This window comes from Equus quagga, unplaced genomic scaffold (assembly GCF_021613505.1).
Source record: "Equus quagga isolate Etosha38 unplaced genomic scaffold, UCLA_HA_Equagga_1.0 146_RagTag, whole genome shotgun sequence".
Classification (NCBI taxonomy): domain Eukaryota; kingdom Metazoa; phylum Chordata; class Mammalia; order Perissodactyla; family Equidae; genus Equus; species Equus quagga.
Window position 1 is genome coordinate 2,540,374 of NW_025796728.1, and position 118,059 is coordinate 2,658,432.

General features: G+C 42.6%; 1 protein-coding gene across 3 annotated transcripts; it reads right to left on the reverse strand.

Annotated features, from left to right (window-relative positions):
* Window positions 1-1,286: 1,286 nt before the first annotated feature.
* Window positions 1,287-54,914, reverse strand: LOC124233000 (PGAP2-interacting protein). 3 transcript variants are annotated; one of them, XM_046650000.1, is made up of 16 exons: window positions 54,798-54,914; window positions 52,848-53,039; window positions 49,289-49,409; window positions 48,765-48,919; window positions 46,342-46,543; window positions 42,226-42,314; window positions 36,879-37,136; window positions 34,469-34,594; window positions 31,597-31,676; window positions 28,284-28,389; window positions 27,095-27,230; window positions 25,291-25,440; window positions 20,143-20,287; window positions 15,848-15,909; window positions 10,590-10,745; window positions 1,287-1,546 (listed from the first exon to the last, which is right to left on the reverse strand). In XM_046650000.1, exons 1-16 carry the CDS (start codon window positions 54,838-54,840, stop codon window positions 1,468-1,470), a joined length of 2,100 nt encoding a protein of 699 aa, XP_046505956.1. In that variant the 5' UTR covers window positions 54,841-54,914; the 3' UTR covers window positions 1,287-1,467. The 3 variants fall into 3 exon arrangements, with proteins under 3 accessions (XP_046505956.1, XP_046505955.1, XP_046505957.1); XM_046649999.1 differs by lacking the exon at window positions 54,798-54,914 and adding an exon at window positions 53,352-54,176; XM_046650001.1 differs by lacking the exons at window positions 36,879-37,136; window positions 54,798-54,914 and adding an exon at window positions 53,352-54,176.
* Between the last annotated feature and the right edge of the window lie 63,145 nt (window positions 54,915-118,059).

Genomic DNA, 118,059 nt, shown 5'->3' on the forward strand with positions numbered 1-118,059 from the left:
TTGAGATGTCTCAAAAAATTAAAAATGGAACTACCATATGATCCAGCTAGACCACTTCTGGGTATTCATCCAAAGAAGATGAAATCAACATTCAAAGAGATTTATGCACCCCTATGTTCATCGCGGCATTATTCACTATAGCCAAGATGTGGAAGCGGCCCAAATGCCCATCAACAGATGAACGGACAAAGAAGATGTGGTATATATACACAATGGAACACTACTCATCCATAAAAAAAGACAAAAGCGTGCCATTTGCAACAACATGGAAGCACCTTGAAGGTATTATGCTAAGTGAAATAAGTCAGACAAAGACAAATACCGCATGATTTCACTCATATGTGGAAGATAAACAAATGCATGGACAAGAACAGGTTAGTGGTTACCGGAGGGGAAGGGAGTGAGGGGAGGGCAAAAGGGGTAAAGGGGCACACATGTATGGTGACAGAGAAAGACCAGACTATTGGTGATGAACACAAGGCAGTCTATACAGAAACTGATATATAATAATGTACACCTGAAATGTATACAATGTCATAAGCCAGTATGACCTTAGTAAAATAGTTTTTTAAATAAAGCCTTGGGCTGGCCCAGTGGCGCAGCCATTAAGTGAGCACATTCTGCTTTGGCGGCCCGGGGTTCGCCGGTTTGTATCCCAGGTGCGGACATGGCACCACCTGGCAAAAGCCATGCTGTGGTAGGTGTCCCACATATAAAGTGGAGGAAGAGGGGCATGGATGTGAGCTCAGGGCCAGTCTTCCTCAGCAAAAAGAGGAGGATTGGCAGCAGATGTTAGCTCAGGGCTAATCTTTCTCAAAAAAAAAAAAGCCTTGAATGCCAAAAAAAGAAATTCACTCTGTGGGACCCCTGTGTGTGTTGAGGTGTGCTCCCTGACATCTGGTGGCCTGACTGACCGGAGACAACAGAACAGCGTGTCATGTGGGGAGTGATATAAATTTGGGAGGAAAGACAGATGATTCCACCAGAGCTCAGAGAAGGACAGTGAGGGCCACGGTGTTGCTGCTGCTGGGTCAGCAATGGCTATATATACACGTCTTCTTCTAACAAGTAGTCTTGATCTTTAAACATTTTTTTCCTCCTTTGTCCCAAGAAGGATTTAAGTCTGCTTGATTTTTGTGAGTAGTCCTTCTAGCTCATCAATAAATCAATTTTCTATTTTTAAGCATTAAGAAGGTAAGACACTTTTATTGTTTTATCTCTAATAGCAAAACTTTCTTATATTACCCCCATATTCTATTTTTTATCAAAAACTTAAGGAAAACAACTTGGAGAAATGCTTTTATTACACAATATATTTTATAAATTGATGGATTATCCCCCTGTACAGATAGCATATTTTTCATTCTTTGTATGTGGTTTCCCACTTTCATTCATCTCTTCTTTTTATCTTGCATACTTTTGTTTTCCTTAGACTTGCCCAGTCAATGAATTCTTGTTTTAAATAGCTCATAAAAAGTATTTGGGAGTACTCATATGAAAATGATGGTTGTTCTCAAAATTGTGTCCTTCCTTGTAGGATCCAAACCTAAAAAAAAGTAATTGGCATGTAAACACCGTTCATAAAACTATGTTCTTATGTCAAATTTCAACCATAATCTACTGTGGTTTAGCTTATCTATCATAAGACCAGGAGAGATGCGATCAACTTATAAAATAGCAAAGAAATAAAGGATTCATGCATATGGGAAAGGCAAACTAAAATTTTAGCCTTCGAAGTCCTCTTCCCATGGTTATGGATCATTCCAAAAGCACAGCTGTTTAAGAATTATTGGGGGAAGATATTGGTGAAAAACAAGTCTGGATTTTCTCTCTAGTCATCAGTTTGAATAATATTCATTTTATAGGTAAAGTGATCATGACACCTGAAATGTTATTCATGTTACATTTACACATATATAGAATCTATTTTGGCACAATTTCAAGTTCTAAGGCTTCTAGAAGTGTTCAGGTGCTACAGATTAATGGTTTACTCTCCTGATGAATAATTATTTAATTATATAGCTCTGGTTGGTATGATGAAATATGAAGGAAGCTAAGACCTGAGCACACGAAGCCATTGACTTTCTTTTCTTTATCAGAAATTGCAATATTCAAGTAACCTCCATACTGTAGAAGAGAGGAGTTCTGTTTACTTTCTCATCTCAAAACAATAATAAAGAATATTAAAATTTTGCATAACCTTCCGTCTGCTATTCCATGACTAGAACTGAGTCCTGAGGAAGTAATCAAAGATATACCCAAAGATATAATAAGGAGCCGCTGGAAGAGTCTCTATAATAATGAAAGAATAAATGTGCAAAAACAGCTAAATTGGTTAGCTAAGTTTGGTACATCCACACAATGGACTATTATGCAATCATTAAAAATATTTTCAGGGACCAGCCTGGTGGCGCAGTGGTTAAGTGCCCATGTTCTGCTTTGGCGGCCTGGGGTTCGCCGGTTTGGATCCCAGGTGCGGACGTGGCACCGCTTGGCAAGCCATGCTGTGGTAGGTGTCCCACATATAAAAAGTAGAGGAAGATAGGCACAGATGTTAGCTCAGGGCCAGTCTTCCTCAGCAAAAAGAGGAGGATTGGCAGCAGATGTTAGCTTAGGGCTAATTGTTCTCAAAAACAAAAACAAAACACTGATCTCCCTTGCCCAAACAAAAGAAAAAAAGGAAAAATAAATATTAATAAAATAGCATAATATTAAAAAAAATATTTTCAGAAGAATACTTTATTATGGAAGGAATTCATCATATACTATTTGGATGAAAGAAACCAGATTAACAAACAGACTGACTACACATGCACATATGCATACATATATGTATATATGTTCACACATTTACAAAGGTGAGATAATTGTGTGATATATAGATATACTTGCATATAAAAAGCAAAGATGTATCCAAAAACATTACCAGCAATAACCTTTGAAGTGCTTCTCTCCCCACTGCAACATAAGCTCCACAGGACAAGACTTGGTCTTATTCATTACTCTGTCCTCAGTATCTAGCACAAGGCCTGGCATGGTGCTGGGATCGTGGTACTCAGTGAATATTTGTTGAATAAAGGAATGGGATTTTTGGTGAACTTAGTATTCCTTGTTTCTATTTTATAAATTTTCATATGTATATATTTTGTAAGAAGGAATTTTAAAATTAAGGCAGGACTTCTACTTATGCTTCTGTTATTCTCATAAGTAAACTGAGTGGGAAAGCAGATGTAGCTGCCTTCACAGTTGGTGTGGATCAAGCTGCAGATCTGATCAGCCTAAAATTTTTTTTTCTTGAGGAAGATTAGCCCTGAGCTAATGACTGCCCGTCCTCCTCTTTTTTGCTGAGGAAGCCTGGCCCTGAGCTAACATCGTGCCCATCTTCCTTTACTTTATATGTGGGATGCCGACCACAGCATGGCATGCCAAGTGGTGCCATGTCCGCACCCCGGATTTGAACCAGCAAACTCTGGGCCGCTGAGAAGCGGAATATGCAAACTTAACTGCTGTGTCACCAGGCCGGCCCCTAAAATATTTTATTTGGACTTCTCACACTCCTGGTAAATGAAGAATAAGGAAATAGGGAAATTTTTTTTCTTCCCGGATCTTCCAGCTTCCATTTAAGAAGTTACCTCAAAATCACCCAAGCAGAACAGAAAAGAGAAAAAAGAATTAGACAGAATGACAACAGTCTAAGGGAACTCTGGGACAATATCAAGCATGCTAACATTCGGATTATAGGTGTCCCAGAAGGAGAAGAGAGAGACAAAGGGGCAGAAAATTTATTTGTAGAAATAATAGATGAAAATTTTCCTAACCTGAGGAAGGAAACAGACATCCAAGTTCAGGAAGCACAGAGAGCTCCAAACAAGATAAGCCCAAAGAGGCCCACACCAAGACATATTATAATTAAACTGTCAAGAATGAAAGACAAAGAGAGAATCCTAAAAGCAGCAAGAGAAAGGCCACAAGTGACATACAAAGGGAAACCCATCAGGTTATCAGCAGACTTCTCAGCTGAGACCCTACAGGCGAGAAGAGAATGGCACGAATTTAAAGTGCTAAAAGGAAAAGACCTACAGCCAAGAATACTCTGTCCATCAAGGTTGTCATTCAGGATGGAAGGGGAGATAAAGAGCTTCCCAGACAAGCAAAAATTAAAGGAGTTTATCACCAAGAAACCAGCTCTGCCAGAAATGCTGAAGGGACTTATTTAAGTGGGAAAGCAATGACCACAAATAGAGATTTAAAAAAATTATTAAAAAACAAAACAACAACAACAAAAAACCAGGCAATAAAATCACTTGTAAGGTAAAAATACAGTAAAGGTAGCAGATCGACTACTTGTGAAGATAATATGAAGGTTAAACGACAAATGTACTAAAATCACCTATTTCAATGATAAGAGGGTAATGGATAGACAAACACTAAACAAGAGACTATATATGATTTGAAAAACATATAATGTGGGAGGAGGGGAGTGAAAAAGTAGAGCTTTTAAAAGAGGTCGAGCTAAAGAGTCTATCAACTCAATACAGACTGTTATATGCATAGAATATTAAATAGGATCCTCATGGTAATCACAAATCAGAAACCTATAATGAGCAAGAAAAAAAGTAAGACAAAAGAAATCAATCATATTACTAAAGATAGCCATCAAAACACAAGGGAGGAGAGCAAGAGAAAAAGAAGGAACAGAGAAGAACTACTAAAACACTCAGAAAAAAAAAATAGGGACAAAATGGCAATAAATACATATTTATCAATAGCTACTTTAAATGTCAATGGACTAAATGCTCCAATCAAATGCCATAAGGTGGCCAAGTGGATAAAAACACAAGACCCATATATATGCTGCATACAAGAGACACACTTCAGACCTAAAGACACTCAAAGTGAAAGGATGGAAAAAGATATTCTATGCAAATAGCAAAGAAAAGAAAGCAGGGGTAGCAATACTTGTATCAGACAAAATAGACTTTAAAACAAAAACTGTAACAAGAGACAAAGAAGGGCACTACATAATGATAAAGGGAACAATCCAACAAGAAAATATAACACTTGTAAATATCTATGCACCCAACATAGGAGCACCTAAATATATAAAGCAATTATTAACAGACATAAGAGGAGAAATAGACACAAACACAATAATAGTAGGGGACTTTAACACTCCACTTACACCAATGGATAGATCATCCAAACAGAAGATCAATAAGGAAACACTGGCCTTAAAGGACACATTAGACCAGATGGACTTAGATATATACAGAACATTCCATCCAAAAACCACAGAATACGCATTCTTTTCAAATGCCCATGGAACATTCTCCAGAAGTGATCACACATTAGGCCACAAAACAAGTCTCAATAAATTTAAGAAGATTAAAATAACACTATGCATCTTTTCTGACCACAAAGGTATGAAACTAGAAATCAACTACAGGAAGAAAACCAGAAAAGCCACAAAAATGTGGAGATAAACAAAACGCTACTGAACAATGATTGGGTCAATGAAGAAATCAAAGAAGAAATCAAAAAATTCCTGGAGACAAATGAAAATGAAAACACGACATGCCAAAATCTGTGGGATACAGCAAAAGTGGCTCTAAGAGGGAAGTTTACAGCAATTCAGGCCTACCTCAACAAAGAAGAAAAATCTCAAATAGACAATCTAAAAGCGCATCTAAAGGTACTGGAAAAAGAACAACAAACGAAGCCCAAAATCAGCAGAAGGAAGGAATAATAAAAATCAGAGCAGAAATAAACGAAACAGAGACTGAAAAAACAGTAGAAAAAATTAATGAAACCAAGAGCTGGTTCTTTGAAAAGATAAACAGAATTGACAAACCCTTAGCTAGAGTCACCAAGAAAAAAAAGAGAGAAGGCTCAAATAAATAAAATCAGAAACGAAAGAGGGGAGATTACAACAGACACCTCAGAAATACAAAAGATAATAAGAGAATACTAGGAAAAGCTAGACGCCAACAAATTGGATAATCTAGAAGAAATGGATAAATTATTAGACACATACAACCTTCCAAAACTGGACCAAGAAGAAGCAGAAAATTTGAATAGACCAATCACCAGTAAGGAGATTGAAACAGCAATCAAAAACCTCCCAAAAAATAAAAGTCCAGGACCAGATGGCTTCCCTGGTGAATTCTACCAAACATTCAAAGAAGACTTAATACCTATCCTTCTCAAACTCTTCCAAAAAATGAAGAGGAGGGGAGGCTTCCTAACTCCTTCTATGAAGCCAACATTATCCTGATACCAAAACCAGACAAGGACAACACAAAAAAAGGAAATTACAGGCCAACATCACTGATGAACATTGATGCAAAAATCCTCAACAAAATACTAGCAAATCGAATACAACAATACATTAAAAAGATCATACATCATGATCAAGTGGGTTTCATTCCGGGGATGCAGGGATGGTTCAACATCCACAAATCTATCAACGTGATACACCACATTAACAAAATGAAGAATAAAAATCACATGATCCTCTCAATAGATGCAAAGAAAGCATTTAACAAGATACAGCATCTATTTATGATAAAAACTCTAAATAAAATGGGTATAGAAGGAAAATACCTCAACATAATAAAGGCCATATACGACAAACCCACAGCAAATATCATTCTCAATGGAGAAAAATTGAAAGCTATCCCTCTAAGAACAGGAACCAGAAAAAGATGCCCACTGTCACCACCTTATTTAACATAGTATTGGAAGTCCTAGCCAGAGCAATCAGGCAAGCAAAAGAAAGAAAAGGGATCCACATTAGAAAAGAAAAAGTGAAACTGTCACTCTTTGCAGATGGCGTGATTTTATATCTAGAAAACCCTAAACATCCCACTAACAAACTTTTAGAAACAATAAAGGAACACAGTCAAGTTGCGGGATACAAAATCAACATACAAAAATCGGTTGGGTTTCTATACACTAACAATGAAGTAGCAGAAAGAGAAATTAAGAATACAATCCCAATTACAATTGCAACAAAAAGAAATAGCTAGGAATAAACTTAACCAAAGAGGTGAAAAATCTGTACACCGAAAACTGTAAAACATTGTTGAAATAAATCGAAGAAGACACAAAGAAAAGGAAAGATATTCCGTGCTCTTGGAGTGGAAGAATTAAGATCGTTAAAATGCCCATACTTCCTAAAGCAATCTATAGATTCTACGCAATCCCTATCAAAGTTCCAACAACATTTTTCACAGAAATAGAACAAAGAATCCTAAAATTTATATGGAACAACAAAAGACCCCGAATAGCCAAAGGAGTCCTGAGAAAAAAGAACAAAGCTGGAGGAATCACACTCCCTGATTTCAAATTATACTACAAAGCCATAGTAAGCAAAACAGCATGGTACTGGCACAAAAACAGACACACAGATCAATGGAACAGAACTGAGAGCCCAGAAGTAAACCTGAACGTTTATGGACAGCTAATAGTCGACAAGGGAGTCAAGAGCATACGATGGAGAAAGCAGAGTCCCTTCAATAAGTGGTGTTGGGAAAACTGGACAGCCACATGCAAAAGAATGAAAGTAGACCATTCCCTTACACCATGCACAAAAATCAATTCAAAATGGATTAAAGACTTGAATGTAAGACCGAAACCATGAGACTTCTAGAAGAAAACATAGGCAGTACGCTCTTTGACATCGGTCTGAGCAGCATATTTTCAAGTCCCATATCTGACCGGGCAAGGGAAACAAAAGAAAAAATGAACAAATGGGGCCACATCAAACTAAAAAACTTCTGCACAGCAAAGGAAACCATCAACAAAACGAAAAGACAACCTAACAATTGAGAGAAGATATTTGCAAACCATATATCAGATAAGGAGTTAATATCCAAAATATACAAAGAACTAATACAGCTCAACATCCAATTAGAAAATGGGCAAAAGATCTGAACAGAGATTTATCCAAAGAAGATATACGTATGGCCAACAGGCATAGGAAAAGATGCTCGACATCACTAGCTATCAGGGAAATGCAAATCAAAACTACAATGAGGGGAAAAGAGGGAGAGAGAGAGAGAGAGAATGAAGAGGACAGGGAGAGCGCAGAGAAGAAAACTGCAGAAAACCACAGGGAAAGTACGGTACAGCCTCAGATCTTTTAATTTTTTTAAAAAAATAAAACTTACTTCTAGTTCATTTTCCCATCAAAAAAAAAAAAAAATTACAATGAGGGATCACCTCACTCCGGTCAGAATGGCTATAATTAACAAGACAGGAAACAACAAATGTTGGAGAGGATGTAGAGAGAAGGGAACCCTTGTTACACTGCTGGTGGGAGTGCAAACTGGTACAGCCACTATGGAAAGCAGTATGGAGTATCCTCAGAAAACTAAGGATAGAGCTACCATATGATCCAGCTATCCCACTGCTGGATATTTACCCAAAGAACCTGAAAACACAAAAGCGTAAGGATACTTGCACCCCTATGTTCGTCGCAGCATTATACACAATAGCCAAGACTTGGAAGCAACCTAGGTGCCCATCAAGGGACGAATGGATAAAGAAGATGTGGTCTTTATACACGATGGACTACTACTCAGCCATAAGAAATGATGGAATCCGGCCATTTGTGACAACGTGGATGGACCTTGAGGCTATTTTGCTGAGTAAAATAAGTCAGAGGGAGAAAGTCAAATACCATATTATCTCACTCATAAGTAGAAGATAAAAACAACAAGAAACAAACACATAGCACTGGAGATTGGATTGGTGGTTACCATAGGGGAAGGGGGAACGGGGGAGGGCAAAAGGGGTGATTAGGCTCACATGTGAGGGTATGAACTATGATTAGTTTTCAGGTGGTGAACATGATGTAATCTACACAGAATTTGAAATATATTATGATGTACAGCCGATAAATTAATTAATTAATTAAAAATAATAAATGTAAAAAAAAAGTTACCTCAATCAACATAAAGAAGGAAACTTTTTTTTTTTTTTGAGGAAGATTAGCCCTGAGCTAACATCTGCTGCCAATCCTCCTCTTTTTGCTGAGGAAGACTGGCCCTGAGCTAACATCCGTGCCCATCTTCCTCTACTTTCTATGTGGGGCACCTGCCACAGCATGGCGTGCCAAGTGGTGCCATGTCCGCACCCGGGATCTGAACCAGCAAACCCCGGGCCACCAAAGCGGAACATGCAAACTTAACCGTTGCGCCACCAGGCTGGCCCCAAAAAGGAAACGTTTTATTTTACTTCTACTGTTACTGCTACAAATACTTTGCTGCTATTGCAGCTGCTGGCTACTGAGCATTCACCACACACTATTCTAAGAACTTTATGTGTCACTCAAACCTCAACTAACCTTAAGAGTTAGCCACTACTATTTTTCCCGTTTGGTAGATGAGAGATTTGAGGCTTGGAGAGGTTAAACAAGTTGCCCACAGTGACACAGCTGTTCACTGGCAAGAGTGAGGATTTGAACGGGGCAGCCTGACCCCAGAGCCCATGCACTTCACAACTCCATTGCACTCGCTACACAGGGCAAGATCAAATACAGGAACGGAAGCAAATCAAGGCTGGGTTACAGCTCTCCTTACATTCACTGCCCACACTTTGGTACAGTTTTTTCTTGTTGTAAAGAGAGACAAGGAAGAAAAAGAGAATGGATAAATGTCATTTTTCCCCCAAACAAAATGATGTCTGAGAAGTCTCTAGAGCCATTAGCTGGTAAGAGTAGTAGAAATGTCAAATAATAGTAATGGATAGGACATGTTCTGGGTTTGGTTTTGTGCAAACGTTTCCTCTCATTATCCAGTCATGGGAGGAGAAAAGAGCACGTACTCCAAATCACATGTTTTACTGCAAATGGACTTCTCAGATAATCTCTATTTAAAACTAAACAAAACCCAACATATTTCACACGGTAGACTATCTGCAATGGAAACGAATTATCCGCTCGCCACAGTCTCAACACTAACTGCCCATTAGAATAACCTGGAAAGATTTTTCAAACCCCAAAGCCCAGACAACAAAGAGATGCTGATGAATTGGTCTAGGGTGGGGCCCAGGAAGTGGTAGTTTCTAAAAGCTCTCCAAGTGAGTCTAATGTGCAGCCAGCGCTGAGAGTCACAGCAAGCCAGCGATGCTAAGAGGCTTTCTTCCCACGTGGCTCTGTCCGGCACTGGCCACGTAACCCTAGGGAAGTTATTTCACGTTCCTCAGCCTGAGCTTTTTTACCTATAAAATGGGGATAACAAGAGTACCAACCCAATGAGGATTAATCGAGATAAGACACAGAGCACTGAACAGGGTCTGGGACACAGAACACTCAAATATGGTGCTAAGGACGGTGACGGTGAGGATGATGCTGATGTGATCTTTTGGCCTGACCTTGGTCCTGTAACACAGTTCTCTGCCCCAGAAAGCAGAGACCATCACTTCAACCCAAGCAGGCTTTGATCATCTTTACCATGAGCTCGCTTACCTCAATGAACCTCCAGAACCAAATATAACTTGTAGCTCATGGTGGGATAATATTTAGGTCCCTAGAGGGGATGCGTTGCCTCGTAACTGTAGTCTACAACATAAAGGAACTCACTCACCTGGGATTGAAATGAATTTTCTCAGGAACTTCCCTGGGGTCTGTGACCACTTTCTGGTTGTCTCTATAATCAACGGGGTCATCAGGGATGCTAAATTTAGCCATCTGAATTTCAGAGTCACTCAGTCCAGCATGGGAGATTCTTGCATAACCCAATCTGTGGCAGAAATAGAAATGTTTTGTAAAGGTTTTATCATCATACAGAAATCTGATGAGATACCCTCATTATTAGCCAATTTCCCATTTCTAACTCTACCTTGTACATCACTAGAATTAACTTGATTTAATCCTCTAAATATTTATCAAAATATTGCTTTTATGATATAAATGAATAAGGAGCATGCACATAGATTTAATTAACTAAACATACTTGACAACCTTACTCTACTTTTTTACACCAATGAATATTCTGCCTACACAAATTGCCTCTTACACAATTATGTTTTGAGTCAATAACAAGAATTCTTCAGAATGATAGGAGCGTATGCCTAAATCATTTCTTACCTTTAAAAATCCAAATACCACATGCAAATTTCCATCCATGCTAACAAGTCTAAAATAAAAGATTTTATATATCTTAAAAAATGGCACATCCTGGTTTTGCTTAGAGCTTTCAGTTCTCCAGGAAATCAAAGCACTTTATGGATGTTATCCAAATAATTATGGAGAAGCTCAGGTGGAAAAATGAGAGAATTGTGAGCAGCCAAGAATTCCTTTCCTTTTCTTTGTTTTTGTTTTTGTTTTGGTGAGGAAGATTGGCCCTGAGCTAACATCTGTTGCCAATCTTCCTCTTTTTTTCCCTCCCCTCACCCTTGGTACATAGTTGTATATCCTAGTTGTATGTCCTTCTAGTTCTTCTACGTGGGATGCTACCACTGCATGGCTTGACAAGCAGTGTGTAGGTCTGCACCCAGGATCCAAACCGGAGAAACCCAGACCACTGAAGTGGAGCAAGGGAAGTTAACCACTACACTACCTGGACGGCCCCAAGAATTCATTTTATTTTATTTATATTTTGCCTCTTCAAAAGAAATAATTTGGGGCTGGCCAGGTGGCGCAGCGGTTAAGTTCTCATGTTCCACTTCTCGGTGGCCCGGGGTTTGCCGATTCGGATCCTGGGTGAGGACATGGCACCGCTTGGCAAAAAGCCATGCTGTTGTAGGCGTCCCACATATAAAATAGAGGAAGATGGGCATGGATGTTAGCTCAGGGCCAGTCTTCCTCAGCAAAAAGAGGAGGATTGGCAGTAGTTAGCTCAGGGCTAATCTTCCTCAAAAAAAAAAATAAAGAGAGAGAAAGAAAGAATTGTTAGGGGCCGGACCGGTGGTGTAGTGGTTAAGTTTGTGCAATCTGCTTTGGCGGCCTGGGGTTTACAGATTCAGATCCCAGGTGCACACCTACGTATCACTCATCAGGCCATGCTGTGGTGGCATTCCACATACAAAATAGAGGAAGATTGGCACAGATGTTAGCTCACAGATAATCTTCCTCAAGCAAAAAGAGGAAGACTAGCAACAGACGTTAGCTCATGGCCAATCTTCCTCACGAAAAAAAGAAAGAAAGAAAGAATTGTCAGCTTCAGTCATTCATTATTCAGTGAACAAGTATATATGAAGCCCCTACTACATGTAGGCATTGTTCTAGGTTTGGGGGATAAACTGAACAAATCAAAGCCCTTGCCCTCATAGAGTTTCATTCTAGTTGGGGAGGACAAATTAAATATGCATGTACGTGTGTATAAAGTCTATCAGGTGGTGATAAGAGCCTGAGCACTAAGGGGGCATAAACAGAGGAAAGAGGGTGGGGAATGCTAGGTGGCAGAGGTCGCTATTTTATGGTGGATGGTCAGAGCATCCCTCTCCGACAAAGTGACATTTGAGCAAAGAACTGAATGAAGTGAGGGAGCAGACATACAGATATCAGAGGAAAGGAGTTCTAGGGAAAGGGGACAGCAAATGCAAAGGTTCGGAGGTAGAATGTGCTCCGCTTTTTTGAGGACCAGCTCTGCAACGACTGGAGTGGAGTGCAGAAGGGGGAACCTGAGTTTGCATGGGGAGTGGGGGTGGCAGATGATGCAAACCCTTGCAGGTTGCTACAAGGACTTCAGATAAGTTCTGAGAGTGCGATGGGAACGCAGAGGCTTTTGTGCAGAGATACGATGGCTACCGTGTGGAGAACAGACTCCAGGCAAAGGGTGGTAGCCAGGAGACCAGTTAGGAGGCCCCTGCAATAATTTAGGTGAAAGACGCTAGGGGCTTGGGCCAGGGTGGCAGGAGGAGGAACTTAAAACAAAGCCTGCAATGACTTGAAAAATAGTGACAGAAACTCAGAGCCAGGCAAGCGGAGGCAGCAAGTCTGCCCGCTGTGAAGGGTAAGAGAAGAGCAGTGATGGCAACAGAATGGGGTCCAAGCTGTCCGACAGGTTGGTGTACTTGTCTAAGCTCAGGGCCCAAATCCATGCAGGTCCCTGCTGTCCCTAGTAAATCTAAGTTATTTATTTCCCAAATCTCTACGATCAAATTCTAATCTGTTTCATAGATACTGCCTTCAAAGGAGCTTCCCAAAGTCCTTGAAAATAAGGAAACTGAAAATCCAATCTTCTACTAAAACAGGGGATCTCTCCCTGTGGTCCAGTAAGTATATATTAAGTGCCTACTAAGTGCAGGACACTGAATTAGATGACTGAGATAAAGCCTACAGAATTGGTTTGTGGACAGAAACTGAAAAACAGTTGCCCCTAACTTCATTAATTTGGGTATTTTCAAAATTACCTTCCCAGCTGCTGTAGACTAATGCTTGTGTCCCCCCAAATTCATATGTTGCAGCCCTAACCCCCTGTGTGGCCATACTGGGAGATGGGGCCTCTAAGGAAGCAAATGAGTTAAATAAAGTCACAAGGGGGGGACCCTGATCCAACAGGATTAGTGTCCTTATAAGAGGAGATGCAACAGAGCATGTGTGCTCACGTGTGCTCTTTCTCTCTGTCTCCAGCACTGTGAGAAAATAAATTTCTGTGGTTTAAGCCAGCCAGTCTATGGTATTTTGTTCTGGCAGCCGGAGCTGACGAATATACCATCTTTGACAGTCACATTTAGTGTACACACACACACACACACATATAATCTGCCATCCCACTCTCCTAGGGAGAGGCAATAAAGGTCTCGGGCCACCAATGTACAAAGAGAGCCCAGGGATTAGCAATTAGGGGCACTGGTGCTATAAAGACCACTGTTCCTCGGCAACTAGCACTTTTGACAACTTGAACTTAGACCTATCTCACTCTATATAATAAACTGATTTCTGGAAATTCTAATATCCCTATTAAAACAATCACTTTAATTTCAATTTAAACAGAAACAGTGTTTTCAATCTGAGGTATCGAATACTTCACAAAACGAACACTTCGGCACACTCCCTCCCAGCTTAGCCCTTTGGGGACACCAAGATAATAGTCAAGCCATCTCTCCTGCAGCCACGTGGGCATGTGCTGAGTTTCTTTTTAGAGTTTCTGAATTATTAATATAACCGGAAGGATCTTAGCATCTTGAGGGCCTCCTTGGCTCACCTCAGTAAGCATATGAACTGATGGAGTCATCCAGGAACCAAAAAAGGCCACCATTTTACTAGGTAGCATCCAAAGTCCTTAGTAAGAGTCCACAGGACCTTACGTGCTCCCCTCCCTCCCTGCCTGTACACTCCCCCTCACCTCCTCTACCACCATCCCACCTGCACACACTCCAGCCCCACTAGCCTCATTTTTCTTCAAACATATCAGCACTCCAGCATTTGGGCTTTTGCACTAGCTGGTCCTTATACCTGGAAGGGTCTTCTCCCAGGTAGCAAGATGGCCCACTCCTTCAAATCTCAGCTCCAATGTCATCTCAGTAAGACCTACCAATCCTCCTATTTACAATCGCAACCCCACCTCCATATTCCAGATGCTCCTTACCCTGCTCAACTTCTTCCCACCACACTCATCACCTCCTAAAATATGCTATCATGGCATTACTGATTCCATCATGCCAATCATTGTCTATCTTCCCTCTGCCAGGGTAAGGATCCTTCTCCGCTTTGTTTACTGCTATACCCCGGATGCCTGACATGCACTGTGCTCCATCTATACTAGTTGAATGACAAATGGAGTAAAGAACAGGAGAACCTAACAGTTTGCTTTCACTGGGCTATAACTCAGAACTGAACAAGCCATATCTCCAATAGGAGAGAAGTCGACCCTGCAATTCTATTTTATTCCTAGAAGGCAACCATTTTCCTTCATAAATGTAGACCACAGATCTCAGAATATAAGGTTACTTAAGGAGTGATCAGGTCAACATCAGCCCGTCTTCAGGTAGGCAATGCCAAGACTTCTCTGGGTGATGAACTGCTCTGTACGGAGAGGGGACTAAGGCCCAGAGAGGTCCATCTTAGAAGCCCACAGTAGAGGTCCCAGCACCGTCCCAAGGAGGGTAGTCAGAGGCCTCAAGTCAAACATCTCCAAACAGATTCTGTACTAATAGGAGGAGCCTGGTGAGTTTCGGGGATGGCCTCCAGCACGTTCCCTCCACTGAGGAACCCTGAAAGTGGAGGGACCTGTGAATCAAATCACTGTCTAGATGATCTGCCCCCCTTGCCTCTCTCATGTCACCTCCCATCTCACTCTACTCCAGGCACGCAGGTCTCCGTGCTATTATAAAAACACCAAGCCAGCTCCACTCAAATTCTGTACCTGCTATTCCCTCTGTCTCGAGAGCTCTTCCAGGATATAGGCAGTTGGAATCCCTCATTCCAGTCGGGCTGCCGCCTGGACATCACTCCATCAGAAACGCTACTCTGTCCATTCTATGTAACACACCACAGCCACCCCCGGCACCCTCATCCTTCTTACCTGGTTTCATTTTTCTTTTTCAACACATTTATCACCACCTCTCCTATTCTATTTCTTATGTGCTTATTTTCTGTCTTTTTCCACTGGAATGGAGGCTATATGAACAAGGATTTTGTTTTGTTCCTCTTATATCCCCACTGCCTAGAAGAACACCTGGCACATAATAGGTATATAATAAATACTTGTTGAATAAATGAATGAATGAAAGAATGAATGGTCAGTCCCTTTTTTTGGTATTAAACTTTTCTTCACTTTATTTAAAGAAAAAGTTAAAAAAGGAACTAATTGCTTCCATAAAGTTTTTCCTTTCAAGATAGACCCCAAAGATCCCAGTCAACAGATTAAAAAAAAAACTAACAAACACCTATGCTCACCTGATCAGCCCTCGATACATAATGTATTCACACCATCTGTCTTGATCTGTGCTGTCAATATCCTAATAAAGAACAGAAAAGAGAATGTTTAAAGCATAAAAAATAGTGCTCTATTCCGAACTGCCAAGAAAACGTGTAAGCTACAGTAATAAATACGGCTTTGTGCATGCTATTTTCTCGGTCTGGCTCCTACTGATCGGATAAGGTCCAAATTGTTTATTCATTCTACAGACATTTCTGGAGCACCTACTATGTGTCCATCCAGCCCCTGTACTAGAAGCTGGGAGTACAAGGAGGAAAGTGGTCTAGATCAGGAGCGAGGCAGGTAAATCAGCGGTTACAATACAGTCGCTGGCTCCCTACAGCTTTCCAGGTCCCTCATCCCAAGCAGAATTTACGGCATCCTCCTCGGTCATCCTATGCAGTACTTTCTGCACACCAGCTACACCATTCTGTACAGTTATTTGTTTATATGTCTCCACCCTCCCCTCCTGAGCAGAGGGATTCTTAATCACTTTGGCTCCCTGGTACTTAGCATGAAGCCTGGCATTCGGCAGGCACTCAATCTGTGTTTGTTAAATTGAATCACTGGAAATAAACACATTTGGGAAGTAATCATGAGTCTTTTTGATGTTGAAAGCTTGAGACCAGGGTTATTTTTCATCAGAGAACCAGAACATAAACATGTTCTTTTTCTATAACGTGTTGGGAAAACTCTCAATATGGAGCTTTTATACTGAAGAAATTTCCATTTTCTACTTTTAAAACATCTCATAAATAAAAAATACATCTGACTTTTTCCCATTTCTCAATTTTACTATTAAAATTTAATTTAAAACGTATTTTAAATACATAATTTAAAACAATGTCCTGCCTGGTGGTGCAGCAGTTAAGTTCACCCGTTCTACTTTGGCAGCCTGGGGTTCGCTGGTTCGAATCCCAGGCGTGGACCTACACACCACTTATCAAGCCATGCTGTGGCAGACATCCCACATATAAAGTAGAGGAAGATGGGCATGGATGTTAGCTCAGGGCCAGTCTTCCTCAGCAAAATAAGGAGGATTGGCGGCAGACACTAGCTTAGCACTGATCTTCCTCAAAATAAAAAACCATATTTTTAAATCACTAAAAGAATACACCATAATTTATTATCTATTTCTCAATTTTTTTTCATAAGCTTAGTGGTGGACACCTGGATGCTTGTTAATTAATCTTTTTGATTACTCTTATATCACACACATACATAGGCCTTTTGTATACATGAAAAAATTATAATAAATGTTAAACATTAAATTAAAAAAATTTAATGATGAAAAAGCAAATAAATTGAAAGTACTGTTCTGATTTGCCTTGGGAAGAAATAAAAATTTAGTCATTCTGCTGTATATATTGGGAATAATAAATTATGAATATGTTTAACTATCATTTTATTTTACTAGGTTTTTAGAAGATGCTGTCAAATTTTAAGATGGCAGAATTTAAATACTCATTTCTTAAAGAGAAAAATCTGTTCATCCAAGCATTTATGATTAAAATTGCTCTCTGCATTAATAAACTTCCCAATAGAAAAAGGCCATATAAGAATCCACTGCCAATCTTGACACAGCTTCTGACTGTGACAGTGGAAACCAACAGAAGATTAAATAAAAATCAAATAAAATTCCTCTTTCCTAACACCATGCATATCCCTTACACACACACGCGCACACACACACAATGTAAGAATCCTTCCCTTATTATGATGTGATTTTTCCTTAGACTTGCCAAATATCATCTTGTCTAATATTCTTTTGTACTTTATAGACCGTGTATTTGGACATTTATCTTATTTGATTTTATACATACAGCCAGACGCACATAATATGTACATATAGCTACCACTCATCGAGTGCCTCCTACATACAAGGCTGAGGACTTTGCAGGCATTATCTTATAGTCCATCCTCATAACAACCCTATGATACAGTAGATATTACCATCACCACTCTACACATGTGGACGTTGAGGTCCACAGACCTCAGTCCCCAGAAAGGTGAAATAATTTGCTCCAAGTTCACACAGCTGAGAAATACAGCACCAGCTACGCTAGTGAACGATGAGAGACCATACAGAGAGGGAGCCCCAGCCAAGAACCAGCACCAAAGCCACAGACATGTGAGTGGGGCCATCTTGGACCCCCCCAGCCACAAGCGAGCCACCAGCTGACTGCACGAGTGAATCCAGGCAAGAACAGAAAACCACCCAGTCGACCCACAGAAGCAGGAGACTATTAAACCACTGCTGCTTAAGTCACTAAGGTTTCAGGTGGTTTGTTACACAGTGATAAATAACTAACACAACCTCTGTGATTCCACACTCTCCAGATTTTCCCTTTACTCTTCTGACCTTTCCTTAATCGCTGTCCTGAGATAATCTCCCTTCTCTTCCCTCACCCATCACCCCCATGATAGCCACATTAAATGTGGCTTTATCAGGGGTTTTCTTTCGTCTTATTTTTGCAATTCTCTAACCTCATGAGCAATGTTATCTGTTTCCATGGTTTCAACGGTCAGCTAGATGATGTCACCTCCTTAATCTGTATCTCTAGTCCTAGTTGCCCTTCTCAATTCCAGATCCACATATCCAGCTGCCTGATGGCAATTTCCATTAATATCCCACAGATACCTCAACTCAACCTAAAGCTGAACTCATCATCTTCTTTGCAAAATTCTTCTTACTTATGAATTTCCTATAATAACAAATGTCACCATCATAAGCTCTCTGACTAAAGCCAAAATCCGGAGTCTGTACTGGCCACACTTTCTGCCTTATCCTCTAGGGCAGAGATGAACTCATCTCCCCAGTATCTGCCTGGCCCTTCTTCCAAAGGTGTAGTATTTTTAACTAGGTATCGAGGTTAAATATTGCAACTCCCAACTTCCTGTATGGTAGGGTGTGGCCATATGACTAAATTCCAGTCAATAAAATATAAGTACAAGTGCTGGAGGTCAGTTTCCTGGAATTTTCCTTTAGAGATTTCTTGCATATGCTCTTGGCCCCTTCTTTATCCTTTCCTCTGTCTTGCTAACTAGAACACGGATGTTGCCATCTTGGACTGGGAGGCAAACTTGGGAATGGAGGCCTCATAAAGTGGAGCCCCAAGACAGAAGGAGCACACTCCGGATACCACAGGATGCCACACCAGTGCTGACTCACCTGCCCAGACTTCTACATAAATATACTTCTCTTAGTTAAACCACTGCCATTTTGTGTTTTCTGTCTCATGGAGAAAACCCTCATCACACCATGCTCTCTCTCACCTGTCTTTCAAAGCACTTGATAAGATGGATAAGCTTTTTTGTCTGCAGATATTATCTCAAGACAATGAAGTCAAAAACAAAATGTAAAGGACCAAGAAATCTACTTAGGGCTTAACTAAATATAACAATTATATTTCTCATTATAAATTAAGGCATTTAACACTCCAGTTGTACAGCATATATCATATATCAGTCTCCAAGATTTGATTTGTGTGTCAGTTCCCCAGAGCATGACTGTATCTGGGTACAGTGACAAACTCGACTGTTTTGGATCTGAACAGGTAAGTTCTAATTCAGTATCATTTAGTGAGGCCCTGTCTGGCTGGTCAGCCAGCCTGTCTGTGTGCCATTTCATTTCATCTTTTACTCTCAGCATCATAATTAACTTGCATAACGTGGCAGATTGTATTTTCTAAACATGGCTAGAGTAACTGACTTTCCATATGGTATTCTTATAAAGTGACTTAGATACTCGTTGATGGAGTTTATGTTTCTCTCACTTGAATGTGAGCAAGCTGTGACAATGGCAGAAGTCACACTACATGACTTACAAGGCTAGGTCATACAAGGCAATACAGCTTCTTCCTGGTTCTCTTGGGACACACACTCTTGGAAGCCAGCCATCAAGCAAGGAGGAAGTCCAAGTAGCTCATGGATGCCACCCAGGACCCCAAGCCCAAAGCCCCAGGGGATCTTGTATTCAACAGCCAGCAACTTGCCACTTCTGAGTCATCTGCAAAATGGCTCCTGCAGGCCCCAGTGGAGCCATCTAGCGGCACGGAGCAGAAATGAGCTGTCCCCACTGAGCCCTGTCCAAATGGCAGATTCATGAGCAAATAGATGACTACTGTTATTTAAAACCAGTATGTTTTTCAGTGGTTTTCTATGCACCAGTAGGTAATCAGAATACATATTAAATAGTTGGAGTGGGATTTTTTTTTAAACATGGAGAAACATTTTACTTAATAAATCAGAAATCGTATTAAGATTGTGTTACCTTCACATTACCGTGTTCAACAAGCTGCAGATAATCCCTGGAACCAGGTGCTGAAGTGACATATCCCAGAAATATCACTCGATTAGAGCTACTTTTCAGTAGTTTTGAAACAGCAATAGCCTGAAGTTTCCTGTCGAGGTCATCTCTAAAGAAATGCAAAAATGTACCTCTTTATCGTATTTGCAAAAACAATTTTTAAAAAGTCTTAGGTTCCTAAGTTCCCAAAGAATATCTTCAAGCAGTGCACAAACCCAGAGTCACTCCTGCTTCGGCAAATGTCTTAATGTACAAACGAACAAGGCAGAGACACTGTTTCCACAGAGTAAGCCAACAAATTCTGACTAAGAACAACATGATCTTTCCCCACAAATCATTTGGAATCGAGTTGATTTAAATATCAACTCTAAAAATAGCATTTGTTTGATTTTTCATCAGACCTGGTCATCAGTATGACATCTAAAGACTAGTAGTCAAAAAAGAAAAAAAAAAAGATGCTAAAGTACTTGTAGAGGGAGAATCCTAACCTTCACAGAACATACCAGGCTTATATAACCTACTCAGCTCCTTCAGCTGAACACCTTCTAAAAGCCTCGCTGGCTCTGCTGGTCAAATACTGGCTACACATGATGTTTTTATTATGCTAAGCACTGCAGATGTATAACTGAGATAATTAGGCAGGTACATCAAACTTTTGGGTGGTTTATGGTCAGTCTGTTTGGGAAAAAATAGGCAGATCAGATCTGACATGATGCAGCCAGGAAAACTGAAACCACTCTAGGTGTTTCAAACCAAGTGAATTTAACACTGGGAAATGATTAGCGAGGCGACGGGAAGTCAAACAGGAGTCAGTGAGGCAACCAGAGTTTAGCAACAATGAGAAACCAGTACCACTTCCAGGGCTAGAGGAACAGGGGGAGATGATATTCCCAGAGTCCAGAAGCCAGCCCTGACTGGAGATGGCACTACGGAGAATGCTGCCCAGAAGGAGCTGGGGTCACAGAAGAGATTCAGCTGCTGCGTCACAATAGACAAAGAAAAGAAAGAGAGAAGGAGAACTACCCTGCCTTCGTCCCGCCTCCTGCCCTCCACCTTGCACTAGTGCCTCCCATTAGTGAAACCCACCCAGGAGGCAGAAGGCAACAGACTCTGGGAAGTGTGGCTCCCTGCAGGGTGCAGCCGAGAGGGAGATGAGCCAGGAATGGATCGAAGAGCTAACAGGCAGTAGATCAACACAGGCGTTTACAGAGAAAGACAGCTAATAAATGATCGTTAAGAAAAAAAACAATGAAAAAGGAAGACAGAGGGAGATCACCAAGGACTGAGAAGACCAGAGAAACCTCCCTGAGCTAAGACCCGAAGACAGAACTAAGCTTAGTAAGAATGTGTAGACAGCTGAGTACTATTAAAAGATGCCTCGAGAAACAGAAGAGTGAAAAGAATGACCATTTGTTAAACATCCTTGATACGGAATGCTCATAATAACTGAGAGGCAGGCATTAGCTCTATTTTTAAACGAGATTAAGAAACATACCTAAGGTGAGTTTCCATCTCCCCTGCCTACATCCATCTTGGCCTACTCCATGCCCTGGGAGGCTGACCCCTGCGAACTTCATCTCCTGGGCTCCTTTGTCTGCTGATTTCCAGTTAGGTTTGGCCACTGGCGACACCAGGAGATGAAAAGGTGGGAGGAGAGAGAAGTCGGGGTATTTCTTCCCCAGTAGCTGCATTCCTCATGCCTCGTGGCCCTTCTTCCTGGCTCCAGATCTCATGGGGCCCTGGGAACACTACTCCCTCTGCCTGTCCCTTCAGCCCTCAGGATGGTAATGACTCCCCACTACTAGTTACTAGTAGTGTACACTAGTTACTAGTGTCTGAGTCACTCAACATTTCTCATCTGTTCCTCTGACCCTTCCAACATCTTGGTAAGTAGTCCCTTCATTAGGTCTGTTCCTTCCGATACATACAACCGACATTCAAATCTGGTCTAGAGCATTCCAAAGTCACTGCACCACAGATAGGGCTTTCATTCAAATATATTTTAGCAATATATAATTGGAAAATAATCTATGAATTTGGTCTTAAATTTTCTCAGGAGATAAATTTTATCCAGTAATAATAATAAGAATAAAAAGTATACGTATGGGTATAAAGAAATGGGGGGGAGGGAGGGAAAGAGGGAAGGCGAGGGAGGGAGGGTGAGAGAGGAAGGAAGAGAGAGAGAGAAAATACATTTTGTGTTTCCTTATCTGTTAATATTTGATCAGCCCAATAACCTTATTTGTGGGCTAAAAAAATAATTTTATCTGATTTTCAGAGACAAGAGAAACGAACTCTTGCAGATTATCTTACAACAGAACCCAAACTAACTACAGACTACAAGTTCTGTGCTCTTTCTTCTCTGTACATTTATGCAGAGAAATACATGAAAAAAAAAAAGAATGATGATTCTGGTGGCTCAGTTAATTACCTAAAATTATCTCAGTTATGGTGTGTACCTAACTGACTTCTAAGGAATGTCGCTATTTCCTACTTATTGGTTGTACAGAGATATTTGTGTAGTCAGTAATTTAGAAAATCTTGTTGAATCAGCCAGCAACACGCATAAGCATTCTGTAATTCATTCCTAATATGATTTCATGTTTGTACGCCATAATCACCAGAAAATGAAATCTCTAAATATTTAGTCACAGGAAGAACTTTTTATCTAGTCTTGTAGAAAACAAAGGCAAGCAAAAATATGTAATGATGGCTTCACGAACTGTTCGAAGATGAACTTTCTCATGTTGCTGGTTGGCAGGCCACAGTGCGCATGGACAGGGCTTCTAAGGAATGACATCAGAGCTGTGGCTCTAAGGGAAAAGACTATACCTCCTACTGTGCTTGGGAACAGCAGGTGCTTGATTTATGTTTGATGAATGAATTCTGTTTTGAGCTGCCCAATATACCTGACATTTAGAACTGGCTGATAAGCTTCAACAATGACAAGCGTTAATTGAGCACTTAGTGTATTCAAGTACTTTGTATGAGGTAATATATCTCATTTAATTCTCCCAAGGACCCTATGATTTGGTAGGATTATTGTTCCTGACTTACAGATGAGGAAACCAAGGCTCAATGTAGATCAATAACTTGGTGAGAGGATATATCTTGAATTAGGATCAAAACCACCTTGGTCTGGCCCCAGGTTCTGGAACTCCATGCTTCTAACCATTAAACTATGTTGCTCCTTGCCCTCGAGTTACATCTCCTCTGTAAGTGTTAGCTATTATTCTTACTGCTGTTGTTGTCATTATTATTAAATCAAGTGAGTAAGACAGCAACTAAAGGATACGGTGTTAACCAGAGAGTTTTAAATATGTGGTTCACACAAAGTTAGCAAAGGTAATCCTTCTCTCGTCTTTTCCAAATCATCACATTCTGAGGGCTAACTTTTACTCTTCTCTTCCCTTTCGAGTGGAGGAGGCTGGAGGGAGTTGCAGTGAAAAAAGCAAAGGAACAATGGGAAGGAGTGGACTCAACTGTTTCTTAGGTTGAGATTCTGCAATCTTGAAATACAAAAGTGCCTATTTTTTACAAGATAAACCTAATTCAAGTGCAACTTAAGGTCAGTGGAATGATTTTTGAATGCCTACACTTGCTACGTGAAAATTACCAGGACAAACAGAGGCATTTCCTCAAACAGCTTATGAATAGGATATGAACCATCTATATCATCCATCCCCAAACACCCTTCTTATTTCTAAGGAGACAAGCAAGGGTCCAACGAGCAAAGGGCTCACATTAATGACATTTGGAGTTTGTTTATATTAATTATGCTCTAACTAATTTCAGAAAATATTCAAGTATGCTTTCACAGATCCATATAACACTGTGAGAAAAAGTGAGGTGACAGGAAAATAAGGGTAGCAGGCACATTAGTTTTGTTCAGGTGAAACTGACAGGACAACAACGTGGTTTTCTTAACGTTCTGTCTGTCACTTTAAAGTTCTGTGGCCTCTTGTGTCATTAACATGGACAGGATCTGTGTGTCATATTTTACAGCACTAAGCACTTACATTAGTGTTTTCAATTATTGTTACAGAACGTTTAGTATGGTAGAGCATAAATTATATACTTTTATCTTTGCTTTAACAATATACTGTTGGCATTATTCATGACTTTTTTTTTAGGGCTAAGCCACTGGTTGTGAATGTTATTCTTTGGGGATAAACTCATTCCGCCTTCCTCGTGCCTCCTTGTAGAGCAACTTTCTTAGGAAACTATCTCTGGCCTCGCTTTCACTCTTTACTTTTTGGGAAGACTTTTCTAATTAATTAAGTTTGGAAGAATTAACCAGGCATGCTTGTCTCAAATCCTTCCTCTCTCTTCTCCTTGGAACCTCCCAGTTTGCAGACTGGGTGTCTTCTGGCACATTCTCTCCAGCAAGGGGAGAGTTGGGCAGGGCAGACTCTGCCGCTCCTCTGTGGGTCTGCTGCTCTGGCAGAGCCGGTTTCGTGTACGTAACGGGATAGATTAGCAGGTCCATGTGGACACACTTAACCCATGTTGTCTACATAGGTTTATCAGAATTAAAAGAGATATTCGGCCTCCCTGCCAGATTCCTCTGCCTACCTATCAGCTGATTGTGACAGCACGAGGGGAAAAGGAATGTCATTTAGTACCCTCAAATCCCAACAGTACTCCCATTGTAGTGACCCTGTAGAAGGGAATTTCATTTTTCTGCAGTCTGGTTTGCCGTGCGATTCCAAGCACTTGCAGGCTCTGAGTTGGGTCTACCTAACTCCTAGCTGTGTGACCCTGGTTGGCCAAGTCATCTAACCTCCAGTTTGGTTTCTTTATTTGTAAAATGGGGCTACGATAGTACTAACTTTATACAGAGTGAAGATTAAATAAAAGAATGCACTTAGCACAGCACCTGCTCAGCAATTGCTGGCTAACACAGTCATCACTGCTGCCCTCTACCATCATTAACGACTGCCTGCATCTCAAATGTTTTCATGCCTGATTTTTAAAACCAGCAAAACAGAAAAAAGATACTTTCGGAGAAAAAAAAGAAGAAAGAAATAAGTCAATGAACGGAAATCAAAGTAATGTGTTAACAGTGTTTCTTGGCCTTTGCGTACTATTAGAAAGACCAAAGAAACCCACTCGTGATTCCCAAAGTGTGTCACAACAAAATCCACCAGTCTGTCTGAGATGTTAACAGTCAGCGTTATGGCTGGTGCGATCTCGCCCTCTGGTGACGGAAGAAGGTGATGCTCTGATTTCATAATTGGGTATCTTGACAAAGCCATAATCCTGTATTGGAATGAAAAGAAACATGTGTGTCACCGTTGGTCCCACCATATCACGCAGACAGAACTACGCAAATGCATTAAAAAGGGATGTGTCACACTTCAAGCATCTCACTGAGGGCCATTCAGAGCAATACTGTGGCGGAGATGTGTGTGGTAGTCTGACAGCTCACGGCATCTCTGCTATTCAGCACATCTCTGTGTCACTAACACAATGCTATCAACTGTGTTTTAATAAGCGCTATGGAGACACGAAAAGAGCAGAATTAGTAATACACAAAATCCATTTTACTTGCATTGTTACTCTGGCAACATGTGCATAAACAATTCTAATATTAACACATTTGGGAATGTACACTCTTGCTAGCAAGGATAGAGAGTAACAATTTACAAACTTAGAAATGACAAACTGTCCAATAAAGACATGAAAACATGTTTCACCTCACGCTAAGTCAAAGAACTACATAAGAAAAAGACAAGCAGAGCTCAGACCTCGGCCGGCTTCTCTTCCCTGGTGGCGTGCACTACAGCTCTGGTGCCCTCGCGGAGTCCCTCCGACAGGGCCATCTCAACAGGGATAATACCAGAATTTACATGTCCAGGTTGTCCTGTCTCATTGGACCTCCAGGCTGCACAAAACTGCTTACTGTATGTCACTTGACTGTCTGAGGGCATCTCAAACTTAGCACAATCCTGCTGCTCACCTGGTCATTCCCATCTCATGAAACGGCCTCATCTCCTATCAGGTATTCTGGTAAAAAACCTAGATGTTGCCCTTGTCACTTCCCGGCCCCTGACCAGGAACCATCAGTAAGTCACATCAGCTCTGTTGCAAAATAGCTCCTGAATTTGTCCCCTTCTCCCCATCTCCCCAGCTCCCACTGTCATCTCTCACCTGTGCTGGCACATCTACTTCATCACCTGTCTCCCTGCTCCCGCTCTTGCCCCCAACAATCTGTTCTTCTGGGAACATCCAGAATGATCTTTTAAAAAAGTAAATCAGGTCCGATCTCTCCCATGGGTTATAATCCCCCAGTGGTTTCCCATGAAAACGGAATTAAATCAGCCTAAGCATGGACCATGGGGCCCTCTAAGATCAGGTGCCCACGCCTGACCTCATCTTTTTACCAGTTCTCCCTCAATCCCCACATTCAGGCACGCCAAGCTTGATCCTGCCTCAAGTCTACACTGGCGGTTCCCTCAGCTCTTCCCATGGGTCCCGGGTCCTTTTCATCATGAGGTCTTCAGAGAGACCCTCCTGACCACCCTACTTACAGCTGCACCCCACATCGCCCCTGCCCACCCACTCACTTTCCTTTTCTACGTAGCACTTACTACTGTCTCAAATTATCTTATTTATTTCTGCGCACACATTTGTTTTCTGTCTCTTCACACCACAATGTAAGCTCCATGAGGACAGCATCCAAGCCAGACATGCTTGGTGCTGTAACCTCAGCTCCTACACTGAATGGTCTATAACGGTGAATAATTGAAAATATCCAGCAACAGGGAAACCAGTAAGGCAATTACTGGAATTTGCACATCCTCAGCACCTCCTCATCCCCCAGGAAGCAGCCCTGGGGCAACTTGCTACTCCAGGCCTATGCTGCCTAGTCTTTCAGAGCTATGTTCAGCATTAATTCGCCAGGTACACTCACCCCCAAGTGTGATCCCTTGTGCTAGGACCAAAGTCGGTATAGAAACCCAACTTCTCCCCTAACCACATGGTTAAGTCATTGTTCCCAATAAAGGGCTTAGAAGCATCGCTCTCCAAAACTGTTATGAAATCTGCACCTGTTCAAAAAAAAATGCACATAGTGATTAAGTATAGAAATGCAAAAAGAGTTAGTAAAATTTAATTCTGTAACCCTTTGCCTTTACTCAGAAATCAAAAAAAAAAAAAAATCCTAATGAGTCACTAAAGTTGCTCAAATCTGAGCTACAAGGGAATTTTCCCATTTTTAGAATGTAATGAAAACATGGGACACCTTGAGGAAATGCAGGAAAGGATAAAAGTGTAACTTTTCTAAATTTTCAAATATTCTTAACATCTTTCCCAAAATTTCAAATAAGCTTAATGCCTCTCTCAAATACCCAATTTATGCTCAGAAACCATAGAGTGGTGCACAATAGTGTTTTATTCCTGGGCAAACACTTCTGTGATGTTGGCATGGAAGTAAGTTTATTGGTTTTTTCAGACTCTGGCCAGATGTGCTTTAGAGGCCTATAATAAGGACTAAAGGACTAAGAGCCAAGGACATTTTTTAGCAGCATTAGAATCATACAGACCCTCAGCAGTTTCTCAGGAGACATGCTTATCAGCAGGCACAACCAGAACAGTTCAGCCCTTTACATATCTTGCTCCACGTTCCACATAGTTGATCTAAGAACCCAACGCCCACATATTTTAAAGGATGCTTCATACAGAGATGAATGCACCCCAGGGCACGGAAACTTACAAATTGGCCCGTATGTTCTTGAAAGCAACTTGCTTGCAAACGAGCATCACCCTGACCCATTCTGCCTTTCAATCTGACAGTTTTCTGGTCCACAACAGTGGGCCTCCAATTGACAGAAGCCACCAGCAAGGGCATCTCTAAGAGCAAATGCATGACAAGAATCCCCTGCAGATACCCAGTATGAGGCTCTGTTCAGAATCAACTGAATTAATTGCTCTCAAACAGACAGATGTGGCTACAGAAGCTTAATCCTCCTGTAGATGCCCACCAAAGTAAAGCCTTTTTAAAAGATTAGTTTATGACCCAGCAAACCCTCCTCCTATTACTTATGATCTTGCTCAAAATAAAAGTAACAACAGTACCTGGAACTAAATCCAATAAGACTTACCTGTTTGACTGAGCAGTTGGGCTGATCTTTCTAGGCTAGACCATCCTTCATTGTCGTAGCCAAACCTGAAAGCCCAGATGGCGGCAGAGATCTCTGTGGCTGGTGCCTGAGGAACAGTTAATGGTAATTTAGGATAACTGAACAATGGCAGTTTCAGTGACCCAGTTATCTCCACCTCTCTCTTCCAAGATTCATATTTCAGCAACGAAATTTCCTTAGACATTTGCCCACGTTTAATTCATAAAAATAAGGAAATATTTGCTAGATGGTATTCTCATAATAAATCTTCTGTGAACTTCTAGCTTAAGCTTGGAAGGTAGGAGGACTGTTTGGAAAGTGAGCATTTATAATAAGTATTGTTTATAATAGCAAAAAATTCTAAACAATCTGGCTGTTGTTTCAACAGGAAAATGAATAAATAAATGGTTTCACAAACATATAACAGAATACTACACAGCCCTAATAAATGAGTTAGGACTACATATTTCCATATGGATGAATCTCACAAAGGTGATTTTAAGTAAAAATGTTGCAAAATATATACGTCAGATGTCATTTAGATAAAGTTAAAAACATGAAAGGAGCCAGCCCCATGGCTGAGTGGTTAAGTTCGCACGCTCTGCCTCGGCGGCCCAGGGTTTCACCGGTTCAGATCCTGGGTACGGACGTGGTACCACTCATCAAGCCATGCTGAGGTGGCATCCCACACAGCACAACCAGAAGGACCTACAACTAGAATACACACCTATGTACTGGGGGTCTTTGGGGAGAAGAAGAAGGGAGAGAAAAAAAGAAGATTGGCAACAGATGTTAGCTCAGGGGCGAATCTTTATAAAAAAAAAAAGGAAAAAACAATATTGTCTAGGGATATATGGTATGTACTAACAATATAAAGAGATGCATGAAAATGACAAACAGCAGATTCAGGATAGAGGTTACCTTTGCACTGGAGAAGACTAAGATCACAGAGGGGGATACATAGAGGCTTATAATATATTTGTACAGTGGTCTGCCAATATAACTGAGTTATAAATGGTGTCACTCCCCTACTGTACTGGCAAGGCCAAGGGACAGGAGCCCACCCCTTTGAGAGTTCCTCTTTTGGGTTCCTGGGCTCAGCCAGAGAATGCATTGCCCAACCCTAATCATCCACCTCAAACTAATACCTACTGGTCTACAACAGGGATCCTGCTAAAGAGTATGGCTGGATTAGCCAAACCCAACACCACAGTGAAAAAACAACTCAAAGTGGACCACACAAGTTCAGGTTGGGAGAAGGATAAGTAGCAACCGCTTTGCATAGGAGGGCTGCTACTTAAACAGTTCAACATGCTACCGACAAGGAGCTGGGCATTTCATCTTTATACAAGAACATTATTCAATTTAGTGAATGTCATGTAAAGAGAATGGAAACATCAACAGAGATTTCAGGAGGCACAATTATACTCATCAAGCTATCCCTTTTCACGTAACTATATGTCTATAATTAACTCCGGATTTCATTACTCCAAAACCTGTTATTCCCTCATTCTTCCCATGTCAGTAAATGTCACCACCCTCCATCCAGTTGCTTAAGCCAAAAACATAGAAGTCATCCTTGATTCCTTCCTTCTCCTCATCCAGCAACATCTAACCCATCAGCTATACTTTAAAGTATGAGCTATACTTTCAAAATATATTCTCAGCCTATCTGCTTCTCTTCAACCCCACTGCCACTGGCCCATCCAAACTTCCACTGGGCGACTAAAAAAATCTCATAATTTATCTCCCTGCTTCCACTCTACACTCCATTCTTCAAAGAGCAGCCACACTGTTATATACCGTGTTTCTTCATGCTCCTGCTTGAAACACTCTGGTGGCTTCCACTGCAAGTAAAATCAAATCAGAACTGCTTCCTGTGCTCTGTAAGAGCTTCATCAGCCTCTCCATCCTCATCTTCTACCACTCTTCGCCTTGCTCACCAAACTTCAGCCCCACTGCCTGCTGATGCTCCTCAAACACACCAAGCCTGTGTCTCCTCAGGCGTTACACATGTTCTCTCTGCCTGAATCCTTTACCCCTAGCTCTCTGAACTGGCTTTTTCTCAACTTTCAAGTCTCAACTTAAATGTCATGTCCTCAGAGCAGCCTTCTCTAACCACCCGGACCCAGTTACTCTCTACTCCATAATCTTATTTGCTTCAGAGCAGCCTGATCTAAAGTGATAGCCTTTATCTATTCAATTTTTGTTCCTCTGAATACCGTATTTCTCCCCTACCAGAATGTAAACTCCATGAAGGCAGGGATCTTGTCCAACTTGGTTATCTCTGTATCCATGGCACCAGACACACAAGAGACATTCAAGAAGCGTATAAAATGGATGAATGAATGAACAAATAAAGAAAAGAACAGGTATTAAATCCAACTGCAATGACTCCTTTTGAAAAGAACCCCTGGCTGACATTAGGTATCCTCTTCTGACTGATGTTATATTGCAATAATAACAACTAACAATTAAGGGGCAAAAGAAAGAGACCATGCAATGAATTATTACTTATTCAGAAATAGTTACTGAGTTCTGAATATGAGCCAGGCACTCTGTGAGGTACTGGGAATACAAAGGTAAATAAGAGAAGCGTGGTCTCCACCCTCAGTATAGCTTTTTATTTAATATGAAAAACTTGCCTGGTAATACAGATTGCTAAAATTCAAAGTTTTAGCCTCAAATTCTGTTTTAGCCAGAACTGTAACTCTAACTGCATTATGAAGTACATCCAACTTTTTATCAGAGCAGACAGAAAACACAACATTGAAAACACTTACTCTTGCTTCTGCCCACCTGTCTAGAAGAGAAAGGGACAATAAAACATTCAAGCAAGAGAAAAAAGGAAGAGACAAGAAAACTTCCACGACCCATCCATACACAAACTATCCATAATCTACAAAATCAAAAATTACCTGTAGGATTTTTCTTAAATCAAAGAATCTCATATTGTTGCCTTCAGCAATATCTACCAAACAGGAGAAAGAAGCCCCTTACAAAATAGTTATTTCATAGTTTAGATATGTTAAATCATAGACATAATGACTGCATACAACAAAATCATGAGCAGTGTGCCCCTAATATACAGGCCCATCCTGTCCCAAGAACTCAGCTTCATAAAATAACTCCACTATGTTACCAGCCTGGGACCTGAGAATTAAAGAGGGGAGATCCTGCACCCTGAAGTCATCAGACCCAGGGCTAGAGTTCAATCGTAATGGTGACGTGTACAAAGGTATGGATACACATATATAGCATATAAAGTTCTAAATCAAAATTGTTCATTACTTACCCCTTTGCCCAGTTTCCTCCCATAGGTTTTATGCCGTACTCCTAATCCCAGCAACCCCACACCAACAAGCAGCCACAAAACTAAACAGAGAGAAGAAATCGTGTTAAAGAAACCAAGTTTGTTTTTTAAAAAAATAATGTTTATGAAATTATTGAATCTATTAGGATTCAATGCAAAGGGAAAAATGCCTAATTCCTGGGTAAACTTTCCTGGGTGACATGCATACATAACCCATACTTTAAACTTAGGCTTCAAAGAATCTTCCCCTAAAAACGTTCCAAGGATGATGAGCTTAAAGTAAAAATAAATCATAAATATATACAAGAAAACAAGTCTCCACAAGCAGGAACCAGCAGGAAAAACACCCTGCAGGATCAAGCCCACAAATACTTTAGATATTGGAACTTTTAGCATCAGAATATAAAATAAGCATACTTAACATGTTTAGAAAAATCAAAGAGGGTATTCAATATGATGACTAAGGAATATGAAATTAAATTAACAATCAGGAAAATGTGTAAAGAAATCAAATAGACTTCTAGAAATAAAATCATATAATAATCATTGAAATTAGAAACTCAAGAGACAAGATAAACAGCAGGTTATACAAAGCTGAACAGAGAATTAGTGCAAGAGGCAGCTCAAAAACAGAGGTAGAGAATATGAAAGAGAAGAGTGTAAGAAGATCCAACACATATCCAATTGGAGTCAAAAAAGAGAGAAGAGAAAGAATGGGAAAGAGGCAATATTTGCAGAAATAATCCAGAGAATTTTCCAGAATTGACAAAAGACATGACTCTTCAGATTCAGAAAGCCCAAACACAAACAAGCAAGATGGGAGGTGGGGGCGCTCCACATCCAGATACATCACAGTGAAATTTCAGACCACCAAAACAAAGGGAAATCTTAAGAGCTGCCAGAAGGAAAAGACAGATTATCTTCAAAGGAGCAAAGATTACAATGACAGCTGACTTTGCAACAGCAGAAATGGAAGCCAGGTGACAGGGAAACAAAATCTTTAATGTGCTGAGAAAAAAATAACCAACTACTAAAAGAAGAAAAACAGAAGGTGTAATTTCCAAACTAGAAAGAGGAGTGGGGAGGAAGGGGATAAGAAAAAAAGGAAACTCAATCAATGCAAAAGCAAGCAAGAAGAAAAAGAGGGAAAAATATACCTAGAGAAAGTAGAAAAAGCGAAAGCAAAGTAAAACGATAGAAATAAATCATAACATGTGAGCAATCACAACAAATATAGATTATGTTTTCAAGTTAAAAGACAAAGATTAACATTCTAGAAAAGGCAAAACAATGGAGACTAAAAAGATGAGTCGCTGGAGCACAGGTGATGTTTAGGGTAGCAAAACTATCCTGTATGATACTGTAATGGTGGATAAATGTGAGCACAGAGCATTTTTAAGGCAGCGAAACTGCTCTGCATGATACTATAATAGTGGATACATGTCATTATAAATTTGTCAAAATCCACAGATGTATAACACCAAAAGTGAGCCCTAAAGGAGACAGTGGACTTCGGGTGACAGTGATGTGTCAGTGTAGGTTCATCAATTGCAATAAATGGACTGCTCTCGTGGGGGATGTTGACAGTGGGGGAGACTGTGTGGTCAGAGAGTACACGAGAAATCTCTCTGCTTTCTGCTCAGTTTTGCTGTGAATCTAAAATGGTTCTAAAAAATAAAGTCTATTAAAAAAAAAATCACACAGGGCCAGCCCAGTGGCATAGTGATTAAGTTTGTGTGCTCTGCTTTGGTGGCCCAGGGTTCACCAGTTTGGACCCTGGGCATGGACCTACACGCTGCTCATCAAGCCATGCTGTGATGGCATGCCGCATACAAAAATAGAATAAGATTGGTACAGATGTCAGCTCAGTGACAATCTTCCTCACACACACAAAAAAAGAGTCACACAAAACTGTCCAAACAACTTTGTAAATAAATTGTTCCAAATGCCTCAATTTGATGAATGAATTAAAGAATTATGGTTCTTAGTAAAAATAAAGACAAAGATTGTCAGGATTAAACAGAAACAAACAAAAACTGCCAGATCCTGGTTTCAAGGGACATACCTAAAACATAAGAACACACACACAAAACTCTAAATTAAAAAAATTTCCCCTAAACTTTAATACAATTTTTTCAAATTATGATAGAACATACATGTAGGTGTTTATATAACAGTCTTACTGCTTTGTGATATTTCTTTTAGAAATATATTGAAATTTTACTTAGCTTCTTAATTGTTTCCTATCTCTTTACACTATAACTTTGTCTTCTTTAGTAAAGTATCAGGTCATTGAGGGTGGGGACCAGTTTTTACATGTCCACATCCTACATAACACCATGTAGTCACGTAGTGTACTGAATTCTAATACACTATCTGCAAATGTTATACATTCAATGAACATTTTTACTTAATCCAGTCCACTTGAAATAAGACAGATTGAACAGTAAACTAATTTCACGTTTGAGTTGCTAATTCATCAACATTCCAAATGCTAACATATTTAATCTCCCAAAAAAGGAGAACAAGAAATGAAATAAATAGTGTCAACGATTAGAACAAAGTGTTTTGGAAATTCTACCTGTTAAATCACCATATCCACATTAGAACTGAAGCAAAACTAATACACAGCATCTATGGTTGAAATGACACGTTATCAGAGATTTGCTTTAAAGTATTTCGCCAAAAACAAGTAACGAAGATAGCTGTTAACAACATGGGCAAAATGTTAACAATTGTTGGAACTGGGTGAAGGATACATGAGGGTTCATTATACTCTTTAATTCCATACATGTTTGAAAATTTATATTTATAATAAAATGCTTTTAAAAAAAGACAGCAAAACCATACTTACAAAGTTTCATGCATTTTTCACTCTTTCTGAAAAGCGCTTTAGGACTGTTTTTTGCTTGAAGAAGAAAGTCAAGGCTTTTCTTAGGACCAAATAGCATATTCAGCCCAATGATTAGCATCACCGTCCCTGTTAAAAGAGAAAGAATATATCACATTTTAATCTAAAAATCTTTCCAATAGTAAATTCTATGAGCCTAGGTTTTGTTGAAATGGACATACCCTGAAAATTCAGTTATTGAGTTAACATATCTCTGGTAGTACTTTTGATAATCGAGACGATCATGAGAAATCATCTGAGGTTCTAGGAACCACACTTCAAATAAGAAGACTCAGCCTTTCCCTCATGAGGGATTTAGTTCTTCTAATTTCCTGAGTGCTTCCTAGTTGTTATGTTGGTAACAGTATATGTCACTGACTGTCGATAGTGCAGGGGAGGGCGGAGCACAAGAGAAAGGAGCCTTCTGAACTGCCTCAGGGCTCAATCTTCCCCACCAAAGAGACTTCAAGTGCACCAAGTTGAGGAGCACAAAAGGAGGATTTGGAAGTTCTTAATACGGCAATGTTGGCAATCATTCCGGCTGGGGTGTGGGTCTCACAGAGGATGCACGCTAGTACTCACACTGCGCCAATAAGGCCAGCCAGTCAACTGGGATGCATTACAATGCAGCTTATATGTAAAGTTTACATACTTCTAAAATTGTATATAATAAGAATAGAAACAGAGGTATGATTGAATAATACATAAATTAGGAAATGTCAAGCAAAAGTTAACTTAGGTGGAAAGCCAGGAGAAACCCAGACAATAAATTTATACTAGTTTCTGATTTAATACAGATTCTTTTCAATTGTATTAAAAGCTACTCTGAACATTACCAACATTCCTCAGTTTTTGTGGCCTTATCAACATAACATCATTCTTACTAAAGCAAGTTCTTAGTTGTTGGAAGCTGTACTGACGCACTGTTCTGCAACCCCAGACGCAGCAGGAAGGAATTCAAAAAGCACATCATTCCTAACATTCTAAAGAAATCAACTTATGTTGAGAGTGGCTCTTACTTTCGTTCGCTTTCTCCACACGGCAGACCCCCAAGCAAGGTGGAGTAAGAAAAAAGCAGAGCATCAGACAGCAAGATAGAGCAGGACAGAGTGCACATACCTGAAAGAAACCAGAAGAAACACAAAGTTCACAAAGCCAAGATTATTGCAGAGGAAACGCAGCAATGTATGTCTGGAATTGGATGAGAGTTGGGTGTTTACCAGACATATCAAATTCTCAATAGATGTTTAAAAATATTCCATATAGTTTAAAAATATATCTTCCAAAATAGCCTGTCCTGACAGATGCCTAGCTCATGGAGTAGAAAAGTTCATGCGACAATGGACAGCGTAGTAGGACATGACGGGGAAGTGCAAAGAAACACGAGCAGGAGCCTAGACTTCTGCGCTGCCCTCACACAACTGTAATTCCACAGTACAGGTCTAACTTCATGCCTAGTGTTCCTCCTGCTACACTGAGGCTCCAGGTGGGCACAGACTCTATGTCTCTTAAATCCCCAGCACCTGGCACTGTGCCTGGAACACAGCAGGTGAGCAATAATTTTTTAATGAATAAATGAACAAATGGAAAAGTGAATGTGTAAACAAGAACTGAATTCCCTGTTAACATGTTTTGTCTCCTCATTTGTCAAAGATCGTATCCTGGAAGCATCTGACATGCTTTACTGAAACTGAAATGATAGTAATTACAGTAGTAATTATACATCAGTATACATATATCATACATTGGTAATTTCAGTATGGCTAGAAGACAATTTTTCAAATATTAAACCGAGCTGAGTTTATGAAGTTTTAATTTTGGCATATAAGCTCATAACCACTGAAATGGAAAATGTATTTACCCTGTGATTTGGAAATTTATTTACACTAAGATTCATATATACCAGATATATTTTATTGGTAAAAATATGGTAAATAAAAATCAGATTAAATTCAGGAGAACCCAAAAAAAAAAAATCACCATTTCTGTATATTTTTACGAGCCTACCACTGAAGTAGCAACGTAAGCATCATGATCGTATTTTCTCCTAACATATCATAGAACACAAGTGTTACATGGCACCTCTTTTATACTTTATTACAGATTAAACTTAGTTGTTATCACAACTAATTCACTTAAAAGGCCTTTGCAGTAGCAAATATTACTGAAACTCATGGATGAATTAAGAAACTGATTTTTAAGCAGTAATTTAGACATTCCTTCAGTTTCCTTTTTAATCAAGAGAGTCTATTTTAATAGAAAGGCTAAATAATCCTATTTATTTCCACCAGTCACGTAAAGTGCTAAATCCTAGTCAGTGCTGAAGGGTATTTTCGAGTAGTTACTTTAATCCAGATCTTTCATATGTACTCACCCAAAAGCACATCAGATCTTTCTCTAGCATATACCCCTCCTGGGACAAATTTAAAAGCTGTGCACCATGCACAGAAATGTATTTCTAGAAGATAAAATATCATGGCGATGGTCATGGCTTTCCCAGGGCTTGACCCAGAGCTAACAAGGTGTCCAAGCACTGGAGGCCACATGGACGCTGTGAAGAGGGCAAGCACACAGCCAGAAACAGCGGCTGCCCACGTGGGCAGGTAAAGGAGACCCACAGCTGAAGCCACTCCTGTTTGAGAGAAAGAAAGAAAAAGAATCAGACAGGAAAGCAGTCATAGTCTCTACCATTTTCTTTTAAAAAAAACCACGTGTGTGTGTGTGTGTAGGGGGGTGGTGTAATAAGCTTATAAGATGACCGATTTATAGCTGTTTAGAACCAGAGGGACCTCAGGAGCATACTGGCCCAATCTCCAGGCTGATGAGAAACTGAAGTCTCTCAAGGTTAACGTGATTTGCTCAAGGTCACACAGCTAGTTACTTGTACAACTGGAAGTGGAATGTGGATCTAGTAAATCTCCAGCCAGTGCTATTTCTTCAGGAAGGGCAGTGGGAGGGAAGAAGGCATTTTTAGCTTATTTCCGTTAAGATCCTAATGGTGAAAAAGGAAAGAACTGAAATTACCTATGACACCAAAAATATCTCCTTTTAATTTAACCAGCTGGATCTAGGACATTAGAAAATCTGTCAGTGTGGTCTCTACAACGTTTTTGTTAAAGAACTTTCTAAAGGAATTTCCATCCATTTCATTTCCACATAGCCCTAAAAGAAGACGTGACTGAGACAGCATGGGACTCACTGCGTTAGCAGTTCTGCAGTCCGTTCCCTGTTATCCAACAGCCTAGGAGATGCTGGACGCTGTGCAGTCTGCCTGGTCCACAGCAGGCACTTAGTAAATGTTTGCTAATTTGCTGAGTCAAACCTGAGGAAATATAACATTTCTCCCAATTCCTGTGAAATCAGCTTTGAGACAGCACATCAGGGTCTTACAACACCTCACTTTGGAGCCATCCATATAACATCTTTCCATAGACTAGGACATTTCCTAGACATTTCAATCAGTGTTGTATAATTGTGACCCACCCTTCAAGGATGCCTACAGCAGACTCTTCACTGCTTGGGGCAAGAACTCCAGAAAAGGAGGAGTGGAGAGCAAGAAGCGGATCCAGGCAGCTTCTCAGTGCCCCAGTGCACTCATCCATGAGTAAGTCCCACTTGCATCTCACAGGATAATGCCACGTGACTATCTATTCTTCCCCACTTCAAAGAGGGCATCACCCAGATGAACCTGAGAACCAGACGGCAGGGCCCTCTACAACCCATGGACTTTAATTCTGCAGTTAGACCTTCAAATACTTAGATCCGACAATGGTTATTTTAATAACAAATTTTTTTTTTTTTTGAAATAAACAAATGCAATGCCTTTTCACTATAGAAATTTTAAAAATACAAAACTGAAAGGAAGCAATTAAGGATTGCCTCAGACTGAGATGATCACAGCCAACAGTCCAATATATTTCCACTGTCTTTTTCTACATATATATGGAAGTATTTTTAGGTAAGTGGAATCATACCACATATTGAGGATTATATTCTGCTTTCTATGTGACATTATATCAAGAACATTTCTCATGTTATTAATGTTTGTTTCTAAAACATTTTTAGTATATATACTATTCCACTGGATAAATACACTACAATATAAGCAACCATTTTCCTATTGTTGGCCTCTTCTGAAGCTTCTGACACTGTGAGGAACATCTTTCTTTGTCCATTAATCTCTTACTACATGTTTGATTATTTCCTTAAAATAATTCTTAAAAAGATTCTTAGAGGTACAACTACTGTGTCAAGAGGTAAAAGCATTTTATTTATTTTTTTTCTCTTTTTGGAAGAAGATTAGCCCTGAGCCAACTACTGCCAATCCTCCTCTTTTTTCTGAGGAAGACTGGCTCTGAGCTAACAACCATGCCCATCTTCCTCTACTTTATATGTGGGATGCCTGCCACAGTGTGGCTTTTGATAAGCGGTGCCATGTCCGCACCTGGGATCTGAACTGGTGAACCCCGGGCCAGCAAGAAGCAGAATGTGCGAACTTAACTGCTGCGCCACCTGGCTGGCCCCTAAAAGCATATTAAAGAGTCGCTACTTGTGGTCAACTGCTTTCCTGAGAGGTTACACCAGTCTCCATTTCCTCCAGAAACTCACCTTTTGAACCATGCCAAAATTATTTCTTTCTAGAGCCAGCCCCCATGGCCTAGTAGTTAAAGTTTGGCGTGTTCCGCTTTGGCAGCCCGGGTTTGGTTCCCGGGTGCAGAACCACACCACTCATCTGTCAGTAGCCATGCTGTGGCAGCAGCTCACACAGAAGAACTAGAGGGACTTACAACTAGAATATACAACTGTGCACTGGGGCTTTGGAGAGGGGAAAAAAAAAGAGAGGAAGATTTGCAACAGATGTTAGCTCAGGATGAATCTTTAAAAAAAATTATTTCTTTCTGAAAATCTTTGCCAAATTAATGATGAAAATAGTACCACATTTTGAATTTCACTTATTTGATTATTAGTGTAAGTAAATTTTTCCTATTTACCAACTTACAATGACTATTTTTTAGAAGAATGAGTCCTCATTTGATATTCTAAAGACATCAGAATGACTTTGTTGCTTCTGTGTTACTACAAAGAATTATCTGGAGGGAAAGAAAACATTTCTTCAAATTTCCCTTGACTGTTATTGCTTTTATTTTTAATTTAAATACTACTTTTAAATAGGCTGTATATTTTTAAATCCACTAAAATTGTATTTTTAAATAGGTTATAAATTCAAAAGGTAAAAAAAGAGTCCCTCTGGGGCTGGCCTGGTGGTGCAGTAGTTAAGTTTGTGCACTCTACTTCAGTGGCCCGGGGTTCACGAGTTTGGATCCCGGGTGTGGACCTACACACCGCTCATCAAGCCACGCTGTAGTGGTGTCCCACAGACAAAGTAGAGGAAGACTGCCACAGATGTTAGCTCAGGGACAATCTTCCTCAAGCAAAAACAGGAAGATTGGCACAGACATTAGCTCAGGCCAATCTTCCTCACACACACACAAAAGAGTCCCTCTGACCCCTGTCACCCACTAGTTCCCCTTTGTAAAGGCAACCAATGTTAGCATCTTCTGCATCCTTCCTATGCATAGGAAGAAATACATACATGTGCATTTCCCTCCCTTTTTGTGCACCAGTGGTGGCATATGACACACACTGTCAGTCACTCTGCCTTTTTCACTTAACTGTCTACTTCAACTGTTTTTTGTTTGAGACTGAGTCCTTCCAAATGCTGTCCCCTAAATCTTTACAACATCTAAGACACGAAGTAGAATTAACGGTAACTGAATACTCCAATACTTATAATAACCAGCGTGTTAGCTTTCCACAGATCAAATTGTTTATACAATGAAGTTGTAGGCACACTACATAGTACACTGGGGTCCTATCAATGCGTTTACACGTCTTTTTTTTTCAATAGGGCTTTGATTTTCCTAATTTAATTGCCATCAAGATTTAAAGCTCCTGTATGTTTGCATTTATGAAATTCTGTTGGTCACTGCCATAATTAATTTCATGCCGAGACCCAGTTGGGCTCGCCAACTTTAACTGTACAATGAAAAGATATGATTGCTTTTTCTACACTCTGCTTTATGATGCGGTTTCCAGAAATGAATCACAGTGAAAAAGTGGGCACCATCTTTAGATAATTAAGTGTGAGCTCCAACTTATTTCAGGTGAGCAGGCGATCAGAGAGGGAGACGAAACAGACGAATTATGGCCCTGCTTTCCTGTCTACTGAAAAAAGCCTATTAGAAGCCTTAAATCTGCTTGTCCCAAGGGCCTTTTAAACTACTATTTAATACTTCAAAGAGAGTAGGTTGGACTCTCAAGGCTAGGACCTTTCTTATCTGGGGAAATAAGTATAAGCATAATACTATAAATTCACAGCTTTTCTGTTCCTTAACTAATAGTTCACGTTTCTGTGAATCTCAGGTTTCCCATGTCTAAAATGAAGCTGATAATCACCTGCCCAATAGGCATTTTGCTTATATTTAGTATGCTATAAATGCCGAACAATCTTTCAATGTATCTCACCTTCCTTTTCCCAATTGCAAACAGATTAAAAAGCTATCTATGCTCAACGCAAACAGCATTTACAAAGTGATCTGGCCCTTTCTTGAGGAATCTCATGAGGCGTATCTCTGGTAAGAAGAAAGGTTACTCCTATATTATATTCACACAAACTTCCACAGAGCCCATATGGAACGCCTACTAGAAAACACAGGAGCAAGTGAAAACAGCTCAACACGACTGCAACAGTGTGTTCACACATCCCCGGGAGCTCGAGGGCCTGGTGAACCTCATTAATTGAGCAGCCTAACTCATTACACACGTTTCCATGCAAGGGCGGTAGACCTCAGAGCGCACAGAAATTTACTCATTCTTATTCAACCCACATCTTCTGTTACCGATATACATAGTCTCACAACTCACACACAGCCTCTAGTGCAACACTCTGAACCACCTGCTTAATTAATGTGTATAAGGACGTCTCTCCTCACAGAAACCAAATATAGTACTTGCTCTGTCACAGAATGGGGGGTTTTTAACTTAACACCAAAACTGACTCTAATCATTTCTGCCTTTCAAGGGGAAGGGAGAAGAGTGGCATAATTCAGTTGTGGGAAAGTAAATAGATTGCTCCTGAAATATGATAGTTTTCACCAATATTCTGTGATCCTAAAGGCAGTGATGGGGAGGAGAGGGTCCAAGCCTTTGAATAAGCAAACATGGACCCCAAAGCTGAGCAGACGGGTGAGGAGCTAAACTCTTCCACGTAAAAGAGAAAAGGAAACTGAACTGCATGATGGAGTTCCAATGGAGGGCGTTCCTGAAAACCAGAGAAGAGAGGGATCTCGGAGAGGGGAAGAGGACTGGCAACGTGGCGATGTACAACCCTCTACCTCCTCAGACCTGCGGTAAATCTGTGACTGACACACGTGTGGGGAGATGGGGGAGATCATGTCAGCATAGTCGGGGGGAAGGAGACAGCTACAGGAGGAGAGGGAAAATGAAATGGAGGAAGTAGGAACCTGGAGCCCGGAGTCACTGGAAATCATGGTGACATCTGGATTCCAGCAGCTGTAGCTGTTTAGAATAGCCCACGTGGCAACAGCACCTATTTGTATGGCTGCCTGGGTCATCTACTTCCAGTCTAGGTGCACATGCCTGCAAGTGAACTGGACAGCTGAGCTGAACGACGGGCATATCTGCAGGTCAGCTCCACATACCTGTAACCCACCAGATTACACCGGTACCAGGAAACCATGAACAAGCCGAGAGCATCAATCCGCTCGCCAAGCACAGCAGAATTACACCTCTGTGAAAAAATGACAGGCTACAGGACATCTGACATTATTAATATTTCATTGTCTCAAATAGAAAACAGAAATATATCTCCTACCTCTTGGTACATCCAAGACATAACATGAGTGTGGAACAACCAATGAGATGAGTGCCCATTGGGGACCAAGATTATATCCATTCAGAACATTAAAGTAATAACTACTCCAACTTGAGAAAAGTGCTATCTTTCATAGTCATCTTTCATGGTCAACGCAAACACAGTAATTGAGTTTTCTCAGACTATTAAATTATAGTCCATATTGGCCAAGTGACATTTTAAATGACTGCCAAACACCAAAAGAAAAAGTCATTGGGAACAGTTTCTCTTCAGTTTGCCTGTTTTCTTTCTTTTCTCTACCTCAATACTGCTTTCATCTACAGTCACTGCCTTCGTGGGACTGGTGTCAGCTTGATAAATGAGAGTTGTGTTTTTTAAAACAACTACAAGCTATCTCATTCTTTAGCTACTTTGGCAAAAATTAGGAGGAGGAGAAAAAAATAATTTAACTGAACTTTAGGGAAAAATCCAACAGCAATAATAGCTTATGACATGGCACTCAATTAAGCAGTTATAATATAAATTAAGCTAAAAAACATAGCACTTACTACACACCAGGCACTGTTTTAAGATTTTTACATATTTTAGCTCACTTAATCCTCACAACTCTGTAAGACAAATGCTATTATTATCCCCATTTTGCAGAGGAGGACACTGGGGGAAAGACCACTTAGGTAACCTGCCTGACGTCACACATAGTGGCCCACGTGGGACTGAGAATCCACAAAAGGCCCTCAGAGGCCAGCCTGGTGGCACAGTGGTTAAGCGCATATGTTCTGCTTTGGTGGTCCAGGGTTCACCAGTTCGGATCCTGGGTGCAGACATGGCACCGCTTGGCAAGCCATGCTGTGGTAGGCGTCCCACATATAAAGTAGAGGAAGATGGGCACGGATGTTAGCTCAGGGCCAGTCTTCCTCAGCAAAAAGAGGAGGATCAGTGGTAGATGTTAGCTCAGGGCTAATCTTCCTCAAAAAAAAAAAAAAAGGCCCTCAGGCTCTGGAGTGAGGCTCCCAGCTGCCCTCCCACCTACCCCCACCTCCTAAGGTTAAGGATCGTCCAGGGTCTACAGAAGACCAGATGTGAGGAAAGGCCATGGAGGACAGGTGATCTTTCTCTATCCTCAATTCAACAACAAACGTTTATGAGGACCTACTATGTGCCAGGCTCTGTTCTAGGGGCTCAGGATACATCAACGAACAAAGAGCCCTTTTCTCCACAGGGCTCACATTCTAGTCGGGGGTGGCGGGGGGGGACACAGACAATAAACACATTAGCAAGTAACACAGGATATCAGAAGATGGAAAGTGCTACAGAAGAGTAAGAGTAACAGGTCAGGAGTGCTGGGGTGGGCTGATGGGAAGCTGGAACAAGTGACTAACACACCGTTTGTCTGGCTCCCTCTTCTCCCAGGAGCTATGGTCGGCACTGATCCTTTGGTCCCCCAGAGTCCCTTCAACACCCTCTGAGCCTCTCTCTCCCCTTTCACCCATCTCTCACATCTTTATCCCATCAAAACTTATCTATGACCCATTCCCTTGAGTAGAATCTAGTGAATTTTAGAAAGCAGTTCCTACTCTGATGGTCATGGGTGACGACGGTCTTATGCAACATTTCTCAAACAGGGTTCTGAGAAACAGCAATTTTATGAGATGTTAATAGGTGTTCTAGAAACAGGGGCTGGCGCCCTAGCCTAGTGGTGAAGTTCTGTGTGCTCCACCTCAGCTCACAGGTTCGTGGGTTCAGATCCTGGGTGCAGATTTACACTACTTGTCAGCCATGCTGTGGTGGTGACCCACATATAAAATAGAGGAATACTGGCACAGATGTTAGCTCAGGGCTAATCTTGCTCAGCAAAAAAAAAAAAAAGGAATTTCATCTTCAAATAAGTTTGAGAAATTCTCTAGAGTCTCTAATATGCTATAACACACATTGTGAATCACAAAGAAAGGAATATAAAATGCAATATTTTATAAACCTATTTGATCTAGAAGACTTTTTTTCTCTTAGAGTAGCTATTGACATCTCAAGAAACCAATCTTTCACCGATCTCATGGGTTGCATTTCCACCTTCAATGTCTCACTCTAACATACAGAATCATAAGATGTCTGAACAGAAAACTCTCATTTTACAGGTGAGAAAAACAAGGCCAGGGATGTAATGTGACTGGTCCAAGGTTGAATGGTGAGTTGCTGTTGGCCAACCACGACTCCAGCCCTTGAGCCCCACCTTGGATTCCTGGTCCGGCTCTCCTTTTGCTCTTTCACACCTCTTATGCTTGTTTTCACAGGGAACTTTGGAGACAAAGCTTTAATACGAGAATAAACTCCTTCCCTTCCCATCTCTTCCTTTGTGCCTTTCTTCCTTCTCTCTCTTCCTCCCAAGTATGCTGAGTATCCAAGATCAAAAAGACACAGACTCTAAATGAGATAACATATGTAAACTTCCTAGCTCAATGTCTGACACAGAGTACATCACAAACATTAGTTCTTCTCTCACTCCCTGTCCTCAAGGAGGTTAGTGCCTAGAGAGGAAGAAAGGTGTAAAATAACTGTAATATTAAAAAATGTGTAATACAGAATAATAATAAGAGATATTGGGGGGGATTCAAGATAGTATGTGGCATAAAGGGACCCCTGGGATAATCAGAGAAGACTTCACAGAAGAGATGCTTGAGCTGAGTTTTGAAGGGTGAATAAGAGCTTGCCAAGACCTTAAGGAAGAGAAGGGAGGATAGGCAGACGAAAGAGCACACACACGCAGATGGAGGAGTGGAACAGTCTGGCACTTCTAAGGAACTGCAAGTGCTTTCAGCCCAGGTAAAGCACAGAGATAAGGTAGGGAGCATTTGTAAAAGCGGACGGTGTGGGGCAGATCCTGTCTCATATGACCTGGTATTGGGGGTAAAAAAAACTGCTGACAGATTTTAAGCAAGGGAGTGATGGAGTCAGATTTGCATTTTAGAGAGATCATTCTGGAGAGGGACCATCAGGAGAAACAGCAAGAGCCTGGATGAAAGATGGTAAGGACTCCACTAAGGCAGATATGGTTGGGGAAAGGGAGGGAGGCACAGATCTGAAAGAAGTGGTAGAATCAACTGGACTTAATGCCAAAGATGCAGAAAAGGAGGAAGACACAGAACTCTAGGATGACTTGTGGTTTCTGGCTCAGATGATGGGGTGGATGGATAGAGTGAACCAAGGCCTGGAGGAGAAGCAACATGTTTGGGGCCTGGGAACTCCTGAGTCCAGACTTGGACATGCTGAGAATGAGAAGCCGGTGGGATATGCCCAGATGTCTGCTGGGGAAAGATCCAGCAGGCAGTTGCATGTCTCCAAATGTGGGAATTTCAGCACTTTAAGAAAAAACAGGTATCTGAGGCAGATGCTTTAAGGGTTTCTCGAATCTTTTTACATGAAAGACTGGGTCTGGCATGGGAAAAAAGAAGTGCCAGGAAGAACACACAAAGGGTTGATGAGGACAGAACACATGGACTAACACTTAAATGCAAGACTGCTACCTCCCTAGGTGCCCCATGGTTGGAGCAAGTCCCAAACTACCAGAGGATCAGAGATCTCCCAGGCTCCCTCCTTTGGAGAGAATAGAGATCTATGCTCAGGCTGCCAATCCTGTATCTCCCATCAGTACACTCTGGTCTTGCCCTACCAAATGCCAATAACTGTAATGGCGGCGAGGCAGCGGTAGGGGGTGTGGGGAGGGAGTCTAGAGGAAAAGAACAGAGAACGTCATGCCTTCCGGCCACTAAGAATGCTCTCCTACTCCCTGGCAGGGGCTCCCAGAACCTCTTACTCAATGTTTCTGATATCTAGGGAGAGTGGAATATGAAATATCTGGCTAGCACAGATCTAGCTGCTCAACCAAGGAGGTATTTCTTCCCTCAACCATAACAGCCAATTTCTTGATTGCTTCCAAACCCAAACTCACCCAAATGGGTTAGGATCCGGCCCTGGATGGGGATGGCCACTCACTGCCCATCTGGAAACGAGGGAGACCTCTCCAAACACCCAGTGGGTGAGGAATATGAGATTGCCAAAGGCAGCCCCCGCCAACAACCAGTTAGGTCTAGAGGCCATCCCCTTGGCTGCCTCGCCAGTCTTTTTCCCCTCAGGTTTACTGCAGTCACCATCTAGAACAAAAATGGAAAAGGGTCAGTTACATGGAAATTTACCCTCTGCATTTAACAGACTTTAGCAAGTAAGAAATGTGACTGGCTTCCAGGAGCTTACTTTAGAACGGGAGACGACACATGAACCTACAACACAAAGCAGAACGTGCTGAGAGCTGGGCAGAGAGAGAGGACCTCAGGCAGGCTGGATCCGGCAGGCTTTAGAGGGAACAGAACGTCTTGGAATTTGACAAGTGAAAAGGCGGAAAGTTATTTACTTCATGTGAAGTTCACAGCATGAGCAAAAATATATGCAGAAACAGTGAACGGTATGTTCAGGGGACAAATGCAGTCCTGCTTGAGTGGAAAATTTCCAGTACACCAGGCTGCTCCCTCCCAAAAGAAGAGGGCTCCCACCTAACGCTCTGTGTATCCAGAGTCCTAACAGCGCATTGCCTGAGCAGAGACTGTGTGCCAAGCCCTCTTTCAAGCCCTTTATAGGAGCTTACTTAACTTTCACAACTTTATGAGGCAGGCTCTATTACTAATCCCATTACCGGTTAGAAAACTGAGGCCCAGAGAGAACAAGTAACTTGTCCAAGATCACACAGCTAGTAAAGAGAAAGTGGGGCTGGAACTTAGGCAGTCTGGCTCCAGCACCTGTGTACTTAGCTATACCATACACTTCAGGGGACTGTTGAACCAACAGGTCTCAATTCACTGCACCACTGACTTCACATAATGTAACAACTGGAGAAAATGCTGGCAGGAGAATTTCTTTGTAGGAACAGAGAGGCTGTTGGGCAGATGCTTAGGACGCTGTGAAGCCCTCTGCAGGACAGAAGGAAGCCTCAGGGTCTGCCTGGGGGGCTGGCAGCCCTATTTTACAAGGAGGAAGAAAGCCATTCTGCCAAAAAAGGAGTCAAAGAAAGGAGGAGCAGAGCTGAAAGCTATGGGGATGAGGGACAGGGTGGTACAGACAGAAGGGTGGCCAGGGCCTGGAGGCTAAGCAGACAGTCTTCGGAGAAGAGAGATATCTAAAACGACTTTGCTGTGTATTACGGCGGGTGACCCCTCCCCCAGGACCCAGCCGATCTTCAATAAAACTACAAAAAACTCCTGGTAACATCAGAAATGCTAGAGAAGCTGGCGAGAAGTCTTGAGTTTTGTAAATGGGGCACAGGGCAAAAACAGGAAGGGAGCAACAACTGGGTCATGTAAATTTAAAAGAAGAAAACTCAAGTCAGGAAATGTAAATTATACCCCAAGTTCAGATCCTTATCAGGCTGTACCTGTGAAATTTGCTGCCTGAGTTTCCACCTCTAGATGTTAGTGTTTTATAAAATATAGAACATATTAGGGCCCTAGACGGAGATCTAAATGCTGCAACTAATACTAACGTCACTTGAGTAATTTACTTGCGTGATGTCCCCCTCTTCTCACTACCCTCATTTCATGCCAAAATTGGGGCCAAAGGGGGATTATACAGCATTCTGTTCACACTGAGCCAAAACCCTCTACACTTCCATCAGTCTGTGAGATTTCTCCTTGTATTTACAAAAGAACAGTGACTCAGTGAGAGTGACACAAAAAGCCAGGAGCAAGTTAATTAGAATCTAGTAACACTTCTCTCTTCTTTTCAGAAGGGTCTCGAGTTAGCATATGAAGCAAACATCAAGCTGGGTGTGTGCCTGTCTCTCCGAGAAAGTCAGCTCCAGACAGCGACAGGGTATTTGAAAGGTGGTGTGAATAAGCAAGACTTCCTTTCTTTTCAAGTTTTAGACTTGGAGTTTAAATATATTCAGACACCTGGAAAAAAAAAAACAATGCCAGGTAGTTCCCACGGCCCCAGCTCACAGATAACAGTCCACAGTGTTAGAGCTACACTGGGGTCAGTACGGAGGGAGGGGGGTGACGGATCCCACCCTGGAAGGCCTGTCCAGAGGGAAAGAGGAGAAAGAGCTGAAAGCCAGCTGGGAGTATGAGGCCGGGTTCTACTCCCCCACTGCCCAGTGATACAGTCAGCTTTTTATTATCATTCTCTGTAATGGCAAGAAAAAGATGCCTTCTGCTTAGATAATAGTCCACCATGACTGTGCCGGTTACTATTTCAGGGGAAAAAGTTGAAATGGAGACATAGCACAGAAAGATAATTTTTATCTTTCAAGATGTGTCACATTCAGGTAAGAAAAGTAAACTACGCAAGAGAGAAAATCCCTAAAGAAACTGGGTATACTCTTACCTGTGAAGATGCGATCAAGGGTGGCTATGGTACTTAAGGTCAGGATCACTCTGTTGGACACCTGATAACTCCAGATTGGGTTTAGTGAAGTGTACCATATGCGAAGAACTAGAAGAAGAATCTGTCCTAAAATAAATCCCCAGATTCTGAGGTACCTGTAAGTACAAAAGTATTTGTAACATACTTTTTATGTGGTTTCAATGTACTATGTCCATTGAAATTCTACAAATTCCAGTTTCATAGAATGAGCATAGGAAATAGTCTTATTGGTAACTTGCAGTAATATACATGATATAGCCTTTATAAAGCCCATTACCTAGGCGACTTCTTCTAATTCTTTAATTCTGAAAACATTATTAAAACTAATGGCAAGTATTCACATCGCGGTTTTGTGAAAAGGAAAAAAATGAGACTTCTACAAGGCCATATGCAAGGTAAATATGAAACTGGAACTCTGGGTCCCGACTTTCCCTTTGGTGACTAATCACACTTGCTTGTCTACAGGTCTAAGAGACGAACCATACCTTTGCAAACCACTTCCTGTCCACCATGTCACAGATTGCACTATCAGAGACGAAGACACACCAAGCGCGAGGACCACTATCCGAAGTTTGGCATTCGGAGCCTGGAAGGAGGCTATGCTGCCTACAAACAAATTAAGGAGAGCTGAACGTTTCTGGCAATCATGCACTGGTACTCGGTGATCTGCACTGATAACTGTTGTGTCTGATACCATCTTTATACTCAGGAAGATAGAGTGAATATATAATTGTGTGTGTATAAATCTTTTAAAAAATTTTTATTGAGATATCATTCATACCATAAAGTTCATCATGTTAAAGTATACAACTCAATGGTTTTTAATGTATTCACAAAGTTGTGCAACTTTTACCAATATCTAATTCCAGAATATTTTCAATCACCCTAAGAAGAAACCCATACCTATTAGCAGCCACTCCCTTTTCCTCCTCCCTGCCCGACTCCCAGCCCCTGGCAATCACTAATCTACTTCCTGCTGTATGGACTTTTCCTATTCTGGGCATTTCAGATAAATAGAATCATACAATATGTAGCCTTCTGTGACCGGCTTCTTTCACTTAGCACAACGTTTTCAAGGTTCATCCATGTTGTAGCATGTATTGGTATGTCATTCCTTTTTATGGCTCAATAATATTCCATTGCAAGGATTCCATGGCATGGATATACAGCATTTCATTTCTCCATTCATCAGCTGTTGGGCATTCAGGTTGTTTCCACTTTTTGGCTATTATGAATAGTGTTGCTATAAACATTTGTGTACAAGGTACTGTGTGAATGTATGTTTTGATTTTTCTTGGGCATATACCAAGGAGCGGAGCTGTCAGGTCATATGACAGCTCTGTTTAACATTTTGAGGAACTGTCAAACTGTTTTCCAAAGCAGGTGCACCATTTTACATTCCCACCAGCAATATGTGAGGGGTCCAATTTCTCCATGTCCTTGCCAACACTCGTTATGGTCTGTCTTTTTGATTATAGCCATTCTAGTGGGTCAAAATCTTTACGGTCAAAAATGACCTGAATCAAAAGGAGTATGAACGAATTTAATAGTTAACTACACAGTAATTAAGCTAAAATATCTGAGACGACAGATATGAGGAGGCAGGTAACACTCAGATCTTCTCCATATTACGTAAGGATACCTTAGGACTCTTCAAAAACCAGTTGTTTCCTTGCCTTGAGAAGCATCTGAAGGGAGTTTTAAGTCACGTCATGGCTTACTTCAGCCGCTGTTGAGCATCAGCAAGACTCAGGGGTTACCTGGAAGGGTATCTGGCAGAAATTGGCTTCTTCATCCTCAACTCCGAGTCATTTCCCACCTACTCCACCTTCTCAAATATAATTCTACCTCTATTCAAGGTGATGGGTTTTCACGGAGGAAGGAGGTGGAAAGGGGACAACAGGAAGCATCCCAAATACCATACCCACCCCAGACTCATTTAATATCACATCCCTTACAGCCACCACAAGTTACTGGGCCGGAACTGGACTTAATAAAACACGGTCCCAGGAACTGCTCAGTCAGTGGCTTCGTAGGTAAGCCTGGCACCGGCAGCACGGAGCAAAGGCAACCAAAACGTGTCACTGATGAGATCACTCTCGTAAATGCCAGCCAAGGAATGTGATGAGAAACTGAAACTTGCAACACTCAGGCCGTAGTAATTCATAGAAGGATAGAGTAAGCCAAAGGCGGTTTCACTCAGTGACCATCTACTCAAATCAGGGTAGAAAGTTTCACTTCTCTTACTTCTGGAGCTGAACATTTCATGGTCAAATATTGTCTTTCCATTCCTATGGACACCATCTTTGTAAAGGGTGCATTTTTCAGTGGCATTTACCACTTTTCTTTCTGAGCCCAAGCTCTTTAAAAGCCGGAGCTCTCCACCTTTGTGGGCAGACACAGAACTCACCGCACTAACTGTATTCTGTCTTCTTTGGGTCTGATGCACAGAAAAGCAGAAGGCAGCTACCTAGCGATTCCTGTTACTGTTTCTGAAAAAAGTCAAACGACTGTTTCCAGACAGAAGAAACATACAGCCCGGTTCATGAACAAATGCACTTGGAAAACTCAAAGAAACCAACTGCATTATTGCAGAAGGGCAAGACATGCAGAGTTTTTAGCTACAGATTCACCCAGACTGGAGTCTGGTGTTTTTGTTTTTTAAATCTTTTCTCCATGACCTCACCTCCTGAGTTTTTCACTACCAGGACTTCTCCAAGGTCTCTCAATACCAATATTAAGAATCTCAATTTTTTGTGATAGCAAATATACATTTAAAATTTTTTCAGTTGCTAGTTTTCGGCAATGTAACATACTCAAATTCAGAATTCAAAAGGTATACAGTGCAAAGTTGCCCTTCATACTTGTCTCTAGGTACCATTTTCTTCTCCCTGGAAGCAACTAAAATGCTATCAGTTGCTTTTTAAAAAATCCTTCTAGAGCTATTTAACGCATGTTCAATTAAATACTAAATACATTTTCATCTAACCCAAGTGTTAGTATTCTTCACACACTGTTTAGTGCTTCCTTTTTCTCGCCTAATATTTTGAAGAACATTACACTTCCTTACATAAACAACGGTCTCATTCTTTTATATAGCTGCATAGTATTCCGAATTTTATAATCATAATTTATCTAACCTATCTATATAGATGACATTTGGGTTATTTCTAATCTTGCTATTATAAATATTGCTGCAATGATTAAGTAATATTGTATTTTTATCATGTTACACATATGAGTGTATCTGTAGGATATATTCCTAGAAGTGGAATTGCTGAGTAAAAGAATATGTACATATTTGTAACTTTGATAAATATTGCTAAATTATCCTCTGCAGAAGTTGTCCCAACTTACATTCACACCAGCAACATATAAGAACCTGCTTTCCCACCCTTCCAACACAGCATTTTCAGACTTTGTTCTTTGCCAATCCGGTATGTGAAACTATGTATAAATATGTGTGGGTGTATATATAATTTGTATTCTATACATTTTAATATATTTTTAAGAACCAATTATATTTCCTTTCCAGTAAACTGATTGTATCTGTTGCTTCCTTTTCTATTGAGTTGTTGGTCTTTTTTATTATTGATTTATAAAAATTCTACATATTACTGAAATTAGCCCTTTGACTAAAAGAGCTGCAAATATTTTTCCTAATTTGCTGTTTGACTTTGCTTACTGTGGTGTTCATCATGCATAATTTTCATATTTTCATGCAGTATCATTTAACAATTTTTTTAATGGCTTCTGAGTTTTGAGTCATAGTTGGAAAAAAGAACACAATATGTTCAAGTGTTGACCTGTTCACCAAGGTATCTTTCCTCTCCTCGCTTCGGTGATTTTTAGGCTTTTCTAATCCGACAGAAAAGTGAGAAATGTAAACTACACTGACTTGGTCTAGACTCCCAGCTCTACTAAAACTCTTCAAGGTAGCAGTAAGAGAAAGAGAAATTTCTTTTTTTTTTAATAATGTAGTATTCAAAGAGCAGTATACATAATTTTACTTGATTTTTAAGTAAAAAAAATCTTAAATCTTACCAACAGTAATCATCCGCAGCAGGGTTAGCATCCACTTCTTGTTAACCAATTTCCAGAAAGGACTAATGGTTAGCAATATTGGAGAAAGAAATGCTATGCCAAAACCTTCAAGCCCAGTGAGTTCGAGGGTTTGCAGAGGAAAGTAAAAGATCACTGGTCCCATATCATGGCAGAGAGACCAAAAGACATACCCTAGAAAAAAATTTTTTTAAAGAGAGAGAGAAAGTGTAACTTTGTCATTGTTTCAAACAGCAGCCAGGCTGCTGCACCCCCACCGCTCGGTTGGCCGGCCTCCTTCATGACTCTGGTCTTAACTAGAATTCCTCCCCTTGCCATCACATCCACCAAGGAGGAAAATGGCTTCCTGCTGTTGCGGGTCCTCAGCAACCCTCCTTTGTTCCTTTAACCCTCGCAGGTAGTCCCTTTATGAAAGCCTCTTCAATTAGACCATCTTTGTTGAATTTGGTTTCCTGTCAGGACCCTGAAGTGATAACATTTCCTTACCTGGGTCTCCTCTTCTATAAGGAGAAATATCATGAAAATCAAAAAGAGCAACAAACAGCAGGACCCCTTCCACTCCAGACGACACCCAAAGGCAGGTTAGTGACGCAACCATCGGTTTCTTGTGAGTAGACTATTGTAAACCCAACCCTTAGGAGACAGTACCAGGTAGTGGAATAGCCAGATCCGAAGTCAGTTTCACCTCCGTCAACTCCTGACTGTGCAATCTTCTAGAATAACGATAATTAACGACTGGACACTTATACCATGTGCTAGGCTCTGCGCTAAGTATTTACAGGGGTCATCTCTCTTATTCCTCACACAACCCATGTCCTATGAAATTAACACTATGTCTACTCCCCACTTACAAATGCAAAAACAAGAAAAAACTCCTGAAACTCAGAAAGTTACGTAATTGCCTATGGTCATGAAAGTAGCAAACAGCAGAGTGAACGTAGACCCAAGCAGTCTGGCTCCAAACGTAGCTGTCTAACCACCGAGTGTTGTACCTTTCTCCCAAGGTACCGCTCAGCCTCCCCTTCTTGATCAGCAAAATTGTTCTTTTAACCACTTCTCGGAGTTGTTAGGATTAAATGAGATCAGGCACAGAGCACCTAGTGCCCTCGATACTTAACGCAACGTAATTCGCTTTACACGCCCGACGTACTTATGAGATGCTGTCTGCGCCAGAACAATGGGTCCTCCCAAGCGTTACTAACCCCCCCCAAAATCAGGTTCCTAGGAGGGCGCCCCTCCCAAGCCGGAGGAGTGCTTGTTTCATAATGAACAGCGAGATTCTAGCCATTTCCCAAGCGTTGGTCTGGGAATTCTGATTTTAAGCATACAGCTCCGAGAGAATTACACCAATAATTGTTCTTGGGACATTTTGCTAAGTGAGCACATGGGACTCGAGTTTGATGGTTTTCGCCAAATCCCAAATGACCACCAAGGCCACTTGTGCCGGGCCAACGCAAGCAGCGTCTACTGCCCTGTGTGCTCACCTACAGCCGCGGGGGACGGGGGGCGGAGGAACGGGGACGGGTGCCCTGTCTTGCTGAAAGTCAAAGTTCAGTACTAAATCTTATTAAGTTAAACTTAAAGGTCGCGGGTGGGAGTACTAGGGGGCGGTACCAGCCGCGCCGGTCCCAAGCCGGCGGCACGTGGAGAATTCGCGACCCGTGGGCGCAATCCGAGGGTAGCTTGGCCGCCGGGGAAGCACCGGCTCCCGCACCGGCTCCCGCACCCGCCTCGCCAAAGCCTCAGGTTTGGAACCTCAATCTGAGTCTTTTGTTTTTTTCCTTCCGTAGCAAAATTCCCAGGGGACGATAAGCATCTCTATTCTGGGCACCGGGCGCGCTTTTCTCCCTCCCGGGCCAAGCGCCGCGGCCCGGGGCAGGGCCATGCGGAGCGGGCACCCGCGAACGCGCGGCGAGGGCGGCCTCGGCTTACCCAGGACGGTCTCCAGGAGGACTTCTCGCCACAGGGAGCCCATGGCCGCGCGTGGAGCGGCGCTTTCTAGGAAAGCAGCGCGCGCCTCCTCGCGCGCACACCGCGCGCCCCGGCAGCCCCGCGTCCTCCCGGCCTGCGTCTGCGCCGCGCGTCCCCTAGCCGAGCCCGTCGCTGCCGCCGCCGCCCATGTGCCGAGGCGAGGGTGGTGCCCGGCGCGTCGGCCTCCGCCCCGCCACACCCCGTCCAGCCCGCCAGGCTCCGCGCCGCCTGTGCGCGCTCCCCCGCCGCAGGCGCCTCGGGTCTCTGAGCCGCCGTCGCCACTGCGCGCTGCAGAGGACAAGTGTCCCGGCGCAGGGAGCTGGGGGCCTCGGGCCCCGCGGTCGGGCAAAACCCAGGGTGCCCTGCCCGCTCGCCGAGCAGCCCCGGGATGGACGCTGCCAGCGCCCAGGAGGGCGGAAACAAGCGCAACTTTGGCCTGGTCGTGCGCATGTTTTGGCGAGGCCACGGGAGCGCGCTGCGAGGAGACAGAGGGAGACCCGAGGGGCAGCCCCAGCTGCAGAGGGGCGGTGAGGCCGGCTGTGGCGCTCTGGGCGAACAGGACCCTGGCATTCCTAAGGCCTGGGCGACGCTCCGGAGACGAGCGGGCCTGGGCAAGAATCGCGTGACTGCGCGCCTCCTTCTCAGCTTTGGTAGGAAACAAATTGCATTCTGGAAAGGTGGTCAAAAACATCTAGAGGCTACAGGACTTTCTGTGGCTTTTAGAGACGTCGCAACGCTTGGTCAAGGGAGAGAAAATAATTGATGCGAGTGGAAATTTTGCCCTTCTCAACTTTAGCGATGATCATCTTTGAGCATGCTCGTCCCTAAGGAGAAGGGGAGAGACGTTCTAGTTAACAATGGAGCGAGTGAACTAGGCCTGTTATTTCTCGCTCAAATATTGCCATACCCAAGAATGTCTTGAACTTTTTTAGAACCTTCTCAAAGGAATTTAGCTTAATTCACTTTGATTTTTTTGGGAGAGTTTATCATTTATCACTTTTGGAAAGTTTACTCTAAAGCAAACGATGAGTTGCCTAAAAGTATAGGAATCACTAGGAGCAATTATTGCTATAAGCCCACAACAGTTTTGAGCAGAGTTCCAAGTCACTTAATTACTTACTAGTACTCTTTGTCACAGGATAGACATATAGATCATTGGAACAGAACTGAGAGTCCAAAAATAAACAGTATCATTTAGGGTCAAATGATTTTCAACAAGCTTGCCAAGACAATTACGTGGGGAAAAGGATAGTCTTCAACAAATGGTTCTAGGACAACTGAATATCCCCATGAAAAAGAAGAAAATATGACCCCCATCTCACAGCATATACAAAAATTAACTCAAAATGGATTTAAGACCTAAATGTAAGAGATAAAACTATAAAAATCTTAGAAGAAAACAGGAGTAAATCTTCATGATGTTTAGTTAGGCAATGAGTTCTTGGCAACAAAACCAAAAGCACAAGTTTCAAAAGAAATAATAGATAAATTGGAATTTCTTAAAATTAAAGGCTTTTGTGCTTCAAAGGACACTCTTGAGGAAGTGAAAAGACAAAGCACAGAATGGGAGAACATATTTTTAAATCGTACATCTGGTAATGAACTGGTACCAAAATATATTTTAAAAAATTAGAATTCATCATGAGCCATCACTTGCAGGAAACTAGCTTCACAAAAGAAGCCTACAAGAAGTACAACCAAGATTCCGTGAAATCAATCAAAGGCAAACTTGAAGAACAGAGACCAGAAAGAGTAAAACCTTTTGTGACAGGGGCTGCGGAACCAATGAAGCCCATCCTTGCTAATTTCAAAAACTGCCAGTTCTTTGCTGGTGAAAACATGAATCCAGATGGCATGGCTGCTCTGCTGGACTGCTGTGTGGATGGTGTAACGCCATATATGATTTTCTTGAAGGATGGTTTAGAAATGGAAAAATGTTAACAAATTTGGCTATAACTTTGGATCTGCACCTGTCGTAACTGGCTGCTGCTTTCATCCACACAACACCAGGACTTAGACAAATGGGACTGATGTCATCTTGAGCTCTTCATTTATTTTGACCTTAATTTATTTGGAGCAGAGGCATTGTTTTTAAGGAAAAAGCATGTCATGTAGGTTTTCCAAAAATAAAATGCTTTTAAACTCAAAAAAAATTACAGTTCAATAATAAAGAGACAATTAAAAGGTGAACAAAGGATTGGATAGACCTTTCTCCAAAGAAAATATACAAGTAGCAAATAAGCACAAGAAAAGATATTCAATATCATTTCATTAGGGAAGTACAAATTAAAACCACAAAGAGATACCACTTCACACTCACTGAGATGGCTGTAATCAAAAAGTCAGATAATAACAAGTGTTCACAGGATGTGGAGAAAATGGAACCCTCCAATGTTGCTGGTGGAAATGTAAAGTGGTGTAGCCACTTTGGGAAACAGTCTCTTGTTCCTCAGATGATTAAACATGGAGTTACTCTGTGACCAACAATTCTACTCCTAGGAATATATACCAAAGAGAAATGAAAACGCACAGAATTTGTGCACAAATGTTCATAGAGGCATTACTCACAATAGCCAAAAAGTGGAAACAACCCAAATGTGCAACAACTGATGAATGGATAAACAAAATGTGGTGTATCCATACAATAGAATATGATTCAACAATAAAAAGAATGAAGTACTGATATATGCTACAACATGGATGAACCTTGAAAACATTTTACTAGGTGAAAGAAGCCAGTCACAAAATAAATCACATGTTGTATGATTGCATTTATATGAAATATTCTGAATAAGCAAACTTATAGTGCCTGAGAGTAGATTAGTGTTTGCTTGGGGCTGGGGGCACAAATGGTGAGGGAAAGGGGTTAATTGCCATTAACGGTTATATAGTTTTTTTTAAGGGGGATGAAAATGTTCTAAAATTAGATTGTGGCATTGGTTGCACAACTCTGTGAATATACTAAAAGCATTGCATTGCACATGCTAAATGGGGAAGGCAGTTTAAAACATGAGTAGTTATATTTTGTAAAAAACTTTTTGGCTGGGTTCCAGTTTTTTAGTATCAGACATTCTTCAACGTGTGAAAGACTTCAGTGACTAAAAACATCAGACGCTGCATTTTCCTTCCTCTTTGCCCACGTCGGTTTACTTTCCCTGCACCCGTATGAAAAGCATCTAATTCAGTGCTGTGTGTGCCCAGTGGGTGCTCTGTAAAGTTTGTCCCTTTTTGAAGCTAAGTGCTAAGAAAACCTTTGCTCCTACCGAGGATGCAGTGTGCTTTCTCTTCCACTCAGAGCTCAATTTTTAGTCTTTGTGGGTTTTTTTCTCTTTAACAGTTTGATCATAGCTAACTGCAAGGAATCTGGAAAATGCGGTCTAGCTGTGAGCCCAGAAAGGAAAGAAACCAAGTTTTGGTGAGCAGCTGTCCGTCTCTGCTATTAAAACCTACTGTGTACATAGTGCTGTTTTGAGGTTTAAATAGATCAAATACTAAGGTGCTCGGCACGTCACCTATGGTATTCACAGTATTCAGCAAATGGTAACTGGCATTATTATTTGTATACCCCTCATAATGTTGACCTTGTGCTCAGCGTATGGTAGGTAAGTACGTGTTTGGCCATTACATCAATAGCCTCTCCATCCTGAGATCATTTTAATTGCCTTCTCTGGTCTTTCTCTAACTCATTCTGACTTTTTCCCAACTGCCCAAACAAAAGTCGCACTCAGTGTGCCAGGGGAAATTTCATCAGAGGTTTTTTTCACCTCCCCTGCTACAAAAGAATAATAATGTTTCAATTGTGTTTGCAATAATTTTTCTGATTTACCATTTTGTCCCTCTGTGACACATTGTGGGAAAATTTACCATGGTCCCTGATCCTTTCCTGTGTAGCTTGTAAGTTTGAATTATTATTCCCATAACCAGTTAATCATGAAGTTGCTTTTTTTTTCCTTATTTATTTATTTATTTTTATTATTATTTTTTTATTGAGTTATTGATAGGTTACAATCTTGTGAAATTTCAATTGTACATTAATGTTTGTCAGTCATGTTGTAGGTGCACCACTTCACCCTTTGTGCCCACCCCCCACCCCACATTTCCCCTGGTATCCACTAAACTGTTCTTGGTCCATAGTTTTAAATTCCTCATATGAGTGGAGTCATACACAGATTATCTTTCTCTCGCTGGCTTATTTCACTTAACATAATTCTCTCAAGGGCCATCCATGTTATTGCAAATGGAATGATTTTGTTCTGTTTTGCAGCTGAGTAGTATTCCATTGTATATATGTACCACATCTTCTTTATCCATTCGTCTGTTGATGGGCACTTAGGTTGCTTCCATGTCTTGGCTATTGTAAACAGTGCTGCAATAAACATTGGGGTGCACAGGACTTTTGGGATTGCTGACTTCAGGCTCTTTGGATAAATACCCAGTAGTGGGATGGCTGGATCGTATGGTAGTTCTATTTTTAGTTTTTTGAGGAATCTCCATACTTTTTTTGCATAGTGGCTGCACCAGTTTGCATTCCCACCAGCAGTGTATGAGGGTTCCTTTTCATGAAGTTGCTTTTAATATTATTCACAAATATCGTAAGTCCAATAGAATGCTCATATGAGCTTTTACTTACCTTACTTTCCGTTTAATTTCATTGCTACTTAATTACAATTACTGTATAATTTTACCTGTTACATGAAGGATCTGAGTTACTGGCTAAACTGATAACAGCATCCTTCAGTTTGACCTACTCTGTGAATGCATCTATCATATGTAAATTCATTACTGTGACCTTGGTTTTTATACTATTTATGATCTGCCTGGTTTTAATTTAATTTCAAAGGCCGTGGTCTTTTCATTTTTGTCAGAATCTCTTTTTTGAACTCAAATTGCTATTTGCATTCTTGGAAAAGGATGAAGCCCATTAAGGCACTGCCCGCTGCCTCTTCCTCTCTGACTTCTGGGAGCATGAACACGTCAAGTTCAGTCAGAACATGCTGAGATTATTTTTCTTTTTATCAGAAGAAAAGAATGTCTACTAGCAGATAATACTTTTTATGGTATAATAAAGATCTTCTGGTCTAGCAAAAAACAGAAACGTTTCTCTTTGAAGAGGCGAAATAAAAAGAAACCCCTTCGTGTCGCTTCAAGCTCTCAGTTATGCTCATTAATTTTTTTGAGAAGCATCTGTGCCACTTTAGGATAAGCTAAATTCATGTTTTACGATGACAATGTTTATTTCTCGCTTGCATCACCTGTCCACGGTGGGTCAGCTACAGCTTTGCTCCACCGTCATGAATCTGGGACTCAGGATGGAGAAGCAGTCTCCACCTGCGGGTCTCCTGGAGGACCACATCACTTCAGCTGCTGCTCAGCAAATACAGTGGCCAAGCTGACCTCAATGGGGAGGAGCCCATACAAAAAAGGCAGGGAGTGTTTTTGAACAATAATGCAATCTATCACAGTCCTCTTTTTTTTAATAAGAGTGTGTAGTTCTGTTAATTCTTTTAATTTTAATTCATAATTGATTAGTAGTTGTTTAATTATTATCTTTGATTACCTGCTTCTTTCAGCCGAACACATTAAGTATATTTTCTCGTGTCAATTAACATTCCTCTGCAATGTGACTTTCAATGGCTGTATATTATTCCCTATCATGGTTGTATATAATTTAATTGACAATTCCCCTTTTGATGGATATGTACATTGCTTTGTTTGTGGTAATATTCAAATAAACAGACTCCCTACCTAGAAAACATGAACACATTTTTCTTTTTTGCTATCCAGTTCATTTAAAAGACAGAAGTTACATGTCTCCAACAAAATGAAAAGGTAGTGAACTTCTCTAAGAAGCTGATGGTCTTCAGCTCTGTTTCAGCCTAAGTCTTCAGGGCACTGGCTTTGGCTTGAGATCATCAGACTTCAGCTTGTGGCTGTGAAGAAACGGAGGAGTACACTTCGCTTGCCTCTCTTCCATTTGGACAAGTAAGCGTCTTTCCTTGAATGGGAAGAAGTGCAAGCTCCCCATGGCAGAAAACGTTAAGTATCTACCAAACATTCCCGCTTGTCCCCCACTGTCCATGGAACAGAGATGTTACTGGAAAGGAGCTGCCAGCCAAGGGCTGCATTTCTCAGCTCCCCTGGCATCTCCATGGGGTCTTGTGTGACTAACTCTCGCCAACAGAATGTGACCAAAGGATGTGTGTGTCTCTGCCAGACAAGGAGGTTAAAAAATGCTGCCTTTCTCCTCTTCTGCTTGGGATAGTGAGGCCCTGGGGAAAGGCTGAGCCACAGGAGGAAGGGAGCCTAGGTCCTTGAATCACCACCAGGAGGAGAGCTGACTAGGAACACTGGCCTTGGACTATTGTGTGTGATCGGCCACTGAAAGGTTGGGGCTTGTTTGTTACAGAATTAGCATTGCCCTAACCAATACACCCACATCCAGTTTTTCCCCAGAGGTTAAGGAGCTGTAAAAATGAAAGGGGGGCCGACTCTGTGGCCGAGTGGTTGGGTTCATGTGCTCCGCCTCTGTGGCCCAGGGTTTTGCTGGTTGGGATGTTGGGCGTGGACATGGCACTGCTCATCAGGCCATGCTGAGGTGGCATCACACGTAGGACAACTAGGAGGACCCACAGGTAGAATATACAACTATGTACCAGGGGGCTTTGGGGAGGAGAAGGAAAAATAAAATCTTTAAAAAAAAAAAAGAAAGGGAATGCCATCGAGCATTCATCCTATGCCCCTCTAGGCACAGGGAAGAGAGAAAGAAGAAGAACCAGGTTACAATGTGTGAGTGTAGTGCTTGAACTAATTTCTCCTGTAGGAATTGTTATGCTGCCCCAGAGGAATATTTGTTTGTTAAACACATCCAGGGAAATCAGTCCCCCCAACTCCCAGAGTCCCTGTCAGATTTTCAGCTGAAGTTATATGTGAAATCACTACGTATTTTTTGTTTGTTTGTTTTGTGAGGAAGATTGTCCCTGAGCTAATATTTGTGCCCATCTTCCTCCACTTTGTATATGGGACACCACCACAACATGGCTTGATGAGTGGTGTGTAGGTCCGTGCCAGAGATGCAACTCTGGGCTGCCAAAGTGGAGCATGCAAACTTAACCACTATGCCACCAGGCCAGCCCTGAGATCACCACATTCTTTTGAACTGGAAAAATGGGGAATATAATGCAACTATTAAGAATGGGGCTTTGGAAATAAACCAATCTGTATTCAAATCTCAGCTCAACCAGGGACTAGCTCATGGCTAGACTTCCAAGAACAATAGCCAAAAACCATGCTATATAACTGATTTGAGGCAGAAACCTCCACTGCATTGAGCACTGGACACCATAGTTTGCTCCACTGCCATGTCCATGCTAGGAACTCAGCTATCTTGCAACTGCTTCTGCCACCAGCATCAAAGTCACCACTGCCCTCAAACCTTGCCTTTTCACCTGCCATCCCTGCCACCATCTTCAGAGAAGGTGGGTCAGTTTAGGCCTCTTGGGAAGCAGACACCAAGACAGAATTAGAAGTGAAAGAGATTTATGAGGGAAACACCTGTGAAAGGCAAAGGGGGAGGGAGCAGGAGTAGGCAGAGAGAGCATTCAGACTGTGACGCAGGTCTGACACCTGTGAAAGGAGAGAGGGAAGGAAAGTGGATTGGCTGGGGAGAGCCTCAGACTGTAGGGACCTCTGGGAAAGTCTCAGCCAGGCAGAACACCAGCCTATTAGAGTCACCTGCATTGGAGAGGAATGTCCCAGCTCCTCTGTGCTCTGTTCCCATTCAGTGAACAGAGCTCCTGGTCAGAGCAGAGACGTGGAATGAATGCTGCAGCAAATGCCAAAGGCTGTCAGTTAGTTACCCTCCTCACAGCAGGTTCATTGCAGGGAGATCTGAGTGGCACACCTCCGTGCTGCCAAAGGAGTGTTCTTGTCTTTTCCTTTGGCATCACTGGCTCCTGAGTCAAAGTCTGATTGGTGGTGAGTAGACCATGTGCCCTTGCTGCAAGAAAGCCTGGGGGAGCAAGCGACTGGCATCCTCAGCACCACAGAATATAGGTCAAAACAAATGACTGTAAAGCACGTGATGCACACGGCCCAGTGCCTGGTGCAGCAGAGGCACGGGATGCACAGAAGCTGCTGTCCACACTAACCACGCTGAGAATGTCGGGGGGGGGACAGAAGGAGAACGAGTTGTTCAGTCAATCTCTCCTGGGTTTAGATCTTGGCTCCAGCCTTCCAGTGAAATTGGGCAAGTGACTTAACCTTTCTGAGCCTCAGTTTCCTCATCTGTAGAGCCCCCTTTGCACAGTTATTGTGAGGATTTGCCTTCCTATATAGAAGATGATTGGCCCAGAGTGGGCTCTGAGAAGATAACAATGCTGTAGTTACCTTGTAGTGAACACAGTATGGAGCACCGAGATTCATGTGCAAACACTCTGGAGGTGGGCGCTGAGCCATGTTCCTCTTTGTAGGCCTGGCCCTCAATAAGGACCGTGGCATTTTCCTCATTGATAGATAATGAAGACAAAGCTGTGTAAATCATTTTAAACTACAATTTTGGTTTGCAGACTCATTTTTCCTAATAATGTCCTCCCTTCTCCTTATTTTTTCCTAATGTTCTTGCATTCAATCCAATCTCTCTAAGGAGTTTAGAGATTATATAGTCAAACAGTTTTATTTTATTTCATTAATTTAATTTTTATTCTTATTGAAGTAGTATACTGCGTAGTTTTAAGAGTCACGTGGTAAAGACAGAACATCTTTCCCCTGGGGCACCTCTCCTCATCCTCATCCCCATTCCTCAGAGGCAACCAGTCTCAACTTCTTAGCTGTGTCTTTGGTATTTACTTGAAATATTTCTATTTCTTGACTTTTTAAAAAAATTTAGACTTTATTGGTTTTATTATCGTGAAAGATGGGGGTTTAAATCTCTTCTCCTTACAGACACGTACACACATACACACACACGCGTCACCTCCTTCATCCAATATAGTTGTTTCATTTGGTTCGCAGATTTTTATTGAATCAGTAGCGTGTTTATTGTATTAGGATATGTCGCTGCTAAGCCATGCAGAATACTGTAATTAGATTTTATTTCTCATATAATTTTTGTGTCCTCTTTAGCTTACCATTGATTTGGTTTTTTCATTTACTTACCTGTGACAATCACAAATTCGTTCCCAAACCATCCCCAGAGCTGTAAAACCTCATGATGGTCAAACCCATAAGGTCTCCCACCAGTTTCCTTTCTTCCCGGGCATCACCTCTCCTGGTGCCTCTAGTCTTCTGCTGCGGTCTGGACTGGCTGCTCCCCCGGCTTGCTGCAAGCCCTTGTCCTGGAGCTTCCCTTCAGCCCCGTTTAAGAAACTGCTTTCCCCTCTGTCCTGTATTGGACTCCCTGTTTCCAGGAGCATGTCTTCCTCTTAACTGATTTACTCCAATGGCTTCCTGAGAAAGAGTGCATAGCAAGTAAGGGTTTTTAAAACAATTTTATTGAGGTCATATTGCCTTATCACATTGGGTAAATTTCGGCTGTACATTATTATAGTTCAGTTTCTGTATAGACTCCATTGTGTTCACCATGGATAGTCTTGTTTCTATCCATCTCCCTAAACATGTGTCCCTTTAACCCTTTCACCCTCCCCCACCCCCTTATCCTCTGGTAATGGCTAATCTGTTCTCCTTATCTATGTGTTTGTTTGTTTCTCTTCCACATATGAATGAAATTATATGGTATTTGTCTTTCTCTGTCTGACTTATTTTGCTTATCATCCTCCTCTCAGGGTCCATCCATGTTGTCACAAAGGGCACAATTTTGTCCTTTTTTACGGCTGAGTAGTATTCCACTGTATATGTATATGACATCTTCTTTTTTTTTTTTTTTGGTTAGGAAGATTCACCCTGAGCTAACATCTGTTACCAATCTTCCTCTTTTTTTGCTTGAGGAAGATTAGCCCTGAGCTAACGTCTGTGCCGTCCTCCTCTATTTGTATGTGGGGTGCCTCCACAGCACGGCTGATGAATGGATTAGGTCCATGCCTGGATCCCAACCTACAAGCCCGGGCTGCTGAAGTGGAACACATGGAACTTTAACCACTCGGCCACAGGGCCAGCACCCCACATCTTCTTTATCCCTTCATCTGTTGATGGGCACTTGGGTTGCTTCCAAGGCCTTGGTTATTGTGAATAATCCTGCAATGAACATAGTGGTGCATAAATGTTTTTGAATTAATGATTTCCTGTTCTTTGGGTAAATATCCACTAGTGAAATAGCTGGATTATATGGTATTTCTGTTTTTAATATTTGGGGAAATCTCTACACTGTTTTCTGTAGTGGCTGCACCAGTTTGCATTCCCACCAGCAGTGTTTGAGAGTTCCCTTTTCTCCACATCTTCTCCAACACTTGTTATTTCTTGTCTTGTTAAAGTCACTCTGACGGGTGTTAGGTGATATCTCATTGTAGTTTTGATTTGTGTTTCCCTGATGATTAGTGATGTTGAGCATCTTTTCATGTGCCTGTTGGCCATCTGTATATCTTCTTTGGAAAAATGCCTGTTCATATTCTCTGCCCACTTTTTGATCAAGTTGTTCATTTCTTTGTTGCTGAGTTATATGAGTTCTTTGAAGTAAGGCTTTTTTGAGGCTTTATCTACAAATATCCTTATCCTACCCAGTCGGCACAATCCACTGAGATTGAAAAATTATTAGAATAGAAAACACCTTATTGCACCATTTATCCCAAGGTTTGACCAATTGTGACCAAAATTCCAAAATAACAGTGGCTTGAACAAGACTGAAATTTTGTCTTCTCACATAAACGTTGGCATAAGTAATCCCAAGCTGGCATGATGGCCCCACAGTCATCAGGAACCCAGGCTCTTTCTATCTTGTTGCTCACCATCCTCGACAGGCAGATTCCACTTCCTGATTCAAGATGACTGCTTCAGCTCCAGGCTTTGAGTCCTCATGCAAACCAACAAGAAAAAGAAAAGGGAAGGAGACGGGGAAGGGAACAACTCTGAAAGACATTTCCTGAAAGTTGCACACACTCCTTCAACCTACGTCCCCCTGACCATCGACCAGAACTTAATCAGGCAATTGCATTAATATCCTATCAGTTTTTATCCTTGTTTTTAACCTTATTTGTATGATACCTCCCATAGATTTTATTGTGCCTAAATATCTGCATCATTACTATAATTAGATTTTAAGCACATGGTGTGAAGTAAACATGCCTTTTAATTTTTATTACCTTTATATCTTTAATTTGTAACCCAGATGTTGGCTGTCCCCAAACACCACTTCTGTTTTATAGGTTGTACTAAGTTTGAAGCACAACATGACCATATCCTCCAGAAGAAAAGCCACCCCGCAAATCAGTAATGATATTTGAAGGGTGGCCTGGTCGTCTTCCGGGGGAGCTTTGTCCACGTTGGTGGCTTTAGGCTTCCAAATTATTTTTGGCTTCCTCAGTGGTGGAGGCCATGCAATGAAAGGCAGGAGAGACGCTGTTTGTTTCCCACCATGTAGAGGAAAGTATTTTGCACTGAGAAAAAATGAACACTACGTGAAAAGAAGGGCAAAGAAGAAAGAAGAGTCGTGGCAGCCTTCAAGCCCCTCATTCAGTTTGTCTCCAAGACCCAGCTGCATGTATGCCCGAGCCATAGTTTGCTTGTTCAACACTTCTATGGATCCTATTGGTCAGTAAATCCTCCCTTTGCCCAAGCCAGTTCGATTGGGATTTCTCTCACGTGAAAAGACAATAATCTTGACTAATTCATATTCAAACAAAGTAGCTTTTTGTAATTGCAACAGAGCTTTCTCATTGTGCACATGGCTAGTTTCCCAGAGGGAGTAGTTGGGAAGTGATAGCTAAAGGGTATGAGGTTTCTTTTGGGGGTGATGAAAATGTTCCAGAATTGAGGGTGGTGATGGTCACACAACTCTGTGAATACATCAAAAGCCATTGAAGTGCATAGTTTAAGTAGGTGATTTTTTTGTATGTTAACTATATCTCAATGAAGCTGTTTTTAAAAACTATTATAAGTCCTAGAATTGTTATCTGTACCTGTAAAAGAGTTAGTAAGGGACTCTCGTTATGTCTGTCTGGAGCTGATTTAAACTCGGGGACCTGTAAGAGTACTGATTAAGACAACTAATATCCGGCCGGCCGGGTGGCGCAGCAGTTAAGTGCGCACTTTCCGCTTTGGTGGCCCGGAGTTCGCTGGTTTGGATCCCAGGTGTGGACATGGCACCGCTTGGCAAGCCATGCTGTGGTAGGCGTCCCACATAGAAAGTGGAGGAAGATGGGCATGGATGTTAGCTCAGGGCCAGTCTTCCTCAAAAAAAAAAAAAAAAAAGAAAAAAAAGACAACTGATATCCCCACAGAAGACAAGGCAAGTTGTGTTCCTGAATCAGCAGAGTGGGGAGCGCCTGTTCTCAGAGACCAACAAAAGCAATCCCTGTGCCCTAGGACACAGGGTTTCTCAAAGAGTTGGAAGTGACTCAATAAAGTTGGGCCCCCCAAAGTAAAGAGGATCTGACTGAATGAACATTTTCTTTTTCCTTTTGCCTGTTTTTTTTTTTGAGGAAGATTAGCCCTGAGCTAACATCTGCTGCCAATCCTCCTCTTTTTGCTGAGGAAGACTGGCCCTGAGCTCACATCTGTGCCCATCTTCCTCCACTTTATATGCGAGATGCCTACCACAGCATGGCTTGCCAAGCAGTGCCATGTCCGCACCCAGGATCCGAACCGGCAAACCCCGGGCTGCCGAAGCAGAATGTGTGAACTTAACCGCTGTGCCACCGGGCCAACCCCGAACATTTTCAATACAGTAAAAATAGAATAAGAAAGTCTTGAGAAACGTTGAGTTCACATTCTAATATAAGCATTAGGTTTTCTTTCATTTAGACTTACAATCAAGAGCACCGTCTTAGCACAGTTTGGGGGGAAAAAAAGGCTTACATAGAAGACAGGCCTGGAGAATCAGGAATCACTCAGCAGTTTCTTTGATTTGTACATTTTTATTTATCCATTCTGACATTTCCTGGGAGCCTGTGTGGGAGGGCCTGTCATCAATCCTGAGCGCACAGATATGATCAAGACACGGTCCCAGCAAGGAGGAGCTCAGGGCCCAGCATGGAGACTGAAGTGCTCAGGTCGTCACAGTCACTGTGAGAAGAGCTGCAATGGAGGCAGGAGGGCCTGCCTGGGGGCTCGCAGGAGGGAGCCGGCCTGGGGCCCTTGGAGTCACGGCTGTTAGGGTCTATTTACTCATGGATAATTGCAGTGCTCATTTACCTGCCTAAGCCGCCACTTTCCCAGCTGTAAAATGAAGCTAATTAGAGAACGTTAAGGAGTTACAGCGTCCCTGCACTGACCGGTCTGACTTGAAGGAGATAGAGATCAAACTTCTATCCCGCCGTGGGTTAGCTCCCTTGGAAAGCTGTGACTCAATATATACATTTCTGGAAGGAGCTACAAGAATCCTATTATTATTATCAGATTTTTCATCCATTTATTCAGCTAACAAATATTTATTGAGCATTTATTAGCCATGCTTCTCATCTGGAATAAACAACAGTGGTGAGCAGCAGTGTATCAGAGGATATATAGGCTTAGCAATTCGATAGTGCACATCTTTTCAAAGCATTGTTTACTCAGTGCAAACAATTCATAACATTTTTATGTTAAAAACAAACATGGGTATGCTACAGAGAAGGAGGCAAAACGCTTATGAAGTTTTAGGATAAAGAATATGGGGCTCCTAGTAGACTTTTTGATATATGTCTTCCAGAATTCTGGAGGGAATTTGTTCATTCTCTTGTGCTGTTAATTGAAGATCAGTTGTTAAACAAGAATCTTAGAAGGTGCGAAATATACATCCCTCCAAGAGTCTATCACTGAGCTGAAACAAGATACATGAACAAATGAATCAAATAGGTTTCTCTACATGTGTCTTTTGAGAAGTGTGAGAGCTTGCTTCTATGTCCACGAAGTCATTTTATATTAGACTCCTGCCGTGACAGAACTACGAGAAGCCAATTCAGGGGCCCCAAAGGAGAAACCTAGAGAAGAAAATGAAATTCAGCAGGTAGCTCATAAAAAAAGCAGATATAGAAATAGCAACGGAAGGGTCCCTCTTATACAGAGCAAAAGCTCACATCCACTAAGGTGATCAAGACAGATGGGCGTGGAAGGATGGAGAAGATTACAAAGGGCAGGGATCGGAGAAAGACTATTCCAGGTGAACAGAGCGCGACCTAGAAAAGGGACAAAGTCAGGAAAAGGGAAGTTGTATTTGAGGTTCAGGGAGTAATCAGTTGGTCTAAAACAGAAGTTTCACCAAGCATCCCAGCACAGCCTAATGAAGGGACCTTGAATCCAAGGACTTAAAGGATGTGAAATGTACCTGCCACTTAGAACATGCTCGAATGAAGTTTGCTGACTTACACGAACTGGTCAAGCCAGATGTGACGATGCACTCCACTGCTCCCAGGCAAGTTAAAATGAATTCAGCACCTAAGTCTCCCTGAAATGTTTCCAGTGGCTTCCTCCTCCTCTTCCCTCACCTCACTGTGTACTCTCTCCCATTCCAAGACACACATAGAAAACATTTTGCAGTATCACCCACACCCTTAGCTTCATTATGTGCAGTTAAGTCTAGGATAATGTGTGATGACTCACCCAGAGCTGGAATAACTTGTGCTGGTGGATAGAAAGGGAAAGCGTTGGGATTGCCCAGTTTTGGGTGTGTGTTACCCCTGCAAATTCCTAATTTTTACGTCTTCATAGTTCCTAGATTGTCCGCTCACCCCAGGAAGGAACTGTGTCTTGATTAATTTAGTTCCCCGTGTCTTGGCACATAGTGTGGAGGTTTGAGAGAGTCAATAAATAGCACCCTTCTTGCCCACCCAATCTCTGAACCATCTGCGAGACATAAAGGAAGCAAGCAGATGGAGATAAAAAAATTAGCAGCTTAATTACTGGTAAAAGCTGAATGGAAGCATGTGGTTTAGATATGCAGCAACAATGAGTGTCCTAATAACTGAACCTGAGAATTAGACAGACTCACCCACACAGCCACAAGCAGCTCTAGGAAACGGCAGGCCTCACCCCATCGGGCAGAGCCTTTGTTGGCTGGCCAACTGCAGAACAGAGCACATGCTTTCTGCAGGCCAGCCCTAGAGAGAAGGGAAGGAGGAAGGTCTGAGGGCTGGATGCCAGCAACTCCTTCCCAAACCACCAGCATCTCCTGGGGAGAGATCTGAGCAAGGTGGCAGGAGAGGACGGATGTGTTACCCTAGCAAGTGTCCCTAGGAGCCAAGAAGTACCCCCCATATGTGACATTACTAGCCATGTGTTGTCTATGGAATAGGCCACTTACCAAGGCCAACTTGAAACAAGAGGCCATTGAGCAAATGTGCTCAGTTGTTCCAGCTGGCGCTTTGTCTGGCGATGGGAGCTGCAGCGCACCTTTCTGTCCTGCTAAGAATCATGTGATCACCCCCTCCTAGCTGTGAAATGTGCTGTCCAGGAGGCCTTAGAGGAAGACAAAGGGTATATCAGAAGGAATTCTGGCGCTGTTCTTCCCAGAGATCTCTAGAATGCAAACCAGGTTGCCGGGGAGGGCTGGAGTTAATTTGCATTCGGAGCCCGGGGCCTTATGAGAAAGAATGAACAGGTGCCCCAACACACGGGGGCCTCAACACCTGCGTTCAGGAAGCTAAAGCCTTGTAAACTGGCTGGCCATGGTGGAAATAGCATCAGTCTTTTCCAAGAGGCTATAAAATTTGGGACTACAAAGCAGATTATGACAAAAAGACATTTTCATTTAAATTATTTTTAAAACAGTACTTTTTCCCTAGAAGGCGGCAAATTTTCAAAAGTAAAAAGAAAGCCTAACGATACAAGGATTAGGTAACATATACGTATATTATTTTTGCCTGGTAATATATACATATATACGCACAATGTTAACTTGACGATATTTAATCAGTGGTAACCACTGTGGAAGTGGGCTGTATACCATAACAGAAGAATGTGGGTTTCTAGGCCAATTAACAATATATACGATGTTCCGATTAGAGCAAATGTTTAGCCCATTTATTAAAACCAAAATTTTCAAGCCTAGCAGCATACCAATGGAAATGATCAAACAGGGCCAGGCCGGTAGCGCAGTGGTTAAGTTTGCACATTCCACTGCACCAGCCCAGGGTTCACCAGTTTGGATCCTGGGTGCAGACATGGCACCGCTCGGCAAGCCATGCTGTGGTAGACGTCCCACATATAGAGTAGAGGAAGATGGGCACGGATGTTAGCTCAGGGCCAGTCTTCCTCAGCAAAAAGAGGAGGATTGGCGGCAGTTAGCTCAGGGCTAATCCTCCTCAAAATAAATAAATAAATAAACTAGAAATGATCACACTAATTACAAATAATATTACAAGTTCATTTTCTTTTAAAGAAATTCTGATTTGCTGTCTTCTCGGAAACAGCCTAGTGTGTTCTATATGTACATCAAGTTCACAGAATTTTACAATTTAAAGGGATCTCAGAGATCATCTAAGATCAGCATGTAGCTGACTGTAGCTAAATTTTTTTACCAGCGTTTATGAGCATTTAGCTCAGCAGATACCCCAGCTCTCTCACTTTACAGACGAATAAGTGACTTATCCAAGGTCAAGTTATTGCATGGACGAAAACAGACCAGTCTCTTGTTTTTTAGTTCACACCTTAAAATGTACACTTAAAAGTAATTCCTAATTCCACATTTTCTCTATTTTAGACTGATATTCCATCCATTTGACCTAAATTAAAGCAGTTTTCTGCACGGACAGAAGCAACAGAATGGAATCATAAGTAATAAAAAATGATCCCTAAACCCTGGCACCTCCTGGGCACAGAAGGATGAACAGTGAGGTGCGGAAGGTGTCCGATGGAGTCAACGACCCCCGTGCTGACCCGGGGAATGGGCTCACAGGGCCATAAATTTACATAACATTTCCAAAAGTAAGGTATTTCAGCCACAATGGGTTCAGACAGCTGTCCCTTTCCACTCCAGCTTCCTATCTGTCACATTTCCCTCATCAAGGGCATTAAAGTGGCTGCAGGCAGTTTTGGGATCCTGCTAAGGAGAAATTGAGTGGAGCGTGTCTGGTGTCAGCTGTAGTTTGGAAAGTTGTTCTGCAAAGTTTCAGTAAAACAAGTGAGAAGCGACAGACATCATTTGACTTCTTATCATTTATTTGTTAAAGAACTGAAAGAACATTTTTTTCCTAGCTTTACCAAGATATAACTGACAAAGTTGTATAAATTTTTTTTTAGAGTGAAAAGTGTGCGAGCGTTCTTTTTTTCATTGCGGTCATAATAGTTTACAACATTGTGAACTTTCAGTTGTACATTATTATTTGTCATACGCCATATAAGTGTGCCCCTTCACCACTTGTGCCCACCCTCCACCCTCTCCCCGCAGTAACCACTAATCTGCTCTCTTTGTCCGTAAGTTTGTTTCTCTTCCACATGTGAGTGAAATCATACAGTGTTTGTCTTTCTCTATCTGGCTTATTTCGCTGAACGTAATGCCCTCCAGGTCCATCCATGTGATTGTGAATGGGACGATTTCATCTTTTTTTACGGCTGAGTAGCATCAAAGTTGTATAAATTTAAGGTGTACAAGGTGGTGATATGATATACATATTTATTGTGAAACGATTACCACAATAAAGTTAGCTGACACATCCATCACCTCACATAGTTAGCATTTTGAGAGAACACTCAGGTAAAAAATTAGTGGAATATGAAACAAAAGAGGTTACTATGAAGAATAAAATGAATAGAAATTAGTCCGACATTGAGACGCAAATTGTGACCCAAAAAATTCAGATTATAGCAAAAGCAGTAAGTCATCAAGAGGAAGAGACAGATTTCAGATAGAAGAAATAAAGCAGTCTTCAGATTGTTTGATAATCCCATCAATGAAGAGCGGTAAAAGTATATTTTATTGGGAAAATATTTAACCTTCTTGCTAATTTGACATGAAATACTGCCATCTCAAAATATAACAGAAATCATAGTGTACCCACACGAGGGGGTCATGGAGACAAACTGGTTAATAAGTGCTGTCAGTTCAAACGGTATTCAAGATTAGACGCTGTAAAGAAAATTTGCTCTCACATCTTTTCTCATTTTAAAATAGATCATCTCTGCCGTACCTGATTCTGTATTTGTGAGTTGGTATTCTTTCACCTTAAAGACTGTCCCTCAAATGAATAAGCTACAGGTCCCACAAAAGCAGGAGCTGGCCCTGGATGTAAGTTAAAACGACCATGTATGGGGCCAGCCCGGTGGCCCAGTGGTTAACTTTGCACGCTCTGCTTTGGTGGCCTGGGGTTTCACCAGCTCGGGTCCTGGGCGCAGATATGGCACATGTTGAGGCGGAGTCCCACATGCCACAACTAGAAGGACCTGCAATTAAGATATACAGCTACATACCGGGGGGATTTGGGCAGATAAAACAGAAACAAAAAAAAGATTGGCAACAGTTGTTAGCTCAGGTGCCAATCCTAAAACAAAACAAAAAACCCCGACAATGTATTTTCTTAATAGGAAGAAATCAGGGTCTCTTTTTGCAGCCTCTGCGGGGCATTCAATCAGAAGCCCACCAGTGCGGTTGGCGGAATGAGGGTTGTGCTGGGCCTTCACCAGCAGGTGGCAGTGAGGGAGAGCAATTCCAAACATCTAACAGCCTGGTTGCCATCAAAAATAGCAGCGAGATAAAAGGTTATTTTTGCATCCTGCCTGGCACCAGATGTTTAACTTTAGTGCTTGGAGTATTCTAGAGGGTGAATGCTTTAAGAGAGATAAGAAGCAAAAATATAGCTTCCCCAGCTAGTTAAAATATACCAAAAGAGTCACATTTCATAGCACACAGACCCCCACCCATATTATAATTGTTTGGTTTTGTCATAAGCACCGTGCTTCAGAGTTTTACTGCACCGAAACCAGTTTCTCCTAACAGGTGTCTTCTTCCTTCTTACTCCGCAGGAGAAGCCATTGTTTTTCCACCTAAGAACAGCCTCTGCTAATCTTGAAAAGCAAATATTAATTTGCAGGGTCTGTTATACGCAAAACTAAAAGAACTTCATGTTGTTGAAGAATAGCCAAAGCAATCAGAGCAGCAGCACAGGCTGGTGACAAGTGGAAAGACCCCAGGGTCTTTCCAACACTGATGCCCCAAATGCTTGGAATAACTATTAACAATAGTAGCTAATACTTTCATGGGGCTGACTGTATGCCAGGTTCTGACTCTGTTCTGAGTTCTTCTTATTGATTTATTGAATCAAATAATGCTCCCAACAAGCCCCTGAGGTGGCATTATTATGACTCCTGTTTTCAGATGATGAAACTGGGCCACAGAGAGCTTACATAACTTACCTAAGTTCACACAGTAAGTGACAGAGCCGGGCTTTGAGTCTAGGCAGCCTGGCTCACGAACTGAGGCACTAAGCTACCTGCTTCTGCCCTCTGCTACGAGTCCAGTCCTATTTTTATCCCTTCCAAAGAGAACACCATTATAAAACAATCAGTAGGACATGCCTGGGGAACAGCAATATTGCAGTCTTTTAACAGTGATGAAAAGGAGGCTCCTGCTAAGTCTGATTCTCCCCTCCATGTTAGGAAAGCCGCTTTGCCCAACAGTGAAGCAGAGAGGACTCTGCTTCACTCGCTTTTCTTCTGCAGTGGCTGACCAAGGCAGCTGCCAGCTCCAAAACTTCCCACGGGATCTCACTAAGATCTCTCTCTACTCTCTACTCCTCTCGAGTTATCCAGAGTTTGTTGCCGTGCAATGTTCGGAGAATAGACTGTACTCACATTTCCTGCTGCCTAAGCATCCACTCAGTCCTCAATCCTAAACCCGGCTTCTGTCCCATGCTCTCCTGGGAAGCCGGGCTCGGAGAGGTCACCAAGAACCTTCATTCAGCCCAGTTCACCTCTCCTAGCCTCTTCCCTTGGCTTCCATAACCCATCTCCCTCTGGTCCTCCTTCTACAACTCTGCCCTTTCTTCCCTAGCTTCATTTGCTGACCTCCCCTTGTCTTCTCATCTCTTCTCCCATTCTATACCTCCCCCGGCCCTCTCATCCTTCTGGCCTCAACTGTCTCGTAGAGACTGATGATTCCCAACACTTTCTTAATCCAGCCACTCTCCTTTGCTCTCATCTCATATTTCCCACTGTCCATTATACATCTCTCTTTGGATGTCTCCACTCAAACTGTCCAAAATATTATCTTCTGCCCACCAAATGCATTCCTTTTCTTTTCTTTCTTTCTTTCTTTTTTTTGGTGAGAAAGATTGGCCCTGAGCTAACATGTGTTGCCAATCTTTCCTCTTTTTGCTTGAAGAAGATTGTTGCTGAGCTGGCATCTGTGCCCATCTTCCTCTATTTTGTATGCAGGATGCTCCTGCAGCATAGCTTGATGAACTGCGTGTAGGTCTGCACCTGGGATCTGGGCCCACAAATCCCCAGCCACCAAAGTGGAGTGTGCAAACTTACCTACTATGCCACTGGGCCAGCCTCTGCATTCCTCTTCTTATATCCCATTTCAGCTAATGGGATCTTCCTTCACCAGAGCTAGAAATCCCAGCAGCATCGGGCATCCTTTCCCTGCCCTCGAATGATCTGGCTGGTGAGTGCTGGTGACTCCTCCTCTGATAACTCTCCAGGCGTCGAGCCCCTTAGTCTCCATTTCCACGGCTACAGCCGCCTCTCAGTCTCACATTGCTCCTCACCAGCTCTGTGCGATAGCATTTCTTAGCTTGTCTACCAATCTACTGTCATAGCCACTGCCCGCATCCCCACCGCCCCCCCAACTTCCAATCCATCACACTTGTCTTCCTGAAAAAAAGATTGATGACGTCACTGCCCTACTTCAAGATCTTTGGTGGCTTCCCATTAAGGACAGTGTACATTCTTTAGAATGTCTTTCAGGGACTGCTGCAGTAAGTGTCCCAACTCGGTTTCTAAGTTCACCTCTGGCTACAATGCCTACTCTACTCCCTCACTAGACACCCTGTACTTTAGCCACACGTGGGCACTTGAGCCACACAACGGGACAGGACAAAGAAACTTACATTTCTTCGGCAGACAGCCTGAGGTCAATATCTTACACTACCACACGTAGCTATGTGACTTTAGAACTATTACTTAATCTCTCTGCACCTCGGTTTCTTTATCTACCAAATGGCGGTAATGATCCTTTCCTAACAAGGACGCCTATTCACTGAACAAACGTTGATAATGTATCTACTACGTTCCAAACGTGCATGGAACTCAATAAATATTAGCTCCTTTTCTCTAGACCTACTTCCTCCTGACCTTTGTTGATGCAGTTCCTTCGACCTGAGCAGACGGACCTCTCCACCCCCGTCCTTCAGGGCCAGATTCAGTAGTTATTGTGAGAGTCGTGACGGCTCCCTAGCCCTCAAGGCAAGCTCAGCACGCCTTCCTCAGTCCTGGGATCAGTTATTATACAGTGTATTTTGTTAGCTTTCTAATGGATTCTTTTCTCCTCCAGACTGGGAGCGCTTTGAAAGTAGAAATGGTGTCTTATGTATCTTTGCATCTTAGGCGTCTAGACTTGTAGATAAATACATTCAAGAAGAAAAAATTACAGTGTTATGTATTGTTACCAAGACTTTATGGACTGCCAGCATGATTCTCTGGACATTCATTACAAATATACTTTGCGCTGAAGTGTCCCGAACATTTTAAAATTGTCTTTCATATTGTGCTGAATAACTTCCTGCCTTAATGCAATAAAACCTTGTTAATTTGACACATGAAGCGCTAGAGAAAACAGACTTTGAAGGAACTGTTTGGATTTTCTAATACTTGTATTAGGAAACAATTTTTGATTAGTTAGCTAGAAAACAGCCCTTGCTAATATTTGTCTATTATTATGAATAAACAGTTTTGAACTAATGATGTTTAACTCTACTTGTTTCTGCTAATATTATACACGTTTGTGCTACTTGGGTTTTTTTTTTTTTTGTCTGCCTCTCCCTACTAGATGTAAATGTTTAAAAATGCAGGAATCTTATCTATTTTGTTCACTGCTGTGCCCTCAGAGTCTGAAACAGTGTTTAATAATACTTGTTGAATAAATGATGAGTAAATGACTGTATACTATATTTTAATTTTTAATAGAATGTAAATTATTAAAATTTAAAATATTATATCCACCAATATACTTAAGAAATCAGTTGAATTATAGCATAGATGATCCCGTATTTGTAGACACCTCCATTTGTGTGACCCACTAACACCTCAAGATCTCGGGTCTTAATGTCTGTTAGAGTTTCTAGCCCACATCCTACAATCTAACCTTTTCCACACCCCTTTAGACCCAAATTCCACCCCGGCTGCTTTCCTTCTTTGAAGACACCCCTGCTTCTTTCCTTACTTGGAAGTTTAGGTCATCTGACATGACTTTCTCTACTTTCCTTTTTCATTGCAAAATTAAGTCTTCGTTCCCTTTGCTCATGCCTCACACTGTTTCGCCTCTGCACATGTCCTCTTTTCCTAGAAGTCTCTTTCCAACTCCATGTGCCTGAATCCCATTCATCCTTCACAGCTTACCACAGAAACCATTTTCTCCATGAAGCCTTCTTGGATCTTTCCAGCCAGGAGTAACCCATCCCTCATCTGACCTTTCTCAGCACTTACTTCTATGTACATTTACTTTAGGGCATCCTAACAAAAAGAAGGCCTCGCATTGTAAAGATTTGTGCAAAGCACTATAGGTGTTGGAAATATTCATAGAACATGGTTCCAGCCCTTGAGGACTTCACTATCTAGAAGGAGTATAGTCCATGAACAACTATGAAGTAATATTATCAAGAATGTTTTAGATCCTTTCATAGAATATAAGCTACCTAAAGCAGGTCTTTGGTTTTCTCATCTTTATATTTCATAGAGCATTTTATATAGTCCCATGTACTGAGTAAACGCATGTTTCTAGGTTAGTTAAGAAAATTCTGGCTTTCTGCACAAAAAGTGCTCACCTGCCCTTCATACAACGTTGTCCGGGGAGGAAGTCCTCCACTGGTTTTCCCAGAGTAAGGTGAATTTCCCTATGGCCAGTCAGCAGATACAGCCGAGAAAGCTCTGTGCTAAAAAAAGAGGTTGTTCCTTCTTGTTTTTTAAAATTAGCCTGGAGAAAATGGGGACTGGGGCAGAAAAGGAGAAAGAGGTGAAGGACAGGATGGTCGAGATGTGCTAAGACCTGGAGAACTCTGAGCAGGCAGATGGTTATTTTCCATAAGAAAGAAAGAGAGTGGGAGGGAGGGAGGGGGAGAGGAGAAGGGGGGAGGGGAGAGGAGCAGCGGGGTCGGGGGGAGGAGAGAGGAGCCACCTCTCCAGGAAGAACGCAGGGCTGTTATGCCTCTCAGAAGCTAATTAGAAATTGGCTTTTTTTAATGAAGAAGACAAGTGGTTTTTTAAAAATTGCTTTCCTAATATATGCTACAGCATGAATGAATCTTGCAAACATTATATTAAGTGAAAGAAGCCAGTCATAAAAGGCCAGCTATTGTGTGATTCTATGTATGTGAAATGTCCAGAATGGGCAAGTCCATAGAGGCAGAAAGTAGATTTGTGATTGTCAGGGGCAAGGGGAGGTGGAAATGGGGAAAGACTACCAATGAGTATGGGTTTCTTTTGGGGATGATGAGCATGTTCTGGAATGAGTGTTGATGGTTGTGCTATTTTGTAAATACACATTTTTTTAGAAACCCACTGAATTGTGCATTTTAAGAAGGTGGACTTTATGCTATGTAAATTATATCTTAATAAAGATGTGCTTTTTAAATATCTATTCTTGGGGCTGGCCCCGTGGCCGAGTGGTTAAGTTCCCGTGCTCCGCTGCGGTGGCCCAGGGTTTCGCTGGTTCGGATCCTGGGCGAGGACACGGCCCCGCTCGTTGGGCTGTGTTGAGGTGGCATCCCACATGCCACAACTAGGACCTGCAACTAAGATATACAACTATGTATGGGGGGTTGGGGAGATGGGGCAGAAAAAAAAAATAAATATCTATTCCTGACAATGTCACTGACTAGTCACCCCAAGGAACTCAAGAGTGGGTTTGGATATTTTAACTGTTTTTCCAAACTGTTTTTTTTCCTGTTGTTACGTTAAGGAGATGCAGTCACCAACCACCCTGAACCAGACCAAGCCTCACCAGAGAGCTACGGCTATGACCTTTGCCTTATTTTTAATATTAAGATCTCTCCAGGAGGAGCTTAGGGCTTACTACAGTCACCTGCAGTGTATATGGAAACATGTTTCCAACTGAGCCTGCGCAAGAGGATACTCACCTCTCCCTTTTGAATATTCATCCCGCATCCAAAATAAATGTCCCTGCTTCCCTTTGTTCAGGGACTCCATGACTCTGGAAATGATTCCTCCTGGTCTCCTATTGGCCACAAATGTACTTTGTGAGACAACTGCTTCTGGTGGAGAGTCTGATTTAACTCCCCAGGAGGGAACCCACTTTCGTTTCGCTAACAACAAGAACTTGAACACCCAGGCAAAGAGGTCTCTCTCCAACCCACTAAGTCCCCTGCCACCCTTCCTTTTGTCAAACCCCCCAAAAGCAGGAATTATTTGGCCAATTGTAATGCTAAAATGAGGGAGACTCTTTTCATTTTACTTAAGAAACCGTCCTTAAAGTCATAGAGATTCATTCGTGTTCTTTTTTTTGTTTTGTTTTTTTGAGGAAGATTAGATCTGAGCTAACTACTGCCAGTCCTCCTCTTTTTGCTGAGGAAGACTGGCCCTGAGCTAACATTCGTGCCCATCTTCCTCTGCTTTATATGTGGGACGCCTACCACAGCATGGCTTGACAAGCAGTGCCACGTCCACACCCGGGATCTGAACCAGCGAACCCCGGGCCACCGAAGCAGAACGTGCCAATTTAACCGGCTGTGCCATCAGGCCGGCCCCGTATTTCTAACAACTTCATTATCTGTCCAAAACATTGGGTACAATATAAAGGTCCAACACTGGGAATGACTAAATTATGGCACACACTTCCAAATGGAATTTTTTTTTTTTTTTGAGGAAGATCAGCCCTGAGCTAACATCTGCTGCCAATCCTCCTCTTTTTGCTGAGGAAGACTGTCCCTGAGTTAACATCCATGCCCATCTTCCTCTACTTTATATGTGGGACGCCCGACACAGCATCGCCTGCCAAGCTGTGCCATGTCCCCACCTGGGATCCGAACCAGCGAATCCCGGACCCCTGAAGTGGAATGTGCACACTTAACCACTGTGCCACCAGGCCAACCCCTGGAAGATATTTTTGAAAGGGTATCGAATATGGGGAAATGCTCATGAAATTATCTTAAATGGTCAAGGAAGATACAAAACAGTGTACAAAGTATGATCTCAACTTTATCAAACATATGTGTAATACATATGTTTGAATTTTAATTTTTAAAATTTGTATTTTGAACAGAAAATACACGTGTATCATAAAGAATGTAGAAGATAAGTGTAAAGTAATCCTCTTCCCATGCCTGTTGTTAGTTTCCCTGCCCCAGGGGCAACCACAGTGGTGGACCTCTTGCATGTGCTTGGAGAGAGAGTTTATGCATACACAGGCAGATAGAGATCCAGCCAGAGCTGGGTGGGGATGGTTCTCTGGGTGAGCAGTTACCCTTGGAGAGAAGAGACTAAAGACTTTCCTTCTAGCTACCTCCGCTCCCCACAAATTCAGTCTAAAACGGTCTTAACTTTTGCCTTCCCATAGCCAAAAAGCCTAACCTGATATTTTGGGATTCCTCTGGCCCCACAAGTTTTCTCCACTTTGCTCCCTAATGCCTAAAATGCCTTTAACTGGAATAGAGCTTTTCTTGCACAGTAAAGGTAAAACGCAATTGTAGAGGAGGAAGACATTTCCTCTACCTGCTCTGGGTCCTTCTGGCTGGAGAATGAATTAAATTCACATGAGACAGAAAACAGGAGAAAATTAAACAAAGCTTTATAACATGTATACATGGGAGAGGCTCAGGCAACCTGAGCAACTAGCCAAAATGGCTGAAGCCACCACCTTAAATATCATCTTTAGCTAAAGACAAAGGAGGATGTTGGGGATAGGGGGAGTCAGTTACCAGACAAGTACAGTAAACAAGAGTAAGGTTATTATGCAGATTTAAGTCCTTGCCTTCTGCATTGATTAAGAGTTTCTAGAGATAAGGTCATTACCCCTTTTTCCTGGTACAGAGAGGGAGATACCTTTACAGATGGAGATTTCCTTTACAAACGTAAATGTCTCTTAACAAAGGGTAAGTAAATTCTACTTTTCAGAGTGTCTTTCCTGTCTGCTGTTGTTTTTAAAAGTAACCAGCCCCAAATAATCCTCATGCCAAAGAGACATATCTTGGGGTGGCCAATTCCAGTCCCCCACACAAACATGTTGGGTGGGCTCAACCCTGCAAATTTGTTATACCACAGGCCAAAGACTGGTCATGATCTAGCTGACTGCTCAGAAGGTAGACCAAATGGCTGTTAACCGGTCATCTTCCTCTAATCTCTTGTTCTTCTGATCCAGCATTTCCCAAACTTCAACCATTCACATGCCGTCTTCAGGACTTTTGCTTATCCACTATAGGGGAGGAAGACAATTCCTCTACCCTCTAGGTCGTCTGGTTGGTCTAAGAATTAAATTGACATGAGACAGAATAACAGGAGAAAATCAAACACAGCTTTATAACATGCATACATGGAAGAAACCCAAGAAAAGTGAGTAACTCGTCAGAATGGCTGAATCCCACCACCTAAATACCATCTTCAGCTCAAGACAAAGGAGGGCTTTGTGGGTAGTGGTTTGGGTCTTCAAAGGGGAGGAAGGCAATTCACATGGAAATGGAAAAACATATGTTTGATAGACAGAACTTTGATAAGAATGGGCTCATAAGGGCAGCCTGGTGGCAAGTGTTTAAGTTCGTGCAGTCCACTTTGGTCGTCCAGGGCTCATGGGTTTGGATCCCGAGTGCAGACCTATGCACTGCTCATCAAGCCATGCTGTGGTGGCATCCCACATAAAATAGAGGAAGGTTGGCACAGATGTTAGCTTATGACTAATCTTCCTCTGGGGAAAAAAAAAAGAGAGAGAGAGAGAGAGAGAATGAGCTTAGCAAGGACCCTCGCAATCTATTGATACCTAGAGTTATCTATGGTGATGGCCTGTCCTGGGGATAGGCCTTTTATCTTAAATTCTTTTAAGCAGTTACAGGGAAGGTCAAAGTTTCTTTCAGAGTCTTCTGTTCTTAAAAATAATCAAGGCAGGGGCCAGCCCCATGGGCTAGTAGTTAAGTTTGGCGTGCTCTGCTTTGGTGGCCTGGGTTCTGTTTCTGGGCAGAGATCTGCACCACCCACTGGCAGCCATGCTGTGGCAGTGATCCACATACAAAATAGAGGAAGATTGGCACAGATGTTAGCTCGAGGCAAATCTTCAGCAAAAAAAAAAAATAGTCAAGGCAAAGAGACACATTTTGGGGTGGCTAATTCTGATCCCCTACACCACCTATATTCTATTATTTAATTTTTTCTTTACATTAACTCATTTTTCTTCATAAATAAATGTGTTTTAAGAGAAAATTTTATATTATACAGTAGTTTTTAAGTTCACAGTTGAATATAACTATTAACACTTTAAATGTGTCCATGTGCCTAGGGGTGATGCAGGAAACATTTACAGTCCAGATGGCAGAGGCGCCCTGATCGAGCAGTAGGTCTCTGTCGTTTCTTACCAGCTGAGCGTCAGCCCTGCACAGCCCACCTAAAATCATCCTGTGTACCACCAGTGGTGCACCTACCATATTTTGGAAACTCTGCTGCAATCCATGCTACCTGCATTTGCCAATTTAATCTTCCTAAGGTAAAAATCTGATGTTACCTTCCTGCTCAAAAGTTTTCAACGCTCTCTGCCGCACACTGCTTACAGGAGAAAGTCCAAACCCTTTAACTTGGCATTCAAAGCCTCTGTAATACGACTACAATGTACTTTTAATGTATTCATTTAACAGATATTTATTGAACACCTATTATGTGTCTATCCAGCCTTATCTTCCACTACTATCTGTAGTGGATAAAAAAAGCACCACTTTAACCTATCTTAAACGCCAATGTCCTGCTCCTTCCCGTCTCTGTTCCTTTGCTTATCCTATTCCATTCTTCCCTGCTGCAGGGCCCATCCACCACCAGCCATCTGACAAATTCCTACACAGCTTCAGGACTCAGCTCAAATGCTTCCTCCTCCACGGGGCCATCCCACATTCTTCTGAACCAGAAAGAGTCTCTCCCTCCTCATCTCTCCCATAGCCTTTGGCCAGCTACAGAGTATTAAAGTACATCATAGTTATATTCATGCCTGACTTCACTCCCTTACAAATTGAGTGTGTTCCCGAAAGCAATCTTGCCTGACCAACCTCCCCTCCCCTATCCAACGTCTAGCCCAAACCTTTGCATCATTTAATAATGTTTCTTGAACTCAACTTAATATGAAAACTGTCCCGTAGCTAAACCCTTACCTATTCCACAATATCTCAAGTTCAAAAAATGCCTATTAGCCCTAGGACACACATTTATTGAGTTGTCATCTGTCCAGAGATACTGGTATTGGGAAAGTTTTCCAAAACTTCGCACCTGCTTTGCAGGCCACCCCACTGTGTTGTTCTGTTGGCTCACATTTCAGGGCCTGGATGGGATGTTTCACAAGACAAAGAAAGGAAAGTGCGGGGACTGAAAGATCCGTAAATCTTCTTTGTGCCAACGAATTGCAACTAGTACTCCATGTAAAAGACGCCAAGAGGGGGGGTCCCTTGTGAGTCAGCCATGGTGCCCACGAAAACAAGGCAAAAACATTTCCAGATGCTTGGCCATCAGGAAGCGGCACCGTCATTCTCTCTTAATTTCTGCTATAGCTGGAAAGGCCATAAAGGGCTTTGCAAATTTATTTCTTGGGCTTTCAGCCATGTTAAACTTTTATCCTTTGTCTTTCTCCCTCCCAGTTAAAAACTATAAAACTCAGCTCTAATTAGGACTCAGTAAAGTGGCGCAACATTTATTCAGAACTTCTGGAATGTGCACCTGCCTCTAGTGAAAAAAACAATCTAGAAACTCATGAGAGGAGCACCATAAGCAAAACCACCATCCCTCTCAAAGTGTCAAAGTCTGAAGAGAAGCTCCAGGCGGGAAACAGATGTTTTTCATTTCCTCAAGATTCTTTCGCTTTGATGCCTATGGTCACCATCAACCCCAGTTGCTTCCAAGGTCTGCTTGTTCCTCCTTTAAGGACCTGGTTTGTGCATATCCAGGAAACACTTCCTTACTCCTTAGCACAGTTGAGAAAGGATAGAATTTTTGAGAAGACTTTACAAAATGTCAAAGTGCACACAGGGGAAGTAAACACAGAAAACCTACGAAACAGTCTAGTTCAGCGGTTCTCAACCGTATTTCCCTGGGAAACACTTGGCAATGTCTAGAGACTTTTTTTTTTTTTGAGGAAGATTAGCCCTGAGCTAACATCTGCTGCCAATCTTCCTCTGTTTTGCTGAGCAAGACTGGCCCTGAGCTAATATCCGTGCCCATCTTCCTCTACTTTATATGTGGAACGCCTGCCACAGCCTGGCTTGCTGAGTGGTGCCATGTCCGCACCTGGACCCAAACCAGTGAACCCCAAGCCGCCAAAGTGGAACGTGTGCACTTAACTGCTGCGCCACCGGGCTGGCCCCTGGAGACATTTTTTACAGTCACAACTGGAGAGCTGCTACTGGCATCTAGTGAGGAGAGCATTTGCTTCGTCCCTGCTCCAGTTCCAACAATAGCGTGCTGCTAACCCTCCTACAACTCCCACGACAGCTCCCTGAAACAAAGAATCAACAGCAATGAAGCTGAGAATCCGGGGTCACAGGTTAATGGCCAAGAGAGAGGAGAGGTCCCAGGCCGTTGGAGCCAGTGTCGCTATCTCACGTGGCAATTAGAATAAGGTAGGGTTGGGACTCAAGAGAGAAGGAGGCCATGCAGAGGGTGTCATGTAAAGACCTCCTGCTCACAATCTCACCCCAGTCATCTTGACATCTCCGTGGTCAAGTCCAAGAGAAAGAAAGATCCCCATTCTGCCACCCACCTACACTTCTCCAACCCAATTCCGGAATAGAGGTCCCACCCTCAGGTATGACCTCACTCCTTATACACATCACTGTGGCTTTGCCCTTATTCCAACAGCATAAGCATGCATTATACAAAGCAATCACCATAGCACTGACGTAACACCAATGCTCCATATACAGCCCCTAAGCAAGTCGTTCAGGTACAAGTAATATCCAGCATCAACAGCTCCAACAGCTGAAGAAGAATGGCCCACATATTGTCATGGATAGGATAGCCCAAACTAGTCCTGCTACCAGGCCCTGAGCTAGGTGATGCGGGCTCGGTGAGCTGAAGAGTCGAAGGAAAGATTTCTTGGACTCTCAAAGTCTGGTATTGGTGCTCCTTTATTCTCAGAATAGCATGGGGACAGGACCCAGGGGCAGTGAAGAGCTGCAATGGGTTGAGGGTAGGGCTAAATTTATAAGGCACAGGCATGTGAGTTATTTTTTACTAGACAAACAAAAGATCATGTAAAAAAGTCACTAAAATGGTATCAGTGCAGGTGGGGTCTAGTTATCGGGTGGTCATATAACTTTAGATATGAATCAGGTCAGGATGAATCAGGTCAGGACGTCCTGTACTTCCTGGAGGGTGGTATAGATCGGCATGTAGGCCAGGACACCTTGGCTTCTCTCCCTGGGGCAGCCTGGATCCTAATCACTAGGTGCTGGGGAAAGCACACTGAGCAAGAAGTATATGGACTACAAAAGTCAATCGATAAATTGGCACTGCAGTAAACCATGTGCCGGGCACAATGCTGTCTGCTTTATGTTCATAATTTCACAGGATTATAACAATAATCCCGTGAATTGGGTACTTTAAGGTTGAGAAAATAGGATAGGAGAGGTTTGATGACTTTCCCATAGTCATGCTTTTCTCAAGTAGTGGGCGCAAGATTCAAATCCCCATCTGTTTGAAGCCATACCCCAAGCTCTAACCCCTCCTGGGATATGTCAGGAGGCGTTTTTAGAGCCAAGCCCCTTATTCTCTTCTTTTTTTGTTTGTTTGTTTGTTTTAATTTTTTACTGTACCTTCTTCTCCCCAAATTGCCCCCAGCACATAGTTGTGTATTCTAGTTGTGGGTCCCTCTAGTTGTGGCATGTGGGACATCACCTCAGCATAGCCTGATGAGCGGTGCCATGTCTGTGCCCAGGATCAGGTCTAGCCAAATCCTGGGCTGCCGAAGCGGAGTGCGTGAACCCAACCAGTCGGCCATGGGGCCGGCCCCGCTTATTCTCTTCTGCCCTGCCTGATTAGCACAAATTTTACATCCCTTCAATGGCAACAACGGGAAGGAAAATAAGAGTGGGAGAGGGATGCTGACTCGTGCTTCACCTTGCTCCTCCAGTGAATGCACTGGCTCATTTGCATTGAGTAAGCATTTATTTTTTGCACCTGAGGTTATGTCCAGAGGCAGAGATTGAAGGCCATCTCCCACTGGTACCCACATCTGCCATCTTGCTGCTAGCAAGAATACAATGCTCTGTTGGAAGAGCCGGAAGATAAGAAATTAAAATGTCTTTAAACTGTGACCAGATTCAGACAAGAGAAGGTGCTAAAATATCAGAGAAGAGGAGAAAAGGGAAGAATATAGAACTGAAGGAGCCAGAAAATAAATTGGTTAAACCCCCAGAGGGGGTTGCAAAACTCCATCTCCACAAATGTTATAAAAAGGGTCTGTGACATGGAGCCTGGTCTAAATCCCAACAATGTCATAGTCAGGAATGGTTATTCCTGTAATCTGGACCCATCCAAGATGGTACAATTGCTCCCTGTAATTGGGTGAATGCCTTTTAACCCTGGAAAAGACTAGAATAGAATAGAGATGAAGAAGCAACTCAAAGCCGTAGAGCTAACAGCTTCATATTCACTGCAGGAAGCGGTTTTGTAATCCCTAGGACAATCTGCAGGTATTATTTAAAGGGTTATTCAAAGTGTAGAGATATGACAGATTAGAAAATCTGATGGAGTAGCTCGTGACTTCAGTTTGAAGGTGCAATTGGTTTTTGACTTGTAATTTTAGGTTGAAAAGCAAAAGAGGGGCCGGCCCCGTGGCTGAGTGGTTAAATTCGCGGCTCCTCCACTTTGGTGGCCCAGGGCTTCGCGGGTTCTCATCCTGGGGGCGGACATGGCACCGCTCATCAGGCCATGCTGAGGCGGCATCCCACGTAGCACAACCAGAGGCTCTCACAGCTAGAATATACAACTATATGCTGGGGGGCTTTGGGGAGAAGAAGAGGAAGAGGAAGAAGAAGAAAAGAAGATTGGCAACAGATGTCAGCTCAGGTGCCAATCTTCAAAAAAAGAAGAGACAGAGCTTGTTCTCCTTCCTCTTAAAAAAAAGACAAAGAAACCTTAAAGAAATATTTAACAAATATCGAAGCATTTAAAAGAACAAAAAGATAACCATATTTAATTTAATTTACTGAATGTACAAGAGTTATCTAAGTGCTTAGAAAAGTTTCACTTGTTAGGTCATAAACTAGCCTTGTTGACCATTTGAAGCACTTAAGAAAATTAAATATATTATATGTATAAATGCAGTTTAAAATGTTTCAGGGGATTTAATTAAGTTTGTAAGTGGGACCAATGTTTGGGAGAATTTAATCTGTTCAAATTGAGTTAATCTAACATTAATCTGAGAAGGATTAAAGATGATTGTTCCTGTTTATTAAGTTTACAAAAAGTCTAACCGGATTTCTGAATTTAACATAAAGCTTAGGAAAATTAACTTTTAAATATTTGTAATTTCAAATACAAAAAAAAAAGACACTATAAATAGTCCTTTTCAGACAAAAAGACCCCCTCCTTGAGTGTTAAAAAATTCAGATGACAGATCTTGATACTAGGAGTGATTCCCAAACTTATCAAGGGCTCTGGGAGGAGAGGTGGCAGTTGAAGTGGCCTACTGCAAACACACATTGCTTCGATATCTGATACATTATCTTTAAAAGTAAATCTTGTACCCCATTATGTAAAACATTTTCTTAATATGAAAGTATTTTCCCTAAAAACTTTACAGAAAAAATGGAAATTCCAAGAAAATGCACAATGATTTTCCTATAGTTTCATACCCTTCCTGGCATTCTTCTCTGTGCCCTCCAGGGGACAAGCCACCTTGTTAGAGATTCTAGCAAAAGCTTAGTCCATCAGCCCAGCTCTGCAGGAGAACATCATTCACAGGAACTCGACTAACAAGTACTCTCGAGCCCCACCCTACGCCTCTATCTCCATCCCAGGGTTTCTATCGTGAGAGAAAGCTGTTCCTTTCAGATGACCTTAGATCGTGGATCTCTTCTTAGGGCAAAAGGGGAGTTGATAATAAGCCAACCCTCTCACTCGCTACCCCAGACACCGTCTTTGAGTCCTGCGGGTGAGCCTGGGCGTCTCTGGCTGCATTGGAAACCACCTGTGCTGGTTATGAAGGTATTGTTTCTCAGCTCCAAACCCACCCTTTCATAAACTGCTTTGCGATGCTGTGGCTGGACTCTGCAAATGATACTTTTCTTTTGCCTGCTTGCTCCTCTATTGGGTTCTGCCCATAGAGGGTACTAGAGAGAGTCCACGGCTAGCAGCGCTGTTTGCCCCAGTGGCAATTGCTCCAGACTCCAGCTTTTTCATGATACTCAGAAACAGCACCCATAGGGCGTGGCTTCTCCCTCAAAGATCTGCATCCCAGCTCCAAGAGGCCCCTCCTCTGAATTTCTAGACTCTGATGATCCCAACCTCTTCCTTTTGGTCCAGCAGCAGGAGGCAGTAGCTATTTCTGTTCACACCAGTGTTTCCTCTTGCTCCTTCAGTGGACACGTATTCTCTACATTATATTCTCTCTGTTGTAATAGCTAATGTGGCTTCTGATTTCCTGGCTGGATCCTGATTGATACAGTAACTCCACTCCCTGTTGCCGCCCCCCCACCCGGCCTCCTGTTGCTCCCATTAACAGGGTCTTGACCCAGCCTTATGAGGTGCAAGGAAGAGGATTCCCAGGATCCGTGTGCACTTGAATCTATGCTCACTGGGGTACCACAGTCTGTTGGCACGTGGCGGGCAAGCCCCAGTGGGTAGCTTGGTACTCTATTATTTGCTTTAATGTCAGGAGAAGTACTTTCTGTATATCTTTGGGATGCAAAGAAATTTTTCAGGGCTGGCCCCCGTGGCCGAGTGGGTAAGTTCTCATGCTCTGCTTCCGATGCCCAGGGTTTCGCTGGTTCGGATCCTGGACGTGGACATGGCACCGCTTGTCAGGCCACGCTGAGGTGGTGTTCCACATAGCACAACCGGAAGAACCCACAACTAAAAATATACAACTATGTACTGGGAGGATTTGGGGAGAAAAAAGCAGAAAAAAATTTTTTCATTTAAAAACCTATACATTCAAAAAAAAAAAAAAAAAAACCTATACATTCAATTTAGAGGAATCCCTATGAAGAATCTATGAAAGTCCTGGAGCTCACATTGTAATAACGATTCAGTTCTTCATATCTTATGCTTGTACCTGATTTGCATCCCCCCACAATTCCATGAGGCAGGCAGGGTGGGCATGTCACCTCCATTTTACCAGGAAGAACCTCAAGGGAGGTTCCCTTCTCTGCCATGCTCTCACCTATACCAGCTAGTGGTAGAATCAAGTCTCTTTATTTCTACTCTGTTCTGTCTCCAGGATGTGCTTAATGCAATGGTTTTTATATTGATTTTCCATTGCTGCATAACAAATACTGCCAACTCAGTGGCTTAAAATAACACCCATTTATTCGCTCAGATCTGTAGGTCAGAGTCCAGCACGCCTGTGGTTGGGCTCTCTGCTCTGGGTATCACAAGGCTCTAATCAAAGTGTCAACTGACACTGAGAAAAAGTCATTTCCAAGATCATTCTTGTCACGGTAGAATCCAGGTCCTTGCTGTTGTAGGACTGAGGTCCCTGCTTCATGGCTGTCTGTCAGCTGGGAGCCATTCTGAAAGCCATTCCTAGAGGCTGCCCACATTCCTTACCACTCCCTCCCCTTCGAGCCATCAACAGCACATTGAACACTACTGGCGCTTCTCATCTCTGACACCCTCTTCTGCCACCAGCCAGAGAAAACTCTCCACTTTTAAAGAGTTTGTATGATCAGGTCAGGCCCACCTGGACCAATCTCCCTACTTTAAGATCAACTGTGCCGTATAATACAATCTAATCACAGGAGTGAAATCCACCAAACTCACAATCCTGGGATTATGTGGGGTGTGTACACGAGGGGCAGGAAATCTTGGGGGCTTCTTAGAATTCTGACAGAATCTGTGGGGATTCACAGAATCCTGTGAGATGCTTTTTTCGCTCACAGTGATATCTGCAGGTTCCCACATAAGAATAACCTAAAATACTCGTTAATACCGAAGATTCTCTGGTCACACCACAGACCTCTGAATCAGTCTCCTGAGGGATTGGGTCTAGCAATCTGCACGTTACTTCTCAGGTGATTCTGATGCTCACTCAAATTTGAGAATCTAAAATGAGAGATTAGCATTTCATCAGCCTGGGTCCAAATACAGCATCTTATCCACTTCCTCTGTAAGTGAGGGTTATGGGTACTCCAGTGGATGGTGGGATGAGCCACCCAAATGCTCAGGTTAGGATCTAGGCTCTCATTTCCCCAGCCACTGGTAGTGTTGGCTCCTGACAACTCCCAGCTGAGTCTCTCTCCAGGAATTGCCCTCCTCTGAAGGGAGCTGCCTTGCCCAAGGTCATGTCCTCTCTCCAGGAGCAGCCCGTTTCTAATGACTGGTCCAGGAGGGGACAAAGACCTATCCTTTCCTTGCTTCACTTTGGACCATATCAGAAGGGCCATTCAGCTTCAGATCTCCCTCTGACATCAGCTGAGGCCTCTGTCATGAGTGTATTTCCATTTCTCCGTCTACCCCACTCTGCTTTTGTTGCCGTACAAAATTGAGGTTCTCTTGCCTGATGCACATTAAAAAAGACAATTATCGTGGCATCAGTTTTTGGGAAAAGAAATGTAGCTTTATTTTGTAAGATTAATCTGCAAAGAGACAGGGGGCACGTGCCCTCAGATCTGTCCCCTCCATCCAGGGCTTGGCGCACAATTTATGGGATGAAGAGGAGTGTGGTCTAAAGGGTGGAGATAGAAGACTGCAGGTGAGGCGAGGTGAGGTGATTGATGATCTGTGCAAGCACAGTCAAGCTGCACGCTTCTTCAGAGGATGCGTGTTCACAAAACGGAGTCGTACCACGATCTAAGGGTGGAGTTTTCAGCTCCTTGATGTCAAAAAGGTCACTTATCGAGCATTTGTGCAGGCCCAGTTGATGGATTGGTGGTCTCACCTGGCCTGAACTGGACAAGGGGCCTTAGTTCCTGAAAGACAACTCTTAATTACTCTGTTGATAAGATGGGGTCAGTCGAAATGGTCTTGGAGAGCCCACGGTTACACTTTCCTCACTCCTTTAAGGTGTTCCAAGAGCACGCCTCAAGAAACTCCTGCCCCCATCTCCACCTCGGAGTCTGTTTCCAGGGAGCCTAACCTAAGCGGCCTGACAGAAAATAGTCTCCTTGAGGTGTGTAGCTCCACTTCAAATTATATTCCAAATCTGTCCATTTCTCTCCATCTCTGCTGCTACCATTCTCATCCAAACCACCATTTGTCTGTCTTGGTCATCTCTGTCTGCTGTCACTGTTACTGCTCTTCACCCCTCCCGGCCCCGCCCCCCCCCATCACATTCCAGGCTCTACACAGCAGCCCCAGGGAGCTCTAACAGTCCTGGATCCTTTGTTTCTTGGCTGTCTATTCCCTCTCTTAGCATGTAAGCTTGAGAAGGTCAGGGACTGTTTTTTGTGGTTGAACTTGTCCACCACTGTATCCCTGATACAGAGTAGATGTCTCTGTTGGAATAAATAAATGTAAATAAATAATTAAAGTAATAAATGCTTGCTGAATCATTTAATAGATTAAGGCACCAAATTCCCACTGATACCAAAAGCCGCCACAAGATACTCAAGTACAACAAATTAAGATTAGAAAATGGACTGTGTGCTTTTCTTCCCAGAATTAACGAGATGAAGTCCACAAAGTTGCTTTCATATCAGGATTTTCTTCTGGAAACTTTTCTCAAACATCTAGGATTTGGGGTTACTTTTGGAAAATGTCAGAGAAAGGGAAAATCTTTGGCATCTGAGACACTTTGGATCCTAGTATCCAACTGTCATATCTTTTCTTTCATATAATAATTGTATTCCAGCAAAATAAGTTATAGTATTAATATCTGAAGGGTGAATCTTATTCTCTCAACGACTAAAAAAATTAGTGGTATACTTCTCGGGTGGGAGGAGGGAATTATTTGTTAGATCCAATTAAAAACTCTTCAGAAGACCCTTGAGCATCCCTCTACATGATTGCATACATTTTAACATAGATACAGTGGGCTTGTTTTTTTGTTTTTTTTGAGGAAGATTAGCCCTGAGCTAACTACTGCCAGTCCTCCTCTTTTTGCTGAGGAAGACTGGCCCTGAGCTCACATCCATGCCCATCTTCCTCTACTTTATATGTGGAACATCTACCACAGCATGGCTTGACAAGCAGTGCCATGTCCGCAGTGGGGATCTGAACCGGCGAACCCCGGGCCGCGGAGAAGCCGAACGTGCGCACTTAACCACTGCACCACTGGGCCAGCCCCAGTGGGCTTGTTTAAAATGGAGGATACCTGTGTAATGTAACTTGGCAAGTAAACTTGAGAAATGAAAAAGATTTACTTTTTAAATTATTTTTAGGCTTAGCTTCCTTTTTGGAAACGTGCTAATCTTAACCACAGTGACTAGTCAGGAACGGGGCACACACTCACTGAACTAGTTGTTCCTGAAACAGATTCAGAAAAGGACAGTTTTGTGACACAAGTTCAATTTTGGAATGACTATTATTAAGGAAGGAAAGAAATGTTCTCTGGATAGTCAGAATGATTCAGACTTCAAAAGTATCACTTGATTTATAAGAAGTAATTTGCCAGCCTTGGCTTGCTCAGGAGGGAAAAATCCTTGAGAATTTATATATATATCTATATGCCAAACTAATGCCAAAAAGTACATGACATCACTATCAATTTAAAAGCAAAATACTTGAGAGCATGAAAAAAAGGGAAAAAGCCCATTCATTGACCAGAGCAGGCTTATGTGACATACAGAGAATGAAATTCTACTCCGTGCATTTGGAAGCCACTTAACTGCAAGTCCATCAAGTGTTGCTGAGCATCCACTGCGCACAGAGCATCCTCCTCAGGTATTACAGCAAGTTACAAAGTAATAAATAACAGAAATATACATCTTGGTATCACATGGACCCAGTAATTCCTGCCTAGGTGCCAACATCAGATTGAGAACCATTAAAATTTACTAGAACCAGGGCCGCCTCGTGGCCGAGTGGTTAGGTTTGCAGGCTCCGCTTCGATGGTCTGGGGTTTCGCTGGTTCTGATCCTGGGTGTGGACATGGCACCTCTCATCAGGCCATGCTGAGGTGGCGCCCCACATAGCACAACCAGAGGCACTCACAACTAGAATATGCAACTATGTACTGGGGGGCTTTGGGAAGAAGAAGAGGAAAAAAAAGATTGGCATCAGATGTTAGCTCAGGTACCAATCTTTAAAAAAAAAAAAGGGGGCCGGCCCGGTGGCGCAGCAGTTAAGTTCACATGTTCAGCTTGGTGGCCCGGGGTTCGCTGGTTCAGATCCTGGGTTCAGACATGGCACAGCGTGGCAGGTCATGCTGTAGCAGGTGTCCCACATATAAAGTGGAGGAAGATGGGCAAGGATGTTAGCTCAGTCTTCCTCAGCAAAAAGAGGAGGATTGGCGGCAGACGTTAGCTCAGGGCTAATCTTCCTCAAAAAAAAAAAATTAGAACCAATACCCAAGGAAGAAATTGAAAACACTTTCAGAGAATTGCCTATACAAATGGGCTTTAGCACCAAGCAACACTGTCATACTGCCTGTATTCTCACACTTTCAAAGAAGTTAATTCTCATGCAATATAAATTGCTTCAGAATATTTTAAAAATATACCCAATTTATTTTATGCAGCTAACATACTGATAGTGAACCCTGACATTACTAGTGCAAAAAGAGAAAAACATGAAAACAGCATTTCCTCCAGAGAGCCTTTTGGTATTACTTAGCCAAATTAAGTATGTGTGCACCCTCTGGCTCAGAACTTAACTGCTGCGATATATCCTGGGGACACTCCCACCCAGGTCCACGAGGGAAACCTGCATGGCGGGTCACTGCAGCACCACGGTGGCTGGGAGCTAGAGACCTGAAAGTGCATCTCTGGGAGAGTGATGGATAAAAGCTGCGGGCACACGACAGAGTATTTTGCAGCAGGTAAAAGCAATGAGCCAGACATACTTACATAATTATAGCACCATGGATTGATCTTAACAACATGGTGCTGGGGCCGGCCAGGTGCCACAGTGGTTAAGTTCGCATGTTCTGCTTCTGTGGCCCGGGGTTCACTGGTTCAGATCCCAGGCGTGAACCTATGCACCGCTTGGGAAGCCATGCTGTGGTAGGCGTCCCACATATAAACTAGAGGAAGATGGGCACGAATGTTAGCTCAGGGCCAGTCTTCCTCAGCAAAAAGAGGAGGGCTGGTGGCAGACGTTAGCTCAGGGCTAATCTTCCTCAAAGAAACATGGTGCTTAGTGAAAAAAGCAGGAAACAGAACACTACAATATCACTTAAATGAAAAATACTTTGCACAAAGCAACAATATACATTTTTCAAAAACACATTTAGGGGCCAGCCCAGTGGTGCAGCGGTTAAGTTTGCACATTCAGCTTGGTGGCCCGGGATTTGCTGGTTCAGATCCCAGGTTTGGACATGGCACAGCTTGGCAGGCCATGCTGTGGCAGGTGTCCCACATATAAAGTGGAGGAAGATGGGCACGGATGTGAGCTCAGGGCCAGTCTTCCTCAGCAAAAAGAGGAGGATTGGCAGCAGATGTGAGCTCAGGGCTGATCTTCCTAAAAACAAACAAATAAAAAAACCCATTCAAATAGAAATAAATATACACATTAACAGGGTTGCTTATTGAGGAAGATAGAACTGAGATAGAGGGTAAAAGAGACAAGTAAATGCAGGGCCCTATTCTTATTTCCTTGGGCCCTTAGGCCGTTTGCATTCGTGGATCCTTTCATGGGTAAGAAAAGTATTAAAAATCATGTTTTACAACTGCATTGGCATAAAGAGGAATATATTATTACATACGAAAACATCTTCTTTGACCTGAAAGCACATTTTTACTTCTGATTTAAAAGAAATTAAACCATTTTTGTGGGCCCCGAAAAGTATTGCGAGCTCTGACACACTGTGCATACTGTGCCCAGTAGTGAGTCGGCTCTGGATAAGCAAATGAATGGACCGAGAGAGGGGCCTCGCATGACCCGAGGGTAGTTACGTGCTACAAACTGAGGAGTGTTAGTCATTCAGTCCACTGCAAAACTCTTCCAAAAAAAGCAATTCCTTAGGTGTGCTGGAGAACTCTGGTGCTGGGAGCAATTACCCAGGCTTAAGGAAGGAAGGTTCCCGAAAAAAGTGCTCCATTCAGGAAAGGCTGAGTTAAACAAAGTTAAGCAGATTTTCTCATCATACGACCTGTCAGAATCTTTACTATATGCTGTAATATAAATTGTGAATCTCCAAGAGGGTGAGCGGGGGAGTTGGTATGTGGAATTTCCCAAAGCAATTCGACAATAGGGTCCTTCTGCTTTAGTGGCGGAGGTACTGAGAGCTGATAACCCCCCAGGAAGCTTGGCCCAGGTCAGTGACTGTCCTTGGTTCAGGCTGGTGAACTCACTCACAGGAGTCTGCGCCCAGCCCCTGTTCCGCCCTGGCCTGTCTGTCCTGCGCCCCCGGGAGAGCTGGGCGACTACTTGCAGGCAGGGAGGGGGAGGGTGTGGCTCCTTTAGCCTCCAGCAAAGACAACCCCTGGGGAGCACCGTGGCCATGTTGGGTACAAGGGCTAGGCTGCAATGTCGCTGATTTACAATTTCTGAATATTTAGAATTATACGGTATGCAGGCTTTCGTTTATGCTATTGACCTGGGCCCCTCAAGTATCAGGGGTAGTACTGGCCTGATGATTCTTCTAAGAAGGATAGTCCTATTGCGCCATGCCAAGATTGGCCTTGCATAAACAAAGTCACAGTCATTTAGACTCCCAAGGCCCCTTTCCTGGGTGCCGGGCAGCCCCCAAGATGGGCCATCCACTGCCTCACAGACTCAAAACCATCACAGTGTGTGAGTTCTGAGTCTTCTGCCCCAGAAGTTCCTCTCTTCTCGGTCCCAGCCAAAGCCCCTGCTTTCAGGGAAACACACACAGACAGATATATATACACAGACATACAGGGGGACACATAATACATACAGAGACAGACACACACACACATATACAGAGACATATATACACAGATACATACAGGGACACGCACGGACGTACATATACTCAAGCATAAATACAAAGACACACACACATAGACAAACCCATATACATACACACAGAGACACACACACACACGTACACACACACACACACACACGCAGACACAGCAGATCACAGTCAGGAATCCAGTCTTCAGGAAAATCCCAGGTGTTGGTTGAGTTACGACATTCTAGAGTTTCCAGCAGGGAATCAGAACCTCCCTACATACTCCTACCTCAGGCCCTGTGCTGAGTATTCTCCCTTTGTCCCCTCAAATCCATTCTCTGCCCTTTTCTGCTGTGCTCTGTGTCCCAGGAGGCTGACCTCTAGGGACTTTCCCACAGGGCTTCCTTGTCCAACCAGGCCTGCAGCTTTGGGAGGAACATGCATGGAGGGCATGGTGGGGAGGGATCGCCAGAGCGTGGCTTTCACAGTGAAGGTGCTTTTATATCCATACTCAGAAAAGAGTTACTGAGGGATGTTTCTCTGTATAACAAAATGACTTCAGGGAAGACTAGACATCTAACTCTACCCGTTTATGAACCCTTAAAGAAAAGAGATGGTGTTATCTGGATTAAACTTGGAACAACTAAACTTGGATTGGGTTCTTGATACTTCATACGTGGTTTTATTTGAGACTGAATAATTTAGCTTTGGGTAAATATACTAACATCAGGCCATGAAGGATTATCTTGTCGCGGCCACAGGGCCAGATTCTCTCTGTATAGTTTCCTTGGCAGGGAATGAGCGTTTGCAACTCTCAATCATTCAGGCAGCAGGTTAATTGTCTAAGACAAGTAGGCCGAAGACACAAGTGAAGAAGAAACTTCCTTTTCTCTCTAGGGGTGGAAGATAGTTGACACAAACCCTGAAGCATTTAGAACCTTCACTGCCCCAGCATCGTGAGGAGAGAGCTGGGGCTATGCAGGGAGCCTAAGTCCTATTAGAGAAACAGTACTGGTCTGGTCTTTCTCTGCTGCACTGTACATCTCTTTCATTATTATCAAATCTTCAGGAAACTATCCTCACAATAGAGGCACAGGGGATGAAGAGGCAGGATTGTAAGCAGCGTCCCCTTCACCTACACACAGTGGTGGGAAGAGCATCAGTTAGCAGGAGAAGACTCAACCAACAGAAGAATCCCATGAGGGGCAGCCGCAGACAAGGCCACAGCAAAAGGCGCAGGTGGGAAGACGAGAAGTACACCCTGGGGATGGCTCCCAAAGCACAAAAGGACAGCCTGAGAGGGACTAGTTTCCAGGAAGAGTAATTTGACTCACAAGTGGGATAGACCAATTCAGAGAATTGAAAAAGAGAGACACATTCATTCTACCTTATCTTGAGATACTCACTCAATTTTAGGAATTCAACTTCAAAAACATCACTCTGAATCATATATGATGGTCTTTCATCCAAAGACCATATAGTAGAATTCTAAAATAGATGGGTGGGCATTTATGAATTTTGTCCCTATATTTAAAAAGTGGGACAACTTAATACTCCCAAAAGCCAACTTGACTTGAAGCTAATAAAAAGAAAACAATCTTTTCAAAAGGTATCTACATAAACCTTTGATGCTTCTGAGACATGAAAATAATCAAGTGGGATTGTATGGTACTTGATAAAGAATCTTTGCTCATGATTTCAAAGTGCATTCAGGTCTGCTGCTAATAACAGTCATGAATCACATAACCACATAGGAGACCGGGCGAGGACAATTATACCAGGTAATAAAAGTGAGAAATAGCCAGCCAGGAGAAGTGGGAAGCTATTTTTGCACAAAGTACAGCTTCAAAGTACAGGATCAGCATGACATTTTCAGGGTGGAGCTGTATAAGCAGCAAAAGTAGGCAAATCTAATCCCAGAGTAAATGTTTCTACTACATGAAGCCCAGAAGTACTTAATGCTCAAAGCCAGCACTGATGTGGGACAAGGCCCAGGGACAACCACATCATGCACAGCCACCAAGTGGATGTCCTTGGCAAGTCACTTAGCCTTTCTGGGATTCAGTTTCAGCTGCAAAAGATGGAGTTGGAATAAATACTCCCCAGGTTCCTGTCTAGCTCCAAATTTCTCTTTATATTTGATGCAGAATTCGTTCAAGACATGGGAGCCAAAGAAACCAACCCAGAAATCGTTGTAGGCTCTGACTTAAACAAAGCAATAATCAGTGGTTTTGAGATCCGGTGTCCATCAGAGCTTGTTAGATCTAGTCCTGGAAATTCTAATCCTATGGTGCCAAAGTGGGAACCAGGTGGTAGTATAGTTCACAAATTTCCAAGATGATTCTGATATGCTTTGAAATTTGAGAGCTACTTGTTCTGCTGTCAACAGGCATGATGACTATTGGAAGGGGCTGAAAAGAGAAGCAACATTTATTGAAAACTTGCTCTATGCCAGTACTGAACATATGTTATTTCATTTAATCTTTATAACGGTCTTTGGTTCAGAAAGAAAGGAAATCATTCTTTAGGAGGAGAAATCAACTACAGTTGAAATTAAGGTAATAAAGAATTCTAGATAATCCCTATAAATTAGTTCCCCCTGTTGACTCTTACCCAGCCAAATAAATAATTAAGCATTGTGTGCATTTCTTTGTTTATTTTCTTTCTTCTTTTGAAGTAGGGTGATAAATAAAAGGAGAAATAAGTTTCATAAATTTGACATAGTTACATAAATGTGCTAGCTTTATATGTAAGCTAACTGAAATAGAAAAAAAATCAACAACAAGAATTAAGACTTCCTTTGGGTAAATAAAACTTGTCAGGCCATAATTTGATTGCACATTTCATTTTGTGTATGCCAATCAACACTCCAGACAAAGGGTTACTCAGCTGCAGTAGAAAATTAAGAGTTCTTATACTTCACACCTTACACATAAATTCTCTGTTTAATGATGTTTGTGTTTCTCCCCTCAGAGGTGCCAAATGCAGAGGAAGACTAATAAAAAGTTTGAAATTCCAGGTTGCTAGGACACATTATCCATTTATTCTGATGTACAAATTTCTATTCTTGCTCATGCTGGGAGAAATTATCATTACTAAGAAATCTTTAGAAATACCATCAGTTCTCAAAGTGCTTTCCCCAGAATATTTATTCAAGTAGCACTGCTGTAGAAAGGCTCCATGTTCTTTATTCTTAGTAACTTGGGCTGCAGTACTGACAGACAGTGCTACGAGTTAGCATTTGGTAAGACATTTGCACACCAGAGAAGAGAAATTTATAGATATTTTGAAACTTCAGAGTGAAAATAGAATTTGACCCTTGGAAGTATGGGGTGAAACGAATGGAATTTTTTCCAATATTTGTTTTTAACATCCTTTAAGATCTAAAGTCATTTTGTTCAGGAACATAAAAGTTGAATTACGATTAACTCAGTTTCCTTACCAAATTATCATATGTGATGTCTTGTATTTTAGAGTACAATTTCTATAGATATTTTCAAATATATTACCTGAGTGTTATTTTCAACATTCAAAAATGTCCCTACAGCTGGAGCTATATATCGCTGAATTTAAAGAAATCCAGCATCTTTAGATTTTGCTAAAAGTGGGCCAAAATCTGCAGGAGAGGAGACAGAGGACAGAGCATTTTGGAGCACTTACTGTATGCAGGCTCTACACATAGATAACCTGATATTATCTCAGAATCGCTGAGAGGCGGGGATTATTGGCCCATTTTGCAGATGGTTTAGAGATGTCCAGAGGGCCACTCAGCTAGCATGTGGTAAAGCAGGGGATGGAGCTCAGTCTATTGGACTCCATAGACTGCTTCTTCCCTCACATCACTCGAATGACTGCAGGAGGCCGTGAGGGCCAAGGCGGGCCTTGCAGAGTGTTTTACCTACTACCTACATGCATCATCTAGAGTATTGAAATGCCTGCGTTAATCCTTTTTTTGCCTCCACTGCCACCATGGCACCCATGAAAAAGCTTGTGGTGGGGCTGGCCGGGTGGCACAGTAGGTAAGTTTGCGCATTCCACTTCAGCGGCCTGGGGTTCACTGGTTCAGATCCTGGGTGTGGACCTACACATCGTTTGTCAAACCATGCTGTGGCAGGCATCCCACATATAAAATAGAGGAAGATAGGCACAGATGTTAGCTCAGGGCCAGTCTTCCTCAGCCAAAAAAAAAGAGGAGGATTGGCAGCAGATGTTAGCTCAGGGCTAATCTTCCTGGAGAAAAAAAAAGCTTGTGGTGAGGGGGGCAAAAAAAAGAAGTAGGTTCTGCAGTTCACCCTTGACTGCACCCACCCTGTAGAAGATGGAATCACGGATGCTGCCAATTTCTTCAGGAAAGGATCAAAGTGACCAGAAATGCTTGGAATCTTGGTGGAAGGATGTAACCACTGAAAGGAGCAAGAGCAAGATTACCATCACTTCTGAGGTGTCTCTTTCCAAAAGACGTTTGAAATATCTCACAAAAAAACATTTGAAGAAGACTAATTGATGTGATTGGTTGCATGTAGTTGCTAACAGCAAAGAGAGTTATGGATTATGTTATATCCGGATTAACCAAGATGAAGAAGAGGAGAAAGATGAGGATTAAAACTTACTTATATGGAATGCTTTGTATGAGTTCTTGAATAAAACTTGGGAACCAAAACACCCCAATGCCTATAACCAAACCCCATGCATCATTGAGCTCCTGCCATGTGATTGGGTTTCTGTGATTCTCTAATACAAAAAGCTCACAAGTCCAGGACAATCTCCCCAGGTGAAGAGGGTCAGTCCTTTGCCAAACAGCTCAGGGTAGTCTCTCCCATGTGGCCCTGCACAGCCAGGGATGAAAATCCTCAGAAATCCAGCTCCTTCCAGCAGTCAGGTGCCAGCCACTGCATTCAAGAGCAGTCGGGACTAGAAAAGGCATAGTAATGTGACCCAAGGAAAGTCATTCTAATTTCCCCTCTACTATTTAAAAGTGTAACCTCACTCCTGATGACAGAGGTGGACCCATCACACAGACTTGGCCGATCAGAATACCATTCCCTGGACACAGCGAGTGATCCAGGAGTGGGCAACGACCCAAGTAGAGCCAAACAGACCTTTCCTGAGTCTAACATGTGGAAAACAGGAAAGAGAAGTCCCAAGCTAGGAGGATGTGACATTTAGGCTGCCAGCAGCCATCCTCCCTACCATGACCCTGTGGAGAAAGCCTGTCTGCAAGATGCAGTTGCAGATGAGAAATGGACGGAGAGAACGAGAGAGCCCCACGGCGCCCAGTCCAGGAGCAGGCGCTGGTGCATGCGGCTCCTCCTCCTGTTCTCTGAGATGCCCCAGGAACACGATCGGTTCCGTGAAACAACATAGCCTCTGCTGCTTTCAAGCCAGTTGGGTTGGTTTTATGTCCCCTACAATTGACAGAGCTTTAATAAACATTCTTGGTTCCCTGCCTCAGGAAATGAGAATTCCCTTGGTTTTTAGCCAGGCCTGGCCAGGTTTAGCTCAAAACTTCCCCCAATGAACTCCTTGAACTTGAACCGTATCGCCATTCACATATCCATCTCTTGAATCACGCAGAAATAAACCACCTTGAAGAAACAATGGCACCATATTCTGGTTAAAAAATTTAGGAATACTGATTAAATATACACAGGATAGCAATGCCACTCGCACACCACTCAGTCATGATTCATTGTCTGTCCACAGAGGTGGCTAAATCCCAGATATGGGATGACAAATGAGGGGCCTGTGTGGTGCCAGCTGCTTCTATTTTAGCTTAGAATCTGTCCTCATTGAATTTCAGCCTCGTTATCTGGTTTCACTCTTAGGATGGCACACTTTGTGTATGCCGTTCCTGAACGTGTGCTGACTACTAACTTTCCATGAGTTTACACCAGGGTTTCTCAACAGTGGTGCTATTGACCTTCTGGACTGGATGATTCTTTGTTTTGGAAGCTGTCCTGTGCATTGCAGGATGGTTAGCTGGCCTCCACCCACCAGATGCCAGCAGCACCTCCCACCATTTGTGACAAAGTGTATTCACGCATTGCCGAGTATTCCCTGGGGCACAAAACTGCCTCCAGCTGAGAACTACTGGTTTAGACAGATCACCAAGTTTGGACTTTTGGTCTTTGGAAGATACTTTTGTCTTCCGTTATTGTCCTCAAAAAACAACACATGCTAGTTCACCATCTGTGTATCTTTAAACTCACGAATAATTGAGAATGTTTCTCTAGCTGAATCTGGACCATTGTTTCAGGTAAGTTTCCGTAACTATTTATACACACACAAATACATATGCACACGCATTTTTCTGAGTCTTCACTCTCACAGGTCCTCTGGACTAATCCATATGTCACAATTGCCTCAGTCACAGTAGCCTCTAACAAAGACTTCAGTCAACATCGGGTTCCAGCGCCCAATTTTTTTCAAAACTGATCCTGCCTGCTCCCATATTTATTGCTGCACAGCCCAGCATTAAAACCAGCTCTCAACACGAGCTCGTTCTCTATTAAGGTTGCCAGATTTAGCAAATAAAAATGTAAGACACCCAGTTCAATTCGAATTTCAGATAAACAATGAGTAATCTTTTAGTATAAGTATGTCCCAAATATCACTAAACATCCTACAATGCACAAGACAGCCCTGACAACAAAGAATTATATAGTCTATATATTGTAAGAGACATACCTGCATTTTTTCTGGCAACCCTGTATCTGTATCCACTCTGCCTTGAATCCTGCAGACTTGGGTCCTTTTCACGAGTCTTTTCCCATCTATTGCTTAGAACCTCAAGGATGTTTCCTTACCCAGGGTTGCCCTTGTGGACAGTGTGCTTGTCAGATTCTGGGTTACTCAGTGTTTCAGCCAGGGCCCAGCCAGGAAACCAGAAACCAACTGGAATGTTAATGTAGGGAATCAGTTAAACAGATGATGCAAGAGCCTTGAAAGACAGGAAACAATGAAGTAACCCACAGATCAGCAAATGCATCAAGTTTATTCCCATCCCTAGGCTGGAGGGACAAAGGAGGAGATGAGTTACCAGAGTTCAGGGCTCAGGGTCACCTGGTAGAAGCTGGAAGTTGAAAACAGGCTGATCCGGCAGAGGCAGGAGACACGAAGACACACTGTCCCTGTCTCTGCCCAAGGAGAAAAGAAGAGGGAGAAATATCCTGGCTCCTCCCACCAATCAATTTCCGACTAGTGTCTCCCACTGGCCAAACCCAGCCAGAAACCAGCTAACCTGGGAACCTGGGGACTGCAGGCAGCCTAAAGCAGTTTGAGTCCATTAACCCTGATGTTCAGGGGCCCCTCTCCTCTTGTCAGGGCTGAACTGTTGCTTCTAGCTCTACAGAGCCTAGGAGTGGTGGAATCTTCCTGTCTTTGGGATTCAGATGAAGTCTGGGTAGCCACTGCCCCATTCACCAGCGTCTACTCCAAATCTAGTAGTGAGAAATTCTGAACTGCTTTTTAAAAAATTCTGATTGTGGGGGCCAGGGCCGGCCAGGTGGCTCAGCGGTTAAGTGCACACGTTCTGCTTCTGCGGCCCAGGGTTCGCTAGTTTGGATCCCAGGTGAGGACATGGCACCGCTTGGCATGCCATGCTGTGGCAGGCGTCCCACACATAGAGTGGAGGAAGATGGGCACAGATGTTAGCTCAGGGCCAGCCTTCCTCAGCAAAAAGAGGAGGATTAGCAGCAGATGTTAGCTCAGGGCTAATCTTCCTCAAAAAAAAAAAAAAAATGTCCTGATTGTGTGCACTCAGTCACCTACTGAGTGTTCCTTCCATGAGTCACATTTTTACTGTTCTCAGCCCTATTCTTTCCAGTTCTTCTCTGCTTGTGTGTTAGTCCCTAGAGCTCATCATAAATGCTCTGGCTCTCTACTCTAGGCACATGGCAGCATTGCATGCCCTACCTCCCTTGAAGTCAGATGTGAACATGTGACTTGCAGTGATCAATGAAATGTAAGCACAAGCAATACAGTGTTGCGTCTAGTTGAAGCTTTAAGAGCCAGCACATAATTCACCATTTTTCTGTTTTCTGCCTTAGGGACCATGAAAGCATTTGTCAAGATGGAACATAGGTCTCTGTATTAGTTTCCTATTGCTTCTGTAACAAATTACCACAAACTTAGTGGCTTAAAACAATACAAATTTGGGACGGGCCCCATGGCATAGTGGTTAAGTCCGGTGTACTCCACTTCAGTGGCCCAGGCTCCTGGGTTTGGATCCCAGGCGCAGACCTACACCACTTAGCAGGCCATGCTGTGGCAGCGACCCACATAAAAAATAGAGGAAGACTGGCACAGATGTTAGCTCAGAGTGAATCTTCCTCACCACCAACAAACAAACAATCAATACAAATTTATCATCATGCAGCTTTGGAGGTCAGAAGTCCTAAACCAGTCTGACTGGGCTAAAGTCAGCTGTCAACAGGGCTGATTCTTTCTAGAGGCTTCGGGGAGAATCCATTCCTTTGCCTTTTGTGGTGTCCAGAGGCTTCCTGTGCTCCTTGTTTTGTGGCCCTCCCTCATATTTCTCTAACCTCTTCCTTCCATGGTCACATCTCTTACTACTGCCTTGCACCTGTTGCCTCCTTAAGAGCCCATGTGATCACATTGGACCCACCTGCATACTCCAAGGTACGCTCCCCTTGTAAAGAACTTTAATCACTTCAGCAAAGCTCCTTTTGCCATATAAGGTATATATTAACAGGTTTGGGGTGTTAGAACGTGGTTATCTTTGGAGGCCATTACTCTGTCTATCACAGTCTCGGAGAGATTTCAATGAGCAGAACCCTACCCACGAAGCTGCATCAGACATGCAGTATGAGTAACAAATAAACTTTTAAGGCGCTGAATCACTAAGATCTAGGGGGTCTCTTACTGGTGCACAGTTTAGCCCACATTTACACCCTGTTTCTTTTCTGTCTCCCAACTATATTTTGCAAAATTTAAAAATAACTTAAGCATTAAATATGACTATTTTCTGCATAAAGTACACTTAAAAATAGTATACCGTAGGGGCCAGCCCAGTAGCATAGTGTTAAATTCCTGCACTCTGCTTCAGTGAACCAGGGTTCTCAGGTTCAGATCCTGGGCATGGACCTACACACCACTCATCAAGCCATGCTGTGGCAGCATCCCATATACAAAAAATAGAGGAAGATGGGCACAGATGTTGGCTCAGGGACAATCTTCCTCACCAAAAAAAAAAAGAGTATACCATAAATAATCAATCTATGAGCAAACCAAGAGGACTTTTTTTGTTGTTCCTGATCAAAAGTAACTTTAGACCTGTAAAGTAGACTTAAAAATAAATATTGAACATATTTAATACCCCAACAAGATTCTTTCCTAAACCTGAAAAATTTTTAGATTCCCTTTCTTCTGAAAAGCTAACAGGTTAGCAGTGACGATTTACTTAGATGTTGAACCGGCTGAAAGTAAGAAAGAAAACAAACAACTCACTGAAAGATTATTAAACCTGGTCTAATATTTTCTAGAAGTTGCAGGGGGCAGAGGTGGGAGTGGAGATGGGTTTCCTGATGGTTAAAGTGAAAACACTTATCTGAATTTCTAAAGTACAATCCTTTCCTTAATTCCTGTAATTACCTCATAGATCATAAAAAGTAGAGCGATAAATGCCTTACAATCTTGAAGTGCAGACGCCAAGCTGGGCCACCACCCACAACTCTTCTTCATACATCAGAGGGACATATGGACATGTCAGTCTCAGGCCAAATCAGTAGTCTCCAGCTTTTTTGGTCACGCCCCTCTCTTCAGTGAGAAGTTTTCAGTGCATACTTCCGAAGTGTGTACTTACCAAGGTGTTATAAGCATTGTAATAAGTGCGCAGAAAAGAAAATAAAAAGACGAAATAAATCCTGTTGTTAAATGCCTTGCTAATCATGATGGTATCAGACTACATTAGTTAATATTTCAAGATACAATATGCCCTCAAGGAGAGGCTCCTCATTAATGACAGTAGATGTCAATCTAGCAGACGTAAATCCAAATTGTAAACCATCTCTTGATAATTTTGACTATTTTTGTCAGATCTGATTTGCTCCTCATTATTTTTCACCTGTTAATGTGGATTGCAAAGAGTTGGTTCTAGGAGTAAGAGTGTCTGCTCTCTCATTTTTACTGTTGTTTATTTGCTTGCACTCAGATTATTGTTTTCGCTTCAGTCCATGGGTTCTTTGCAGGAAATCCTTTTTAAGCCATTTGCCTACTTTAGGAAAGTTAAAGCCAGAGAATGTTACCTGAAAACAGTTATGATAATATACGTCGTACTGTGCAGAAAGCAAATAAAAGAGGGAGGAAACTGCCCGCAACCCCTCTGAACCCTGGGGCTCCCCCGCTTCCCTCAGGGTGGCTCCGTGTGTGACACATCCACGTCACACACCATCTGACACGGGGATCAGGTGAGGGCACTGCATCAATGCATGCATTTAACATTATAACCCTCCCGGGATGCACGTGCCTTGCTCTGTAGAACTCTAATATAAATAACTCAAATGCAAGCTTCTAAAAAGGCTTTTACAAAAGCAATGAAGTTAAGGATGTGGCAGAAGATCCAAAATCTATTCAATTAGCCTTGCTATTATAAACAAATTATAGAGAAACTGAAGCTCAGAGAGGCGGCATGACTTTCCCCTAATCCCACAGAGGATTCTTCGCGATTGAGACCAGAAACCAGATCCTCTGAGCCACAGGCCAACACACTTCCCATTATACTATGAGATCATGAATGAGTAAATTTAGCCATTTGGTGACTGAATTAAGTCCTGCTGGCCTGTCTTCAGCATGGTGCTATGTGATGAGGGAGAAAGACTCAAGCCCAGAACAAGGAGCAGAAACTAGGAGGTGACAGGTCCAGCCCTGGAGATGGGAGAAGCTTTTTAGGTCCGTGCTCGATACGAGGGGAGAATTTGCCTCCAGTGCATCTCTAGCAGCCAGTTTCTGCGTCTCTCACTGCTTAGGATTTTTATTAAGGTTCTTCTGAAAACAGTCCTTTTGTGCCTTCCCTACCAGACATTCAAGGACCTTGTATTCAATGTCACATTAATTATGTTGATATATATTGATTACATTCGAGGACAGCCAGCCAGAAAGGTGTCTGGTGTGGCAATCTATAAGGAATGAGAAAATGTCCCTGGAAATGTTAGGATGAAGATAATAAATTTTCCCTCCTGTACCAGTAGGGTTCATTCAGAGCAAAACGACCACTACAAGTGTTATGGGGTAGATTATTTATTATGAGTTAGACCTTACACTGTTTGGCGAGGAGCTGAAGAAAAGGTCCAAAGAGCGTCAGAGAAAAGCCACTAACCAGCTCTGGTGCGGGGGGACAAGTCAGAGCTTGTTGGATGCTGGGTGAAAGCAACTGTTAGAGAGAAGCCATGAAGGGGATGGGGAAGGAGTCTATGGAAGGCTGTCAGCTCTTTGCGGCTTCCCCCTCTGTGAGCTCAGCACAAAGCATGTCATGGTGGATCTAGGGTCACTGCTGGTCAGTAGGGCCAGCAGTTGGGAAGAAGAGCTGGACTTGGAGTCAGGAAAATCAAGAGAGAGCGACACCCACTGGCTTCTATGTGGCCGTCCCTAACCACCTCTACCAACCTTCGAAATGTAATGGCTGCTAGTTTATTTCTGCCTCTCAAATATCACACAAACGTCTTTGTGGCAACCGTAACTCTCAACCACACAGGGCATTCCCACAATTAGGTGTCTGGGAAGTGTAGTTCCAATTTAGTTAAGGTGACATTGTACAAAGCCAGCACATCTCCTCTCAGGGACAAACACTGTGTGGCTGGAAGCAGTGGGTTGACAGCAGCTTGGCGTAAAGTGTAAGACACCCAAGGCTCTAGCTCCAGTTACAATCCATGATTCCTATGCTGCCTTCTGAGGATGTGGGGCTATCTGCCTGCAGGACTGTTGCTTTGTGTGGATCCTCGAGGACCCCGGAGCCGAGGCAGCAATGTGTCCCTGCAGCTCTTCTTCACTGCCTTTGCCTGCTGCAGGGCTCAGCTTCCCTAGAAATAAACCTGGAACCACTTACAGAAGGCAGGTTTGCAGAGAAATCTGTAATAGCTATGGAAATTATAAATGCACTTAGCCTTTGAGCCAGTAATCCCACTGCTGAGAATTTTGGCCTCACCACTTACTGACTGTGTGAACTTGTACATCCCCATACATGTGCACCATTCTGCTACAAATGTATTCATGGCAGCATAAGCAAAAATTAGAAACAACCCTAGCATCCATCTATGGGGATCTGGTTAAATACCCTGTGGTACATCCATATGATGGAATTCTATGAAGCTAAGAAAAAAGAATAAGAAAGTTCTCATTGCCCTGATGTAGAAAGACCTCTGGGATAGGTTAAAAAGGAAAAAAAGAAGAAGGAAGAAAGAAAGAAAAAAAGGTAGGTACAGAACAATGTTTATAGTATGCTAAAAAAATTTTTTCTGAGGAAGATTAGCCCTGAGCTAACTGCTGCCAATCCTCCTCTTTTTGCTGAGGAAGACTGGCCCTGAGCTCACATCCATGCCCATCTTCCTCTACTTTATATGTGGGATGTCTACCACAGAATGGCTTGCCAAGCAGTGCCATGTCCGCACCTGGGATCCGAACCAGCAAACCCTGGGCCACCGAAGTGCGTGTGAACTTAACCACTGTGCCACCGGGCCGGCCCCCCTATAGTACACTAAATTTTATGTAAGATAAAGAGGAACATTACACATATTTAGATTTGCTCATATGTTCGTAAAACATCAAAAGGATACAAGAAACTAATAAGGGGGCTGCCTGGTGGCATGGCAGTTAAGTTCACAGACTCTGCTTTGGTGGCCCACGGTTCACCAGTTCAGATCCTGAGCGCAGACCTATGCACCACTTATCAAGCCATGCTGTGGTGGCATCCCACATACAAAGTGGAGGATGATGGGTACAGATGTTAGCTTGGGGCCAGTCTTCCTCAGCAAAAAGAGGAGGATTGACAGCATATGTTACTCGGGGCTAATCTTCCTCCAAAAAAAAAAAGAAAAAGAAACTAATATGGTAGGTGGAGGGTGGCAGGAATGTGGTGGACAAAGACTGGGGTGAGAACCAGAGTTTTCAAACTTATCTTTGTATATAGTTTGGTTTTTGAGCAATTTTAGTGTTTTACATATTTAAAAATTAGATGAAAAAATAAATTTAGGTTGCCTTCAAAGAAAGAAAGGAAAAAGAAGAATTTGGAGAAGCACCAAATTGTCAGCCTGCCTGGAACAGCTGATGTCTAGGTCAGACTCTGACTCCACTTTATCCAACCACTGGATTCGGGGGAAGCTGGGTGAACAGAACTCCATCCAGCAGGTAGAGAGAGTAGCTCTGGAGGCAGAGTGGTGTTGAGTTTAAGAGCACAGATTCTAGAGCCAGCCTGCACAGGTTCAAATTCGGCTCCACAACTCACAAGCTGGGCAACCTTGGGTGAGTAACCCAACTTTTCAGTGCCTCAGTTTCCTCATCTGTAAAATGGAGCATAATAACAATACCTATTAAATATGGATGTAATGAGGGTTAAATACGTTAACACATCTGAAGTGTTTAGAGTAGTTCCCAATATACAAAGGACTCTAGAAGCCTATTCACTTACTTATCCATGATTACCTGGGAGGATGCACTCAGGGAGAGATCCTCAGCATGATTCCCCTGATCTGATTTTAAACCAGGACCAGAAGGTCTTGAATCTTCCATTGAGGCTCAGTAGAGAGTGATTCCTTATCAGGCCTATAACCAGCCTGTAGGAATCCTAGGAGACCGCTCCGACACATGATGGTACCCATCTGATGCACTTTCCTTCCAAATAGGGTTTCTGGGGGATTTTCTTGGGTTGGCGGTGTCCTTGGCTCCCTTCCTAGGAGTAGTTAGCAGCACTGAGATTCCCTCCAACAGTTTAGGCCTGAGATAGCCCGCCTCCCATGAGGTTCTCTGGGTCTGTCTGGAAACAGAGTCCCACAGGAATGGTTCACGTACGGACACAAGCTTCCGTCTCCCCCAGAAAAGTCAATGAGGTAGAGAGGTGGCATAGGTTGGTCCTGCATCCCTTCCCTGGCTTGTCTGAAAAAGGACAGGCGAGCTCTCCAAGGCTTCCTGGAGTGGGGGTGTTCACACCTGCTGCCCTGTTTGGAGAAAGGACCCCTACAGGTGAAGCCTCCACTTGTCTGAGGAAACTCTCTCTCTCTCATCAGTCCAGCTTGCCCTGAACCCACGGCGAGATCCCTCCCAAGTGTGCCCCTGCCAAGGGCTGAGAACCCCCTTATTATCATCCAGCCTCGTGACCTGTAACTCCCACGGGCCAGTCGGTTCTAGAGTGAGCGCTGTCCTTCGGGTTCATTGCTGAGGATGCAGAAGGAGATGGTGAGGCAGAGACTTGAGAACAGCAGTTGGTGTGCAGAATAGATGCTGAGAAGCGGGAAGCAGGACCTGACCAGGGAGATACATCCTGGAGAATTTTCCAGCAGTATCAAGGGCCTAACAAAAGTCAGAAGCCAGGAATTTATAGAGGCACCAAGCTGCCCCCGCTGTGTAGTTTTCCAGAAGCAGGAGGCTAGAAGTGAAAAGACTGCAGCCCTCCTGTTGCTGAGATTCTGTTCCTGGAACGTAGACAGAGTCCAGTCTTTGAGAACTATACTACAAAATGTCTGTAAGTCCCCTAGAAAAAGTGACTTTCTGTCCTGTTACTCTCCTGTGGTGGACGCTGCTTTGTCCTGCTCTGATGCCCTTCTCCAGGCTAGTGCATCACCTTCCAGCTGCTTCGAGCGACTCACAGCTGCTCCTTCTCCTGGGAACTGCCCTTGGCCAATGGGAGCCAGCTGCTGTGGTCTGAATGTTTGTGTCCCTCCCCAAACTCGCATGTTGCAATCCTAAGCCCCAGTGTGACCGTATTGGTAGGGAGGGCCTTTGGGAGGTGATTAGGTCATGGGGGTGAAGCCCTCATGAATGGCATTAGTGCCTTTATAAAAGAGACCCCGTAGAGATGGATCCTTAGCCCCTTCTGCCGTGTGAAGATACAGCAAGAAGTCTGCAACCCAGAAGGGGGCTTCCCCTAGGATGCTGGCACTCCAATCTCAGACTTCCAGCCTCCTGAACTGTGACAAATAAACGCCTGTCGTTTAAAAGCCACCCACTCTGTGGGTTTTGTTATAGCAACCCGCAGGGACTAGGAAACCACCTCCCTTGGTAGCCTGCAGCCAGTGACTCAGTGATGTGAGAGGACAAAAGGCCAGCCCACTTGTCTTGAGGAGAGACACACTGTAGTGCAGTTCTTGCTCCAGAGCACCCCGTGGGCCAGGCCGTTCCAGCTGAGGTCACGTCCTTGCTTAGCTCTGTCACCTGCACCCTTCTGCTCTCCTCTCTCCCTTTTTCCTGAGAGCACGTCCTCAATAAATCATAGACACTTGAATTCCTGTCTTAGGCTCTTCTTCTAAGGAGTCCCAGTCTACAACCTCTTTCTGTTGCGTTCTCCCTTCCAGCCACATTGCCCTCCTGCAGTTCCCAGAACCCTAGACATGTGCCAGCCTCAGGGCCTTTGTACTTGCTGTTCCTTTTGCCTGGAACACTTTCTCCCAGATACCTGAGTGATTGACTCCCTCAGCAACTTCAGGTCTTTACTCAAATGCCACTTTTTCATTGAGGTCTTCTCTTACTACTCATTAAAAATTACAAACCCACCCAACACACCCTTTTTCCCTTTGTTGTTTTAGCACTATTTAACACAATAATAGCAAGTACCTATAAAGTGCTTTAAGTGTGCCAGGCACTGTTATAAATGATTAACATTCATTAAACGCAAACCTCATGACGAACCTACAAACGTTTTGTTAAATCCATTTCACTGATGAGAAAACTGAGGCACAGAGAGGTTAAGAACTTTCCCAAAGTTTGTACAGCTTGTAAACGATGGAGCCAGGCTTTGATCTCAGGCTGTTTGACTCCAGGCACTATGCCACTACACTATATTATCGTACTGATTTATTTACTTATTTATTTTGGTTATTGTGCGTCTTCTCCCACTAAAATACAAGCTCCTTGAGAATATGGCTTTTTGTCTATATGGTCCACTGTTGTACGCCTTAGTACCTAGAGAAGTCCAGCTACCACACTAGGCCCTCAAGTATTTATTAAATTACATACCTCCTGTGACTGAAGCCCTTCTTTCTGGATTCATGGGGAAATCAAGTTGTAAAAAGGGTAGACTGGTTATTCAAATTTCAGCCAACATCTTGAGTCACATAATAAGAACCTCTTCCTTCCTGTGTTGATTCAGCTCTGTAATAAGCTGGGTGCAATATATTTAAAGCACACGGTGATTGTTTAAATATTTGGCTTCCATTTTAGAACCACGAGTGCCAGGCAGCTGTGTAATTGCTGGCTAAGACAATGATGTCTGGCATTCGGAAGGCCAGAATTTGCAGTGATGTTGTCAAGGCCTTACCAGAGACCGTGGAGGCTGGGAGAAGAATCTAAGTGGAAAGTTCATTGTCAAAGTCATTTTTTATTACAATCTAGTGCTGCTCATTGGGACTTCAGGGATCCCCAAAAATAGCACCCTATCCAAATTCTGAACTACTTGAGACTAGACCAAAAAAATAAGACACAAGGAAATCAAAATTCTGTGTTTACTACTAAGAAAGCTGATATTACAGAATGTAGCTTAGATTTAAAAGCAAAATGTTTTCTTAACACTAAACCCCAGAACCAGGCACACTTACCCGTGGATGACTACAGACCTCCCCAGGTGGGGTCTTGGCCTGAGAAACCCACAACGTGGAGGAACAGAGCAGGACACACATTCTCTGCAGGTACACCAGCTCCAGGAGGACTCCAGAGGGAAGGACTGGCTACTCTATCCAGATTCTCTTCTAAAGTCACCAGTTAGACAAGTCACTGCACCTTCTCAAGAAAAGACTGAGTGACAGATGCAGAGAAATGCCAGGAGGGTCACAGTTATGGATAGCCCTTCAAATGAAGGGAGACGTTGAGTGAGGAATAACATTACACTTGCAACAGTACTGCCCCATGGGCAATTAGACTACCCTTGAAGGAGCGCCAATTACATTTTTGCTTTATGAATCTGGCGTTACAGAATATGCAATAGTTGGCCTCTTAGAGCTTCTTACCATTTTACTTCTTAATTGTCATAGCTAAAATGAGATTTAAATCATAGAGCTTTGCAGCCAAAATTGAAACTTCAAAGACAATGTGATCTCCTGCTGTCCCTTTTACAGGTAGGGAACTGAGGCCCAGAGGGATGGAATATTTTGTCCTATGACAGAAATGTAGGCAGGTCACCCAGAGCTGGAACTGGAACCCCCATTCTCTTTCTTTTCAGTCCAAAGCCTTTATCTATCCAATGGCCTGTTTTTCAGTTTGTCATCAACTTTTCCCTAGTGCCAAGAAGGAGAGGAAAAAAAAAAACCCTCTACCAACAATAAGAAACAAAAACATAATACACACGACCATTTCACAGCCAGGATTACAAGGTGGCAGTAAAAAGATGGAGTGTTCAAGGAGAAGACAGCAGTCAATTCTCTAAATGATGTAAAGTGAGGGCTTCGTCACCTCTCTCTGTACCCTTCACGATGAGATACTTCACATTGAAATCTCCCATCTATCTAAGTCCACGGCGCTAGAGTTAGCAAGTCTCTCTGTTTAGGGACATTTAGCTTTTTACTTTCTTAAAATGCAAGAAAACTAGATAGTTTTTACGTGAATATAAACTCCAGTATCCTAATGATGTCTGTTTTAAATTATTTATGCACAGCTCAAACCTCCTAGGCATTGTTAAAAAAAAATCCTACATTACCATGAATCATATGAATTTTTTCTCAATGAATGGAAAAAGAAATGAGTGCTAGCTTCAGAAACCCAGAGGAGGGGGAAATCTTATTTCAAGATTCTTCCACTTCCTATAATGTAATATGTGTGTATTAAGGCTGTAAAATAGGACTCAAATATAAAGATCATAAATCATCATGTTTGAAAATAGAAATAAAGACTTTGCTCTTCATTATAAACGTATATAGTATAATAGTAGTAGTTTTTAAATTCTAGATAGCCATCCAATTTATTTTCTTATCCCAGTGCTTTTCGGCATGAAAAGCTAGTGCTATACTTTAAAGTATAGAAAGTTTAGGTAACTGTCTACAGGGAAACCTTGACTTTTTAAATTGCTTACTGAGGCTATTTGCCCATATAACATAACAAGCAGCAACCCCGAGCCATGAATTGTGCGTTGGATGTGTGTAGGGCTATGGTGTTCAGACACCAAGGTGGGCTTGCTTCGGGCTCCCCAAGTAGGTCAGGCCATTGCAGAAGTGTTGTACATTGCAGCACCAGAGCAGTTTGGTTGCTAAGGGAGTGAAAGCCTTACCTGAGGAACTACAGGCCCTCCCAGCGAATTCAGGCCACAGTACTACAGAAATGCACTGTGATGTCCTTTTTAGTGAAATGTATGGAAATTGTCCCAACTGGATATCTACAACAGGGAAGAATAGTCCACTGGCCTGGGAATCTTGAATTGTAAAAGGTATTGTTCTATATTTATTTAGTTTGCCTAGAGTGGAGGATGCTTTGAAAAGCTATAGAGGAACTTGTCTGTGTGTGTGTGTGTTGGCTGGTTGTTTATTCGTTTGTTTTTTAAAGAAAGTAACTACTTCAAGACATTATTTTTTTTCTGAAAGAGTTCAGCTGTAATCCTGACTTCCACTCTTCAGAGACTTAGGATGAGTCTGGGGGCCTTTTTCCTTCAGGAAAAACAAACCAACTTATAGGGCAAAACTTCCCCATGGACAGTTGGAATGCTGCCTAGCGATGGAGCATAGTTATCAATTCTACCTGTTAAACTCCGCTGTGTTCCTGAGACCCACAGCACAGATTCTGATGTTTTATTCATTTCAGTGTCCCCAGAACCGAGAACTGAGCCTGACACCTAGTAAGTGCTCAGTAAACACTGGTTGAATGGAGAATGAGTCATCGACTCTGAATTTCAATCCTGCCTTTATCGCAGCTGCCGATATGGTCTTGGGCCCGTCATTCAACCTGTCAGGGTGTCAGTTCCCTCGAGGGAAAGAGGCATGAAAGAACCCTGGTTCACTGTGAGAAGTCCCCAGACGTCTCATGGGAAGCCCTGCGGCACAGTTCTTGTCATTCAGTGTCAGGGGATTTAAATTGCTTATACGTATATTTTAAACAATGTTTTGCTTTTATGAAATTTTGATGTTGGAACATCATAGCAGTTAATGTTCTCACTTCTGAGGCTGTTAGTTTGGTAGTGCAGGCCTTACAAGATGAATGATTTTCATAATTTTTCATGACTGTAAACTTGAACCTAAGCATTTAGGACTTTCTATGGTACACACTCATTTAATCCTGAAGTTTCCAGCTTACTCTAGAATCAAAGATAAATGTGCTGTTGTAACATGTCATAAAGCCCTTACAGCTTCTAAAGGTCAAAAGCTCTCTGTGTTTATATTGGAGCAAAAAAAGGAGTTAAAAAAAAAGTTATGGGGCTGGCCCAGTGGTGTAGTAGTTAAGTTTGTGTGCTTGGCTTCAGCGGCCAGGCATTCGTGGGTTCAGATCCCGGGCACGGACGGACATACACATCACTCATCAAGCCATGCTGTGGTGGTGTCCCACCTACAAAATAGAGGAAGACTGCCACAGATGTTAGTTCAGGGACAATATTCCTCAAGCAAAAAGAGGAAGATTGGCAACAGATGTTAGCTCAGGGCTGATCTTCCTCACCAAAAAAAAAAGTTATTAAGCTGTACTAAAGATCCAAAATTGGCATGAAACATTGAAAAAATAAATCCATTTGGAATATTGATTGAAGTACAGTATTTATCTGACTGAAAACCTAAAACAGTTACAAAGTCCTATTTACCCTCTTTCTATTTTGTTAATGACAAAGATAAACTGTGGTCCTGAATCATCATGTGTCAGATTTGCTTGGCGGGATACATTTACAAAGTTATCTCACATCGTGTATTAGTCAGGGCTCTCTGGGGTCCTTCAATTTTTTTCTAACACCCTCTGTTCTTATGGCACCGATTTACTGAGAGTCCAGGACAGCTGTCCAGTGAAATTGGTCCAACTGCCTCACCTTCAAGATTTGCCTGAATGTTCTGTCATGGTGTTTAGCTTGTTCCTACTTTTCCATTTATTATCTGCCTTTTGGATGCTCTTCTGATACTTAGAAGGGCAAGAAAATAAATCAGGTCTACAGGCCATTATAGCAGCCTAGAAAGAACCTCTGAAGATTGAAGAGGGGACTGAGCAGAAACCAATGACTGAAGAAACATTTTAGGATTATCTCTAGATTTAATTCATTTGAGCAATTCCTGGAAGAACGACCACAAGTGATCGAGAGTGGAAAAAAACAACAGCTTAAACAACTTTCGTTGTGAGCAAGGACTAGGATTTTTAGGTACAAGGCAGCTTTGTGAAAAGGATGCCAATATGCAAAGTACGACTTTTGTTTTTTGTGTCTACCAGGCTTTGTCGGACTAGGTGGGGCTTTGAGACAAGTTCTGATGGGAGACTCCAGTCTTTTCAAAGTGTAAAGCTGCCAGGCTTAGTTGCTTAGGCAACCAACAATGTTTAAGACTGATGAGTTATAAGTTCAACTTGTTGCTATTTCGCAGTCACGAAAGTCTTTTGAATCTTTGTTCAAAGACAATTCATTTGAATGTGCTTTAAATATTCCGGAAATAGCCCTGGAAAACCTTTATTCAAGGTCAGTAAGCAAAAACCGTTTCTATGGTATCATTAAAACAGTCTGGATACATTTCAAGGTACTTCCGGCTTTTATCTACTCACCAAATAGTCTATGTGCCCACTTTTGCCAGGACCATGGACATATTACAGGTATGAATTTTAGCTCACTTCACTAGAGTTAAAAATAAGCCGCATTCCTTTGTGTCCCAATAAAGGTACATTTGTTCAGAGCCTCTATCCACTCAAGAAATTCAATCTCATGAATTTGGTGGGGGCAAGGTGGGGAGGTAATCCATCTCTGTAGGGTCAGAAGGGGGCATCTGGGGATCTGGCACTGTCCAGGCCATTTTAGAAGGCCCTCTGATCCCCTCTGGCCTCTATTCAATGTCAAAATCCACATGGTCCCTTGAAAGCAGTGGCCCCAGTCCCAGATCTTTTGAAGGCTGGGAAGCCATATGCTTAGTGAGCCTCCTCGCTCAGGACACCTTGCAGCTTTTTTTGCCATGAGGCCCTTCCACAGACCAGAGCTATAGGAGGGAGTGAAGTGCTGGTCTCCACTACTCTACAAACCTGCACACCTCTGCTCCCTTCCTAGTTTCTGGAAAAGCTCAAAATCTTCCCTCTAGGATGGGTCTACTTCTTCCTCTCTTTCTACAACAAAATGCTACACGGGGATAATATTCTGGATGCCTGTTTCATGCTTTATTTATATACCCTTTTCTTATCCCTATAATACAAAAGTCATTAAGAATCTGGAGGCTGGCCCCATGGCATAGTAGTTAAGTTCAGCACCCTCTGCTTTGGCAGCCTGGGTTCAGTTCCCAGGCGTGGACCTACGCCACTCGTCAG

Coding starts and splice junctions, on each gene's coding strand:
- LOC124233000 (XM_046649999.1), bottom strand. CDS start 53,463: ATGGTTGCGTCACTAACCTGCCTTTGGGTGTCGTCTGGAGTGGAAGGG. Junction 42,315..46,341: donor CCGGATCCTAACCCATTTGG/GTGAGTTTGGGT, acceptor ATTTTTTCACAG/AGGTGTAATTCTGCTGTGCT. Junction 25,441..27,094: donor ACAAGGGATCACACTTGGGG/GTGAGTGTACCT, acceptor ATTCCAATACAG/GATTATGGCTTTGTCAAGAT.